The sequence below is a fragment of the Peromyscus leucopus genome, chromosome 2 (genome assembly GCF_004664715.2).
Source record: "Peromyscus leucopus breed LL Stock chromosome 2, UCI_PerLeu_2.1, whole genome shotgun sequence".
Classification (NCBI taxonomy): Eukaryota; Metazoa; Chordata; class Mammalia; order Rodentia; family Cricetidae; genus Peromyscus; species Peromyscus leucopus.
Window position 1 is genome coordinate 87,174,423 of NC_051064.1, and position 144,179 is coordinate 87,318,601.

Sequence of the window (144,179 nt, forward strand, 5' to 3'; positions counted from 1 at the left end):
GGCCTTGTTCTTAATTGAGTCATTAGGATAGGCTGTAATGATATTTGCCTGGCCCTCTCAGTGAGTTCCCTCCAGTTTGTGCAGTGTACTCCAGGCTTCAAGATTTTATGAGATTTCACTAATACTGTGATAGAATTTGGTGATGCAGCTGCCTTTGAATCATTTCTATTCTGTACGTAACTCTTTCCTTATACCCCTATAGTTAACCCCAATAAAATTCAGCAGTTCAGAAATTTGGATTGGAATTTGGTGATATTCTTACATTTGTCTATTGTCAGTCCTGTATGCTGGATGAATAGACATTTGTCCAGTTTTCTACAGAAATAAAGTCACAAAAAAAAAATTGGCTATCAACTTGCTAGCATTAGAATCACTGTGAAAAAAATTTTAGTGGTAAACCTATAATGAATTATGGGGTAAGAAAAATTCTGATGGGAAGACCTGTCTTAAATGTGGATATAATCATTGCATATCTTAGAGTTCTGGAATGAATAAAAATAAATTGAGCTATGACTGGAGAGATGATGCTCCAGTGGTTAGGAGCATTGGCTGCTTTTTCAGATGATCAGTTTCAATTCCCAGGGCTAATATAATGGCTCACAATTTTTATTTCCAGATCAAAAGGATCTGACAGCCAGTTCTGGCCTCCTTGGACAGAAGGCATGTGTCTAATGCACACACATACACAGAGGCAAAATACCTGTACACCTAAAATCAAATAAATAAAAGTAGTAATAAAGTTAGCTGGCACAACTATTCATTTCTTTGTACTTTTGACTGTTGGTACAATGTGATTAACCTCTTCTGATCTTTTTTCCTTACCTTTCTGGCTACAATGGACTCATGGAACCATAAGCTACAATGGGTCCTTCTTCCTTCCTTAAACTTACTTTGTCAGGTATAAACATTTTCATTTGGCATTTATTTGTATAGTCTATATTTGTACTTACATGAATAATTTGTTCCACAATTCTAACATGGATACATAAATATTCAATTTTCATGCATACTAATTCTATCATATAGTTTCTTCTACATCATTTTCTCTTTTGAGACTGAGTTTCGTTTATCTCAGAATGGCCCCAAACTTAATGTTAATCAAAGCTGACCTTTGTCTTCTTATCCTTCTGCTTGCATTTCCTAAGCGTTGGGGTTACAAATACACACTTCCATACCTGGCATCTGTGGTGATTCCACGTAATTTATTTTTCTTATGGTTTGTTATTCCTTCATTTGCTGGGCTTGGCAGTTTTAAACTTTTTTTTTAGTAGTTTTAAAATAGCCTGAATTCTATATTGTTACAGTTTTTATCATTGTATGTATTTAAATATTCTAGACATTTTTTTAGATATATGGTTGAATTACTAGAAATTACCCCGATGCTTTGATTGTTACATATAAACATTTTCAGTTAGGGTCTATTATGTTTGAAAAAGAAATGTCCCTCAGAGGTCCATATCTTGGATACTTGGCCCCTAGCTGATACTAGTTTAGGTAGCTGTGGAATCTGTAGCATGTGTAGCTTAGCTAAAGGATGTAGTGACAGGGCTTTGAAATTTTTGTTTCAGGTATCTCTTTCCCCTTCCTTGTCTATCACAGTGTGAATACCGTCTTGATCACATGATCTTACTTACCATCATGATATGAGTTTCCCTACCATGCATTACCTACTCTGAAGTCCCAAAACTGTTAAAAACTGAATCATGAACCAAAAATAAGTCTTTCTGTCTTTAAGCAATTCTGTCCATTATTGTTGTCACAGTCACACAAAAGTCACTAGTACAGGGTAAAAGCAAGTTTTAATTTGGGTTTAATTACTCTCTTCTACTATGTTAATCATTGTAATGCTTTTCTCAGCATTAATGAGTTATTTTTCTTTGTTCCCACTCTTTTTCTCCCCACTGTTTTCAGTGTATTCAAGACATTCTTTACTCAATTGCTAGTGTTTTTCTTTTCCCAAGTGTGTTCAAGACATTCTACATCTCAATCGCTAGTGTTTATCTTTTCCCAAGTTTTGGAGAGTGGCAACAAATGAGCTGTTGTATATTTAACTGAATACTGGCTGAGAAGCCTTGATGTTCCCCTGAGTTCTTTCCCTTCAAAGTTCTCTTTTCCAGGACCCTGCCTTGTGACTATAGCTTGTTAGTCCTCAAAAGCTCCCATCTCACTGTACTCCTTATTGCAAATTTGTGCTCTATGCCTATTTTCATTTTGCTGTGAAAATCCAAAAACTCTGTAAACAGTAGTAAATAAGAACAGTCAAAAGAATTCACATACATTCAAGAAAATTTACTAATAGAATTGACTTTTTGTATAAATTTAGTATACATAAAAACATATCTGTTAATTTAAGGTTCATTTATATTATATATTAAGCTTTAGTTTACTTGGTAAGAATTCAAAGTACAAAGACATCCTCTGTTCATTTTTTTTAATATGTCATGCAAAGAACACTGAAGATTTTTCATTCTGTCAAAGATATTTGGATTTGGCTAGATCTTTTTGAATGAGACATACACATATAAAAATAATGAGCGCATGTGTCTGTGTGATTTTGTGTCTGTATGCATATAAACATATTAAAATATTTGAACATCTGTATTAGCAGAAAGTTGTGGTTTGGGAAGACATATTAAAAGGAATTAGGTCAGGTAATCTTTGCAAGTTTCAGCAGTGATCAGCAAAAAACTTCAAGTAATGCCAAATAGAAAATAGTTCAGGTGCTTTAGGTCATGCAGTCCTTGCCCCAATTATTCTACTATCCCATCACAGTGAGAAGACAAATACATGAGGAATAAGTAGCCATGGTTGTGAACTACCTGAATTTACTTTTAAAAACAAGCAATGAGCTGTGTTTGATCTATAGATTAACGTATTTTTAAATTTAAATATTTTTTGAGAATCCATGCATGAGTGCTACATACAACATTTTCATCTCTCCCTATCCCTTGTCCAAGCTCTTCTGCTATCCCACACTTCTCAATATTATGACCTATCAGGGGACTCATCACCAGGGAGAAAAATGATTCTTTCTGTCTCTTAGCTGCCAGTGACTGCCTTTACATTTTTACCTAGTGATGGGGCTTTGTGAAATTTCACTCATATATATTTAAATATCAACTGATATTATTATTTTGGTAACCACGCTGCTGAGATTTTATGGGTGCAGCTTCCTCTCATGTCATTGTTGTAATGGTCTCCATCTACTAGGGAAAAAAGGGTCCCTTGATGATGGATGAGAGCTATGTTTAACTGTGGGTATAAGGATAATAGAATACAATTAGAATTTATATGGGGTAGGGTAAATGTCAACATTAGATTCTCCTGAGAGCTAGGATAAAATGTTAGCATCACCAGGGCCTGGCTCCCTATGGATTTTCAACCATTCTTAATCATATTTATCTTCATTTCCCCTTCTCTAATACCTTCTTCCACATCCTTTGTCTAAGATGGCCAATTTTCCCATTTCCCCTTTCACTCAACTGTCCATCTCCAATAGAAGGGAACTTGGGTTTTTCCTTTTCTTAGCTATTGTGGATGGAGTTGTAGGAACGTGGATAAGCCAAGATCTTTGGAGAAGGATGTTGGGGTTTTCAAGTGTATAACAAGGCTCATAGCTTGGCCATTTGATGTATTCACTATTTATGAGATGGAAAGATTTTGTAGCTCATATACGGGTCATGATTTCTAATACATTATTAGAATTATAATGTATCACAAATATATACAGTAGACTAACCAACTTTTTTGGACTGTTTAAATCTTAAAATCTCTTGGAGGATTAAATGCATACAGGATATATTTTTTTCAAGTATCATTTTGAATCATGATTTCCAGTAGCAAAGGCAGTGTAAGTGTCACATATAACCACAACAGTACAATTTATGGATCTTATGAAGAAATTAATCCCTTCAAAGAACAAGGCCGGTTGAAAGTTTTAAGTTATTTTGGTAAACTTTCTTCACTTGTCAGAGGGGTCCTGTGAATATTCTGAAAAATTGCTTTCCTAATTCTCTCTCTCTTCTCCTTAACTGCATCTTAGTGGTATGTACATATTGTTAAAAGAATTCTGAGGGCTTTTTAAGGGTAAATCTGTTTAAAACATGTATTGCAACCACCTTGAAAAAATACAGCATTTTTGCATGCTAATTAAATTTTTCTTCAGCCTGAATTAAAAACTGACATATATCAGTTATGTAGACTTGCCAGAATAAAGGTTTAAAGAACTTAATAAAATTGATATGATAATAAAATTATGAAATTTGACTTTTTGTGTGTGTGTGTGTATGTGTGTGTGTGTTATACATGAGGTCACAGAAAACCTTTTTTAGTGAGTTCTCCCCTTTCAGTCTGGTTTCTGAGAATCAAAGGGAGTTGTCAGGCTTGGGAGGCAAGTGTTGGTATCTCCTGTGCCAACTCATCATCCCAGGACTTACAAATTTTTTTTTTTTTTGGTTTTTTCGAGACAGGGTTTCTCTGTGTAGCTTTGCGCCTTTCCTGGAGTTCACTTGGTAGCCCAGGCTGGCCTCTAACTCACAGAGATCCGCCTGGCTCTGCCTCCCGAGTGCTGGGATTAAAGGCGCGTGCCACCAACGTCCGGCAATTTACAAATATTTTAATGATACGGCTTTTTGGTTCCAGGTTCCTTTCTTTCAAACTTTCCTGTGTTCTGTTCAATATATAATGCTCAAGGATAGAAGAATTAACAGAATTAGCATTGGGAGGCAATGACAGAGCATTCTTAAGTAAATGCACACATTTCATTTTTTGATTCTTCTTTCTAACCATGACATCAACACAGGTAATCTGCTAAAATTCATTTGATATAGTAAATTGACATGAAGAAAGATTTCAAAGATCAGGGGCATTCACAAAATTAACATGATTATGGACTAATATACTTGATATAATGCAAGAAAGTTTAACACACAGCCATTTTTCTTATATTGAATTGATGACATTCTGTTACTTTAAATACCTTTGTGCCATGATTTTCACACCTTTATTTTCACTATACTTTGGACTAGACTTTAGGATAGTTACAGTCAATAGTGAGTGAACGAGTCTATAAAATGTGGACTATTGTATGGTACAATGGAGAAATACTCAGAATACTGTGGCAGCATACAAAAATGGGATGCACCAATCTGTCTGAAGAATCAAGAAATGCTTGAGTACTTTGTCTGAATTTTGAAAAACAACGATATGCAATGTAAATCAAGATATACTAGAGTCGGGAAGAAAGATGCTGGAAGTCAAAAGGCTTAAGCATGAGAGTGCTCATGATCATTCAGGCTACTAAAAGCAACTGAATGTGACCGAAGCATACAACAGATGAGTTGCAGGTACAGCTGAAGAAGTAAAAGAAAATATTGACTATTTGATTCAGTAATTTCATAAAGACATGAAAAACAAGAATGAGTTTAAATAGATCAATGTTGTGGCTGTTTTTACTAACAGAACACTTTTAAGAAATTTTCAAGAACTGCATTGGAAACATTAGGAGCCCATTAAAAGTCTATTGCAGTTAGGCAAACAGAAGTTTTCAAGGGCTGTAAGGAAAACAATGTTTCTAAGAAGAATTCAGTGGGACAAGGTCAAAACATTCAGGAGGAAAATCAAATAATACATAGAGTTTCTTTAAAAATACTATTAACAAAAGTAACACATGTAAGTATTTTCTGTATTCTGTCCAGTATAACCAGACTTTAATCCTCATAAATCATCATACTCAATAGGTATTATTGGAGTATGCTTCTCTACTTGTACACTTAGAATTCATGGCTAGTTCAACTAAAGCTTAGAACACAAAAAATATTTCAATGTGAAAAACTTTTAAGATTCCTTTTAATGCAAACATGTCTCCTATGGACCATGGTCTCTTGCAAATATTGAAATACTAGTTAAATATTAAACAAATTGTTTGGGGACAGATGTATGTATATGTATCTACATATTTATTTCAACAATAATATCCATTCTATTGTGTTTGAATGTGATTATCAATATTTTCACAATGAAATGTACTTGAGCGTAGCACACAACATTTCATAAATATGCTCAAGTTACTCCCAATTTAGTTGTTCTTAAGCAAGAAGGGAAAAGTATAGTACACATATCTCACATATGTCATCACCATCCCCACTTTTCATTTCAGGAAGACATGTGATGACATAAAAAGGAAATAAGCTCAGAAAAAGGATGATCAGAATATTTCTTGGATGAAGAGTGACTCGTGAACTGGAATATAGGCATCATACAATGTACTCGTGATAGATGCAGGCTTCGAGAGTACAGCTTTAAGTACGTGCTAGATCCAGAGTTTGTTTTGTCAACTGGAGAACAAACTTAAGCATGTGTCCATCCCCAAAGGCAAAAATAGCACCGAGGGAGGTGCACATGATGAATAATTCCTGATGTCCTCCAAAGGGGACAGATGGTGCTAATGGATCACTTATGGTAGAGTGTAGTGTGCTCCTGTGAAAGAGTTGTTTCAACTTTAGCTAGAATTCCATTGTGGGCAAAATTAATGGAGTGTGTTTTAACAAAGGAAGCATGTGAGAAGTTCTGTGTTTAAGATATCTATGGTTACTTAGTGAGGTAGAGGGTCACATCTAACTTTAAGTATCAATTATTAATGAAATTATGGATTCAATGTAAATATTGTATAAATATAGTATCCATAAAGTAATAATATTTTTATTTCACCCATGATATTTCCTCATGTTTGAATACAATTAGCAATGCCTTCAATGCATGTGAGCACAGTGCACAGCACTTCATAATTATATTCTAGTCCCCAATGTATGTTGCTTCTAAGCAAGATGGAAAAAGTATAGATTTTCTTTTCTATGTTTTTATATAAGAGGCATTAGGGAAAGAAAGACCAATAAATCACTGGAACCTGTATATCTCCTATATAGAGAGAAATATTCAGCTAGCTGTCAGAGCTCGTGCAGCCAACCTCAAATGAGCTGACCTACTTCCCATCTGGTTCAGTGTTCCTTTTCCATCTCAGTTAATTATACCTTAGGAGAAGACTCATATTTGTTTATATAAGAAAGAAAAAAGAAAACTCTCTCAGTACTGAATTTCTTGTGATTTTTTCTTATTTTTAAATATAAAACATTTTTTTTCCTTTGAAAAAGTGTTCTTTTAAGTTTGCTTTTCATTTCTAACTACTTCATTTTCTGTGTTGGAAAGGAAAAGTCTTTCAAATTGGGGAAATGGCAGTCAAGCCTCCCAAGTTTATCAATGTCATTTTGCTCCCAGGATACACGATTTCCTTTTATTTCCCAAATGTCAAAAATATAGCAGAGAAAAAGCACACAAGCTGATAAGAAAGCATTCCAGTGTCTGGAGAGAATAACATCTCTTCTGTTCCCAGAGCTGTGCTTCTTTCTTCATCTCCTTGTGCTGCTGCACAGCCATCTATGGGATGGGTGTCATGATTTGGCCACTGTCACATTAGCATGAAAGGAAGAGTTGGCATTTCCTCTGGAATTACTTGAAGACATAGTTAACAATATTAGTGAGTCAAGGAAAACTTTTATCACATACTTGGTATAATTTATTATCTCCCATAGATGCAGGCTTCTAATGTCATGTCTGGGTTAGCACAATGTCATCCACAAGATATAAACACAGGAAAAGGTATAGGATGCTGCAGAATGACCAGTGTTTGCATAATTTATTATTATCAATTACATATACTGGAATAATGATTATATTAAATAAAACAGATAACATTTCTTTAGTAGAGACGAAGAAGTAAGGTATAACATAAATTAATCCCTCAAGTTCTATGTTTTAACAGTCTGAAGTTTTAATTAAACTTGCATTTAAAGTCAAATGCAGGTGGAATAACTTTCCACGTTTGACTTTAAATGCAGCTTTTGCAACTGTCCCAGATCTATACCATTGTGAACCACAAAAAGCACGGAGAAGTTACACTGTTTTACCAAATACATTTGTGAAAGGAAGTAATACTTCTTTTCTGACACCTCATCTTAAGTTAATAGCCATTTCAGGTGCAAACAGCTTCCAAGGCACATCTTTGTTCTATGCCTGCAGAGATGCAATAATTTCATAAACTCACAGCTGTGTTTATGACACAATTTTCTAACTATTATAGTTCTCAGAAAGAGAGGTTTACAGACTAAGACAGAGACATAGCAATTGAAATTTTAATAATTTAAGTAATAATAACAACTTGAAACTTTTCCACCAGGAGTGTAACTCAGGTAACTAGCCCAGAGAGAGTCCATAATAAAGGCTTGGCTTCTGTCTCATATTGATTATTTACATATTGTCCTGCTGTGTGATAGACTTGCTTATAACAATTACTATTTGTCTTTGTATCGTTGGTGGTGATATTGTGTTCCCCAAAATTGTGCACTCTAATAAACTTATGTGGGGTCAGAGAACAGAACAGCCACAATATTAAACATAGAGTTTAGGCAGTGATAGCACATGCCTTTAATCCTAGCATCCCAGAGGCAGAGATCCACCTGGATCTCTATGAGTTCAAGGCTGCACTGGAAACAGCCAAGCATGGTGACTCACACCTTTAATCCCAAAAAGTAGTGGCAGGAGGCAGAAAGGTATTTAAGGCATGAGGATGAGGAACTATAGCCTGGTTAAGCTTTTAGGCTTTTGAGCATCACAGTTCAGCTGAGAGACATCCAGTCTGAGGAAACAGGATCAGCTGAGGAATTGGCAAGGTGAGGTAGCTGTGGCTTGTTCTGCTTCTCTGATCTTTCAGCATTCACCCCTATACCTGGCTCCAGGTTTGTTTCTATTAATAGGAATTTTTAAGATCATTCTCTAATACTGGTTATCACCAGGAGTAATATTCAAAGACTGTGTTTTCAGAGACAAATTTATTTAGAATCTTGTGGAATTTACAATCTGTCCTCCAAAAGCATTAGTGTGAGGTTTTGAAAGCTATCAGTATAGTTTTTTCCTCATCACTCAATAGTGCGGGGAAACAGTATTTCTTAGGATCACATTTGCCATGACCCTCCTCCTTGCCATACACCCACTTTAGAGTGTATCACAATAAATGAAGAGTACAGAATTATCTGAAATTTCCCTATACAGGTATTCTGTTGATTAATTTATCACTGAAGAGACTGGTGTGGGAGATAATCCTGGAGTGCACAGGTCAGCCTAAGCCTTGTTCTGAATGGGGTTGTGGGAACATGTTACTGTAGAAGAGTAAGAAAGATGCAATACTGTTGCCTTCAAAAATCAAAAACAGAGGAAGAAGCTGCAAGCCAATGCCAACAATCAGGCACCAGAGAGTAGAAAGAAAAGTGTCTACTCAAAGAGCTCCAAGAAGAAAGGCGGCTTAGCATTTTGAGAACTATTAAAGACTTCTAACTATAAAAAACATAGTACATACAGTACTTGAGAACTATTGTAGACTTCAAGAACTGTAGTACAAGAAATATGCAACGTAAGCGACTTCTTTGTGGAAATTTGTTAGAGAACAATGGGATGCTCACAGACTATCTTGTCCATATCCTAGAATGACAAATTTCATATTTCACAAAGTTGCATATTGTTCAAATTTTCCTTAAACTTGTATATCAATTTAAGCATGTGTTTGTATTTAATTCAATATGCCATTCTTTGGAAGAATTTCAAATCTGATAATTTTTGCCCATCCAATCATAAAATAAATGGTGATTGAGGTAGGAAGCAGACAGAGGATTTTGTATACTGATGATGGGTATCATTGCTTTTAGCATCATTCATTTGAATAAAGTGTTCTGTAATTTATAGTAGACCTGTGTGTGTGTGTGTGTGTGTGTGTGTGTGTGTGTGTGTTTGTAAGAGGCAGAGACAGATAGAGAGATAGAAGAGATAGCAACAGAGACAGAGAAACACACACAGAGTATGCATAAATGTGAATGAGATTTCATATACCCATGACCCTATCTTAGGATAGAAGAGGACATCTGATATCATATTCTGTCTTTATCTGCCTTTATTCCCCTAAGACAGAGTCGCTTACTGAAAATGAAGAGAAGCTGACAGCCAAGTCCCAACAGCACTCCTACCTGTGCTCCATTATCCTGGAATTAAAAGCAAAGGGATCCACACTCTGTCTTTTTATATGGATTCAGGAGATTTTAACCCAGATCTTCAGTCTTGGGGAGCAAACACTTATCAGATAAGTCAGGTACTTAGTCCTCCTTTTCTTAGTCCTCTATTATTGAAATATGTGGATTCTTATTTTCCCATATATTCAAGTCTAGATGAATTCCTAGTGTTCTTCCTCAACAGATAGAGTCTTTGAGATGAACAAAGGTGTTTCTGAAAATTAGCCACATACTATTAAAATGGTATCACCAAATAAATGACTTATTGCATAAAATGATACATTGTAGCTAGCTAATTAACATTTAGCCATAGCTGACTTGTTCTCTAGCAGCCTTTTCTTTCTGAGTTATTGGGAAAGACACGATGCTTTTGTTACTTAATGCCCATTGTAATTAGTTTACAATGAAATATTGATTTTACATTAGTGAAGATAAATGCTATAGTATTGGCAACTGAATCTTGCTTTTATAAAGAATGGCATTTTGTAAATAAAAAGACATTGTATTCCACTGCCCTGTCACTTTTGTGCAATTAGTATATGTATATTATGCTCTAGATATCCAACATTTACTGTAATAAATGGTAAGACTTATCATCAATGCTCTACTTGGAGAGTCCTGGTAAACATGTTTACCACGGGATCAGATGAACATAATTCTATCTTCTTACACATCAAAGCATATTACATTTGTAACTATTTCTGAGGACTTGTCCATAGGGAACTTGCAAAACTTTTAATGGCATAATACCAAACTTTCTTAAGCTTTCTGAGTTTTTCTGATAACTAATAACTGCTTATAATGAGATTTTTATGAATGAATGTCATGATATTGAACATAGTAAGAAATTATTAAAGAAATGCCTTCCCTAGATTTTTTTTGTGTTTCTGCTTTTGTATGTGTCCAGAGAAATGGACATGTGTATTCATAGGCATGTTATGCTTTCATCTGTACTAAAATGGTTGCCAATGAAAATCAAGAGTCTTTTTATCAAAAATTGAATTTTAGTGATATATATATACTCAATTCATAATCAGCATAGGTACTGATGCCTTACAATCTGCATTGATAGAAAAATCTTATGTTGAGAACAAAAATGCACATGCTTAGAAATTTGAAGTATTTTACAATAATAGCATAATAAATATTGTCTAGATCTTATTTGTTTTAAGATTTTTGACTTGATGTAAGATGGCTCCCCAAATAATATCTATAAAAGGCTATGGAAGGGGGTCCAGCCCTTTGATAACTTTCTCCAGAATTCCAGAAATGATGCTATTGGCAGCAAATAAATGTGAGGGATGCTTTAGTAAATCTACATATATGAAACTCTTTAGTTCATATACTTTATTCTTCTGAGTCAGCTTTCTCTCTACATAGCTTCTATTCTGCTCTTATGCCTTAGCTCCTTTTTGCCTAATTTCTTTCTACATTTGTCTGTTGACTTCTCTATTTGCTATCTTAATTCTCTCATCTTAGTTCTGCCCTATCTAGCTTCTGATCCATCTAGTTCTCTCCTGTCTTATCTCCTCTCCCATTACCTTATTCTCATCTTGTTCTTCCCTAACTGGCTCTTCCTCATCTTCCATCTCATTCCCCTACTACTCTCTACTAGCCCTTCAACCTAGTTCTTACCAACCTCAGTTCATTCCCCTCCAGTTCTTACCCATCTAGTTCTATTCCCTTTTATCTTCTTTATCTTGTCCTCTTGTCTCTGAGGTCTGGTTAATGAAAGGTCACCAAGCTTGAATTCCCTCAGTGTCAGAAGGAGGGTCAATAAGATCCACACAAAGGAGCAGTAATTTTTTTGCCATCATCTGCAACCCAAAAGTGATTAATGGGGAATAGAATCAACTGAGGGCTATGTTTATATCTGAGCAAAGAGGATTTTATGTGCTCAACTATATTCTTAGAAATGGTTAAAGTATAAGGAGTCTATTATTGATGAGTGAAAATAAAACTGCCTTATTTTCCTTTGGTTCCTTATCTGTCCAAGCTATCTTGGCTACTGTGGTTTCTGGCAGGATAGAGAAGTACACTTGGTGGCTGGGCAGCCTGAGTCAGCTTGGTGTACCTGTAAGTAGAAAACCTTTAGTTCTGAGTTAATAGTTAAAGGTAAATGTAAAACTAGAGATAAGACTTTGGAAAGGGAGAAAGTTAAGTTTAATTAGTGCATCCACCAGGCCTTCTCAAACAGATAGTCTGTTTGATGGAGTCTTTTCTCAGAGAGTACAGATGGATGTCTGATAAGATACTTTCATCTGTCCGGGGATGGTCCTGGTCAGATGCTGTTAATGATGATAATTACAGGGAGACTTGAACTGTGTTTCTGGCTGTGTATAGATGTCAGCACAGAGGGTTATCTAAATATTCCATTAGTAGAGGGAAAATGATGCCCAGTGAATGATAGAAAAGCTATAATAGAACACAAGAAATTTATAGCAGGAAACAGCTAATATTCAAAAGCCAAAAATTACCAAGACTCCTTCAGCCCGGGCTTTGCCTCTAGAAGGCCCTCAGCTTCTTCTAGTTACAGCTTTGTCATAATCAGCTGAATTCCTCCTTTATATATTTTTGCCTGGTCTGCAGGAAATATCACCAGTCTTCTTTGATTCTTCATTGCATATGTCTGCTTGCCCAATAGCATCTCTGTGCTTAATAAGAAGTCAACTTTTACAAATCTTCAACTTGTGTTTCTTCCTTACAAAGACTATAACTGATATTAAGCTTCGATTTATGCTGAATAGCACCACCAAAGCATGGCTACAACTTATATATTCTTCCCTCTCCTTAGCACAACCTTATTTTTTTGTTGGTTTGGTTGGTATTTTGTTTTGTTTTTGTTGTTGTTATTTGGACAAGGGGAAATTATGTTTATTCACAGGGAAGGAGGAATAGAGAGGTAAACATGACCAAAGCTTTGGTGATCAGGACATGGGGGAGACAGACCTCACTGTGTGCAGGCATCACTGAAGAGACACAGATGAGATTTCTCTTTTGGAGATGATGGAAAGCTCAGAGCTATCAGAAGCCTTCTTTACAAAGAGCTGTAGAATACAGTTTCAAAACTCATTTTCTGCCTTCTGGGTGGACTCATTCAGATTGCTTCTGATGCTTTGCTACTGCTCAGATGGCCTGACACACCTGGATGCAGTTCCTGACCTAACAAAGACCATCATGGCCAGCACTATCGGTGTTTTGAACAAAAACTATGGCTACTTCATGCTGGGCCACCCTATGTGTGTCCTGGAAGGATATGTTGTCCCCTAAGTGGGAGTACAGGCTTCTGGTCCCTGTCCATCATTTCCTGGGAGAGGTGGCTGGTGGTCTGCAAGCCCTCTGGCAAAGTAATATTTAATGCTAAGTCTCCTGGGTCTGAGCATCTTTGTGGAGGGCTTCCCCAATCTTTTGTGGGAGCAGATACTGGACTTTTGGCCTGAAGACATCCACGGTCCCAGACAAGTTCAGTGGCACTTCTTAACCCAGGGTACAGTCTTATTCGATGGTCATCACGGTTATTTGCTGCATCTTCCCACCCAGCATCATAGTGCTATGCACACCATTGTTTTATTTCTTAAAAATCTGGAAGGCCTGATAATTCTCCCTCTACCTTGTATAAGAATATTTATATTCAGTTCTAGTTCTTGAGTATGGGCACTGGGATTTTGAGTAAATCCATGTGAACTTATTAAGGGTTCAAGTAGAAGATGATATATAATTAGAACTATGAAATATATTCTCCAAGAGCAAAACCATGTTAACATGATGATAGCAAGTCTTCTAAGTGCAGGTCAGGCACATAAGAAAAGAAGCATGGTCAAAGGCGTTTTTGTTGTTGTTTTTCAACTAATTGTTCTCTATTTTCTGAAAGCAGAACCTCTTGAGATTTTTTAGTGACTCCTAGAATGTTTATCTTGTGAGGAAGAAGGGGAAACTGTGACCAGTATGGAAAATAAATGAAAACAACTAATAAAAATTTAAAAGTGAATGTTCAGCTTGCTGGAGTAGATTGCTGGAGATTTGACCTTTTAGGATGTAACCGTTTTAAACATCTTATTAACACCTTACTGTAGGAGCTAATTAGCCTACCTGATATAGACAAATACTTCTGAATATTTACAAAAAGAATTCTATGGATTCTGCTCTTACCATCCTTTACTGAGATGTCATATGAGGTCACGTGTTCTGTGCACTGGGAAAAGTTTTGGAGAACACTTATATGTCATGTCACAGATACCTGCACCACCCAGCTGCCTATCTTGTCAAGAAAGTGATAGATTATTAATCCTTTTTATGGTCAACCTGCAAAGTATACAGTATATCAATTATTTTGTCTGACCTCACCAGGAAAAAGAGCACCTTAGTACAGAACTGCCCTATTGGACAAATTTTAAATTTTGACCAAACAAAATTTAAGCTTAAGTTTAGGGTGATGCGTGTGTGTGTGTGTGTGTGTGTGTGTGTGTGTGTGTGTGTGTATACAAGCACCCCTCTTTTCTCTGTCTTTCTGCCTTTCTCTGTCTGTGTATCTGTCCTTCTCTGTCTCACCTCTCTCTTTCTCTTTCTCTTTCTCTGTCTCGCTCTATCTGTCTTTGTCTCTGTCTCTGTCTTTGTCTCTGTCTCTGTCTCTGTTTCTCTCTCTCTCTCTCTCTCTCTCTCTGTATGTGTGTGTGTGTGTGTGTGTGTGTGTGTGTGTGTGTGTGTGTGAGTGTGTGTCTATATAGAATGTGTGTCTGTATGTGTGCATGATGCAGGCAGGAGTTTGACTTCTGCTTTATTCAATTTTTCTGCACGTTATTTTTTAAAAAGGGATTTTCACTGTATCCAAAGATCTCTGAGTCATGCACTGGTTGAGCAGTTGAGCAGAAAGTTCTACTGATCCTTGGATCTTGCTACTTATGCCTTAATAGCAATGAGTTTGTAGGTACATGGTGCCATGGTATGATTCTGTTTTCTACAAGGAATAGGGACTTGAAATCAAGTATTCTTTGCATGCCAAGCACTTTACTGACTGGGCCACCTCCCAAGCCCTATAAGTTGCTGTGTTTAAAATACACGTTATTAGTATAATCCGTGATATTGGTTGCATTGAGCAACACTGAGAGTAGGCTAAAATTCTTTGTCAGTGAAAAACACAGCATGGATCTCTAACAGCTGTTGAAATGCTGTATCGAATTTGACTCTCAGCAAAACACTGCAAAGTGCATGTACAGAAATTCAGGAAAGAAAATTAAATTTAACATTTTTTTTAAATTAAAGATATTCACCAAGAAACTAGAGCTAGTAATCCAGAATCATGTACCACACCCAGGGTCTCCTCACTTTGCAGTTGCAGTCTCTTTCTTTTTAAAAATTAAGATGGTTTTTCTGATATAGAAAATTCATGGTAGTCAACTTGAATACTATTTAAAGTTATAAGGAAAGTTGAGATTCCTGTCATTATAAAAGTGGATCACATATTTAATATAATTTGAAATCAAAGCAATAAAATGTTACCAGTCCTATGCTTTTCTATCTCAATTATTAAATCTAGTATCTAAATGTCAGCAAGTATGCCCTTTGTGTTCTTAGAAGAATTACATCTTTTATTTCTTGCATAGTTAATCCAGTCCTTTAAGAGAATCATAAGTAGATTATGGAAGAACAGAGAACCTCTCTTTCAGATATGGTAGACTATTAGAAACAACATTACATGTGGTATTGGAACGCATAGATACCTTATCCCAGTTACCTAACGTTAATCCCAAATTGCAATGAAAATGACCACTGATCCAAATCATCATGGCCATATTAAATAAAGCAGCAAGCTTTTTTTATATTCCTGTATGGAGTCTGCCTTCCCAAAAGACATGGTTCAAGAGATCAGCCTTGGATGCAGAGAAGATAAGTTTTGTTTTCTTTGGTTTGTTTTATTTATTGAAAATAGATTCTTCTCTCATATAATACATTATAAACCCAGTTCCTGCTGCCTCCAATCCTCCTATCTCCCACCTACCTTTCCTATCCCCTACCCTCTGTTTCCTCTTTAGAAAAGAGCTGAACTCCAATAGATAACAGGCCAAACCAAAATACAATAAGACAAGGAAAATAAAGATTTTTATACTTCAGGTGTTGGGGATTTCCAAATGGAGGATTTGGCAGGAAAACGGGTGGAGTTTTAGAAGGAGAACACAGCAAAATGATTCTAGCGAGGTGGACATAATAAAGTAGTCATAACAAGGTGGCCTTAACAAAGGTCATCATCATAACCCTTTGAAACAAAGGTAGGGTTGCAAGATGCCCATAGCCACCTCCTGAAACAACAGGATGGCTGCAGGGTAATCATAACACCTTTTTGAAACAAAGACATGGATTGTGTCTCCTGGAGCAGGGAGTACAAAACCATTTTTAGTTAGGATTACAGGTGAGGCATATTCCAATCTTTGGGAAGCAGAGATCTAATCATAAACAGGAATGAGTCTACTTTATCTTTACTATAAGATTCATTTCAAGCCCAAGATGAAGGCATACTGGTTTATCACTAACTACTTGTGCTCTTTTAAAATCAGTTTATCCTTGTTGAAACTCTCTTGTATCATTGTAAAACAAAAAATAACAATCATGACCTACTTCACAGGGCAGTGATGTTCTCAAATTCATTATGAAAATGCATAGTGATCTTTATACAAACACCTTTATCCTTAAAACCAGCTGAACACACTCAAAAGGAAATTGAAGTAGGGCTAGTGGTGTCTATAACCTTGCTTCCAGGAACTTGCCAGCTCTGTCAGTGTGAGGATGTCCCTGGTTGTCTCCTAAGATGTTCTAGTACTATTTCTTTGATAATTATCTTGAGGAATTCTGAAGGAATTTTAAAAAGATGACTTGATATTTAATATAACCACATCTCTTTTTTAATTTTTTTCATTTTACATACCAACCACAGATCCCCCTCTCATTCCTCCTCCCACTCCCCTGTCAACCTTCCCCATCTCCTCCTCCAAAAGCGTAAGTCCTCCCACGAGGGGACAGCAAAGCCTTGTACATTCAGTTGAGGCAGCTCTAAACACCTTCAAAAAGGTGTTGTGCATCAGGGATGAGCAAGGTTTCCAACCATAGGTAATGAGACTCTGAAAGCCAGCTCATGCATTAGGGATAGATCTTGATCCCACTCCCAGGGGAAAAAAATATACGCATCTCTTAATCACAGACATCATTTCTATCATTGTTTGCAATTATGACTGCCAATGTGATGAATAGCCATCCAAAATACTTTTAACTTACCTTCTGAAAAACTAAGTGCCTAGTATTTGACAACTGTCTAAGAATGTCATTTTAGCAATCTGCCCATCGCACAAGATAAAAAGGCAGACAATGCACTGTGCCCTGTGCCTTTGTTCTCCCTCGACTTGAATAATGTCAAATGCAAAGCTGCACATTACTTCATTATATTTAAGAGCAAAATAATCTGGTGTTATCAGCTTAAGGGTATCTGTTCTCAACTCCATTTTACCTATGTTGACTAATGTTCCAAATAACCATTATGGAATTTGTGAGATGTGGCTCTCTTTTCCTTTACTTTTACTCTTTAAACATGCAGTTCTAATTTGAATTGCTGGTTATTAGCTCCACTACCGTTGTTTTCTCTTGGATATTCTTTAATTGGAATCCTGGATGGGAGATAATAATAGCTTTCTGCTTGAGGTTGAAATGATTCCCTTTTCAGCCTTTTGTGTGAGCCTTCTGTTTCTGAACATACACTGTAATAATGTATTTATGAAATCTATATCATCTTTTGAAAGGCTAAACTTAGCAAAAGCATTTCAGGTGTATCTGGAGACAGTCTCCTTGTCCTGTGTGGCAATGTTAAGGTTTGGAATAATCAATTATTGCTCTCTCAGGGAAAGCAAAAGTGCTGAAGAGTCCTCAGGCTCAGCAGGAGCGATTTCACTTATAATGAAGAAAATTGCATCCAGAACTGACATCTCTTGCCTTCCTACTGTTTCTCTAAAAATATATAATATGGTAAGGTAGATTTGATTCAATGGAAACAATATTTTAACCTTGACCAACAGAGTCCTAATTAAGTTTTAAGAACCAAAATGAAAATTGTATGTGTTTTTAAATGCCTCATTCTGAGTGGTTTCCATATGTAACATGTTGAATAGTCTAGAACACAATAGAAACAGGCATGTGGGTCTAGATACCTGATGGAAACCACACTGCTATCAGACTTCACAAACAACACCATGAATAGGTTTTACATTTGCATTTTAAATGCTTGGTATTCTAGGTTTCAATTCTCCTGCCTGCTTATGTGCCCTATGCCTTCAGAAAAGTAATGGTGCTGTGCATGAAGACGTATTGCTAAGGTGTTAACATAATAGACACCAGAAGATGTCATTCTCTATACGGGTCATGCTTTACTTGCACAGAGAAAGAAAGGGGGAAAGAACATTTAAGTAATGAAGATCTACGATCAAACTACTCAGATAATGTTACACTAAATGAATGGCATGTTAGAGAGTCTGGTGAAATTTAAACTGGACTGACTGCTAATAGATTTCTGGAGTCAGTAGCTAAGCTACTCCCTGTTTTGGAGGATAGGTGTTCTTGTATGCCATTTATAAGCTTGTGCCATTTATAGTGCTCATAAAACTGTAGAACCATAAAATATCAAAGAAGTTGTACAAAATCAGCCTCCAGGCGCAATTTAAAATCAACTGGTTAAATGAAACTGCATTGGCTTTTTTTTTAAAAGACACACCAGAGCCAAAAGGAGGTAAAAAGTGGGATAGCGCTTACTCCTGACTCCTTAAAGGTTGTGATTTCATAAGTTAGTTCTTCTCTATTGGTCCTTAGGTTATATTCTCTTCTGTATCCATCTGTGAAGGGAAGAAATTTATTTGAAAACTACATTTAAACATAACATTTGGCCTAAATCTGCTTTGCAGGACTGGTGCTGACTTTTCCATTTCAGCTGATCACTGAATTCAGGGTACTTCAAAACAGGGAAGCCAACGTTCTATTCCAGCTGTACATTTATTCCTGGTTTCCAACACTCAGAGTTCTGTTTAGCCATTGTTCTTATTGTAAATGTTTTTAGAGGGTAAGCTATGACTACAGCCCCAATCTTCATTTGCATTTTGATAAGTGTAATTATCTCAAAATATGAATGTTCGTGTATGTACATCATTTCACAAAAAATACTTACAGTGTGCTCTAAAGTAACATAATCACATCCCCACAACTAGTCACCCAATTTTCTTCAGATTATTTGTTGAGTTTCAATATGGGAGTTTTGAGAGGATTAAATACTCAAATGATAAGAAATGTTTATTCCATATGATATATTAATTTAAATGGATTATTGACAGCTTTATTGATGGACAACTAACCAAAAGTGTACGTACTTAAGAGAGGCACAATATTATTACTTGGTTACCCATTCAGACTCACAAGCACTCCTATTTTACTAGTTACCACATTTTGATGTATGTGGGAAGAATTTTTAAATGTTACTTTCTTAGAGGATTGAGTGTCTTCTTTCTCTAGGACTGGAGCTTCATATACTGAAGTTTTGGAACCTTTAACCATAATCTCTCCATTTCTCCCACCATCAGTCCTGGGTAACCATTTTTTCTTCTATATTCCTGTGTGTTCCATGGTTATATTTTCCACCTGTAGGTGAGAATGTTCAGTTTTAGTCCTTCACAATCTTCTCTATGCCATGCAGCATAATACCCCTCCAGCTCAAATGATTCTCAGAACCACAAGTATATCCTTTTAAGGTGTCCAAGACCATGTGCTTTTATGTGTCACACTTTCTGATTTTTTTTTTGAAATCTAACTTTCTTTATTCTTCCATTGGCACATGCCCTACCCCATATCCTGCAACCCAGAATAATATGTTCAACACTAGGGTGGTTTCTAAGATATAAGTATGGTTGCATCTAGTTTACCTATTGTATGGCCTTTACAAACTTCCTAGAATTTGGATGGCTGGATTCATATAGTTATATTCTCTTTTTAACTTTTTGTGAACTAGTATATTGCTGTCTGCAATGGCTGCATTAATTTATAGCCTCACCCTCAATATGTAAATCCACTCTGTTCTTGACATACTCATCAACAAGTTGTAGATGAAGTTTTCCTGTGCCTGGTCCATAGCTGCCCAGACCCAAGTAAACACACACAGGCTTATATAAATTAAAATTGCTCAGCCATTATCTCAGGCCACCATATGGAGGACTCAAAACATTTGAAGAACTACACCACCAACAGACATGATATTATGGAAAGGAAATTTCTCATCGTGCCCCGTTCCTAGAAAAGCTCATATGGATAGAAGCTTTCATATCACTTCAAAGTACATATATCACAGCAGATTTCTAGCCCTCTGGTTCTTCAAATCTTTGATGCTTCTCTTTCAAGATGTTCCTTGAGCCTTGAGTATAAGAGAGATGGTAAGTCTTATCCACAGATAAGCCCCTATTTGATTATCCAATATAATACTAAGTGGTATTTGGACCATTTAACCATGATCTGTCCATTCCTCCCACCATCACTCCTGGGTAACTATTTTTTTTCCATCTATATTCCTATGTACTCCATGGTTATATTTTCTACCTGTAGGACATCATAGATGTACATGAAGAAGAAATGGACTGAACAGGATGTATTTTTATATTTAGACACACACACAAATTATATATAGTATATATATATATACTAATATAATATATATATTTAATATATACTTACTAATTATGTTATATATAATGCATATACTAATATGTATACTAACATGTATATACTAATATATGCTAATATATTATACATACATGTTGTATACATAATATATGTATACATATATATATATATATATATATATATATATAGTGTGTGTGTGTGTGTGTGTGTGTGTGTGTGTGTATGTGTGTGTGTGTGTTGCAATAACAAAGAGAAAGAGGCCAAGATTTCAAGATGAAGCATGGGAGGGTTAAATTAGAGAGGCTGGAGAGAGGAAAGAAGTGGGAATAATCATATTATATTGTGGTGGTATTCTAATTGTACTGAAATGTGATTTTGATTGTATGTTAATAAATAAAGTTGCCCAGGGGTCAGAGCTATTAGAGCCATAGACAGAGTGTGGCGGTGGTGGCACACGCCTTTAATCCCATAGATCTCTGTGTGTTCAGGGATACAGCCAGCATTGGAGACATATGCCTTTAAGACCTAGGGGGCTGTACATTCAGGCAGTCATGTGTTTGGGTTTACAACCAATGAGAAGGCAGAACAAAATACTATAACTAGACGAACAGACAGGAAATAGGTCTCTTTCGGGAAGCTGGGACACCGCAGGCGGAAGGGTGAGATTTTAGCTCTGAGCTCTGACCTCTCGGCTTTCTCTTTTACATTGTTTCTGTGTTTCTTATTTAATAAGACGGTTGGTTACATCTATATTATATTTTAATTTGCAAAACATTTAAAGGGCCTTAGATTTTGAGATAGATGTGTGGAGGCCACTAGAGAGTTGGAAAGAGACAATGCTGAAATGTATGGAACTTTTAAGTAATAAAACTTACTAAAATTCAGTTTATTTGGAGGTATCTTAAATGCTATTAAATCATTTTTCCATCATAGTATTCCAAGATTATAATACGTTTAATTACAATCTTATTACTATTATGGGTAAAATTATTAAATATTATCATATCCTTATAGAATCAAATTTTATTTTATAATCACAGTAATCATTAATGGAAAACATAACTTATTGTCATGTTAATATTAGATGAGACTAGTGCTTTGACAGTGTTCCATGGAAGTAATGATACTACAGTTCATGTGACTTCAAATTTATTATAAAAATAACACATGGTGTTGTAGAAACACTTTGGCTTGTTCCTTGAAGTGACTGTATTTCCAGCTGATTGGAATTTTCATGAAAAGTATACTTTGAAAGAAAATTCCAATATCTAGAAAATTACATACTGCATATGAAATATCTATGATTTGGAATCTAGTGTTCTGTGAGTCAAGATTAGATATAATCTTTTATTATTTGAACAGAAAATAATCTTTTTCAAATATTTAGTTCTTCATACAAGAAAGGTGAAGCTTTGCCATCAAAAGAAAATGAAAGCAAAACAAAGCATATGTGTGCAAAAGAAATTTATAAAACTATTTCCATATCTTTCTATGACATTTAGAATACCTCAAAACATTAATTCCCCAGTTTTCAAGTTTGATAGTATATAAACTAATATGAACGCATTTTTTAATCATATATCACATGAGCATATTTTAGTCACTCTAGCCCTTCAAGAATCTTCTATTGTGATACCATGAAAAAATAAAAGTAAAATTACAGCACATTTAATTGGGCATAGTGTAGCCTATGTAAATTATTTCAATCTGACCCATTCCGCACCTCTCAAAAGAGCTAAAGGTGCCTGCTATGTGGTGCTCCATGGACATCATCTTTCTCTTGCACTGGAACACAGTGTGCTTTAATGCAGGTTGAACAAGTGAACAAAAACTTTAAAACTTAATAATAAGAAGCAATGAATTAAAGAAATAGACTGATGCTACATTAGAATGTGTAATGCATTTGTTCAATCAAATTATATTTATCCTGTATCCTTGTTCCTCCATCAACATATTGCAACTAGGTCATTTATACAAATGTGACCAAGTTGGCTCTCTGTGGTATGTCTGAGTATTAGAGCCCTCATAAATTCTCATTAATCATAAGCCTTTGGTGAACATGATAAACTTAGAAGACAGTTCTCCAGCTCAGAAAACTTGTATACTTTTGCCATTACATTCTAATGACTACAATATACTCTAAAATCAAGTTTATGGTCTTTGATATTGCTAGAATGCCTGAACTCACTTATATTCTTTATATCAGGATCACAAAAATGACAAACACAGTATACAGTTAGACACTAACATTGAATATTGAAGAAGCCTATTCAAGTACAAATATTTCAAATCATGGCAGTTTTCCTATAGAGAACTCATTAAATACTCTTTATTGCAGCTTCTTTTACTTATATTGTTAAGGCTCCTGGTCAACCAATTCACTGAGCTCCATACATATATCTAATATGCTTAGTGGTTTTACATACTTAAGAATCAAATTCATTGATCACGAATAATCTGCCAATTTGTGCTGTTTATCTAGTTCCTTTTATTGACTGTAGAATCACCTGGTGCCTGTGGTCAGCTCTGGAAAATTCTACTATACACAGAAGGATGAATACTATCATGTGTGGCTGTGATTTCTGAATTCTACCTAAATTCCCTCTTTGTTATTGAGTAAGTTGTGTCTCTGGTTATAAATTCAAAAATCTGCAGGGAAGTCTTAGCATGATCTGAGTTTGAAAGATGAAATACAATGAGAAGTTTTCTGCAGAAGTCAAAGCCATTGGTGAAGCTCTGAGAACAAAGGCATCTGTGCAGTAGTCACATGAAATTCAAAATTGGGCTTGTTTCAAAAAAGAGGAACCATCAATCCACCCTTCTGCCTACCTACCTACAGACAAATGCCTCTTATGAATTCCTGAAAACCTACTGATTCAAAGTCTTTAGTTAGCATTAAAGCAGTGGCAATTTGCAAATGTTTTATACACTAAGCTTCAAAAACAAATGCTGACAAAATATTATATAATATATAGATAGTATGGCAGAATAGAGCTATAAAATTATGTTTGGGGATGCACTTTATAAAATTAATAATCTATACTATATTATTATATTTTACAATGTTTCAGTTATTTAATCATTAAAATTTTATTAACATTGTATTTTTATATGGCTACTTTGATAATTACTCCAGACTTTAGAAAATGTTTTATTTGATGAAAGGCCCATTGTACAGGTAAATACTATTAATCTTGACAATAACCTGTAGCCACAGAGGCCAGAAGCCCTAAACAAGAACGTAATAGTGTTATTTTGCTAAATAGATATAGTATTAAATTGTCTTGTAAATGCTTATCCCTGTGCCCATAGGTTAGTTCAGTTTTCAGTCTTCAACAGAGAAATTCTGTGTGTGTGTGTGTGTGTGTGTGTGTGTGTGTGTGTGTGTTTGTGTGTCTGGGTGTGTGTCTGTGTGGTGCGTGTGCAGTAGATAAAATTTAATAAAGAAACTCATGTCTGGTCAAAATAAAAAGATTAAATGTCAATTGTATATAGGAAGGCTACTGATTTTTTTGAGTTGATCTTGTATCCTGCTATGTTGCTGAAGGTTTTATAAGCTTTATCATTCTGGGTGGAATCTTTGGGTCACTCAAGTATACTATCATGTCATCTGCAATAGGGAAAGCTTGACTTTTCCTTTCCATTTGTATCTTAATTCTTATGTTGTTTATTGCTCTGGCTAGAACTTCAAGTACTATATTGATAGTATGGGAAGTGGACAGCCTTGTCGTTTGTTTTAGTGGTTGCTTTGAGTTTCTCTCATTTATTTGATGTGGCTGTTGTTTGCTATATATTGCTTTATTATGTTTAGTATGTTCCCGTATTCCTATCGCTCAAGATTTTATCATGAGGTGCTGGATTTTTCAAATGCTTTTCTGATCTATGAATGATATGTGGTTTTTTTCTTGAGTGTTATATGTGTATTACATTGATGACTTCGAGTTGAACACGCATCCTGGATGAAGCTATTGATCATGGTATATTGTTGATGTGTTCTTGGAGTCTGTTTCCCAATATTTTATTGAGTATGTAAGAGCCAGAGACTGAAGAAGACTTGGACAAAACAGTGTTGTCTCGACTGCAGGACTATCACACTAATGAATTTGCAGAATCTGTGATGGTCTATTACAACCTATACAAGATCAAGCTAAACATCCTTCCAGCATGTTGGTATGGCTCTGCATGAGCCATGATGCACAGCTGAGGAGCTAATGAAACATGATGGCTGCTTGAGGAAAGACAATCATATTTTTTTAGGATTGTAGACCCTAGTACATTATTAACTAAGCTTTGTGCTGGTGGGTAATCTTATATCCATGAACATATGAGCAACACTAATTTGAAAACTTAGGGTGTGAAATGAGGAGGAATATGTGGTGGAGAAGAACTTGGAAGGAGTTGTAAGTAGAAAAGTGGGAAGAGGTAAAAATGATGAAAACACGTCATATATATACATATATTATATGTATATGTAATATATATGAAAATAATATATTAAAAAGGAGACCACTACAGAAAAACACAGCCAACTAAAATGTGGAGTCGTGGCTCCCAGGCCCAGTAGATATTTCTATAAAACACACCCACACCTAAAGTTCAAAAAACATTGAGGATGAGGGAGCAGAAAGATTCTAAGAAAGAGGAACAGAAAGAGTTTGATATAAGATTGTGTCTCCAGTAATATCAGATGCAATGCCCATAAACCCTCATCAATATGAACAACAAAATGTGAGCTGAACAAAGATAACACTAGGGAAAAGACAAACTGGATGTTCTCAACCCTATGCAAAGAGCATAGGTAACTGTGGAAAGCAGGGAAGGAAGAGGTAGCTACCTGAGGGAAGAACACACCAATTGATTGACCAATCAGTCCTATAATATATCTACAGGAGCATTATATAAACTAAACAAGTGATATATAGGAATATATATGTATCTATACACGTGCATGCAATAATATATTTGAAAGAGAATGGAAAAGGATATATGGGAGAATTTAGAGGGAGGAAAGGTTAGGAAAAATTTTATAATGAAATTACAATCTCAAAAATCAACAACAAATAAAATATTAATATTCAATGATGTTTCCAAAACCCAATTTGTTGTATAATACTTTGAGGACCAAGAAGGAATAATGGCATACAAGGAATTCACAACGTGTACAAACAAAATAAAGTTTGCAATGTTGTTGGAAAGATATCTTAAAGGTTCATAATATTTGCTGAGAAATCATGAGAACTAGAATTCAAAGCTCAACACCCATATAACAAGCAAGAATCCCATAATTACCTGTCATGCCACCTGAAAGAAATGTTACACTTCCCTCTGGTCTACAACTTTATAAGTATTCATACACACACACACACACACACACACACAGAGAGAGAGAGAGAGAGAGAGAGAGAGAGAGAGAGAGAGAGAGAGAGAGAGAGACTAAAACAAATCAATTTTTGATTGAAAAGAACAAATGCCAGCAGAAACTAAAAGAAGGCAGGAATTTACTTGTTTAAATTGACAAAATATATGGGTAATATGGATGAAATTATTATTTAATGGAATGTAGACCAACCAGATAAATTATAGGATGAGGTCTAAGATTTAGTATATATTTTCTCTTCCACTTCTCCATGTAAAACCATGGTCTGCTATTTTGCACTATATTATGAGAACATTTAGACTATGATATGAAAGGTAGAGAATAATGAGAAATTCACTGGAGAAAGGACAATTGATATAACTTTGTGTACAAACGAAGGCTTACCCTCTGCTTCAAAGCCCTTTGTTATGTGTCCTCCTTCAAAGGTGGTCAGATATATCAGATTTAAACAGAAAATTGTGGAAATTGCATTATCTTATGTGGGGAACAGACGAAGTGCAGACTTAATATGTATTTTTGACATGAGTATGGCCATGTCAAGGACCCTGATGTCTAAGACATATGTGAATAGAAAAGCCCTCCCTGAGACAAACTCAGAGGAAAGACAAGATCTTCCACTGGTCAAAGGTTAGCTACTCTCCTTCCTCCTCATTTTTGCCGTGTTTAATAAATGTGCTAATATTCAGGGTTGATACTTGTGCATTTCCATTAGAGACATGACTGTCACAATGCCACATTTTCTGTATGTGTGTTCATAATTTCTATGTGTCCACTGTGCCAGTCACTACAATGCCAGGGCAATGCAGGTGTGGCACCCCTATAGCTTGAAATGCATTTTACACTTTCATTGGCCATATTATTGTCACCTATTCTGATTTTCAAAAGTTCTTTGACTTATGATTTATGCTTGATCATATTCATAAGCATTAACTAAATATATTATGAAGCACATAGTCAATATTACCAGGACAGCATGTGCTCATGTAAGTAGATATTGATAATACAAAGGATAGAAACTGCAAATATGTATACAACAATATTTGTCTAACATATTGTTTAGTGTTACTGATGTATTGTGATTCTGAAAAGACTATGCATAGGTGTATATCAGGAAGCAACCACTACTGCTCACAGTAGGAGAATCAGTAGCAAAATATTCCTCCTTCTGTCTTGTCCTAACACTTAGCCAACACCAATGGACAGTAGAAGCATTTTATTTTTCCTGAATTAATGTCAATACAATCTTGTAGTCACTAAGAGAGGACAACCCATGGAGGAGAGTCCCATAATAATCCTAGGGCACATGAAGGAGAAAACTATACAGAATTTAAAAGTTTTGCAAAGGTAAGGACACAAATGGCAGAATTTTAGGGGATAGAGGTGTTGGAATTAGAAGGAGATATCAGAGTTTGAGTTCTAGATTGTGTGTCTCACACTAGGCTTTCTTTCAATCCATTTATGGGTCATAGAGCTGTTCGTGTATGGGGGCAAGACTTCACCCTAACCACATCTACTATAAGTGCCCCATCTTCAAAGACCATGTGTATCCTATGAGTGGAGCAAAGACTTCATCACACTCATAGTATCTGTAATGTTTAGGAAGATCATGACTTACTTTAGGAAAAACACTATTTATATAATAAGTAGAAATTACTTAATATTATACTAGAAAATAATAATAGCAGGTTTTACAATAGAAAGTTCTTCCGAATATAACTTAATCCTCAGAAGAATGGGGGAAAAACAATACTCTTAATATAAAATTTCCAGTGCCCAACTACAAAACAATCATAATGTTCAGCAATGATTCCAAATGAACAGACTCAAATGAACTTTCACCATATATCCTCCAGCCTAAACAAAATAAGAAAATAGAATCATAACCAGAAATTACATTAATGCTAAAATAGCAGAATAAAACATTTAAGTTAGTGCAAAGTCTTGCCAGTTTCAAAAGAAAAGATGGGAATAATGAAAAGGTAAATTAAAAGTATATAAAAAGGCTAACAAATTTCTTAATTACATATTCTCTAAGTGAGCAGAGTAGGAATTCAGGTATTTCAAAACCAACCTCAGTAAAAAGAGAAAAGATGATGGTGGCTCACGCCTTTAATCCCAGCACTCAGGAGGCAGAGGCAGACATATCTTTGTGAATTCAAGGCCAGCCTGGTCTACAGAGCAAGATCCAGGAAAGGCGTAAAGCTACACAGAGAAACGCTGTCTTGGAAACACACACACAAAAAAAAAAAAAAAAAAAAAAAATAGAAAAGCTGATGAAACAATGAAATGAACTTTATAACATATTTATATTATTACCTTTAAATTTAGAGAAAAAATAGAGTCTCAGCCAGCTTGAAAGGCACATCAAGCTATTTAACATGTGTAAGTGCAATTGTAGAAAAGAAGAAATACTATGGCATAATGCTTTTGTACAGTGGTTTAATAAAATACTGATTGGCCAATAGCCAGGCAGGAAGTACAGGCAGGGTGAGCAGACAAGGAGAATTCTGGGAAGAGGAAGGGCTGAGTCAGGAGGTGCCAGCTGGACACAGAGGAGACAAGATGACAAGGTAGAACTGAGAAAAAGTACCAAGCTACATGGTTAAACATAGATAAGAATTATGGGTTAATTTAAGTGTAAGAGCTAGTCAGCAGTAAGCCTTAGCTAATGGCCAAGCAGTAGTAATTAATATAAGCTTCTGAGTGATTATTTTAAGTGGGCCATGGGACTGCAAATGCCTGGCAGGACCAGAGAAACCATCTGAGTACAAAGGACGGGTGGCAGAAAAAGATATGAAACAATAATGACCTGAATGTTCATACTGTTAATGTAAAACAAGGAAACAGATTAAAGAAATATAAAAAATTCTAATCAGGTGAATTGTAGCAGGAATCTTAAAAGTTCTTATTAATAAAATCAAGCCCGAGGCAAGTTATTGGGGTCCATGCTGGTAGATCAGAGAGACAGAACAAACCACAGCTATCTCACCTCGCCAGATCCTCATCTGGTCTCTTCTCCTCAGACTGGAGGCCTCTGAGTCCTCATCCCAATGGCTCTCAGTTGAACTGCTGCTAGAAGCCTGAATGCTTAACCAGCCAAAATCTTCTAGTTTTTGGTCCTCACGCCTTATATATATTTTGCTTTCTACCACCACTCCCTGGGATTAATGGCTGGGTTTCTGGGATTAAAGGCGTGTGTCACCATGCTTGGCTATTTCCAATGTGGCCTTGAACTCACAGAGATCCAGAGGGATTTCTATCTCTGGAATGCTAGGATTAAAGGTGTGAGTGCCACCATTTTCTAGCCTTTGTATCTAGTGGCTGTCTGTTCTCTGACCCCAGATAAATTTATTAGAGTACACAATATTTTAGGGAACACAATACCACCACAGTGAATATGCATTTAGTAATTTGCTGTAAGTATAGAAGAACATAACCACACATACACACATATACATTTTCATATTATATTTCAGATTAATTTTCTCTGGGCTTTAAATATACATTTGGATCATAACTTCATATGAATAATTGAGGCTGAATAATTGGACCTCTTAGAAGGGGAATGAAAGAATAAGAGGCCTATGATGGTTTCGTGAAATAGTCTAAAATATTATTCCTTAATAAAGTAACTGGATCACAAAGAGACAAAGAACTAGAGCCAAAGTTAACACTTTTATGTGGCTAGGATTTAGTAAAATATTCCTGCCGCATATTTTTGGTTCAGTTAATCATATTCTGTAGATAGGATATTAATGTATGTATTGGTCCCATAGAAGTGATGATTGTGTCTATTCCAAGCACACAGTAGGTCCTATGTGTTCTTTCTCCCTACATTGAGAAGAAATGACTCAGACTACTATACTGTTTAGGACATTCCCCTGGGGAGCTGGTGATGGTCTGTGCAGTGGGCTTCAGCTTTCTACCTCTTATGTTCTAGGCTTGGAGATGCAGCTTTCTGAGTCATTTCAGATCCTTTGATTAAACTTTCACCAATATTCTTGCAAGTAATCCTGACAAATTCATTATTTCACCAACTTGGACTTTGGTGTCATCCTTAATTTTCTCTATCATCAGTTGCTCTCTAGAGTAGGTAGAAAGTTTTCCCCTAAAGAATGGCGTCATACAATAGCATGTATTTAATAAAACAGCAATCCTTGAAACAATACCATACACATTCCTGCAATGGAGCCAGATGCTTGTATGCACTGAGTAGGATGGTACTTGCTACTCATTCCCTGAACTTCCAGTCAGCTCAGTTTGTTTAAGAGTGATTCTTAGTAGTCTTTAATATTTATATACTCTAGGGGAGGAAGGGACCTAGTGAATCTGGTCACTTTCAGGGACTTTCTGAAGCTATTTTAAATTGTTTACTTCCTGTCAAAATGATCTGTCCTGCACTAGGGAATGTTTTACTCCTCCTATTGTTTAATCTCCCTATAAATATCCTGTTTCTGGATAAGAGGAAAGGTTTTAATCTCTGAGGAAACTACAAAATAAAAGCCATTATTGGTCACAGTCCAGTATTCTTTCTGAGCTTGAAGCTATAGTAATTTTCTGATACCTTTGTCTCTGTCTATCTGGCCTATGTAGGGCTTTGTTTTTGCTGAGCAGGCAACCTTCTTTCTTTGCCAGCACTTCTTCCTCCGTGTCATTTATGATGACGCTTATATAGTATGCCTCGGATACTTCTTTGCCTCTAGGGCCTATCTGCCTTAGCACCACATCACAGTTGTTTTTCTGTTCCCTGGTAGTAACTCAGTTAAAAAGAAATGTTGTCAAATAAATAAAGCACTAAATCTTCCCTGATACACAAACTTGTTTTCATAGAGTCTTCCTGGGAGGAAAAGATAAAATCAGTATCTGTAACAAGGGAAGTGTGCTATTTATCTAGGATGTTACTTTTATAAAAACTAAATGAACACATAGGTATAAGAGAACAAGGAAACCCCAACATAGAAAATAAGGATGGTGACCTTCGCATGAGCCATTCATAATTATACTTTGTGCCTTAATGTTGAATCCTTCTACAGCATTGGTACTTCTGCAACAGTGTGATGGGGAGAGAGGCATAGTAGTGAGATATACAAAATAAAAGAGATCTACAAACACTGAATCTTATTTGAAAGGAAAATTTAAGAAATATTAAAGTAGTAGTATAGTGTGTTTTGAATTTATACCATAATATAATAATCAATCATCAATAGACAAATATTTTTTAGATGACAGGTTGTGTTTTCATACTTTCAGTAATCATTTATTAAAACAAAATCTCAGAACTGGAGAGAGAGCTGAGGAGTTCAGAACACCCAGTGCTCTTTCAGAGAATCTGGGTTCTCAACACCCACATGGTAGTCACAGCCATCTTTAACTTCAGTCACAGAGATTTGATCCCCTCCTTTGGCCACTGCATGCATCTGCACACATGTGGTACACATACATGCATTAAACATTGATACATATAAATGTAAATAAATCCTATTTTAAAAATCTATTCATAAAAAATGCAGAAATTTGTACATGAAATTTTATGTTACCATTTTCTATAACACATACATTTCACTTCTCTTGGGAACACTTCATTTACTGTAATTTAATTATTCTACATTTTAAACATGAAGGAAATGATATTTTCATAGCAATACAACTGATGAACAAAGGTGAAAATTGTATTTTTCAGCTTCCTACAAAATAACATCAGAATTTTAAATTATTGATTTCACTATAAACATAAGGTCAGAGTTGAAAAAATTAAATAAAAAGGAAAGAAAATAACTGCTTCTAGGTATGGTGGAGAAGAAAGTTGATTGTAGATAAAAGGGAAAGCAAAGCCAGAGGCAGGGACATCTGGGAGAGTCCAGAGTGATCATGACCCTGAGCCTTGTGAAGAGAGGGGACAGAGAGAATCAGGTGAGGCCTCCAAGAAAACATTACAAAAGCACATGTAACCAAAAAAGGTTACAGTATGTAGGGAAAAGCCTCTGAAGAAGGGACTGCCCAACTCCTAGGCTAGAAAGTTGAGGGTAGATGAGAGGGCAGGATATGCCACCCATACCCTGTGACAAGTAGGTACTGAGGGATTCTGGGAGAACCTGGTGGCCACGTTCAGACTGATACATTAAGAAGGCACTTCAGCCACTTGTCCTAGGATTTCAGACTTAATGAGAGTACTACTCAATTAAATATTGAATAAATTATTTGTATTTAAAATCTTTTATTTTTATTAAAAATAATAAGATATAGCAACTCAATTACCCTAGTGAATTCCTGTCATGTTGGAGCAATTTTATGAGATTGTACTATTTGGCTAAGAAAACGTTATGAAATTTAATAGCTCTGAAACCACTTCTGAAAGAAAATTTGAAGATTTCTAAGAAACATAAGTTTTAGAAATCTAATCTGTGATTACAATTGACTATTTATCATTAAAAAAATGTAACCACAGATTGTTATAAAATTGTGAACTTATTCCAAAATATAATTTTCTTCAATTGTTTTACTCAGTGTAAATAATGAACACAGCAGATGGCTCTGATAAGAGGGCAAAGGAGAAGTTCCAACTCAACGCTCTAAGGAAATACTTCCAGTGAGAGATGGCAAGAGATTCTGAACTTATGACCATGTGGGGGTGCATGGTAAATATACTTCTAAATTAGATTTCCTTTCAACTCCCTGCAACCTAAAATCATGCTTGTAATTAGGCAATCATGTAAGTAAATCATCAATTGTCTTTTATCCAGAATTTGAACTTTTGGAAGAGAAGATAATATTTTACAAATCCATCTTGAAACTACGAATAACACAATGGAGAAACAAAAGGAAAACAAGTTAAAAAAATAGGGAAGCACTGAGTCCATGGACTCCCTTAAACATCTGCCAAAGAAATAGAGGCATAAAGATAATTATATGTAGTTACACATTTTGATGTTCTGTGAATTTATTTTTATAAAGGAGCATTAACATTCATGTCAATACTTTTGAGCCAAGATTTGTCTGCACTATGAACCTGTAGTGAGAGATGATGCCATAGGCCCCTTCCTTTTGTCCTCTGAGGGCAATTTTGTGAGAAGAGCAGCAAAACCATGCACATTCAGTTAATATGCCCCCCCCACAAAAAAGTAAACTTGACAACTTAAAATTGTTAAGTCACACTCATCTTCATTTCCTCATTCAATCCTCACATCAGAATGAGAACTTTGATATCCATTTTACCATTTATTTTAGGATGAAGAATAACTGAGTATAGGTGGAATTTTCTGTGTCTCAGTAGTCACTCCCAAATATCAGCTCAGAGACTTATTATTAATTATGAATGTTCAGCAAATAGCTTAGACTTGTACCCAGCCAGCTCTTACAATTTAATTAACTCATTTATATTAATCTATGTGCTGCCCCAAGGCTCCTTTACCTCATCTATGAACTTCCATGTATGGCTCAAGATGCCTTACACTCCACCCTTCTTCTTCTCAATATTCTCTCTGCCCCCAAAATCCTGCATACTTATGGGCCAATCAAATTTTTATTAACAATGAGAGCAAAACATTTTCACAGTGCTCAAAATTAATATTCCACAGAATTTGCCAATTTTTGTCTAATTAAAAAGAAAAGTTTTAAGCCGGGCGGTGGTGGCGCACGCCTTTAATCCCAGCACTCGGGAGGCAGAGCCAGGCGGATCTCTGTGAGTTCCAGGCCACCCTGGTCTCCAAAGTGAGTTCCAGGAAAGGCGCAAAGCTACACAGAGAAACCCTGTCTCGAAAAACCAAAAAAAAAAAAAAAAAAGTTTTAACATTAGCATTGTAAAACTATATATGAAAACAAAGTTATCAAATAAGTTCAGTTATAATATCCAGTCAATTTATAGTTGGTAAAATAGAGAAAACACTCCATCAGCTGTCCTCTCCTGAAGAATCCAGAGTTTCATACCTAATTTACTTTCTACCACAATTAGGGAACTGTAATTGTAACTATCTAGTTTTCAGCCTCATCAAAGACCTGAGAAGGATATAATATAACCTGAGTAAACAGAAATTGTAAAGCAAGCAATTTCTAACATTAAAAGATTATGGTAAACATGGCTCATACTACTGGTACCTCTGCCATGAAGCTAGGCTCTCAGGGAACCAAGCAGGGTGCAGCCAGCTACCAAAGTAAAGGGAGATGTCCTAGCCATGCCGTTTAGCAGTTTAAAGACTCATTTGGTCAAACAGGTTCAGATGGGAAAAAACTCTAAATGGGTTACAGTGTGTTTAAAAATGTACAGAGGCTTGGGAGAGAAAAGAAAAAGGGTATAAACAGTTATAAAAAGAAATATATAGTTTTAAAATAACAAGTAAAGCCCTTAAAAAGGAAATAAAGTAATATAATAGAAAAAAGCCATGTAAAGATGAAAAATAGAGTCTGGATTGTGTATATTATTGTGTTATATTTGATGTTTTAGGCTGTTAAGAGACACTGGATTATAATAGCTGCTAGATTAAACCAATCTACATATTTTACAAATATCTTGACTTCAAAATTTAAGTCAAAAGGTGTGTTGCTTTGGGGTAGACTTTATGCTTTTATTTCCACAAGAAGTGAGAGACTATGTATTCATTTCATGTTGATATGGATGAGGTTTGATTGGGGAAGACCCCCTGAAAATTCTGTCTACAAACATAAGAAATAAACCTAGAAGAACTACAAGACAAGTGATGTATATTTTACCTGCTCAAACATAAAACCAAAAATCATCTTTGGATGACTTGTGTATAATGCACAGTCATTGTACAGACAACACATAGTCTAGAAAATGATGCCCACATTTCCCAGAGATGGAGTATGGATCTGTTTTGATTAGTCAATGGATTATGAATGCTCGTCATTATTTAGGTGAGTTGGTTACAAGTTGTGATTGGTTATATTTTTTAAAAAAGCTAAACAAAAGAATTAAATTCAAAGATCTCTTTCTAAAGGAAAAAATATAGTATATTTTTCAATATATAAAAATGATGAGATAACAGGGTAGATTATTGCATCTGCTTTAATACAGAAAACAACTATTATATCAAAATATTTTACATTAGTATAGATATTTGTTTATTGATACAAATTTAAAGTTAATTTGGTTATACTGTATATATGTTTTTACCCTTGTTTGGGTATTGTGTTTATGCAGCTCATTTAAAAATGCAAAGTATAATTAAAAAATACACATTAATTAATAGTTATCTAAAATAGTCAAACTTATATTAGGTATGTTCTGAAGGTTACATGCAGATAAATTTAGATATATAGATGGTCTTCAAATACTTCAAAGACCTATGGAATATGGCATTTAATATGTTTAATAAACTGAGGCTTTTTATAATAATGAGACACATCTGTTCATTACAATACCATCTATTTCACAGAAGGATAATTGGCATCAAAGAACCTCCATATGAAGTTTGCTTTCCTCATGGCAAAAGCTAGCCATTGGGCAAAGAAACTGCCCTTGCCTCAATTGCTGACAGTATGCTATCCAAACTGGATCAACAAGATGCAAAAACAAACAAACAAACAAAAGACTGCCAAACTTTGCCAAGGCAAGGTAGGATAGTCCTTCAAAATCCCTGTTTCTGAGCAAATTCTGTCAGATATATCAGACCTGTAGGTCAAAGTTCCATCCTTCAACGTTACTGAAAAACTAGGATGATTCTCCAAAGAACCAGATATCCCTGTCATTAGGTAACATTTTAACTTTCTGTGGTCTTTGACAGAGTCGAAGACTAGATAGTCATATTGAAAGTTATGATATCATTAGTTATGATAAAAGGCAAATTAGGTATAAACTTTAGACTCACAAAGATAAATAATAGAGTATTTTTTTTAATTTGCCAAATAAAAATGTACTGGATATTTTAATTCTAATTCTTACTTGATAACTGTTTTTGTTATATATAATTTTACCATATTAAAGTTAAAACTTTAGACAAAAAGAAGGATGTAACACAATTCTTAAAATCGTCTTTTAATAAAAAAAAAAAAAAACAAAAAAAAAACAACCCTCAGAGCCAGAAATTGGGGTAAATGCTGAAAGATCAGAGAAGCAGAGCAAGCTATAGACACCACTATTATCTTATCAATTCCTCAGCCTAAAAGACCCTCAGCCTCTAGGCCTCTAGCTGAAAGGGACACTTCTGCTGAAAAGCCTTAGTTTCTGTCTCTTCATGCCTTATATACCTTTCTCTGCCCACCACATCACTTCCTTCTTAGTGCTGAGATTAAAGGTATGTGACTTCCCAAGCAAATGCATGGTATCTCAAGTGCTGAGATTAAAGGCTTGTGATTTGCAAGTACTGGAATTTAAAGGTGTATGGCACCACTCTCTGGCTCTGTTTCTCTCCTAGACTGAGTCAATCTCATGTAGTCCAAGATTGCTTTGAACTCACAGAGATCCAGACAGATCTCTGCCTATCAAGTGCTAAGATTAAAGGTGTATGCCATCACTGTCTGGCCTCTATGTTTAACCTAGTGGCTTGTTCTGTTCTCTAATCTTCAGGTAAATTTTATTAGGGTACACAACATGTCACCACAGGGGAAATGTGGAATATTCCTTTTACATTGTGTGAATATATGTTGCTGTGATTGGGTTAATAAACAAGTTGACCGGTCAATAGCTGGACTGGATAAGGTTAGGTGGAAAAACCAGAATAAGGACACTGGGATGAAGAAGGATTGAGTCTAAAGAGTCACAAGCCAGATGCAGAGAGGAAAGAGGGGATGTACGATGAAAGACACATGCCACATGACAGAATGTAGATTAATATAAATGGGTTAATTTAAAATGTAAGAATTAGCTAGCAACAAGCCTGAACTATTAGCCAAGCATTTGTAATTAATCATAAGACTCAATCTGGTGATTTGGGAGCTGCTGCTGGGACACAGAGAAAACCTATAACTGAGAATAAAAGATTCTTGACATGACCAAAGCCAGGCACTAAATATTGAAAATACAAAACTGGATCTTGTTTTCTTCTTGCTCTGTCTCTCTCTTTCTCTGTGTGTGTGCATATGTTTTTGTGTGTTGTTGTTGGTGTTTGTTGTTGTGTGTGTGTTTGTGTGTGTGTGTGTAACAGATGTGTAGAAGTATTAAGAACCCCATGGGTTCTTGAAATTAAGTTCATCTTCAGGTTGGTGGCCAGTGCATTACCCGCTGAACCATCTTACCCACCTTAATCTTACTGCTTAATCTTCCAGGTCTCTTTTTTGTACTTGGTAGTGTTTTCAAGTTTTGAATTATGCTAATATACATGTGAATATATATCCATTATATTATATTTTCTTAATTCATAAAATTTATTTCCTTAAATATATCAACTGCCTTGTGACTAGGGTCACTTTACCTACTGTGTGATTTTCTGTTACATGCATATTACTACATATCCTTCTCATTTCTCTTCATACAGTAAGTATATAATAGAGGCTTTGGCCTTAATGTTTGATGCAAGTGGCATTCCTTGGTCTCTCAGTTTTATGGACTGAAATACTTTTATTTTAGAACATTTTCATGATATTTAAGAAGTCAAATATTTTAATGTATGAGGAAACAATTTCTGTTTAAAAGATACAGGGTGGCCTATGAGGCTGCTAAATTAATTCTGATTCTGCTCTGGTAGAGTGCACATTTCTGAACTAGTGGAGCTATTTTCTTGTTTCTACCATCTGGAATTTGATAGGACTTTTTAGTCTTCTTGGGGCTTTAATGATATTCATGGAAAAACAGGGTGCATTTTTTAAATCTAATGAGGTGTCAGCTTCCTTAGTGACTCATTTTCTCTTTTGTCCTTCACTATTTTCCATTTCCTGCCTCTGAAACAATATAGACTAACCAAAGCACAGAGGGATATTATCAAGAAAGCATTTGGGAACTTAAACCACTTAACTAAAATTGAAAAACGAGATTAAGCATAAATTTTAATAACTACTTAATATTTTCCTCAATTTCCAGTTTATATAAAGCCATTTACATCACGAAAGATTGTGTTTATAGCAGTGTTCGCCGGCTGCTGCTTCAGTACTGTCAATGTTTACCACTCTCGATCTCCCAGTGCCCCTGTGAAACAGAACTTAGAAAACAGATACTTGGCACATCTGATCTAAGTTTCAAGTTTGTTCTAGTCACTTTATTCTCCGTACTTAAATTTACCTTCATTCACTTTTAATGTACTGTGCTTCTTAATTTTCTAGTAATTGATTCTAGAGGGCAATATTTTTATAATTTATTTGATTAGAACCAAATAATATGGGCTTATCTTAACCATTTTACTTTTGTGTGCTTTCCTCTTTTTCTACACACACACACACACACACACACACACACACACTGTATATACATATATATATATATATATATATATATATATTTCTGAATGACATAATAACATTATTGTCAATAATTAGAATTTTTGTAAGTAGATCCATAAGATTGTGATGAAACTGAAAAACACTCTCATTTAGTGACGCTTTTGCTGCAACAAGGCTGTAGCACAATCCATCTTTCAGGTATTTGTAATAGTGGTGAAATAAGAAAATTTGCCATCATGGATTAAATATGCTTTCTGTAAAGCTATGTTTGAGTTTGTAATAATAGCAGCCTCATTGTTTGTATTTTTCTGATTTAATCCTGGGTTATTATATCTGTGTGACTACCAAATGTAAGAAAAATATAATATTAATATTTCAAAAGTATAAAACATGAATTAAATAATATTAAAGTGAAATTAAAAGTGATTAAAGACTAAATACCCCTCTATCTACCATCTTGATTGATTGAACAAAGTGACAGCAGCTGTTGTGGGATCTAATTCATGGAAGATAGTGAGACTAAGGAATGGTTAAGAAAGGCATGTATTATACATAGTCAATCATTTTCTGTCCTGACTGAAGACCAGAGATCATCAGAGAATGCCACACCACTATCTATATCTTCAACAGAAACCTATCTCTAAGCACCATGAAAAGTATGGTTGCTATAACAAAACACACTCACATACCCCCCCAAAAAAAAAAAAAACAGCAATGACAAAAGCAGTGTTAACAGAAAAGGCCACACTTGGTGGCAATGTAAAATTTACTATTTAGATCTGAGTGGTTGGAAAAATTTAAAAAGTGTGTATTACTTACTAATGGAAAGTAAATTGTTGTCATTAAAAGGGACTTAAACACATTTAGAAGCTCTTAGGTTACTGTGCAGACTACATCAGGGTAGACCTGGCACAAGAAATATGCCAGAAACAAAGCAGGCAGAGCAAGAGGTGTGGAGTATATTATAGATGTACAATATATACATATATGTAGATTCTCCAAGATGTGTCCTACAATGCTTACAGAATTATGAAATTGCTTACTAAGCATGTCTCAGAATACATATCTGTTGGGGTAGAGCAGCAAAAACTTTGTTATTATTTCTGTTATGCGTCAGGTTGTCATCCTGATTCCAGTTTGTGTACTGAACTGGCCCACTTCTTTAAGAGAATTTCTCATTTTATAGTTCCAAATAGTTTGCATTATTATCAAGCAAACACACTTGAGTTATTGTTATAGTTTCCTCTTAATGGCTTTAAATGTATAGACTTGGGCCTTATCTTAGAAATAAATTGTTTTTTTTTTCTTACTTTTGCATCTCTACTTTATAGTTTCTTTGTGAATTCTACTATTTAAGGGTTAAGTTTTCTGGAAGACCACTATTACTTGTGATTTCAAAAGGCTTATTACATGCTTCTCTTTCTTTGGGACACTTTTTATCCTTCAAATACAGGTCTAAAATGTACTAACCTTCAGTTTATCTACTCTGTGATGTGCTGTACAGCATCATGCTTGTTTTTCCTTTGAGAGTTCTATGTGAGATGCACCCTTAAACAAAATTATGCCATTGGAGAAATTAAAAATATCCTATAACCAAAAAAGTAAAATACTAAGTCTTTGGGATAGAGCTAAGGCAGTCCTAATGGAAAAGCTTGTAGCTAGGCATGCTTCCATTAAAAAGCCAAGGGTGTAACCAACCACTTCAAGGCCCATTCAAAAAAATGAAACCAATACTTGACAAGTTATCTGGGTCAAGCACCTGTGGCTAAACCCTAGGAGAAAACCTGCTACAATTGTGCTAAATGGACATAGCCTTAAATTACTTCTAATGTCTTTTTGTGTTCATAAATTAGTGCATCTCTCATAACTCACGAAGGAAACTTCTTTTTGTATAGATGAGAATTAACATTGAGATTCACAACCATTCAAGGTGTGGAGAGTAAAAGGCTGTAGAGAATTCAGCTTCAAATGGGAACTCTATGCCACAGCTCTTTCTCTAAAGTCTCCACAATAATCATAGAAGAAAGAATGAAAAAATTTCAAGATCCAGAGGGAGTAGACAACTAAAAGGAATCAATGTTATCAGGACACAACAGGGCATTTGCATAGTGTTTGTGACAGTATGTACCAGGACCTAGACAACCCCAAAGCAGATAAAATTTGAGAATGGAGGGGGCAGGTAAACATGAAGTCCCATCCCTTACTGAGGAGCTAGTGACAACCATAACTTCTCAGAGAAAGAAAGTAAATTTTCTTTGAGAATATGATCCCTGGCAGGTTTTCCAAATGTCATTTAGTAGTCCCATACCCATGTTATATGGGAAGCACAAATTAGACATGATGCTCTAAAAACAAAAGAAAACAGAAGATAAAAGAGAGGACATGAAGTGGAATAGATAGAAAATAGGGAATGCGGTCTATCTGGGTGTTATTAGGGAAGGTATGAATATATTAAACAATACATTGTATGAAATACCCAAACGATTAACAAAAATATTTTGAAGAATATATTTAAAAGATTATATACCAGAACCAGTTTATTTAATTCTAGAAATGAAAATGTGACTAAACATGTGCAAATAAATAAATATACTATATTGCATAAATAGACTTAAAGACAGAAATTATATGATTACCTCAAGGGACAAAATAATGGCATTTGTCAAAGGTCACACACCTGCTTGATAATGTGCTGATGCAATTAAGAATAGAAAAACATACATCCAGAGTTAATAAAAGCTGTATGCAGCACACTTACCGGCAACATTACACTAAATGGGATTAAATAATAAAATAATAAAAACCTTGAGAGACTTACTCATGTCTCCTTTTTTTCTTTTTTTTGGCCATTCAGTTCTTTATTAGACCATCAGGTGTTTTAGACAGACACAGTATCACAGCTTTACAGAGTTAAACAAATGCAACATAAACAGCGAAAGAACAAAAGAAAAAAAAAATCCTGCATTGTTACAGGTTTTATACAATGTTGAATGCTTTCTATATTTTTGGAGGAGGTCTGGCTGGCTGCTATGGATTCTCCCATGAAGTCTGGTTACTGCATTGTAACTTGGCTTTTTTTTACTTTTGCTGAATGCCATTTATTGAAGGAGGGAGGAGGTCTTAAACACAGCTTACAGCACAATGGGAGAACCCAGGAGGGCAGAAGTTTGCTACTGATGTTTTACAATCTTGCATCTAAACTGTTAACACCCAATATTCAGGATACACAAACAAGGAACTTCCCTTAAGTATTCAGGAGGGTGGAACCAGGCAGGGAATTAGCATAGCGAGGATATCAAGGTCAAGGTCAGCAAGCAAGGCAACAATTACCCAAAACAGGGGCCAGAGCCTTACAGGTCCCCACTTTTACTAAAAAATGAGCTTCTGACTTAGGTTTTGTGGGATGTCAGCAGGTTACCTTACCCGTCCTGGAGACGCCTGCCCAGGCCACACAGGCGCTCTGTCTTAGGTTGGGCGGCCACTGCTGCTACTGTTTCTGGGATTACCATTTCATAATTGGTTACTACAGCCAGCACAGTGGAGACCCTGGCAGCAAAAGTAGCTACCACATTTAGTTAATCTTTCATTCTATTGGGCATGATAAATTTAATTCAATAGTTATATACATTTTGATTGGCTTTGAAAGTTATGAATTTATAAACTCAAGTTCCATTTGCTTTTGGGATACCATCTTACAAGGACTCCAGTTTGCAGTAAGGCTTGTTAAGGAAGGGAATGGCTCAGTTGCCTTTAGCCTACTGACTATGGGTGGGTTAGGATTTCTGTTAGTCTTTTCTGTGTCGAACACACAGATTGCAAGCCCAGCGCCACTTTGAGATCTTTGGCAGCAGTTAACTCTGCAGCTCACACACGATTGCACCTGTATGATAATGAGTATTCAGAGACTCATATCTCTTTTACAATATAGTTCTCCAAATCATATTGACAGCAATAGTGAAGAAAAAGAATTGAGCCTTGCAAACAATAAAGGAATTAGTCAAAGTATACTGGTATACTATGAGGATTCTAGGTACTACACCAGAAGAGTTTTAGGTTTGACAACCAATTTAGTAAATTATCAGAATCTAAAATCATTATATATGAAGCAACAGATCTTTTATTACTAATGACATTCCTGCAAGAAAGAAATAAAAGAAAAATGTATGTCCATTCTTAATAGTTACAATGAGTAAATAAACACATAATGAACTCAATGAAAAGTCTCTGAAATGAGAATATTCAAATTAATAAATAAGCTGAAGAAGATACAGGATGGAGAGTCTTTTGTGCACCTGATAAGCAGAAGTAATATCACTGAATATAGCTATATTATCCCAAGTGATCTAAACATTAAGTATAACACCCATCAAAATTTCAATGTTACATTTTAGTGAATTTAAGAAAATCCTTTCTAGCTACCAGGTCCTGGGCTCATTGCATGAGTTAGCTGTTTGAAACCTGGAACGTATGCAGGGACGCTTGGCTCAATCTGGGAGGAGGGGACTAGACCTGCCTGGACTGAGTCTACCATGTCGATGGATCTCAGTCCTCGGGGGAGGCTTTGCCTGGAGGAGGTGGGAATAGGGGGTGGGCTGGGGGAAGGGGAGGGGGGCAGGGAGGGGGAGAACAAGGGAATCTGTGGCTGTTATGTAGAACTGAATGGTATTGTAAAATAAAATAAAAATATATATATATATATATTGAAAAGAAAATCCTTTCTAAAATCCATTTGAAAGTAAAAGTAGTATGGATATCCCAGGTGACTGATTATCAGAAGAAAAAAAATAATGCTAGAGAAATCACAATAGCTGGATCTCAAACTCTATTACAGAGCTAGAGTGACTATAACAACATGGTATATATACCAAAAAAGATGGAACTTGTAAAGATCATGGGGGAGACTGGAGTATATAAAGACTTTATTTGTGCCATCTGGTCAACTGAAAATGAAAACATAGTTGTGATTAAAAATAGAACAGAACTAATAAAATGACATATTTGCTGTGATATTGATATTGTTCAACTGGAGATGTCAAATCAGCTTTTATTAACAAGGGGGTAGCATCACTGAGATAAAATGTTCTGGGATGTGTTTCTCAAGGGTCAACACACAAAATCTGTGGTCCAGAGGAGCTATGTCAGTAACTTTTGCTGGTAGCTAACTTATTATGTGAATGATTTTCACAGGTGGTACAGGCTTTGAAGGCATGAAGGTGTCATTGAAAGTAGCTTAAGGCTTAACACTGTTAGTAGTAGGATTGTAGTTCCTAAGAGCAGTCTACAAAAGTCATTGGTAAAGTTGTAGCTTCAGTTACAATTGAAGCCTCAGGAATGAAGAAATAATGTAGATAAGTTGAAGGATGGCATGATGTGGTAGGGTTAGAATTTCTGAAGAGAGCCTGGCAGAGGCAGTTGGTGAAGTTATTGCCTGTTTTCAGTAGAAACCTGAGAAAGTTTAAGATACTAGTACCCTGGGATTATTGCCAAGGACAGCATCAGTTTAGGAGTAAAGTTGTGCTGAGCCTAGGAAACAAGCTGAGTGCTATGTAGATGGCTGTCCCTGCTCTTTAGTAGAGATCAAAAGAACTTGAGTGCAAACCCAAATCAATGAGCTTCACACTGTTGGACTTTGGTTTTACTTTTATTTGATTCTGAATATGTACTGGTTCTTCCCTTATAGAACAGGAAAATTATCCAAATTAATTTTTTAATCTACAGGAAACCACAGTTAAGAGACTTTGTAATTTTTGAGAAACTTTGGTATTTTACATAGATTTTTTTCTTGTTTATTTGTTTATTTTTATATTTTTTAAATACAGTATATTTTAGGGATGTTTAGTTATTTTGGTAATTTCAGAGAACCTTTGGAATTTTGGAGGGGCTTTGAACTTAGAAAGAAACTTTGGATACTTTAAAGAGACTGAACTTTTAATGACTGTGAGACTTTGAGAATTTGGAGTTTTTTATATTTTCATGTCAATATCAGCATAACATCTTGGGTGTAAACAAGGAAGGAAAGGTTATGACTAACTGTAATGTGTTTGTGTGTCAAGTTTTCAACAAATCAGTTGTTCTGATTAGTGTTTTGTCAACAATAGCAACAAGCTAGACACTTTCAGGAAAAGAGAACTTCAGCTGAGAAAAATGCCTCCCTAAAACTGGCCTACAGGTAACTATGTTGTGTATTTTGGTAAATAATGTTTTATGTGGGGGCAGCAGCCCACTGTGAGTGGTGCCAACCACAGGAGAGTTGTCATGTGCTGTAAGAAAGCAGGCTGAGCAAGGCATTAGATAACAAGCCAGAAACAGGCTTCATTGTCACCTTCCAGGCTTCTGCCTTCAATTCATGCTCTTACTTCCCTCAGTATACAAAGACTTGTAAGCAGAAATAAACCCTCTTTTCCCTGGTCTCCAGTTGCTTTTGGTCATGGCATTTTACCACTGGAATAGAAACCCCAACTGAGATATTCATGCAAACGTGCTCTAACTACAGTAAACTTAACCTAACTTTCTCCACTGAATATTTTATTATATATAATTTTACTCTCTCTTCTTTTTTTTATTATCTGCAACATTTTCCACTTTTATAACAAAGTTATTTGAGATGGAGTACTTTTCAAAGAAAAGGTGTGTTTTTAGCTCATAGTTTTTGAAGTCCAAAATGATGGCACTAATTCCTACTTAACTTCTTATGAGTGTTACTTGTAATATGAATAAGAAATAGTCAAAGGCCTAACTAGGAAATACAAAGGAGAACATAAGTGAAAGAGAAAGTAGATACCTGCTTCACATGATAACCACCAGGTCTTGAGATAACTAACTCATATCATTGGTTCTGCTATTAAAATCTCTGCAAAACTATGATCCCAATTATTCAAGTATTTCTTAATGGTCACATGCAACATTGGGGAATAATCTTCCATAAACTTCAGTATGGATTAATGATATTCAAACCAAATAATTGCTATACAAAAGAAAGCAGAAAAGTCCAACTGAGTTCAGGAACTATGGATTAGACACGAAACACTCCCTCCCTCCAAGGCTCCTGTTTTGAAGACTTGGTCCCCAAGTAGTGAAACAATTTTAGAATGCAATGATAACTTCAGCAGTTGGAATCTAGTTGGAGAAATAGGTCACTTGTAACATTTTGTATCTTATACCTAGTCTTAGTTTTGTACCCTGCCTACTGTCTGAACCTTGTCTTCCTGACTTCCTCCATGTGCTTCCTTCATTATGCTGTTGTGACCAACAGTTGTGTCCAAGCTACCATTGGTGGAATTATCTGATAATCTTTTCTTGCTTAAGTAGCTTCTCTGAGATATTTTTTCACACTCAGCAAGCCAATGGCTTTATAAGCATCATAGATGCTCAGGTTGCTCTTATACATCTATGAAAACTTTTATTTCCATGGAACATTTGATGTCTGAGCATTGCCCAGATGCAAAAACTCTTGTGAACATATTCACTCATGTTTTAGTCATTGGAGAGAAAATCATGTGTAGAATTATTTCAATTATTTAATAAAGATTAGATAAAGTCATTATCTCTGACAAAGCAACCCAGAGCAACAAACTAATAAATAAACTAATCTCTGTAAGTATTTATCATAGTATAGAAAAAAGATCAAAATCAAGTGACTTTTGATTGATTAAATTATTTTTATGTTTCTTGCTCTCGATAGACCATGATTTAAAGGATAATAATTTTTTGTCCTTTTCTCGCTGCTTAATGAGTAAATTGACCAGGTCATGTAAGTTGTCTTACTACTTGGGTTTGCAGCTGTCACAGGAATTACCTTTTACTCAAATGCTGATTAATCCAAAGTGAAATTCATCTGCAGAAGCTTGGACTCAAGGAAACTGAATAGCTAGTATTAGTTACTATTTGACACGGAAGGAGCCCTGATCAGTGTAAGAAGTACAACTTAGACATCATCAGAGACATAGCTCCCAGGAAAGCTAATGGAGCAGAGTGATATTTCAGTAAGACATGAGATAGGTCTACTTAAAGTTAGAGGTCTTTATGGTAATGTTGCAACTCGGTGTGAAAACATTGAAGATGGTGCATGCTATCCCTCTAATAGGCAAAGTAAATTCTCATATGAAGAAGCAGGGAGGTTTTTGTTTTTTTATCACAATTTCACTTGAATTAGCATAGCAACTGATAAAGATTTACCCTCAAGTTCCACTGAGTTCTAGTTGATATGAAATTATAAAAATTATTTCAGAATTTATCTGTACTTGGTGTTAGTGATTGAAACACTATCGTATTTGGCTCAAGAAATTAGTGCTTCTTTATGTACAAGCCTAGGATGCACTTACTATTAGTTTGGGCAAATAACAGAAGTGTTTTATGTCTCAACATTCATCTTCAACACCTAGGTAATGTTATTCACATCACATCTTTCTGAGCATATTAAAAGGTACCTGAGACAAGGACTGAAGCACATATATATTTAACAAATAGCTACAACACACAAAACATTGAATATAAAAAATGTCTTCCAACTAATATTTCCTTACTTGACTGTAAAAGAGAACCTAAATAACACAAAATTCTTATTTCCAGCTTGCTTCAGTTGAAATTAGACAGTTAATACTATGTAAGTTTGGGGTGGGAACAAAGGTAAGAGATTCTAAAATATCTGTAACATGAATCTTAAAGGGTCTTAATTAATTAAAAAAAAACATGGGAGCCAGATATTGGTGTAAATGCTGAAAGTTCAGAGACAGAAAAAGCTACAGCTAACCTCACTTTGCCAGTTCCTCAGCTGAACTTGTTTCCTCAAATTGAAAGCTTCTGAGTCCCCACCAGAATGGATCTCAGCTGAACTGCTGCTCAAAAGCCTAAACGCTTAAAAAGACTCTAGTTCCTATTCCTCACACCTTATATAACTTTCTGCTTCCTGACATCATTTCCTCGGATTAAAGACATGCGTCTTTTCTGAGCAAGACACGAAATCTCAAGTGCTGGGATTAAAGGCATGTGTGCCACCATTTTCTGGCCTCTATGTCTATCTGGTGGCTGTTCTGTTCTCTGACTCCAGATAAGTTTATTAGGATGCACAATATATTGGGGGACATAATATCAAACAAATATCTCTGATAGATGAGGCCAGCTCTTACTTGTATCCTATGCATGCTTACTTGCATTTTTCATGTCTCAAATCCTGTACCAATTTTCATAGTAGCATAATTCTGATAAAAATAGAAGGCATATTAGCACCAAAGAGATCCAACCTACAAGTAACTATACTACAAATTAATCAAAGCAAATTTCTGATATGTGTAAAAATAAATAAGCTCTATTTTAAAACACTCGATAAGTAAAGTTTTATGTTGTGTACAGTTAAGTGAAAGCCAACTTGGTAAAATGACTAATGTCAATATTGCTTTCCCAGAAAAACAAGACCTCTGTCTGCAGTGATAACGTCTTCACATTACCAATTAGCAAGCAGGAACGATGCCCCAACACTTAGCAGAAAACTGTGATAGATATGTGGTGGCAGCATCTTGCACTGACAATGTAAATAATGCCATAGTATTGCAAGTTACCATTAAATACCAGGGAAGTGTGAAATAAAGATTCCAGGCACCGTACAGACTTCTTGGTTATTTTCTCTATAGAAAAGCAAATAAAAACATTTCTAATTTTGTATCATATTCCATGTAAAAATCTTGATCCTTTTCTTTTACTGATTTTTAACTATATTTCAAACTTCTGTATATTAACTGTGTCATTTTATCCATAATAAAATTACAGTTTTAGGAGCTGGAATTATTCTTAGTGAGAGTCAGGTAGGTTTTCTGTAAAACCAATTAATTTGTTGATCTAGCAAAATGTAAATATTCTAATGTCATGCAGTCTACATGAGGTGAGGAGTCAATGTATATTACCCTTCCTCTCCTCAGTGATGTGTCAGAGTTCTCATCTTGGCCTCATCCTGCATGTACAGACACAGTCTGCATGAACAAAGACACACTGAACAGTAAGGCCTTCCTCAAAATGTAGCATATTTTCATTTGCCATGCTGCTGAGAACATCTCAGCACAAGGGCTCAGTGAAATATATGCATCTCAAACCTAATCAAAGAGCTCCATTAGTAGCTTTCATGAAAGGGTTTGAATGCTGTTAATATAATATCTTACTGAATATAAAACCAACATTTGATTTTAATAATTAAAATTTTAATAATGGATTTTTTAACACATGGCCCCATCATGTAGCTATAGCTAGTCTAGAGCTCACTGTATAGACCAGACTGGCTTCAAACTCAAGATCTTCCTGCTCTGTCTTCTGAGTACTGGGATTAAATGTGTCTACAATCATTCCTAGCTCTAATAATTGCTTTTTAAAGTTATTTTTCAGAGTGTCATCTTTCAAGTCTACCTGAAAAGTGGATAATTGAATTACCAAAGTCCCATCAAACACTTATTTAAAATATTTTGTACCATACAACATAGCATATATTTGCACATATCCATGAATGTTAGCAGAGAAAGAATGCAAGTCCAATTTCCCCAAAATTTACTGGGTACATTGATTATGAAAATAAGAAAAGTCAGAGTGAATGTTCTTATGTTCTATTTTTTCATTAAAAATTATATAAAATTATTTTCTTAGATTTCTAGTTTTCACAAGATGTACTAACAAGGTCATGGTTATCTTATATTTAAACCAGCTCAAATAAGATATATATATATATATATATATATATATATATATATATATATATTGCTTATAATGACAGTCTCTAATAAAACCAGACATAAAATTATAAATGGTTCTTAAGAAATATGGAACAAGACAGCAGAGTTTATATATTACTTTCTTAGGTTACCACTATGAAAGGCTTTCCTAGATTCATTACAGAGAGGAAAGCCCGGTGGGACTGGTGCATAATTTGAGGATGGGAAATACTGCCCATATTCTAGAGAAGTCAAAATGTCTAGGCCTCATGGAAGAATCCTGAAAAAAGAGAACTGAATAGAATAGAAAGGTCCCTGGAGATCAGTGCACCTCAGCAGAAAAATGACATTGAATAAAGATTAGGAAATTCACAAGCCAGGGGAAGTCATCTCAAGATATTAGAGACTAGTGATGCATGTGCACACAGGAGCGGGAATAGAGCCAAGAACAGTGTTAATGCTCACCAGCCAGACTGGAAATGTTCATAAAGCCTTGGGGAACATACCCCAGGGGATCTGCCCTTCTGTTTACCTAGGCTGCATAGTGTGTGTAAATTGTCTAATATATCAAAATACCAGGACCCAGAAGATCAGTCCTTTTAGCTGAAACTGTATTCACAACAAAACTGAAGGCTTTTCAGAGAATTTTACTAATAATCAGTACACAGAGAAATAGAATTCCTGGTGTTGATTACCTCTGCAAACTATTAGACTTCCAAACACTCACAAAAGGAAACCTGGACTCTAATCAACTAAAACCAACACAATTATCACAAAATTTAAAGGACACTGAAACACAACAATTATTTTTAAATTATGCTCAAAGATTAAAAATATATGAGAGAAAAAGATATATATATATAAAATGTTAAAGATTTCTTTCATACCCCTCTAACAGAAATGATAAAAGGAAGACAAGCCCACAAAGACACACCTTTAGTACACAGGAAACTATAGTTAATGGAAAATGCACAAAATACTTTTCCTAAATAAAGATAAAATAGATCCCTTTTTATTTACACAAAATATGAAAAAAAATCATCTCTTACAAATTTTTACTGAGAAATATTATCTTTAGGAAGAACTTCAGTGGCAATATATGAAAACCTGGGTCTAGGCAATATAATGAGGTGATTAGGATTCAGTCATAGGACATGATAGAGCTCCAGAATTCAATACTCATGGCTGACAAAATCAGGCAAGAATCTAAAATAAATAATATTATGGATAAATTATGATTTTTTCTTATTTTTTATGCTTTTTAAAATTAAACATCAGCACTTGTGCTGCTATGAATGGGAATTGGAGAAATACAGAGAGTTTTGACTAGGAAAGAGAGAGGAATAAAAGAGGAGAAGGTTGAGAATTAAATAAATTAATAGTGTTGAAAGACAATAAACATTTTAAAGGCTTTCTAAAAACACACATAGTCTCTCTTTCTCTCTCTTTCTGTATATGTGTGTTTGTGTGTGGTGGTGGTGGTGGTGGGGGATGCATGTAGTCCAGAAGCACAGAATTTAGAGGAATTGAACTGGAACACACCTAGAAGTCCCTTCTCTGTGGACTAGCTCTCATACTATTACAAGGTGTTATGGAAGTTGCTAAGAGAGAAAAGCAATCAGTAGTCTACCCAATTTTAAAACCTATGAACTGTAGTGGGTAGCTGTTCCAGCTTTGACCTGGAAGTATTACCCACCACTGAGGCTTCCAGTAACTGTCACACCTGCCTCTGCGGTGGGTTGCCCCTGAGGAGGGCTGCCCCTGAGGTGGGCTGAGATGGGAGCCCTTAAGACCTGAGATCTGGATGTGCAGGCCCTCTTTGTTCCTAGTGATCCTGGATGTTAGACTGTAGCCCAAGCATAATTCACCAGAGAACACTGCTGGACTGCACTTCACCTCTCCCAGTAACACTTCACCCTGTAACCTATCCCTTTCCTTGTTGTAAGTAACCCCCCCTCCCCCCGTTAATAAACCTCCCTTTTAACTATGTGGAGTTACCTTAATAAATCCCAATAATGAACTACAACAATAACCAGAAGAGTAAGATATCCTCAGTGGTGTAACAGTCACCTTTTATCTTGGTGATAGCCAATAGATGTCAAATTAGCTTAAGACCTAATCAATAGGAGGGAATTTGTTCCTGGAACTGTCAAATATAGTCAACTACTCATGGCTTGAGATTTCAGAATAAAAAGGGGAACCAACTATTGCCATTTTCCTAAGCCAATATAATTCTTAACTACATTTTGAATAGTTTCACATCCCAAGATAAGTCTAACTCTCAATCATCATAAAAGTTGCTTCTTTTGACAGAAGATGAAGACCATATAGAAATCTACAACTGGTCAAACCACAGAGAATAAGTGACTGTGGGGTGTTAAGCATCAACTGGGAAAACTACAATGTAAATATGTTATGAGAATAGTACCATGAAGTAAACTCTAGGCCCCAACTACTTCACAGATGTGCTTTACAGGAGAATAAAAGAGTTGAAAGATGGTCATCTGTGGCACAGACCTTCATAAAATTAGGGTTTATATCCTGACTGTAGAATGAAATTTTTCTATCTATGAAAAGAAGATACATGCCTACCTCAGACTGTTACTAAATTAGTTACTTTGGAATCTAAAATGGGGTATAGTTTTTTCATGGCCACAATGCCAGCATTCAGAAGATTGGGACTGTTGGATCAAAAATTGGATGCCAGCCTTGGCTACACAGGTGACATTTTGATCTCCCCAAAAATATATAAGGGAATTAAATTCTATGTTTAAATACAGTTCTTTTTTTGACACTGGAAGCATCCAGCAAGCAGTAGACATGTTATTTCTAAACGTGTCATCATTACACCCTCACAGACTTTGCATTCTACCTCTAAGTCTCTCTTCCAAAATCAATTGTCTGACTATTTCCAACAGTTTCAAATTACAGCTACAAAGAGTAGAACCCCCCGCCCCAAAATGTAATATGGCATCAGTTCGCAAAGATTCATGAGTTTGAATGTGAGAAGTGTATAGCTTATAGCAGGGAAGGTGGGATGCAATTACTCATAAAGTGTGAGCTCAAAATCCAACTCATTCACAAGCTTTTTGGACCCTCAGATCATTACTATGTTATTTTTATTTTTCCCTTCAAACTTATTTGCTTCCTGCGGGCGGGGGGGGTACACATTTTTGGAATAAAACATTACACTTCAAAATCACTTCATGAGTTTGACATATATTGTGAGAATTGGAATTCCCATCTGTTTTTACAGGTTAAAAAAAAAATATGGTTCAGGATGCCTGGATATACTTGAGTATGAGTCTATCACCTTCTCTGTTTAAGCCTTAGAAATACATATTGTGATTCTTTCATCTTTGGAGTGATGAACATAAACCAAATTAGTTCCCTAAAGAATTTTAAGACATTTCTGTATGAAGTATGTGAAAGTTTCCAGAAGATATAAAGTTAATAAAAAATAAATTTATATGCAGATCATTTCAGTACTGTTTTTCAGTGAGTGCCCAATGTCTTCTCTTTATCAGTAGAAAGCATGATAAAAAGAAGTCTGGTACGATGAAAAGTGTTAAATTATAATAATGAGATCTTGTTTTTAGGTAAAGCTCAATATTACAAAGATCATATGGCTCTTCTCATACAAGCTAAACATGCACGATATATCATTATTTCTCACTGTTATAAACTTGACCTTAAGGGTGTCTTTGGTATGTGTTGAGGATGAGGATATTTCTGAGTCATTACTGACACTATAGATAAAACCCTGCTTTATTTTTATTTAATTGTGTGACTTGATTTTTCTTCATTTGTGATTTTACTGAAATATCCTTGTGGACATTCTGGTAATACAGTAACAGTTATTACAAACACTCAATATTTAACCCTTTATAGCCAAGTTATTTAATATATCATCAATCCAAAAGATGTTCCTAAACATTTTGAGTGTTTTTGAAGAGGAGAAATGACTTAATGAAAACCAAGTTAGCACAATTTATATAAAAATCTGAGGATAATAAATTTTGTAGCATTTCCAATTTAAAATGTTTACCATTAGAGGTAATGTTGGAGAATTTTTTAATCAAAAATGCCTTGAGTAAAAAAGGAAAACTAAAATATTATGTTAGTATGAAGTTTGTTGGGACTTTTGTGAAAAGTTTTACGATATTCACAGTTTTTTTTTCAAGAAAGTAGAATATGATTTATAATTGTTGCATTAACTTTTTCTTGAGAAATATAAATACCTGTTAATTTCAACAGAGCACATAAAACAAACCAGAAAATGTATTCTATGCAAGTCAATCTGAAATAACTAATGATTATAATTGGGTTTACACTTGGAATCATGGGTGAGTGATTATTTACACTTTTGGAAGATTTTATCATTGAAGAAGAATCTCTATTCCCAGAAATTGGCTCTTGTTAACTGTTTATATAGCATTGATGGGGGTCAGATCTCAAGTAGAGTCTTATGAAACAACTGATAAGTCCTCCCTCCCTTCCATAAAGGGATGACAGAGTACTAAATCTTGTGCAGTACTTGTATTTCTTAACATGATTATAGATTGAGGAAGGTAGCAACCATTACTGCTTGAAGGATTAGGTACTATAGCACTCTACATCTTCTTCCTTCTCTAATGTTCTTTTTATATCCTTTTCCCATAATGTTTCTTGAGCCTTGGAAGAGGTAGTATATGTACATATATATATATATATATTCTATTTAAGACTGAAGATTTAATAGTCAATGATTTACAGAACTTTGACAGCAGTAACCACAACCTGCACCCCTGCCCATGACTTATAGTATCAATAATCTATAAGTGTAAACAAAAACTATTAGAAAACAATTTTATAAGCATCTTTCATATATTTATCAAAAACAAGTTCTATGGCCTTCTTAGTCACAGTTTTTGCATTATAGTGTCAAACATGGATTCCCTTCTGTGAATCAGAAACTTGGGGTTCTCTTGCACACATAGTAATTATGCCACTATTTCACCAGCTGGCACACCTTTCCTTGTGTGTTAACAATATAACATGCAGCGTACCAAATTAAACAAGGTAAGTCTCTTCTTGCAGCAGGAATAGTACCCTTCAGCAAGACAAAATCTCAGCCAGCAGGGAATGGTTGCTCACCTCAGTTCTTACTTTATCCATGCTTTATACCAAAGCATGTACTCTTCAGTAACAGGTTTTTTTCATCTAGTATGCAGAAAACAGCTACATCAAGGTTTCTATTGTTGGTGATGCTTGAAGACCCTCTCTGGACAGAGACTCTTAGAAGTAGACTACACTGACACTGTATTTTGTGGTTTCTTGGAAAACCTTTGTCTATCCATACAGGAGATCTTCCTTCTAGGTTTACCCATTGTTTTGATGTTTACAGAATGTTGTAGCTATATCACTCAACCTTCTCCCTTTTATGGAATTAAAACTATTCCCAGCTGCTCTCATATCCACAGCCTTGCAGATGTCTCACATTCAGGGTTTAAGTCTTTCCCAATGCTAGCAGTAGAGAAACAGCCTATTCCATGCTTAACATGTTTTTCTGCATTGGGATGTTATTAAGGCTTCAATCTGTGTGCTGAATCATGGGATTTCTTCTTCTGTATTAATCTCAGACATGAGAGCTCATTTTCAATATGTATGCCACAATCTCTTCCTCTTCATTGCCTGATTCTTCACAAGTTTGGGAAGCCCAGGAAGAACTCTCTAGCAAAACATTTACTGGTATTTTTCTCTGCTTGAACCCTGCCAGCTCTAAGAAAGAGCAAGCCTACTTCTCCTTTTTACTGCCATTGAAACAGAAGCTACTGTGACACACAGTACCCTCATGTACTTTCTCCATTGTCATTCTTCCCTTACATGAACAAGTTCTTTCTGAGAAGACAGCTGAGTCTCAGCTGCGTATCTTTCTGATCAAAGAAAGAGGAGGGTTTATATGAGCAAAAATTGTTGAAACCAAGGTTGGATAAAGCACAGGGACAAATAGCCAAACGAATGGAAACATATGAACTATGAACCAAAGGCTGAGGGGCCCCCAACTTGATCAGGCCCTCTGAATAGGTGAGACAGTTGATTGGCTTGATCTGTTTGGGAGGCATCGAGGCAGCGGTACCAGGTCCTGGGCTCGTTGCATGAGATAGCTGTTTGAAACCTGGGACTTATGCAGGGACGCTTGGCTCAATCTGGGAGGAGGGGACTGGACCTGCCTGGACTGAGTCTATCAGGTGGATCTCAGTCCTCGGGGGAGGCCTTGATCTGAAGGTGGTGGGAATGGGGGGTAGGCTGAGGGGAAGGGGAGCAGAGCAGGGAGGGGGAGAACAAGGGAATCTGTGGCTGTTGTGTAGAACTGAATAATATTGTAAAATAAAATAAAAGAAAAAAAAAAGAAAAAAGAAAGAGTCCCACAACTCACACAGTCTGCTTATGGTCCCATCACGTACCAGCTCCTTTCAGCTTTTTCTGTCAGCTATTTTTTAGGTATCCCTGTAATTTACATGACAGGCCTCTTTCCTCAGTGAGGTGTAACACACCATATCAATGAGGAACAGGGCAACCTGGGATTCTCTCCTATCCCCCCTCTAGCCTCAAACAGCTTAGTTTCAGTTATCAATTTCATCAACCACATCAGGGGCAATGAAACTGCTTCTATCAAACTTACTTTTTTACTGTTTTGAGTTCTTATCTGGGCAGCAAGTGTCATAAGAATGTTTCCTGGGCAGGCATGAGTTAATAACTATTCATCCCAGATAGGACATCAACAACAGACAAAGAAAATCGTTTCACTTAAGTCCATCTTGATAAGTTTGATTGAGGTTATAGGTTTATGGAAAACTTATAGGTGACTACACCACTGAAGGAGTGTATCCCTCCTCAGCTATTAATTAACGCCATCTATCCTGAGAAGAAGCAAGTCCTCCTGGGCAGCTTTGTGAGAATAACCCAAGTTAACCGGGAAACTGTTACTGCACTTCCTCATTAGTCAGTCAGTAGCCTTTGGAGCTTCCCTCTCTACAGGGAAATTTTAGGTGACCTAAAGTTGTCATGCTTTACTGTTAGTAAACAGACTTGCTCTCACTTCCAAACAGCAATAATCATGCCATGTCTGAGAACTGTGTTCCACAAAAAGAGTGTTAAGCTACATTTTTGTTTTCTCAGTGTTCTCAAATCAAAATGTACATAAAAAAGTATCCATTTCATATTTCCTTAATAATCACAGAGGTTACATTTGCCAAATATTGCACTAACTCTTCAGGTTATCACTGAAATCTACTTTTTCTATGAAACAGTTGCTGACCTCTGAAATGTGAAAATATTACAATATTGAATGTGCAAATAATTGATATCTGTTATGGGTTAAATGAGTGTCCCTCAATGGTTCATGAGACAAAGGCATGATATGAATGTGTCACTATAGAAAGATGCTAGAATGTTTGAGATACAACTTATTCAATGGTTCTTATATCCTTTATATTTTACCCTAAAAGAGAATTGGAGAAATCCACTTTCTCGATCTTTTCTGCTTTCTGGCACATAAGCTGAACACTTTTGCTTCAACATCTGTTCCTCCATGATATTCTGCCTCATCAGTGGCCCGCAGTTCTGGAGCCATATGAGCTTGGGAGAAAAATTTTAAAACCATTAGGCAAAATAACCCTAACATGTTATAAGATAACTGTACTGAATATTCATTGCAGTATATATTCTCTAATGGACATTTTACTATATATTTTTTTATAAGTCTTTTCAGGTTGTTTTGTCGGTTTAGTTTATTTGGTTTGGTTTTACTATTTATTTCTTTTTTTTTTTTTCTTTCTTTTTTTTTTGTCTCATAAAGGGCAGGTAAGAATAATCCAAAGAAGAGAAGGGACTAACTTCTAGACCTTAGTTCCTTTAAGAAAACATGATATATATTCTCTCCTAGATCTATAACCAGATTTGTCATAAATATCCACCTTCAGTCATTGGCCCATGGATTTACACAGTAAGATTCCCCTGTGGGTGTTAATCTTGTTTGTCAGTTTCATTATCTTCATTTTAGAAATTAGACATGACTTAAAGAGATGTGATTGGATATCAGGTTTACAAGAGGTGAACTTATCATGGTTAATATTACCTGATAATTTGATGATCTATGGAATTAACTAATTGACACACCTCTGAGGCAGTCTCTTGAGGATGTTTTCAGACAGATTAAAACTGTAGGTGTGTATCTACCATCAAAGTAGGTGATACTTTTCTAACATGTAGTCCAGATATAAACAGGCACAAGAAAAGAAACCAATTCTGTCTGCTTGCCTATGCTTTCTGAGACAGTTGTCTATTGCTCCTATTGCTACCATCTTCCACTGGTGTCAAACAACAGCTTCATCATCTTCCAACATTGACCAGCAATATTCAAAGGCTGGTCCAAGATTTTAACACCAGACTGGGACTGCCGATGTATCCAGTGTCTTGAACTAAGGAGCTACTAGTGTTCTCAGTGTCTCCAGATTTCCAATACTAGACTACTCAGCTCCTACTGTGTAAGACAGTCTAACAATCCGTGGGTATATTTGTAATGTCTGCTCAGATGCCAACCGATAATACATCTCTGAAGGCCTGATGAGGTGACTGAATGGGAGCATATTGATCTGTTAGTGATATTGTGTGCTGCAGTGGAAGAACTCATCAGCATTCCCTGTGCAGATACACAGTACAGAGGTTGTCAGAGGATAACTGGCAGGAACAGGTCCTCTCCATCCTCTATGTGAATTCTGGGGACTCAACTCGTGTATCAGTCATGGCAGCAAGTATCATTTCATGAAGATCTACCTTTCCAGCACCTTTCTTTCTATTTTAATGACAATTGTTGGGAATACCACTTATTTCTGCTATGATAATTCACATTAATCGAAAAACTTGCCCACTCCAGTTCTACGAGCTAAACTAATTTTTTGAAGCCTGTTGTTTCAGGTCATTTTCTTAATCCATTCCTTGGCTTGTTAGGATTCCCAGAGGCAAGTATCACTATTTTTAAAAGTTACAAAGACAATAAAATATTTTCTCAGAATTATGTAAAATAGCAGTCCATGAAACTTTGTCCCTCCTAAACTTAATCTCTCTTAAGTTATGATTTCATTGTTCTCAGAAGTTCCCTCATGTTTCTGTCCAAATTTCTTTTAGTTAGTGTGGGATACAGTTTATCCTAGAGGAACTGTGAAGTCTCCATCTTCAGGTATAAATAAAGACAGAGACCCTGAGATGAGACTACCTGTACTTCAAATCTGAATTATGCAATCCAGCTCTTTTTAAAACCAGTTCCTATGAAAACAGATAATTCCAGCTTTCTCATGAATATGATTGCTAACATACAATGCAGGATTCAAATTCAAACTTTATGAGCAGTTGAAAGTTTTTCTTCCTTTTATTCTTCAACTTTGTTTCTAATAAGATATATCCTTTTACCTGTGTTTTCTATGATTATTTATGGAAGAAGACCCCTTAGGTTATATCCAGAGAATTCCTATAAGTTACAATTGTTCGTAGAAAAAATTATGATTTTCAGTTTTCAAACTATTTCTGAACTGTGTCACTTTTATGGAGATTTCTCATGCCAGGAAAGTCAATAAAGCCTTTACACATCATGAGATAAGATGTGAATTTTCCTTAAAGACCAAAGTTTTCATACTCTTGATGTCAACACAGGAGAACCTGAGATAAAAAAAAATGGCAGGAGATTGACAGCTTTCACTAAAATTATTTTAATCTCATAGACAATGTAAAACAAACCTACAGCAACTGATAAGTACAGTAAAGACAGCTATCTGTCTATGCTCAGGGAGTCCAGACCTTATAATACTGAGAGCCAGATATTAAGTCAGCAGGACTAAGGTAGGTGAGATGACAACATCATGTGGTTGTAAATGTAATGTGCAATACTTTTTCTTTGTTTTACATTTTTTAGGTCTAATCACCATTCCAAATCCACACCACCACCACAACTAAACAGAACAGTTCATGTGGACATAAAAAGAGTCATGTGTGGAGAGAGTCACATGGACAAGGGCCTGGACATGTTTCTTTGCCTTAGAAATTGGTACTTTTGCAGCAATTAAAAGAAAGAAAAATAGGTATTCCTTAGAGTACATGCTAGTGTGATCTCAGAAGTGGAGCTTCTGTTATCAATGGGAACCCAGAATCTCTAAGCATAAAGCTTCCTACATGGAGTTTAGTAAAAAGTCTTTCAAAGGAAGTTTGTTGGTATTCTCTATACTGAATAGCTGCATAAGGAATACTGATGACTTCTACCATTGTAGCACACATCATCACTGACAGTCTAAGCTGTTCCCATTGAAACACCCCATCAGGCCAGCAGGGATACGCTATGAGTTGGCCTCTGAGTAAGTCTCATGTTTCATAACTATAAAACAAGACCATTTCTCGCTGACTTTATCAGAAAATAAATTTTAAAGCAACAAATGATGTGGCTAAGTCCAAGGATTAAATAGAGGAAAAAGAAAGAAAGAAAGGGGCATATCCATCATAGAATTCTCGGGTGAATTACTGAACCATGTAGTTAGCTACACTGTTAGGAATGAAATTCGAAATCAGGTTTCACAGTTGGTCTTTGTAATGAAACTAGTGCATTAACTCCTCTCCTGACACATTTACCCAGGGGAACCTGACAGCACTGAAACTCTACTGGTACTGCCACCAGACAGATTTGTCATCCCTACACCAGGAACCTGATTTTATTAGAGTAACTACTTCCCTTGGGTACAGAATCATTTCAGTTACTTGCAAAGTTATGTCACTAGGAAGTTCTCCCCTGTAACTTGTGGAAAGACACAGACATAGTCAGAAATTGGAGATTAGGGAGACAGGATTAGTTCAGATTCCAAAAGACCAAAAAGAGAAATTCCGAATTCTGTAGTTCATTTAATAGTAATGGGCCAATGGCTTTGTTAAATGCTCTGTATTTAGAAGTAAAAACTGATGGTTTCTTTTCAAGTGTACCTGAAGACAATTTAGGTCCAAATACAGATAAGTAGAAGCGTAGAACCCAGCTAATAGTTTAATTATCTCCCACAAACACCCAAAGTCTGCTAAGCGACAAGCAAACTAGAAATTTTGATTAGAAAGCTACTGACACCTGAGCTGACCTAACAATACGAAGATGTGATCTTATATCTGATATACTTTAAAATTAAACAGAAGTAAAATGAAGAGATGAAGTCCTGCACAGGTTTTTTTTTTTTTTTTTTTTTTTTTTTTTTTTTTTTTTTTTTTTGTGGAAAAAGAACCAATATAAGCAGCAGACAAGTGGACAAGACCTCAATGCTGTGCCAGAGTGTGTAACCTCCTGAATACTCATTTAAAGAGGAATTGCAGGAAGGAGCTCCCTGTTAAGGTTTAAAAGCTGCATTCTGTACAGAGGTCAGTGTGTCTATCCTTCTGGGCTGATGCCTGACCTAGCAAAGTCATAAAATAAAGTGGCTTGCTTTTGCTATGATGAGTCACCAGTGTTTTTTATGAGGTTTATTTTTTCTCACAATATTTAAGTATCATTTTAACATTACATAAAACTACGTGAGGTCTGCCTGGGAACTATTCATTAAATGTAAAACACTTTCAGTGTTAAAAAAATGTATTAAACTGTTACCAGTTGCTGAGTCAGGCCAATATCTGATAACAAAATACATAAATACCCAATGAATCCTGTAAAGTAATTCTAACTTCCCTATTAATATCTAAGGCCAAATTGCTATGAACAGCTAAATTGATTTGCATAATGCAAGGCATTGGGTGTGAAAATGAGTAAGAATAATTTCAAATAAATTTAGAAATAAATGTAAGATGATACTAGTCACTTCATTTTTGATGAACAACAGTTCTTATAAAATAATTACTTATATCATATAATAAAATTACCATTGACAAAATAATCATTTAAAATCTGTTTTATTTTCACAGATTATTATAATTTCATAGATATAACTAACATAAACAAAACTCATTAGATCTTTAGTATTTTTTAAATAATCACAGAACTCCTAAAACTGAAATAAGAATGTTTGGTGTAGAGGACCATGAAACATGAATATGTCGATTGAATTTCTACTGTTTCTTGGTAACAATATGCCAAAGTTAAGAGCATAGAAAAACACGTATGTCTAGGAACATGGATACTCATTCATATATTATGTACATTTTTATGTTCTATATATTTGGAAAGTAAATACTTGAAGACATTAAGTTGGATGCTCATCTTTCTCAGGACAAGTAAGATTTTTGTTGTTCTTATACTTCTGACTTGCTAAAAATTAGAATTGACTGAACTGGAAAAAGATTAATGGTCAAAATTCCAAAATTTTGGATCTGAAGTCTTACTGGGCCTATAGTTGAGAATAAAGCTTGTCTTTAACTTTGACTTATAGTGTTTTGATCTATTTGAAATAAGAGCAGTAAGGGAAATGGAAATGAATTTTCTTACATTCAAATCCCATAAAACACCATATAATATATTACTTTGTCCATGGTATATGGTCATGCAGTTCACACTGCTGAGTAAAGAGAGAAGCCCTAGTTCCCGTCTACCAGATGCAATGTTCTTAAAGGCTATTTTACATTCTAGTAAATTATTAACATGATTAAACATAATAGATTCTGTTTAGTACTCTATAAAATGCTCTTAAAGATAACAACATGTGATTTTCTTAAATGTTTAATAAATTATGAAAGAAACACTTTTGTTCTGAGCTTCATGATGAAAAACTCTTTTACAGTCAGACAGGAGGATAATTCTCTGATATTTTCAAAGAACCAATATTTGATTCATTGTTACTATTTATTGATAGTGTTTAAATGTCATTGATTTCCTTCTTACAGTTTAATTTCTTCTTTGTTTTCTAGCTTCATAATAGCATTAGGTCAGTTATATTAAACTTTCTTTTTGTATGTGGGTTTCCCTTTTCCTTGTGGTTCATTGGCCACTGGTCTATGGTAGCAAAGAGAACAGAAGTAGTGAGCAGAGCTTAGAAGGCTGTGTGCATGATGGAAAGAACCTCCAGGAGTAGAGTCAGTTTCAGAGAGACAACTCATTTTTGAAGCCACAGGGCTAGCTTACATAGCTGGAATCAGGGGGAGGGGAGGAGAAGGGAGAGAATACATTTAAGTTCTTTATGCAGAACTATTTGAGGATATACAAATGTTAATTATGCACCAGAGCTCACAGGAAGAAAGAAAGAAACTGATGTGCTGAGTCATAAAGCATGTGAAGGGACCTCAGTGCAAAGTCATCCTCCAAATAAGGTTAGGCATTGGACCCTAGAGACACTCACCAAATAATGTTAGGCAGAGAAAGGGAGGAGTCCCACTGAGAAAGAGAGTCTTCCATATAGTGCCCAACTCTGAGAGCTACCCAGACATGCTGAACTGCAACCTTAAGTGGAGGGTAATCTGACATTTGCATATAAATATTTAAAGCTTGCAAGCTTTCCTAAACTCTACTACAAATGAGTCCTCTAAAGTTTGATTTTTTTATTTTCATTATTATTTTATTTCAAGTTATTTTCCTAATAGCATTGCTATTCTGCTTTTGAACTTCAGGTTGTGTTTATGGCCTCCAAATTTTTTACATTCTTAATATTATACTGGTTATCCAATTTAATTGTGCTCAAAAAATTCACATGATTTGATTTAGATTATTTTAATGCATTATGATGTATTTTGTGTATTGACATGTAGTTATCCATTCTTTGTATTTAAACTTTAGTATTTGCTAAGATAAGCATTAACTTTTCTCATGCTAAGTATAATTCATTTACCATCTCCTAGTATTGGATACATGTGGTGGTATTTTATTTGTGCTGAAATGTGGTAATATTTTATTTTTGCTTTAATAAATAAAGCTTGCCAGCAGATCAGAGGAAAGAGTAAGCCATTTTAAGTAAACAAAGAAGTCAGGCAATGGTATAATACCCTGTAAATCCTATCACTTGGCAGGCAGGATCTCTGTGTGTTCAAGGCCACACTGGAAACAGAGCCAGATGTGGTGGCACGTGCCTTAAATTCTAAAACTAGTTAATGATGGAGGTCTGGAGGCCTGTATAGACAGACAGGAAGTGACAGAGCTGGTTAGGGAGAGAAAGTTATGTAGCTGAACAGAGAGAGCAAATCAGATGGCAGAACAGCAAGGCACAGAGGCATGGGTAAACAGGAAGTTGCGGAGTTTTGAAGCTTCAGAGTTGGTGAGGTAAGGCTGGCTGGTGGCTTTCCTTATTTCTCTTATCTCTCTAAGGCTTTCACCCCTATATTTGGCTCTGTTTTTTTTTTTTTTTATTTAATAAGACCTTTTTAGAAATTCATCTACAGATATAAGAATCTTGCAATTTTTATGTCCAATACACCATGTCCTACACATATGATTAGCCATTGCTAAATTGTTGAAAGTAGGAAGAATCTAACTTGTGATAAGCTTCTGTATGTTAAATGTCAAATAGTTTTCATCACAAAAAAGAGAGCAGGGATGAATAAAAAAATCTGTGGGACATTACTAGTGAGAGTGATACACAACTAATAAAGTTGACTTCTTGGTCAGAAAATATCCTTGACCCTGCACATATGTTACTTTTCAATAATGCAAAACAACTTTTATAGTAATGGAAACATAATTTTAAGTATTGGTGGCACTGTCAACTATTAACAGCATGTGTATGTTTGATGGGCTACCTAATAGGCCCAAGCATGACAAACATGGTGTCATCGGGTCTCCCCCACCTCCCTTCCTTCTCCCTTACTAAACCATTAGGTTACATTCTTACAGTTAACCCCCAAGTTTTATTCCTTTATTTGGTCATTTTCTTATTTCTAACCCATTCTTGAGAAAAAACACCAAGGCCCAGCTATTAAAATACCAAGGTCCAGCAATCAAAACTCATTATTTTGCTGCACTAACTATCATGTCCAATCAGGACTTATCAATTCATCCTAACACAGGTTTCCCCTTTTCCCTCTTAAAAACGCACTTCTGGGCTAGCCGACAGTGGACAGGCATGAAAACTACACAGAGAAACCCTACCTCTAAAAAAAGAAAGAAAGAAAGAAAGAAAGAAAGAAAGAAAAAGAAAGAAAGAAAGAAAGAAAGAAAGAAAAACAAAACAAACAAAAAATGCACTTCTGCAGAGACACACACCTGCAACTGTCTTTGTCTGATCTATCCCTCCAGGGTAATAAATCTCTTTGTGATGAGAACTCAGTGTCTGGGACTGTTCCTTGACAACTCCAAGGTTCCTAAAATATGATGTGTGTGTGTGTGTGTGTGTGTGTGTGTGTGTGTGTGTGTGTATGAAAGACACACACACACACACACACACAGAGAGAAAGAGAGAGAGAGAGAGAGAGAGGGAGGAAGAGAGAGAGAGAGAGAGAGAGAGAGAGAGAGAGAGAGAGAGAGAGAGAGAGAGAGAGAGGAGGGTTTCCTTAGTATTCTATTTGCTGTGTATTTTCATTGGTCATAGAAGTATACCTTGGCAGATTATATTATTTCTAAAGTCAGTTTGTTATATTTTTCTCTGCTTCATTTATGTTAACTATCTTTAATATTGTTATACTAGTTAGATATAAAGAATATATTAGTTATTAGTTTTTTAGATTTTTCTTAACTTATTAAACTTTATATTATATTAGTTTATTATTATTAATTTTATTATTATATTCCATTCCTGCTGAAAGTATTGCATTTGTTTTATTGGTGTATTTTTCCTTGGTATTATATGCATAATTATAAGTCTCTTCAATATTTCTTTAGAAATATTTGAAATATTTCAAGTTTGGACTTTATGTATTTTGTTGTATCACATTTACAATTAGCCTATCATAAGTAAGAACATTTCTTTAGTTAATAAAAGAGGACTACAAAAATGACTCTGTAATATTTGCTTCTCTGCCAAAATATCTAAGTTCAATTTCAAATACCCATACTTGGTAGCTCACCGCCACCAACAACTCTAGCTCCAGGAGATCTGATGTTGGCCTATAAAGTCAACTATGAACACATGCCCATTTACGCAGGAAGACACAAGTCCACATACACATAATTTTGACATAAAGAAAAATATTTTAATTAATTAATCTATCAATTAACAAAGAAGGGTATTTACAAAAAGTTAACAGAAGCAAGAAGCATGTATCCTATTATATGTGATGATAATTCAATAATATTTTAATTAACTCTTCTAATTATGAACAACTCTTACAATAGTAGAATTCACTATACATGGAAAATTTTAAAATAAATTAGTACAGTAAAGAGAAAATGTAATTAGGGAAAGTTTAGCTTTATACACTTAATTTTGTTGCCTAAGTTTTTGATTTCCTGGAAAATCTTTGCTATGATCTCTGCTATAGTCTTTAGAAATAAAACAGTGCATCCAAAATTGATTGGAACCTTAATATCTCTTGTATGTGTGTGTGTGTGTGTGTGTGTGTGTGTGTGTGTGTGTGTGTGTGTGTGTGAGAGAGAGAGAGAGAGAGAGAGAGAGAGATGTTCTTCCTATGCTTACACACATGGAGGCCAGATGTTGCTCTCTAGATGTCTTCCTTTATCAGTCTCCATCTTTTATTCTGTAACAAAATCTCTTCACTGAAGCTGGGCAGTGGTGGCACATGCCTTTAATCCCAGCACTCAGGAGGTAGAGGCAGGTGGATCTCTGTGAGTTCAAGGCTAGCATGGTCTACAAAGTGAGTTCCAGGAAAGGCACAAAGCTACACAGAGAAACCCTGTCTTGAAAAACAAGCAAACAAAAAACAAAAAACAAAACAAAACAAAACAAAAAACCTCTTCGCTGAACCTGTAGCTCATCCTTTGTCCTGGGATCATATGTGTTTCTGTGAGAAAAAATCCTGAGAAAGTGTAAGTTATGGGTGGTTTTCTCTGCTCCTGCTTCCAGATTCAGTATGTCATGGTAGAAGAGTGAAGGTAACCAGAACTTCAACTAGCTAGCTCCTCCATGCCCACAATCAAGAGCGAGTGAGGCATAAGTGCATGATGTTTGCTTGTGCTCAGGTTCGTATCTTTACTCTTACACAGTTCAGAATCGTTTGCCTAGGGAAGAGTGAGCTTAGTCTCCCCATATCAATGAACTTAAGACAAGCCCATAGACATGACCACAAGCTAACCCAATGTAGACTGCACCATCTTGAGACTTCTTTTCTAGGTGATTCTAGAGTTTTTTTCAAGTTGACAATTGAAATTAATCATCACATGGTTAGTCATCAATACCCTGGGTCTACCTGTATCTGTCCTCTGTCATTGTATATGCCACTGAGAGCAATGTGCTGTTTTAAAGTATGTGACAATTTTCTGATCTTACATCTTCAAGCATGTACAAGAACTGTCTTACCCACTGAACAATATCTGTATCCCTGACTTCCTTAAGATTTTATTTTTCAGAGTTAAAAGAGTTAGTCATTGGTAGCATAGTTACAAATTTTAGTAAATACTAGGAAGAATAAAAAAGCGTTGTGTTATAAAGCTTTTTGTAATTCCTTGAAATCCTGTCACTCAGGACACTGAGTCAAGAAGATAACAAATTGAAGATCAGCCTGGAATATATGGAAGAGCTCTGTGTTGAAAAATCAAAGGAAAATGAACCAGGGCCATAATAACATAAACTTGGCTTGAAAAACTAGAAAACCTTGCAGTAAGTAAGGGATTGGTATATGAACTGAAAGATGAACCAAGTAAATTTCAAAGATGAAACTAGAAATGTATGACAGAGAACTGTGCTGCATTTCATGCCCAGAAAGAAGGCTGTGAGAGTCAGGACAGAGTAATGTGTGACATGGTGGGAATCAGATGAAGGAAAAGGCACAATGTCTTCAGAGACCCACATAAAGTTTCATAGTCTTTAATTTTAGAGACCTAGAAACTCTTGAAGGTTCTTATCTAGGAAGCCAGGTAAAGTACACTACTTTGAAGAAATCGCATTCAGTAGAGGATAGAGATTGGTATGTACTCATAAAGTAAGTCTATCTAGACACCATTGGTGACAGAAGGAGAGATCCACAGCCATGATATTGTTGCTGATAGGAAGCATCAAAGGAATAGAGTAAAGAAGAGGTAAATCAGAGGAAAAATGTATGACTTTTTATGATCACTTGTCTGTGATATGACAATTTATATGGTACCGTAAGACAAATACAGATAGTTGCTATGGAATGATATATTTTCAGTCTAATTTTTCCATAAGTCACATTCTGTGTGATTATCTACATCTCTCACATTTTTTCAATGTAGTAGAAAACTAACTGTATATTATTACAAAAGTTCCTTTCATAGTGTGTAGGCATCATTCACCTGTCATTTTGCTTCCACATTCTTCATTAACTCCAGTAAGTCAGCAAAATTAGACATTACTTCACAATAAAACAACCGCATATTTTGGTTGTAATCATGATAAGACAAATGATTATAGATGCAAGACAATAAAACAAGATCATAAAACATAATTACAACAGAATGGCTGTGGAAAAATAATGTTTTATACTGTTCTTGATCCAAGTTGAGCTTCTGGGTGAAATATATTTGTATGACTTTAAGTATAATGCAGTTTTTTCATATTACTACATTCAAGAATGAATGAAAATAATATATATATATATATAGAAAAGAGAAGAAGAAAATAGATAGATATAGATGTCTTAAAATTAAGAAACACCATAGAAATAGTCTATGCTTTCTTATAAACAGGTTTCTTTTTTTCTTTTTTCTTTTTTTTTTTTTTTGAGACAGGGTTTCTGATGTAGCTTGTGCTTCCTGAACTCACTGGTAGCCAGGCTGGCTCGAACTCACAGAGATCCGCCTGGCTCTGCTCTCAAGTGCTGGATAAAGGCATGCGCCACCACTGCCCAGCAATAAACAGGTTTCTAACGGATGACCAATTAAGATACTATGAGACTTCCACTCTAACTCATATATCTTAGAATACAATCTGTGATAATTAATATCATCATCAATGTGACAAGAACTTAGAGGCTAGGAGTCAGCCTCAGATAGCATTCTTAAGAATCCATCCCCCTTTATTGTTAAAAAAGGTCTCTTTCTGAGACTTAAGCTTAAAGGACTAGATAAGATGAGGTAGTAGTAAGGTCTGCCCTCCTGAACCCTGACTGCAAGCATATGCTGCCATGCTGGATTCTGTTTGTGTGTTCTGGGGACCAAATTGATGTCCTTAGGCATGTCGTGAGATCACTCTACTGTCTGAGTCATCTTCCCAGCCCCTAAAGATGCCATTACATGTAATTACATACAACAATAATTTATAGAGAATAACCATACATCTAAATATCTTTTCATAAATGATAAATATATCCATGTTTTCAAACAGTGGTTTATAAAAAGCATATAAAATTATCAGTTTTTAAAGCTACCTTTAAGTCTTATTTTGAATTCTAAAAAAAGGTGTATTTCAGACTACTATGAACGGTTTCTTTAGCTATCTAGTGTTCAACAATAAACAGAAAACGTAGTTGTGTTATGCTCTAAAAAATGTGTTATGAGCACAGGGTGGTGAGGGTATCCATTTGAGACTAAGTGTTCAGTTTTGAAACATACTGGCCCAAACACTGTCTAGAAGACTATCTGTTTCTTTTTAGGAGAGAAAATCTTAAATGATCTCAGTACATTAGAAAAGAGAGGTCATATCTTTTCTTAAAAATCAATATTACTTCCCTCAGAAAATATATGTAGGCTGAGTCCATTTAGAGAGCTGCTAGCATCCTACAAAATCATATCACAGAATCTTAGATCTCCCAGAAGGTCAGGGCAGAAAAACTTTGTATGCTAAATTCTTATTCAATTGACCTGCAATATACTGACTATGTGCCTGGCAGTGTGCCCCACCAGGGTACAGCATGCAGTAAATACCATGAGTTTCTGACCTTGAATTAACTGAATCATTTTGAAGAGTTAATGTGATTTACTCCTGGAATGATTTAAAAGGGAAGCATTAAGTATTGACTGCAAAAGCAATTCCACATGGTGGGATTTGTGCCAAGTTATAGAAGAGGATAGAAATCTGGCATCCACTGAACTTGCTAAACTGTAATTTCTAGTTTTATTTTTAACTGAAAATATTTCTGAAAGTCCATAAGATGAAAGAGTTGAAACAGTTGACCTAATAGTCAAATTTCTTACAGAACTTGCTCGAAATATAATAACTGCAGTTTTGCAGTAATTGAAAACTTGGGAGAATCATGCAAATTTCTGGACACAGCAATGGTACAATAAATAAAATAAGAATTACTTTACTACTCAAGCATTTCCTCAGAAATCTTGTAAGGCTCCAAAGTCTGACAGATTTGAAGAGTGCATCTGTCCAAGACCAGGAACTGACAGGGAGGATATTTCAGCATTTGACTCTTCACATTTCAGGCAAATCAGCCATTCTATTAACCAACCTTATTTTAATTTTCTACTGTAGACTAATATAACCATGTTTTCAGGAGTGCCACAGCAGCTTAGAGAGGTATAATAATAAAAAATACTAAGTACTTAATTTTCACTTTCAAAGTATTGCTCAGAAACAAGAAAAACAATCATCCTTTTGAATACTCCACTCATCTAATTAGGGACTTAGAGTTCACCTTCTGTGTGTAAACAAATAAATAAAAAAAGATACAAAGAAAACACTTGTTAAAATAATAAAATCTGTGAAAATCAGGGTTTATTTTCAATCAAACTATTGAAATTTGAAATGGTAAAAAAAAAAAAAAAAAAAAAAAAAAAAAAAAAAAAAACTATAGAATATGGGATAATGTCCTTGATAAGTGACAACACTTCTCATGTGTTCCTAGATAACTTCTGAGAAAGCTAAATGCTCTCCAGGATTAAAAATATTTGTCTCTCCAAGTGACAAAAATCAACCAGAAATCTTTACTGAGGTACACTGCAAATGTATGAACATTTAGGTTACCATCATGAGGCCCCAATACACAATCATTTTCTTTCTCCCATTTCCCATCATTTTTTTTTTTTTACCATAACCAATTGTGATTAACCAAGATGGGTTATTTGGAGAAATTCAAGTCTTAAAGTCTTCTTCTTCTTCTTCTTCTGATCTCATTGGCTTATTTGGTGGTGGTGGTGGTGGTGGTGTTTGCATGTTTTATTGTTTGTTTTCTTAGAAATCTTAGACTTTTAACTATTAGTTTTTTTACTAATAGAATGCCATGATGTGTTTGCAGTGTCACGAATAGGTATATAAGCTTTTCCTGGGAATATCTGAACAAAGTCTATCCAAACCCAAAAAGGGTATTGACAACTGACCAAAGAAGTTACTCTACCCAAATCTAGTCACATGGATCAATAGTTTATTGATATTACTCACAGAGAGGTTACTTTCAAATGCAAGAGTAAAACAAAGCCCTCTACACCAGCATAAAAGGTCACTCAGCATGGTGACAGTCAATCAAAGTAGCCCTGCTGGAGTTCTTGAGCTAGCTTACAGACAACTTCACTGAAGAATCTTGTTGCTCCAGCAATTGCTTACTACTTACAAAGCCTTGGGAAAGCCCATGACTCTTAGAACTTTCAGAACTTCCTGAGCTTTGTAAACTTCCTTGGCATCCCTTTTATGAGACTCCCTCTTATCTGTAGAATGAATGATTCTATTTAGAGGAAATAGCTATGCTACAAACTTAAACATCTATCAGAGCCAACAATAAGGCAGAGCTAGCATCTTGTTAACACAGAGATCCAGAGAATATTCTTGTTCAAGCAGTGAAAGCATACACTTTTCCTTCCCTTTATCAGTGCAGTCTGAAAGAATTATAAATGGAATTATAAAAATCATACATCAAAAGTATAGACATAAATCATTACTACAAATTCGAAGTGCAGAAGAAAAACAGTACACACACACACACACACACACACACGCAGGAAAAGTTAGCATTGAATCACCTTCATTTCACTCTTTCCCTGTGTCTCACTTCATTGTTTGATTGGATGATACTGACTCTATATTTTCAAAATGTAAAATGCAAAGTATTGTTAAAATTTATTATGCTATTATTAAACTATTTGATAGACATAGATTTTTTTCAAAATATGATGGCTATTTACATCTATATATCTATATATCTATATCTATCTACAGATATTAATATAAGTAAAAATTAAACACAGAAAAAGAACTGGATAGGTAATAGAAACTCCCATAGGAAGGCAAAGAAAGATTTCTTCAGGTGATATATACTCAAGGCAAAGGGAAGATGCAGAGGACACAGGGACTGGCAGAAGTTGTGTCTGTACCTACAAAAATGTCAGTTAAATGCCTTGGTTGTACAGGACCTGAACTCTGCTAAGGCACTGACCATCTCCTAAACTCTGCACTCAAGACAGCATGACATTCAGCCCAGATTCTGAAAGCATCTCCCTCTTAGTAAGTAGAGTGAGGGTTGACACTTTGTTTCTTCCAGAAGAGAGCCAGCAGCTTATGCTCACTAGATACTTGGTGTCTCAATTTTCTTATCAAAAGCATTGTTTCACTTCCTTAATTCATTCCCAAATATACAACCAATTATCTGATCAATTGAATAAAATTTAAATAAACAGTATGGAAATAAATTAAATGAGCTCAAATAAGGAAACTAAAGGCTTCCTATAACATAGGCATCAGCCACTATTATTTAAACATGGGAGATAATAAAAATGGGCATGGTAGTGTAAACATTTTATAATGAAAATAATGGGGGAAAAGGCTCAGTTATATTGTGAAGGCTACTGGGCTAAGGAAGCCATGGGTGGCCTGTCCTGAAGAAGTAGCCTATGTGATTAGTCAGAGAAGTTATTTTTCTTTCCTACTTGGTCATAAATGGAATTAAAGGACTTGGAAGAAGTATGCAGCTTGCAGCTGGAGAGTTTGCACTAAGTCCTGACTATTTGGAGCTTCATTGCTAGATGGTTGGTTCTTAGATATCCATAACAAATGTTAGTGATCATGGGTCAGAGTTCAGTTTTAATGTACAATATGGTCTTTGCCATTTTTGAAATTTTATGTCTCAAAAATTGCTGATGTTAACACTTATTTTTATCTAGCACAGACAATCATTTGCACTTTGCCTCCTAGAAGGTTGCCAAGATAAATCTGTACTGAACAGTGACTGTTGTTATGACCTACATGGACCTAAATTTCAACAGGTAAGAAGTAATTGTTTGTGAAAACAATGACCATTTTTGCAGATTCTGTGTCTACATTTATTAACTTTAAAGTTAAATTTCAAACAAGGCTTTGTTTATCTCTAGAATACTAAAAAGAATGCAAATCACTTTATCTCCTAGAATTCAATTTCCATATATATAAAATAAGATATATGAAATGACAGAGCTCTGAGCTAGTAGATTTTTGCATACTGTGATAATAAGAAGAGCTTGGGTCGGCAGAAAATAATAGAATCTTAGATTTGACTCTGAGGGTGCCACATTATCTTTCCCTCACACACATTTTTCTCTTTGTTGGTTGAGTAATGTCTACTATCTGAAAGAACCCTTCTCAGTGAGGTAATAAATAGTGGTTATATTTTCTTAATTAATTATTAAATTATTCTTACTTGCTCTCTATTCTGAATCTCCTTTCCTTATACACAGCAGTACTTAAAGACAATTAGTTAATTTATAAATTACATATATTTTTATATTTTTCCAAATGATATTTTAGGAAAAGAGAAGCTTACAACAATGTTATGTTTATCAACTCTTCTTACAACATATTTAGAAGTTCCATTCTGCATGGGATGGCATCGAAGCTTTACTGTAAAAACTCTTAATAATAAAACTAAGGTTTATTTTTTATTTTATAATTTTATATATAAATGTTTAAATAATTTTATATAAAAATTAATTATATATAATTAATTTAATTTTACATATCAGCCATGGATTCCCCTGACCTCTCCCCCCACCTCCCCTCCAACCCACCCCCATTCCCATCTTCTCCAGGGCAAAGACTCCCCTGGGGATTCAGCTCAACCTGGTAGATTCAGTCCAGGCAGGTCCAGTCCCCTCCTCCCAGGCTGAGCGAAGTGTCCCTGCATAAGCCCCAGGTTAAAAAACAAAAACAAAACAAAAAACAAACAAACAAACAAAAAACTAAGGTTTAATCTTTTAAAAGAACCTATAGCATCATATCTACTAAGTAAAGCACAGAAAACTGAAAAGTATAAATAAAATAATTCATTATGGGAAATAAACCCCATAATATCTACAGTTAAGCATTTAAGAGATAAACATATGAAAAAGACACCACCAAGGTAGAAAGGCAACTCTAAGCAAAACTACGGTTATATTTTGGAGGAAGAAGAGCAAAAGCAAAAGCAAAAGACTTGCTATTTTTGTTCTGTTTTGTTTTACAATGACGTGAAATAAATATGTCCAAGAATAAATGCTGTTCACTTAGGATGAAACTTCCCCTAAGCAAACAGTGTATAACATTAAAAGTCATCTGTGAATGTCTATAAGAACTTTAATTTGAAGAATTTAACACAGGTTTTTTTGGGCTTTGTTTGTTTGTTTGTTTGCTTGTTTGTTTTTTTTGAGACAGGGTTTCTCTGTGTAGCTTTGCTCCTTTCCTGGAACTCACTCTGTAGACCAGGCAGGCCTCAAACTCACAGAGATCCACCTGCTTCTGCCTCCCGAGTGTTGGGATTAAAAGCATGCTCCACCACCACCTGGCTAACACAGGTTTGTTTTTTATAAAAATTATCTTAAAATTAGAGTACTATACTCTACTAGGCAGACTGTCAACACTCGTATTCTAATGGATCTTTCCTCACTTTCGCATTCAGTTCTAGAAACCTTCAGTGCCACAGTGCACCTGTAGATATCAGTCTGCATTCCTGTAGGCTAGTCACTGTGCTTATCTTCTATTACAAAATAGGGCAACCTTTGTAATATTTTTCTGTTTTTTTCACTGAATTATAATTTTAGCATTTGCTCACTGCCAATTCTTTTAAACATCATCCAACATACTATTTCCAGACTTGATTTGTCAAATTATGTTATTTTAAAAAGAAACAATTTTTTTCACTCAGATATTCATGAAATCAGTTACTTGTTTCTAGATTTTGTATTAGACAGAGAATAATGACTTAATGGAGGCAGTCAACTTATTTTCTATGTTAATATTAACTTAATTTGAAACAGTATATTTTTCAACTACTAAAAAAAACCTACCAAACAACTGCAATTATAGCATATGATAATCCTTAGAAATATTTATGCATTTGATGTGTTCAAAATCATATATATTTGTACTAAAGGATAACTGCCAATATGCTTTATATTGTAACTCATAAATCTTCAATAGTTTAAGAAATTTTACCTCTAAAATGCTCTCTGTGCTACATGTTATTCTTTTAGGAATGAGGATAATGAAATCAATTATATTATAATTTGTTTTCCATAATAATTATGAAATCTAAAAACAAGAATGTACAAATTTTTCAATGCCCCAATCAGAAAATGTCAGTGTTTTCTCAATAGGAACACAGATGTTTCCATTGTAGTAAGCTTGAATTTTTGTTTTCACTTTCTATCTTTATTATTTCATTGGCATCAGAATTGAAAAATTATCATAGAAATATTTATTAAGTTCAAACTGAAACTCAAACTTTTTTATCTGCTCATTTTCCACTATATGCCATGAGCTTGGCTCAGTCAGTAATCCTGTTTGATGTCTGTTTCCACATGCTGGTGAAAAAAGTAGACATTGGAATACAAATGATAGAATATTGTAGTAATTTTAAAATTAGTGTCACCATGATTTTCAGTGGAGCTTGTTAAAATTCTGATTTCAACTGCCAATGAATTCAGAAAGAAAGTCATACGACTACAGGCTTTTGGGGCTACATGAACATGATTCTCATAGGCCTTTGACCCAGTATGTGTGGCATGTTTCTAACCCTGTAACTTTAGGAAATTATAATAGAATATGATTTTCCAAAGCTTAGAAATTCAATCTTCAATCTCGATAAATTAAGTTTCCCATCTAAACAGTTACATTTAAAATATTCAAAATGTCCAATTGATTGGCTTAATCTGTTTGGGAGGCATCCAGGCAGTGGGTCCGGGTCCTGTGCTCATTGCATGAGTTGGCTGTTTGAAATCTGGGGCTTATGCAGGGTCGCTTGGCTTGGCCTGGAAGGAGTGGACTGGACCTGCCTGGACTGAGTCTACCAGGTTGATCTCAGTCCTTGGGGGAGGCTTTGCCCTGGAGGAAGTGGGAATGGGGGGAGGAGTGTGCTGGGGGGAAGGGGAGGGAGGCAGGATGGGGGAGAACAAGGGAAGCCATGGCTGATATGTAGAACTGAATTGTATTCCAAAATAAAATAAAATTAAATAAATAAATAAAACATTCAAAATTGATGTCATACTAAAGAAATAATTTAAGCACTTACAAAAGGCTTATAAAATTAAGCTACACAACAATGCAGAAAGAAATTAAGAATTTAGTATAAATACATGCAAAAGCACACCATATTCATTAGGTAAATGGTTTAATATTGTAAAGACACCAGAAATACTCCCAAGTAACTAAGGATAACATCAAAATAATAACGTTTTGTAAAAATAGACATCTTTCTAAAAATTTTTGAACTCTAAAAAGACCCCAAATAAATAAAATATTCTTGAAAAAGACCAAATAGAAAAGTTCACATTTACTGACAAAAATTATTACTATAAATCTGTACTACTTAAAAACTGTGACACACACATACTGATAGACATGGACACTAAAGAAATTTTAAAAAAGGAAACTATCTAACTGGTGATCAATATCCAGAATCCATAGAAAACATCTAAACATCAGGCTTCTTACCATAAAGTCATAACAATAAGTCATTCAAATCATAAAAACAATCAGAAAACAAAGTAACTACTTCCTCCATGATTATATGTAATGATATACAATGGTCAATAGGAATGCAAAGAATGTTAAATTTTGCTAAATGGGAAATATAAGTGGAAACTACTAACAATAAGTGGGGGTTGTGAAGAACAGGAAGAAGAGGTTAAAAAGAGGAAAAGAAAACGAGGGAGAGAGAGAAAGAGAGGAGAATAAGTGTTGATAATAAATTGTATAATACACACTGCTGGTAGGGATCTGAAATGATACAAAGACTGGTGTGTATCAGGTTACAATATGATCCAGCAACCCTACCTTTGGTGTATGTCTAAAAGAATTGAGAATATTGATGTCAACAAAAATACACAGTCATGTTGATAGGTTATTCATTCACAGTTGGCTGGTGAAAGCAATCCATATCCTTCAGGTATGAATGAATAGCTAAAATAAAATGTACACATACTTAGATGCCAATATTATTCTAGTTCAGAAGTAGTAACACACATGCTAAAACATGGATGAATATTTAAGACATCTAATAGTGATAAAGAGAAGAAGCCATATAGATTTCATTTGCTTCTTAAAAGGAAAAGCTTTATTTTCATACTGTTGTGTTTAATTAAATAAGTTCATCACCAAAGGATAAATACCACATGCTCCCATGAATATGGGTAAACTTACGTAAAATTCATTCATACAGAGTAGCCAAATTTAGAAAAACAAAAATAAAGGGTGAGGGCCAGGATTTGGAGAATACAATCAGTTACTGTCTAATGAGGAGCACAATGTTAACTTCATCAGATGAAAAGCACCAGTCAATGGACATGATTATATATCATTATAAGTGGACTTTTTTGAATTGAATTGAATACTTTAGAATGTTTAAAAACACATTAAATATTGTTACTTACTTTTATGGAAAAATTGAAAGTAAAATAATCAACAAATTCAAATACTGCACATAGTAACATTAATCATGAAATACAGTTCAAACTCCTATGATACAGACTACAGATAGGTCAATGCTTCATAGCCTCTGGGGTCCTTGGGTAATTAAAATAGAATTAAGCTTCAAAGAGCTGTCTTTATTCCACACACTTTCTTTATTGGCTTTCTAAGAAAACAAATAGCTGATGAATGACTGAGTCATCAGAAAGGTTGCCCATATTAACAATTTAAAGAATGGCTCACAGGGTTTTTCACATGAAGTATTTATAAACCAAAAACTAACATAAAAAATTGTGCTTTCTAATGATAATCTCTAGTGTCCTTGGTAGTTTAGAAATGCACCAATATGTTGAAGAAACCTAAGGATTAGTAGATAAAACTTTGATTGTTCAAAATTTTACCCTAATAGTGCTTTCCTAATAGAAATAAGTAAAGGTAATACCTATGAAAACATTATAAAACAATCATAGAAAAATATTAAAAATAGATAACTTAGAGTGCATACAGATAGACTTATTTCACCCAAAGTAGTAATTTCTAAAGAAATTCCTTGTGTTTTGTTGGTTGATTTTCCTTCCTAAAGCATAAAGTTTATTTTTTATTTCACTGAAGAGAAAGTTGCTAAGAAAAACACTAGTTTCATAGCTGCATTTCTTAAAATTTACATCAATTTATTTTAAAAGGTAAGTATTTGAGCAGATAATCGGAAGAAGCAAAGAACCAATTTTGGAAGGAGTGTAGCTACAAAAAGAAAGAGGAGGAGGAGAACCACTAGCAACTAAGTAATACTATAATGAAATTTAGCACTGACATAGTTTATAACCTTCTAGACTCCAGTTGACTCTGCTAGCCTCATGCTGTCATGGTCAGGACACATGGAGGCCAGAAGATGTCCCAGCAGGTAAAGGTTCTTGTTACTCAGGCCTTGAATACTTGAGTTTGAACCTTCACAATCCTTGCAAATGCCAGATATTGTGGGGCAGGTGTATAATCCCACCACTCCTGGTATGAGATAGGGTGCAGAGACAGGCAATTACCTGGAAGCTTGGGGGGACCTCTCACTAGGAGCCTGTTGTTCAGTCACAAACAAGAGAGAGATTCTTCCTTAACAAGGTAAAATGGACCACTGACATGAGAGATTATCCTCTGACCTTCACAAGTGTACCTTGACAAACATATTCCCTGACACAAAACACAGACATACACATATCATATACACATACATATATAAATAAAATGTACTATATTTTTAAATGTTTTTCAATGAAGAAACAGTGTTTCTTATCTTATAAATAAAGATTCTTTCTATACAATATGTTGTGATTAGAGTTTTACCTCCCCCAGATCCTCCAAGACCATCTCCACCACCCTTCCCATCTGAATGCACACACTTTGAGTCTCTCCTTAGAAACTCAACAGACACCTAGAGAGTAATAATAAAATAAAAACAAACTAAAATAAATAAAACAAAAACAGACAAACTGGGATATTACAAAGAAAAAAACAAACAGTATAAAAATAGTCAAGGAGAAAACAAAGTAAACACAAATAGATACAGAGATACACAAGGTCACACATAGCAATCCCATAAAACCACAAAACTGGAAGCCATAGTATATACATTTATGTGTGTATATGTACATATATTATGAAGTCACACCCACACAGACATATGTGTGTGTGTGTGTATGTGTGTGTGTGCATGCAAAGGATCTATAAGAAAAAAAATGCCTAAACAGAACATGAGACAAAGACCCTCCAGAGGTGGCATTGAGTTTGTTTCCTGTGGGTGAACTACTGCTGGGAATAGAACCTGCCCATAAGAGCAGTTTGTATTCCCAGTGAGACTTATTGAAGAAAACTAATTTTTTCATTTCCAAAGGTTGTCAATTGGAGATAGTTTCTGAATTCCAGATGGGGTATTATGTCCACTTCTCTTTTCAGAGCTGGAATCTCATCTGGCACAGACCTGAGCAGGCCCTGTGCATATTGCCACAGTCTCTTTGAGTATCTATGTGCTTCAGTTCTGCTCTGTTTAGAAGGCTTTATTTCTTTGGTGTCTTCCATTGTCTCTGGCTCTTACAGTCTTTCAGCCTTGTCGTTCACATTGTTCCCTAAGCCCTGAGGGGAGGGATTTAATGCAAACATACTGTTTAAGGATTATGGCTCCAATTCTCTCAATCTCTACATATTGTCTGGTTGTGGGTCTCTGTATTTTTTCCCAACTGTTGCACGTGGAGATGATGGCTGAGCAAGGTAATGATCTTTCAGATGGTCATTAGGAGTCATTTTATTACTACATTCTTTTAATAGAACAATAGCATTTGGTTTATCATGTGTCCCCGGACTACCTATGAGGTTCTTGATCACCCAAGCAGTGTCAGATATGGATTCCATCTTACAGATTGGGCCTTAAGTCAAATCAAGTATGTTCATTACCTCCACAAGTTTGTTTCCATCATTGAACTACCATATCTTGCAGGCAGGGTGCCATTGTAGGTCAAAGCATTTATTGATGGAGATGATGTTTGTGTTTATCCTTTGGTATCACACAGAATACCTGCTTATACCAAGCACACTAGCACATAGGGGTGAGGGCTCCAAGTACTCTCCAGAGCAACTACTCACTGTTCAAGGAATTATGTACATGCCATCTTCAGGAAAAGGGCCTTGCTATCAGTTTGTGGAGAGCAACCTATTGTATGATATTTTGTTTGTGTTATCACAAATAATGCTTGCCTGGAGATCAGAGGGCAGAGCTAGCCACTAGTTAACCATAGAGGACAGGCAGTGGTGGCAAACACCTTTAATTCCAGCATTTGGGAGGAGGATGCAGGAAGATCAGGATTCAAGGCCACCTTGGGCTACTTGAACTTGAAGTAGTTTGAAAGAGAAACAGAGCTGGGTGGAAAAGGCTCAAGCCTTTGATCCCAGCTCTTGGGAGCATCATGCCTTTGATCCCAACACAGGGAAAGCTCATGACTTTATTCCCAGCAATAGTGAGGAATATAGTCAGGAATAGGAATATAAAGCCAGTGAAGATAGGATGTCTAGCCCATTCAATTTGAGAATTTGTAGAGACAGAATCGGCCCCATTCAGTATGAGATTTTGTAGAGTAAGAAGTCTCCAGTGGCTCTGCTTCTCTGATCTTTCAGTTTTCATTCTCGATATCTGACTCCAGGTTTTTATTGTTAAGACTAATTAGGATCACAGTTCAACCTATACTCATGGCAACACCTTCTTTTTTATGAGGATTCCCATGGTACTCTTTGGCCAACAAATCAATTATATGTAACACATTCCTGTTACTGGAAGCTTCTTTGGTGATAAGAGAGTTCCTGCCACATTATTTGGTGATTTCACTTAGATAAACTTTATACCAGAATGTATTTTAAGAAGCATACTATTGTATTAGGTTTTCATTCCACCCCTCAAATGGTCCTGAATTTTAGCTGCCCCTCCCCATGTTTTTTCTTTCTCTCCTCTTCCCTTTCCCTTCCCATTTGACCCTCCTGTTACAGTTCCCCACTCATCCATCCATGATTAATTATTCTATTTCCCCTTTCAGAAGAAATCCATTCTTCTCCCAGTCCCATACTTCATACATAAATTCTGTGGTTGTATGGGATGTAGCTTGCTTATCAAACGCTTAAGATTAACATCTACATATAAACAGATGCATAGCTTATTTGTCTTTCTAGAGCTCAGTTGCCTCACTCAGGATGATATATATTTTTTTCCTAATTTCAACCCTTTACCTTTAAATTTCAAGATTTCTTTGCTCTTAACTGCTGAGTCACATTCAATTATGTAATGTACCACATTCTCTCCATCCTTTAGTCAATTGATGGACATCTAGGTTGCTTCCAATTACTGGCTCATATGAATGGAAAAGCAATGAAGATGGTCAATGTGTCTTTAGTAGGATGTAGAGTCTGTGGTGGTTTGAAAGAAAATGGCCCCCGAAGGAGTGGCATTATTCAGGGGTGTGGTTTTTTTGGAGTAGGTATAGCCTGTTGGAGGAAATGTGTCACTGTGGTGTTGGGCTTGAGGTCTCATATATGCTCAAGCCATGCTTAATGTCTCATATCACTTTCTGTTGCCTGCCAGTTAAGATGTAAGATGCTCAGTAACTTCATCAGCACCATGTCTGCCAGGATGCCACCATATCACCCAATGGCAATAATAGACAAAACTGTTATGGGATGACTTTTTGTACACTGTGTAGATGTATCTCTGCCAAGGAACCTTCTGATTGGTTTAATAAAGAATGGCCAATAGATTAATATAAATATGTTAATTTAAGTTTTTTTCATTTTTCTTTATTAAAAAATTTTTGACTCACTCTACATACCACCCACAGATCCCACCTTCTCCCTCTTCTCACCCCCCAGACCTCTCTCCCAAGCCATCCCACATCCCCACATCTTCCAAATCAAGGTCTCCCATGGGGAGTCAGCAGAGCCCAGTACACTGAGTCTAGGCAGGTCCAAGCCCCTTCCCACTGCACCAAGCCTGCTCAAGGCATCATACTGCAGGCACCAGATTCCCAAAAGTCTGCCCATCAAGCATAAGCTAAGGTCAAGCTTTCATAATTAATAAGAATTCTCCATGTTATTATTTGGAAGCTGGCAGTCCAAAGAATGTCTGACTTCATGTAACCTCTGAAAAATATGACAATCAAATTGTTCTTCATTTATAAACATTGCCACGTTAATGGTGTCTCTTTACAGCAATAGAAACTCAAGACATGAGTTTGTACTAGTCACTAGGGTATAGGCCTGACCATGCTCTTGTTTGGAGGAATTTAGACTTTGATACTTTGGTTTAGGAAAGCAGTAGAATGCTTTAAGTGCTGCTTAATGGGCCATACTAGTAGGAAATAGGAAATAATGGTGCTGAGTGGGATTTGATGAACTGTGGGAGCTTTCAGAGGAGAAGAATACTAATATGTGGCCTAAAGATCATTCTTATGATGTTTCTTTGAAGAATGCAGCTGCTTTTTGTTCTTGTCTAAGAGTCTGCCTGAGGGTAAAGTTAAGAGTTTTGGAGTAATTCCATTGGCAGAGGATATCTTAAAACACCCCACTATAGACTCCGTCAGGTGGTTATTAGTGGTAAATATAATGAAGATTTATAAGGAAAAGGAGAAAGCTCAGTGTCTTAGGGTTTCTGATGCTATGAAGAGACACCATGGCATGACCACAACAAATCTTACAAAGCAAAATATTTAATTGTGATGGCCCACTTACAGTTTCAGTGGTTCAGTCCATTATCATCATTGCAGAGTGGCATACAGAGAATCATACATCTGGCAGGCAATAGAAAGTCAACTGAGATGCTTAGTGTTATACTGAGCATAGGAAACCTCAAAGGATTCCCCCACAGTGGCACACTTCCTCCTACAAGGCATACCCATTCCAACAAAGCCATACCTACTAATAGTGCCACTCCCTATAAGATAACAGGGGCCAATTACATTCAAATTACCACACTGAGAAAATAAAATATAAAATGTACAGATAGAGAGAAGGGCACCAGGAAGTGGAATGGAACTAAGTGCTGTAGTCAAGGAGATAAATGCACTGAGAAATGGAATAAAGAGAGTGACCTCAGGGCAAGATCCCACCCAGCTAAGTATCCAAGTTGTGAAAATGAATTAAGAAAAGCTTAGAGCCAGGTGTGGAGGTGCATAATTTTAATCCCAGCACTTGGGGGGCAGAGGCCTAGAGATCTCTGAACTTGAGGCCAGCCTCAACTACAGATCCAGTTGCAGGACAGCCAAGCCTAGGCAGTGAAGCAAATCATCAAAATAGCGATTTGGTAAAGATGTAATTGAATAATGTGGCCATGTTCTAGCACCAGGAAGCAGCAGGACTTGGCAACTTCAGCCATGTGGTTTTGTCTTTAAGGATAGAGGAAAGGGGTTATGGAATATTCCTCTGCAACTAAGCAAAATTGCTGAGGCCAGGCATGTATCAGGGGTGTCCTTGAATGTGGGCCTAGAGAGGCCATTATGTCAAATTCTGGAGTTGAAGCCTGAATTCCTTGGAGACCCTAAAATGTTAAAGTTGCCAGAGTAATGGGGAACCTGCCTAGGAAATCTTCTAACAGGAGGTGGAACCAGCCCAAGAGAGAGTGAAGTATGTTGCAGTCACAAAAGCTGAAATGAGTTGTAGATCTGAAGAACATTTTGACATCAGACATGGAAATGTGGAGGTTGGAGTGTGCCTGGATGGTTTTGATCATGCTTGGTCCGTTATTTCTGGACTATGCTCTCTTCTCTATGTTTGGAATAAAAATGTGCATCATGTGCCATTATATGCTGGAAATATGTCATATTCTTTCTGATTTTAATTTTATAAGGGAATACAGTTAGATTGCATGAATCTCAGAAGAGAATTTAAACATAAGACATCTAAATAATGTGAAACTGTTATATACTATTTAGGACTTTTGAAGTTGGACTGAATGCATTTTTACATTATGATATTGCTATAAGTTTTTGGGGGCCAGGGAATGATTTGAAAGAAAAGGACCCCCAAAGGGAGTAGCATTAATAGGAGGCACGACTTTGTTGGAGTGGATGTGGTCTTGTTGAATTAAATGTGTCACTGTGAAGGTGGGCTTAAGGTCTCACATATGTTCATGCCAGCCCAGTGTCTCAGACCATTTCCTATTGCCTTCCAGTCAAGAAGTAGGACTCTCAGGTACTTCTCCAGCACCATGATTGTGTGTACACAATCATATTTCACCATGATGATAATGGCTAGCAATGGTAACCCAATTCGCTAAAAAATATAAGTCACCTCAATTAAATGATTTTACTTTATAAGAATTGTCATGGTCATGTTGTCTCTTCACAGAAATAGAAACCCTAATCAAGACAGAGTCCTTAGGGTATGTGTTCAAGAGTGATGTACTGGCTACTTTTATTTCAACTAGACACAAACTAGAGTTATCTGAAAGGAGGGTGTGGTGATATTGTGTTCCCCAAAATATTGTACACCCTAATAAACTTATCTGGGGTCAGAGAATAGAACAGCCACTAGATATAGAGGCCAGAAAATGGCGGCACACAGGCCTTTAATCCTATCACTTGGGAGGCAGAGATCCATCTGGATCTCTGTGAGTTTAAAGCCACAATGGAAACAGCCAGGCATGGTGACTCATGTCTTTAATCCCAGGAAGTGAGCCTTTAATCTCAGGAAGTGATGGCAGAAAGCAGAAAGGTATATAAGGCATGAGGACCAGGAACTAGAGCTGGTTAAGCTTTTAGACTTTTGAGTAGCAGTTCACCCAAGATTCATTTGGAAGAGGACTCAGAGGCTTCCATTCTGAAGAAACAGGATCAGCTGAGGAATTATCGAGGTGAGGAAGCTGTGGCTTGCTCTGTTTCTCTGATCATTCAGGGTTCACCCCAATACCCAGCTCTGGGTTTGTTTTTATTAATAAGAATTTTTAAGATTCTTGCTACAAGAGGGTGTAGTGATATATTGTGTATCCTAATAAACTTGCCTGAGGATCAGAGGACAGAGCCAGCCACTAGATTAGACATAGAGGTCAGGCAGTGGTGGCATACACCTTTAATCCCAATACTGGGAAGCACACATGCCTTTAATCCCAGGAAGTGATATCTGGGCAGAGAAAGATATATAAGGTGTGAGGAAATAGGAACTCATTTTTTAAGCTGAAGATTTTGTAGAGGTAAGAGCTAGTGGCTGGCTGTTCTGCTTCTCTGATCTTTCAGCTTTCACCCTGATATCTGACTCTGGGTTTATTATTATAAGACCATTCTAAGATTCAAACAACATAGGGTAATTCAGCTGAGGAAATGCCTCCATAAGATCCTGCTACAGGGCACTTTCTTAATAAGTGATTGATGAGGAGAGTGCCTAGTCCATTGTGGGTGGTAACCTCTTTGGGATGGCAGTACTGAGTTTATTAGAAACTTCACTGAGATAGCCATGATGAACAAGCCAGTAAGCAGCAATCCTCTGTGGAAACTATATCAACTCATACATCCAGGTGCCTGCCTTTTAGAGTTCCTCGCCCAGATTATTTAATGACTAACAGTGAGAATGTAGAATAATCAGATAAACCTATTCATCCCCAATGATCATGGTGTTTCTCATAGCAATGGTAACCCAGACTAAGACAAATAGTATAACTTAATCTTGAGGTAGATATAATCCTATCTGCTTAAGGAACTGGCCCAGATATTTCTACAGTGGTTGCCCAAGTTTGCACACCCATCAGCAATTGCTGAGTGCTCCCTTTACTCCACATATTTGCCCGCATGAGCTATGATTTCTTTTATTGATCTTGGCCATATTGACTGGTGTAAAATGAAACTAAAGTGATTTTGATTTACATTTCACTGATGACTATGTATGTTGAACAATTCTCTAAGTGCTTCTCAGACATACTGTGGGATGTCTTTCTGTAAACTGTGAATATGTGTTGCTCGTTTTGGTTGGTAAATAAAGCAGTTTGGCCAATGGTGAGGCAGAATAAGGTTAGGTGGTATATTCAAAGTGAAGACAGAGATGAAGAAAGGAAGAGTTGGGGAGACAATGCAAACTGTCTCCAGAAGAAGCAAGATATGAAAGAACAGGCATTGCCATGAAGCCACATGGCAAAGCACAGATTAATAGGAATGGGTTGATTTAAGTTGTAAGAGTTAGCTAACAAGAAGTCTGAGCCATAGGCCATACAGTTTGTAATTAATATAAGCCTCTGTGTGTATACTTGGGACTGACCAGCTGCAGGACTGGAAGAGACGCAGGAAAACTTCTGGCAACACAGACATACCTGTTTCCTCATTAATAAATCTCTGTTTAGAGTTGAATTCCATTATAAATGGTTATTTGTTTTCTTAATGTTAAATTTTTTGAATTCTTTATATAGTTTGTATATTAGAACACTGTTGGGTGTGTAATTGGTAAAAACCTTTTCCCATTCTATAGCCTTCCACTTTGAATGAGGGTGGTATTCTTTGCCTTGCAGAAACTTCAGAGTTTCTTGAGGTTCCATTTATTGTTTATCATAGTGACTGTACTAATGGTGTTCTGTTCAGAAAGTCTTTTCTTTGCCAATTAGTTCAATGATATTCTCATTTTCTCTTCTATCAGATTCAGTTATTTGTTGAAGTCTTTTTTCCCATTGGGATTTAGTTTTGTGCAGGGTATTAAGTATGGAACTATCTGCATTCTTCTACATCAAGCCATCCTGTTTGTTGAAGATTCTGGTGTTTTTTCCGAGTATATATTTCTGGTTTCATTATGAAAAATTAGGTGTGTTCATAGGTTTGTGGACTTTTGTCTGTGTCTTCAATCTGATTTCATGAGACAACATGCCTGTTTTGTGTCAATAAGATGCTATTTTAATGGCTGTAGTCCTATAGTACATCTTGAGATTGGGACAGTGATATATCAATTAGTTCTTTTATATTCAGGATTGTGTTTGCTATCCTGGAATTTTTGTTTCCTAATATAAATCTGAAAAATATATTTTCATGATCTATGATGAATTATGTTGGAATCTTATGAGGATTGAATTGATTCTGTAGATTTTATTTTTTTGTCTTCTGACATCTTCTTAAACTGTTTTTTACTTCAATGATCAAAATAAATAAATTTTTTCTTCTTTCTTTGAGAAAAGGTTCCTCTGTGTACTCCTGGCCCTTTTCAAACTTACTCTGTAGACTAGACTGGCCTCCAACTCAGTCTCAAGTGCAATATTAAATAGATATTGAAAGAGTAAACAACCTTGTCTTTTAGCTGATTTTAGGGAAAATGCTTTGAGTTTCTCGCCATTTATGTTGATGTTGGCTGTGGGCTTTCTGTAAAACACCTCTATATCATCTGTATTTTGAGGTATGTTTCTTGTATCCCTAGTCTCTCCAAGACTTTTATCATGAGGAGGTTATAGATTTTTTTCAAAGGCCTTTTCTATACCAAATGTGGCATTTATCCTTCAGTTTGTATATAAGGTAGATTGCATTTATTGATTTATTTATGTTGAACCATCCTGTATCTCTGGGATGAAACTGATTTGATCATGGTAAATAATCTTTTAATGCATTCTTCGATTAGGTTTGCAAGTACTTTATTGAGAATTTCTGCATATATGCCTTTAAGGAAAATTGGTCTACAATTCTCTTTCTTTGTTGGGTCTTTATGTGCCTCAAAAATATATTGGGTAGTGTTTTCTTGGTTCATATTTTGTAGACTACTTTTAGGGATTTCTGGATTAATTTGTGCTTGAAAGCCTAGTAGAATTCTGTACTAAAAACATTTGGACCCATGTTTTGTTGTTGTTGCTGTTATTATTGTTAGTAGGTATTAATTACTGTTTCTATTTAACTGGTGATAATATGTCAACTGTAGTTGTTAATCTGATCTTGAGTTAACTATCATAGGTGGTATATATGAAGTCAATTATCCATTTCTTATAGATTTTCCAATTTAGCAAATTACAGGCATTTCAAAATATGTTCTTATGATTCTCTGGATATCCTTGGTGTCTGCTTTCATGACACCATCTTTATCTCTAATTTTGTTAATTTGGATATCTCTCTGCATTTTAGATAATGTTGATAAATCTTAATTGATATTCTCAAAGGAGCAACTCTGTGTTTCATTGGTTCTATGGATTTGTTTGTTTGTTTCTATTTTATTGATTTCAGTCCTGAGTTTGATTGTTTCCTGCTGTCTACAGGAATCTTATTTCTTCATTTTTGCTCTAGAGTTTTTAGGTGTTCTTTCAAGTTAGTAGTATGAGATATCTTTAGTTTTTCTTTTAATTTAGGCACTAGTGCTCTAAACCTAACTCTTAGATATGATTTCACTGTATACTATTGTGTTTTCATTCTCATTAGATTCTAGAAATATCAATTTCTTTCTTAATTTCTGCCTCAACCCCTTTTTCATCTAGTAATGTGTTGTTCAGTTTTCATGAGTCTGTAAGCTTTCTGTTGTTTCTAGTGTTGTTGATGTCCAGCTTTAACTTGTTTGGTCAGATAGGATGTACAGTGTTATGTTAAATTTCTTATATCTGTTGAGAGGTGGTCAATTTTGAAGAAAGTTCCTTGAGCTGCTGAGAAGATTGTATATTCTCTGTTGTTTGGGTAAAATGATCTATAAATGTTAGGTCCATTGTGCTTATGGCATCATTTAGCTCATGCATGTTTGTTTGCTTTTTGTCTTGATGACCTGTCTATTGCCAAGTGTATATTTGTCACTGGCTATCACTGTGTGAGGATAGAGATGTGATTTTAGCTGTAGTAGTCTTTCAAGTCTATTTTTATTTAATATTTTAAGAATTTGTTTAGTTTCATCCTCTGTATTTTAATTGTGTTGTTGTGTTTTTTATGTTTAGTATTTTTACTTCTTTGTATATTCTTTACATTCACTTTATGCAGGATGTGTATCTGGAAAAGGTCCTGTAGGATGCCTGCTCATTCAGATGATTAAATTCTTTGCTGTTTCACAGCTTTTTAGGTCCATGCAGTTGCATTAATTAATATTGGTTTTAATGTTGTGCGATCAAGGTCTTGTTCATAAGGAAGAGGAGGGAAAATGAGACTAAATGCCTCTTGAAAAATTATTACATAATTAATAGTAATAAAGCTTATCATAGAAAAAACCCTAGTGTGTGTGTGTGTGTGTGTGTGTGTGTGTGTGTGTGTGTGTGTGTGAAGAAGAGAGAATTATAGTTAGGAAGTTGGGTTATCCTAGAAAACAGAAACAAAGCCACTATTAGATACCACAGGCTAATAAATAAAAGTCCAGTAAAGAAATGGATTCTTTATTTTGAAGTTGATGTCCAGTGACTCCCATAGACCCCCACCAAGTTAAAAATTTATTGCCAAGGCTATCCTCCAAAACTTGACAGAGAAATTTTATTGTTGAAGATACCACATACTTTAGCCATACAATATAGAGAAATAAATCTGGTGCTAAGTGGAAGTTTTTACTTTACTATCTAGTTTTCTTATTGCTAGAAGCTGCTACACACTGTAGAAGTACAGTATTTTTAGTCTTACCAAACTGTGAATCCTATTAGTTAGAATAATAACTTCCTTGGCAAGACACGCACATTAGTACAATAGTGGGATGAATGATGTGAGAGAAACCAACCACTTTCTGATTGGAGTTCAGTCCCAGGTCATGAAATAAAACCCATATCACATACCAATATCAGGCTAAATGCCTATGGATCAACAAGTCACAAGCACTAGGGGAAATACTATTACTATCATTCTGATAAACTGATATATTTTTAAACCAATCCCTAATGTTTTATCATTATACCCATAGAGTAGTGGATTCTTTTCTTCTTCTTCTTCTTCTTCTTCTTCTTCTTCTTCTTCTTCTTCTTCTTCTTCTTCTTCTTCTTCTTCTTCATTGTCTTTTTTTTTAGGGGGACAGGGTTTCTCTGTGTAGTTTTGGTGCCTGTCCTGGAACTCATACTGTAGACCAGGCTGGCCTCGAACTCACAGAGATCCACTAGCCTGAGTCCCTCCTGAGTCTTGGGAATAAAGACAATGTGCCACCACCTCCTGGCAAGTAGTGCATTTTTAACCCTCATTGGAAAATCTTTTTGTAATATAAAATAGTTAACATGGATAGCCACAACTGACCATGGTGCAGAAAATAAGATACTGAAGGATTCTAGGCCTTAAATGGAACATGAATATTGTGCCCTCCCTTCCTAAGGTTAAAGGAATTTCCAGAAGAAAGGAGAAAAAGATTGCTGTAGGCAGAAACATAATAAGATTGAGTAATTATTATCTTCTGGACATACCATATGTTCTGTACATATGAACTCTCTGGGTTTGGGATAGTACACAAGATCTGTAAAAGCATAAATCACACCAAATTCAAATGAATGGTGGAGTGAGGCATGAAGACCTACCCCTAGCCAAAGAGCTTTTGGCAATTGTTAGTTGATGGGTGAGGTAGAATTAGCTTTCTTTAAAAGGGTAGCCTGTGTTCCGACAATCACCTTCCAGTTTAAGTAAATATATACAAAAATTTGGGGAGTATCAGCTGTTCCTGATAGTTAAAAAATATAAACACAATTTCAGTAGGAAGAAAAGAGGTCTCAGATCTGAATATACGTTGTGTAGAGAGGTAAATGTGACCAAAACACACTGTATGAAATCCTTGACATATTAATAAAAATATTAAAATAATAATAATAAATACAGACATGGTTTAAATATAATTTGGTATATTGTGTGATATGATGGAAGCAGGTAAAAGTTTTACTTGATTAAAGGGAACGGTCAACTGATAGTATATTTTAGGAGTGAAAATATAAAGATGAATTGTTATGGAGACAAAACTAAATTTTAGCGATGAAATGTTGAATCATTAAAGAAGGGACTGGAAACATGGCTCAGTAATGAAAATAACATGTTTGCCTTTAACTGAGGACACAGGTTCAATCCCAAGCACCCACATGCCAACTTTCAACCATCTCTACATTCTCAGGGGATCCAGCCTCCTCTTGTTTACTCATTGTGAGCCAGGTACACATGTGGTACACTCACATGCATGTAAGCAAAACATTCATATCAATAAAGCTATTTTTAAAATAGGTAACATAAAATTAATTTTGCCTTCAGTTTTTGAGCCTTAAAAACTTATACAAATCTCAAAGACAGTGAGCAATTCTTGACTCTGATAATTTGTAAAGATACTGTATACAATCCAAGTTTTCCACTGAAATGAAAATATGACTATTCACAGTACCAAAGTCTGTAACTCATACACATGCACATATATGTATTTAAAATGGTGTGGCAACTATAGAAACCTAAATTGTGTTGACAGTGAAATGGAGATACATAAACCGGCCAGTGATCTGAATGCATAAATGGAAAAATTTGGGGAGGGGGCTTTAACAAGAAGAATTAGACAAGAAGAAGGGAAATGAATGCAGAAGGTGAGTCCAACAACAGTGAGGATGGTAGAAAATGTCCTAAGAAATCAAACTATTAACTAATATACTTAAGTCTAAGTATAAATAGAGTAATATAGTTTAAATAAAATTATCTCCTCTGTGCTGACAATACTTCCTTCAAGAGCCAAAGGAGACCTAAGAAGAACCCCAATGCATTGCATGAGAAGCCCACTTTTTAGATGTTGGTTAAAGTTGTTCAAGAGACTCCCAATGCATACAGTCTATTGGTATTGCCCTTGTTTACCCTATAGAGGTGGAAGGTAATTACCTATTGTTGAGGACAGCATGCATATCAGACACAGAGTGAGAGGTGTAGCTAGAGATTTTCTCTTCAGCTCCTGCCAAGCCCCGGCAGTCCCACCAAGCCCTGGCAGTGCCCACAGCCCACTTATAAAATGAACACACAGACACTTGTATTATTTAAACTGTTTGGCCTAATGGCTCAGGCTTCTAGCTATCTAGTTCTTACATCTTAAATTAACCCATTTCTATAGATCTATACCTTGCCACATGGCTTGTGGCTTAACAGTATCTTACATGTTGGAACTCATGGCAGCGGCTGGTAGCATCTCCCTGCCTCAGCCTTCCACTTCTCAGAATTCTCCTCTCTGCTTGTTTCACCTATACTTTCTGCCTGGCTACTGGCCAATCAGTATTTTATTTATACAGAGCAATATCCACAGCACAGAGGCCCTTAAACTGGGACAGTCCTGAGGGGCTCTTCTCTGAGGACTAGCTTTCATGATAGCAGAAGAGGCCACATGATCTTCCAAAGGACAAAAGCAAAACAATAGTCCTATGCAGCTGTAATGCCTATGGACCACAATGATTAGCATGCCATGAAGACTTTAAAAGTACATTAGGACACACATACATTGTCAGTAACCAAGAGTTCTCTAAATATACTTAAGATTCTCTTAATATGAAGGGAACAATACCTAGTCCTGGAAAAGTAATCAATTACTCATAGCTAATAAAGTCATGGATCTTGGAGGAGTGTTTACAACATCCAGTTTATTAAGCCAGCATAATCTCTAGCTCCATTATACAAGTTTGTCTCTTATACCCAGAGATAAATGTAGTCCTCACCACTTGTACTGTGTGTGTGTGTGTGTGTGTGTGTGTGTGTGTGTGTGTGTGTGAACTTGAAACAAGCTAGAGTCATCAGAGAGAAAGGAGACACAGTTGAAAAAAATGCCTCCATGAGACCCAGCTATAGGGCATTTTCACAAAGAGTGATCACTGGGGAAGGGCCTAGCCCATGGGGCTGGTGCCATTCCTGTGCTGGTGGTCTGGGGTTCTATAAGAAAGCAGGCTGAACCGGGCGGTGGTGGTGCACGCCTTTAATCCCAGCACTCCGGAGGCAGAGCCAGGTGGATCTCTGTGAGTTCGAGAGCTACACAGAGAAACCCTGTCTCGAAAAAACCAAAAAAAAAAAAGAAAGAAAGAAAGAAAAGAAGAGAAGAGAAGAGAAGAGAAGAGAAGAGAAAAGAAAAAAAGAAAAGAAAAAAAAGAAAAGAAAAGAAAAGAAAAGAAAAGAAAAGAAAAGAAAAGAAAAGAAAAGAAAGCAGGCTGAGCAATCCATGTGAAGCAAGACATTAACACCCCACCAGGGCCTCTGCATCAGCTCCTGCCTCCAGGATTCTGCTTTGTTTGAGTTCTGTGCTGACTTCCTTTGATGATGAGTGACAATGTGTAAGTGTAAGCTGAAAACACAATTGCTGTGGATATGGCTATATGTAAATAAATCTGATTGGCCGATAGCCAGACAGGAAGTATAGGCGGGACTAACAGAGAGGAAAATTGAGGTAGTAGGAAGGAGAGGGGAGACTGCCTGCAGCCACCGCCAGGACAAGCAAGATGTAAGGTACCAGTAAGCCGAGCCACGTGGCAAAGTATAGATTAATAGAAAAGGGCTAAATATAAGAGTGAGAGCTAGACAATGATAGGCCTGAGTTAATGGCCAAGCAGTTTAAATAATGTAAGAGTCTGTGTCTTTATTTTATAAGTGGGCTCTGGGACTGGTGGGACTTGGGAGTTGGAGAGAAATTCTACAGCTACACACAATCCCTTTCTTTCCCAATTTGCTTTTTGGTCATGGTGTTTTCATTGCAGAAATAGAAATCCTAAAACAACTCTTATCAAGGAACTCTCTTTAAAAGCAGACAGAAACCATTACAGAAAAGGATAACCAATTATCATGCAGAGTTGTAGACTCCAGTCCCAGTGGATGGATACCTCTACAAAACAATTCCCATACCTAAGACTAAGGTAACATTGTAGAAATGGAGACAGAAAGATTGTAAGAGCTATTAGGCCAACAAGGTTACTGTGAGACTGTGTCTCACGGGAATTTTAGAAGATACACACAAATAAAGCTGCACCAGCCTAACTACCTAAACATGAGCTTACCAAGAACAGTAGTGTGGTGATATTTTCTTTGTGCTCTAACAAATAAAGTTTGCCTGGAGATCAGAGGGCTGAGCTAGCCACTAAAGGCCAGGCAGTAGTGGCGCACATCTTTAATCCCAGCACTTGGGATTTCATGCCTTTGATGACAGTATTTGGGAAGCATACAACTTTAATCCCAACACTTGGGAGAAAGAAACAGGAAGTGATATGACTGGGCAGAGAGAGGAAGTGATAAGGCAGGGTGGAGATAGGAGCTCAGCCCCTTTCAGTCTGAGGATTCCCAGAGGTAAGAAATCTTTGCAGTGGCTGGCTGCACTGCATCTCTGATCTTCCAGCTTTCACCCTGATATCTGACTCTGGGTTTTTATTATTAAGACTAATTAGAATTAATGCTACACAATAGACATACTAAAGTGGATGGTGGAAAACCAAAGGGAACTGAACCCTAAGTAAAGAACTTAAAGCAACTAAAGAAAGCTGAGAGTGGGAAAAAAGTCTTTTCTATGGAAAACACACTAATTGCTTGTCTAAGATTGAATGATTAGCTCTGAAAACATGCATACAAGTAGAATGATAGATATTGAGCAGGTTGAATTAGGAATGTATGTATATATATATGTATATATATATATATATATATAAAATATTCAGTGAAAAAAGCCATAAATTTGAAAGGGAACATGAAGGGTATATGAGAGGGTTTATAGGGAGGAAAAGAAGAAGAAAATGATGTAATTATAATGTAAAAAAAACCCAGCAATATATCATCCATGTTTCTCAAAATAGATAAGAATTTGTAAATTATAGTGCTACTATAGAATACAATGTTTTATGAATAATACCTATACTATTGTCCAAAGTAAAGTCTTAAAATCTTTGGGCTAGAAACATGGCTCAGCTAGTAAGAGCACTGGCTGCTCTTCCAGAGGTCCTGAGCTCATGTCCCAACAACTCCAGTGTGAATCACAGTCACCTATAATGGGGTCTGATACTCTCTTCTGGCATGCAGGCATACAGGCAGACAGAGCACTCATAAATTAAAGAATACATAAATAAAAATATTAAAAACTAACTAACTTTATGCAATCTATTTTTTTATTCTTTTGTGTTTTTTATTTTGTTCAGATCTGGTGCCATTAGATTTCTAAAATTTTTTCTTGAATAATTTTTTCTTATGTTATGACTTGGTTATTCTTTTGATATATCTGTAACTTCCTCTGCTTTGTTTCCAGAATATGTGTTGTTCAGTCAGTTGTTTGTAGCTGAAGTTTTTTTCTGGTCCTGCCCAGCCCCACGGACCCCGCAGATGCTTATAAAATAATCATTTAGAAGCTTGTATTAATTAAAACTGTTTGGCCATAAGCTCAGGTCTACCACTGACTAGCTCTTACACTTAAACTCAGAAAATTTCTGTTAATCTATATGTCACCACATGTTCTGTGGCTTACCTGTGTGCCACCACATGCTGCTCCCTGGATGGCAGGCTGGCATCTCCTGACTCAGTCTTCCACTTTACAGAATTTTTTTTGTTTGTCTATCTTGCCTATACATGCTGTCTAGCTACAGGACAATGAGCTTTTTATTTATCAACCAATCAGAGCAACACAGTCACAGCATACAGAACATCCCACAGCAGTTGTTGCTTTGAGAGATCAGATACAGTGATAGAATGTATATTATAACAGGATTAACTGGAGCTGACTGACAAAATTGCATAATGTACCCATTTATTTAGCCCTGCAGAAAGACTTTCTGACAAACCATCTGAAAGGGCACTTCAAAGTCCTTGGAAAATAAAAGAAATAATATTGCCAACACAGTTATAGAGGTTATGTTGCTTCTGAGCATATGGATATGTATTCTGTAACCCTAAATGGAGGGCTGTGATATTCAAGGCCAACTTTGACCCAAGAGAATGATTGTAGTGCTTCTCTAATTAGAATTTCTTGCATGGTGGAGGTAAATCATAATTTTAATCCCTGATATATAGATTTTAGTATGCTGACCTTTTAGTAAAGGTGCTTGCCTGATTAGAAAACATTTGAAACACTCTTGCCACTGGAAGACAGCTGGAAATGGTAAAAGTAGTGAAATGAGCACCCTACTCAACATAGGCTCTCCAAAGGTCAAGATGAAGCAGCCCATCTATTTAACTGCTGAATATATGAGGCATTCATCCCAGTAGAAGGCAGCTTCATGTAAAAGACCATAAAAAAAATCAAAGTCATGGCATTAAGCAATTTTATATCCTGTAGTCACAAAACAAAGTCATATATATTTATATTGACATTTCATATTTTAGAAGCTATAATGCATATATTCTGTAACTATTGTTTTTTTCATTACATAATAAAAATATTCATTGTAAAATAGTTGGCAGAACATCTATCAAATTAATTCAATTGTGTTGCCAGAGAATTAGAAAATGCTAGACCACAAAAATGATGTTTCTAGTGTCTTCTGAATGGACATTTCCTCAACGAATATGATTATATTGTTTTTCTGTTTCAATTAATGAATTGCTTTCTACTCTGATGAATTTTAAACTTCCCAATATTTTGTTTCTTTAAGATATTATCTGTAAAGGTCACTTTCAGAATTGTTCTATCAATACAAATAAGAAAGTATGAAAAGTAAGCAAAACAAAAATCAAAACATAACAAGTACCTTGAAAAGTAATACTAAGGGTAATGTCAAGAGCCAGAAGTGATTTCAACCCTAGAACTCTGGGGTTTAATATTCTAGCTTCCAAAATCAATATTGGGACCCCTATTATGGGTCATTTTGTATACTGTGGCAATGTGTTGCTCTCACTGGTTTAATAAAGAGCTAATGGACAAAAACTAGGCAGAAAGAGGTTAGGTGAGAGAACCTGACTGAGAGAATGCTAGGAAGAAGGAAGGTAGAATATCCAGGACAGAGAGAGAAGCAAGATAAACTTGCCATACTGAACAAAATATCACCACATAGGAAAAAATGGGTTAATTTAAGATGTAAGAACTAGTTAGTAACAACCCTAAGCTATTGGCTGAACATAGTTAATTAATAATCAGTCTCTATGTGGTTATTTGTGAGTTTGCTGGTGGCACATAAACTTCTGCCTACAAATGGCACCCTAGGTCTGGGGACATGCACATCTACATAATACCTGAGGAAGTTTAAATAATTTCAAAACACAGAGTCAAACGTGGCTTCCTGGGGACCACTTTCTCTCAGGTAAGCTCAGTGCTAGTTACAAACAAAGGCATGGCTCTTTTAAGAGGCCCTGCTACCAAGCACTTGTTTGGGCTTTATGAGCAGTGGATGGTGTGCTATTCAATGGCACAAGACTAGGTAGAAATGCCTATAGAAACCTGGAGGCAAAAACTTCCTAGAGCTGAGGCAGTCAATGTGTCCCCCATTGGTACCTCTGAAATGAGGCTAGAGGCTCAGTGAACTGAAGGAGAAAGAGCCAGCACTAGCACACCATGAATTAAACTTCCCATAGGTGTAATATTTTGTTCATGCAGACAGAAAAGTTTATAAATATGCAATAAAGACAGATCCAGATGGAAGAAACCATGTTACGGTATGTATAAATATGTACATAGACTTGAGAAGGAAAGGTAAAAGGGTATAGACAGTCGTGTAAAAAAAAATAATAGTTTAAAAATAATGAAGTCCTTTAAAAATAAATAAATTAATATAAAAAAGACATATATAGATGGAAAATACACAGGGAGTAAGGATCTTGTATGTTATTGTGTTGTCTTTAAATTTTTTGATTGATGATGAAGAAAAATAGCTGCTGAGAGATACTGGATTATAGAAGATGCTAAATTAAACCAACCTATGTATTTTAAAAGTGTCATGATTTCAAAATGAAAGTCAAGATATGTGTGGCTTTGGGGAAGAAGTTATGGTTATGTTGTCACAGTAAACAAAAGACTGTAGCTCAATCAGGTTTGAAGAAGATCAGGTTTGATCAAAGAAGAACCTCTGAAAATCCTGGTTACAGATATAAAAAAAGTAAACCTAGAAAAACTACATGACATGTGATGTATATTTTACCTGATCAAACATAAAACAAACAAACAAAAAACATCTTTGGCTGACTTTTGTATAATACACAGTCTATACTTGTATTAATGCAGATGGGTATGTTACCTTTAAAAGTTTATGTATCTTCAAGTCAAGGAGACCAAACACCAATGAAAATGGTGTCCAGGATCCAATATCTCAGAGAGTTGTGTTGCAGTTTCCTCAGAGTTCTGCATCTAGAACTGCTTCAAGTTTGCTGACTGAGATGCTCTATCCTCACAGACCACTCTAGCCAGGACTTTACCACAATTCTAATTTTTTTCAAGGTCCCCCCAAAATTCTAGTGCCCTAGACGATAGAAATCAGTCTAGAGAAAACAATACCCTCATTCCTAAAGATGGTTTATGGAGATTTGTCATCATTTAAGAGGGGTTGGTTAAAAGTTGTTATTGGTCATGGCCGAGATAAAAACCAAAGGAGTTAGATTCTAAGATCTCTTTCTAATGAAAAACGGGAGGATATAATATAAAAATGATGAGATAAAATGGTTGGTTATTGAATCTACTTTAATCCAAAAACAACTATTAATCTCAAAATATTCTACACTGGTATGAATTTTGGTTTGTTGATACAAATTTAAAGATATGATTGTATACATATGTGTGTGTGTGTGTGTGAGTGTGTGTGTGTGTTTCCACCCTTATTTGCAGTATTGTGCTTATACAGCTCATTTTGAAATGTAATATATAATTAAGAAATAGAGGTTAGCAGTCACCTATAATAATCAAACTTATAGTTATATTAGATATGTTTTCAAGGTTAAACAGATATATTTAGATAATAAGATAGCCTTCAAACACTTCAAAGACCTATAGAATATTTTATTTAAGATGTTTAACAACCTGAGGCTTTTCATGACAGTGAGACATGTCTGCTCCTGACAGCACCAATCTACTTCAGAGAAGATGATGGGCATTGAAGAACCTCCATATGGAGTTTGATTTCTTTATGGCAATAGCTATTTATGTGGGCAAGAAAATGCCTTTGTTTTAACAGCTGACAGTATGCTGTCCAAACTGGACCATTAGGATGCAAAAGAAAGCATTGCCAAGACAGTCCTTAAAAATTCCCTGCTTCTCAGAAATATCTGTCAAATATACTAAGCCTGTTAGCCAAAGATGTATGGCCCAATGTTGCAGAGGAACTTTGGGTAATTGTCCAGGCAGCCAGATGTCCCTGTCACTGGGTAATATTACATCCTTCTGTGGTTTTTGAGGGAGTTAAAGACTAAATAGTTAAAATTTTCCTCACTTATAATAAAAAGTAAATTAAATGTAACACTTTAGACTAACAAAAATAATAGACTATTTTCTCTAAGTTAGCCAAATACAAATGGAATGGATATTGTGACTCTAATTTTACTTGATGACTTTTTTTGTTATATATAGTCCTACTATGTTAAAATTAATACCTTCTTTTTAATTAGACAAAAAGGAATAAATGTTATGTAATGGAACCGTGTAGGCATTCCCTGGTTATATGGAACTTTGCAGGCAGGTTTAGGTACCCGCCAGCCCGGGAGGAGGCTGAGGGTAGGACATGTAGAGAAGCAAAATAAACTTACCATGCTAAAAAAAAAAAGTACTGCTATGTGGTAGAATGTAGATTAAAAAATAAGTTAATTTAAGATGTAAGAGCTAGTTAGTAACAAGTCTAACCTACTGACCAAATCTTTATAATTTATAATAAATCTCTGTGTGTTTATTTGGGAGCTGGCTGGTGGGACAGAAACTTCTGCAAACACATACTGTACCCAAAGATGTATGAATAACTCAGTAAATTTCTGAAGTTGTTTTTTTTTTTTTTTTCACCTCTTTGATAGGAAAAGTATGCGGCGATGAGAAGCTCTTCATACACTGATGTTTATCGTCCTGGTTCCATCATCAAGGTGTACTTCAATGGCCATTCATTTTAGGAACTCAACACACACAGTTCCAATGCTTTAAGTCATGTTCAACACTAACTAGTACTTTAGAACAAAAAATCCTAAGAAGAAGCCAAATAGTATTCACATTATTTTTATTTGAATGCATACTGAACACATGTTCTGTAGTTGATTCTTGTTTCTTACATAGATATAATTACTTCATATTTAGTAACTGTCTTTTGTCTTTCACTGGTTGGCTCAGTGGGCAAAGGCACCTCCTGATAAAACTGATGAGCTACAATCAATTCCTGAAATTCATGTGACAAAGGAGAGAACTGACTACCATAAATTTTCCTTTGTTTTCTATATGCATACACTGTGCCCACATGCCCATATACCATGCATACATACACCCCCACACATAATATCACCCAAAATAAATAAATAAATTATTATAAGACAAAAGTAGTAACTAATAAGTGAAACTAATAATCTACTAAAATAAACTATCACTCTCAGGTCAAAATTAAGAAAACAGAAAAATGAAGAAAAGAAACCAAATAAATAACTTTTGTTGGTTTATAAAAAAGGTAATTTTGAAACTAAGGCAACCATTTCTCAACTGTCTGAGCTGTAAGAAGTTCAACATACCATTTTCCCTTGAGTGAAATTCAAACATGCAGATGGCTAAAGCATAAAGAATTCAGTACAAACTGACCCAAAGGACAGGAGATGTCTGTGGATATGAAGAGTCCATATTAGAAGATGGTTCAGGATTGCTCCCACTGAGAGGGAAGAAACGTGTCCTTAAGCTGGTAGCTGTTTCAAAAACAAGAGTCAGTTACATTTTAGAGGGAAATCTATACCCATAAAGAATTTAACCCTTTCTTTAACTCCTTCTCCATGTGTTAGCTCATTACTCAAGGAGCAATGCTGCTCAGTCTTTTCTTTTACAACAACCTTGAACTTATAAAACAAGGAATTTTAATTATTAATCTTCTGTGATGATATGATAAAAACATAATTGTTTGACACAATTATCCTTATTGACAACAAGGATTGGTTAGGGGTAAGTGGATGAAATAGGTACATGTAGAGTCAAGAGCTCAGATGTACTAATTCTAATTAAATATTTGGTATGTGGAAACATGACATAAATACATAAAATTATAATCATGGTTCTTAGTACCATGACTACATCTTTCTGTCTTTTCTACATAGAAGGGTGAAAAGATTTCAACAGCTGGTTAGCAAATACTTTTATTTAGCATAGTAAGTCAAAATTTGTTTTTTCCTTTTATTATTGAGATTATAATACAACTACCTAATTTCTGTATTCCATTTCCTCCCACCAAACTCAGCCATCTACTGCTCCTTACTCTCTTTCAAATTCAGGGCCTCTTTTTAAAATTGTGGTTCCATGTAAATATGTATATGTATATAAATTTCTAAATAGAACTTTCTCAGTCTGTTTGATGTTACTTGTATCTTTGTTTTTAGGGCTGACCATGTGGTACTGGATAAGGACTAACAGTCATTATACTAGAATGTGCCAAGCAAGATTCCAAAGTAGGGAAGCAATATTCCTAACCTGTTGTGATGTTCATAGTCATATGAACAATAAAATGACCACCATGTTGTGACAATAGCAAAGATACAGTAATGACATGCATAGTTTGATGGTTAATAACAATTTTTTTAATTAGAGTTAAGATCCCATGAACTGGGGTGAAACCATACCTAGCACTTAAAACCTTGCCAACTACCTAGGACTAGTAAATGTCATAACATTTTTTTCTTTTACAAGCATTTCTTTCCATTCTGTTCTTCCTGTGTTTCATGAGAAAGTATCCAGAATATAACATGAAATAAGAAACATTGGTTTTGTTTCCTTTTGCAGTCACTGTGGATATCAAGATGGCCATTCCTCAGAAAAATGGAATATATCTACCTTAAGATCCAGCTATTCCACCCTTGAGCATATACCTAAAAGAAGCCTTATCCTACCACTATGACACTTATTCAACTATATTCATAGCAGCTGTAGTGATTTGAAAGAAAATGTCCCAAAAAGGAGTGGCACTACTAGGAAGTGTGCCCTTGTTGTAGTAGGTGTGGCCTAATTGAAGGAAGTGTGTCACTGTGAGGGTGGGCTTTGAGGTCTTACATATGTGCAAGCCATGCATAGTGAGACAGACCACTTCCTGTTGACTACAAAATGTAGGCCATTTGGCTACTTCTCCAGCAATATCTGCTGCATGCCACCTTATCCCAACACAATGAAAAGGATTGAACCTCGGAACTGTAAGAAAGCCACCCCAATAAAATGTTTTCCTTTATAAAAGTTGCCCTGGTCATAGTGTCTCTTCACAGCAAAAGAAACCCTAACTAAGACAGAAGTTTGTACAAGGTTTTTCTGTGATAGGGCTGACCATGTTTTTGTTTGAAGGAATTTGGACTTTAGTACTTTGTGGAAAGCAGGAGAATACTTTCAGCACTTCTTAATGGTCTGTACTGGCAGCAATGTGGAAGACAATGGTGCTGAGAGTTATTTAAACTGTGGTGATCAAGAAGTTTCAGAGAAGAACATTATTATGTAACCTAGAGACTGGTCATGTGATATTTTGGTGAAGAATGAGGCTGCTTTTGCCCTTGCCTAAAAAGTCTGCCTGAGGCTAAAGTGAAGAGTTTTAGATTAATTCCTTTGATAGAGAAAAATCTCAAAACGGCCTAGTATAGACTCTGTCATGTGGTTATTAATGTTCACTCTGATGAAGATTTGTAATGAAAAGGAACAAGTTGAGCAAATAAAAATACAAAATGTACTTATTGAGGAAAGAGACACCAGGATGTGCAATAGAGTTAAATCTTATGTTCAAGGAGATGAACAAATTAACAAATGGAATAAAGGGACTAGTAACCTCAGGTCAAGATCCCATCCAACAAAATTTCCAAATTATGAAAAGGAATTAAAGAAAAGCTTAGAGCCTGGATTGGTGGTATATACTTTTAATCAGAGCCCTGCAAAGTTAGAGGCTGGTGGATCACTGAGTTTGAGATCTGCCTAGTCTATGTGGCAAGTTGAAGAACAGCCAAGCAGAAAGTTGGTGAAGATTTAACTGAACAAAGGTTCCATGTTCCAATCCCAACAAGCAGTCGAACTTGACAGCTTCAGTCATGTGGTTCTGGCTCTAGAGTTAAGGTTAGAAAAAAGGAGCTATGGAATTTGCCTCCATAACTAAGGAAAGCCACTGAGGCCAGGCATGTGTCAGGCATGTGTCCCTGAAGCTATGACATTGATGAGTGGAATGCTTTGGAGACCCCAAGATGTTGGAGATGCCAGAGCCATAGGATACCTGCCAAGGAAAGTTGCTAACAGGGAGTAGAACCAGCCCAAGAGAAAGTACATTGCAGTTAACAAACATGAAAGGAGTTGGAGATCTGAATAGTGCTTTGACAGCAAACATGGAGATGTAGAGTTGGAGCTTTTCTAGCTGGTTTTTGGTCTTGCTTTGGTCCAGTATTTCTTTACTAGACTACCATCCCTATGTTTTGGGATGGTAATGTATATCCTGTGTCATAATATGTTGGAAGTACGTGATATGGTATTTTATTTTGATTTTATAGGGGAATACAGTTTGAGAGATTGCATAAATTTCAAAAGAGAATTTGAACTTTAGATATTTAAATACATATGAGACTGTTATAGACTGTGGGAACTTTTGAAGTTGGACTGAGTATATTTTTGCATTATGATATGGCTATAAGCCTTTGGGAACAAGGGAGTGGAATGTGGAAGTCTGAATAAAAATACCCCCCAAAAGGAGTTGCACTATTAGGAGGTGTAGCCTTTTTGTATTAGCTATAGTTTCATTGAGTGCAATGTATCACTGTGGAGGTGAGCTTTGAGGTCTTATATATGCTCAAGCCACACACAGTGAGACAGACCACTTCCTACTGCCTGTAATATATGAGAATCTCAGCTACTTCTCTAGCGCTATGTCTGCCTGCATACCAACTATGTCCCACCATGATGATAATGGATTTAACCTCTGAACTGTAAGCAAACTATCCTAATTAAAATTAAATGTTTTCCTTTATAAGAGGTATCATAGTCAGAGTGTATCTTCGCAGCAATAAAATCCCTAACTAAGATGACAATATTATCTATAATAACCAGAAACTATAAACAACCTAAATGTCCCTCAACCAAAGAATGGGTAAAGTGTGATATATTTACACAATAAAGTATTACTCACCTATTAGAAAAAAGTCATTGCTTTTGAAAGACCACATTTTAAATTAATTAATTTTAAGGCTATTAATTTTGCTGAATGTAGGTATCTGGAAATTGCATATCCAGACTACAGAAGCATACAAGTATCTTTGATTCATGTATTAAAACTTTTTGAGCTCTATGCAATCAACCAAGGGATCTAAAAATACAAAGGATGAGTAAAGATGAAGAAGGATGTTTTTTTGCTGACATATACATTGTTTTAATTCCTTGCCATTTTTTAAGAAGGAAGAGAGAATTATAGATCAAAACAGAATACTGAAAAGTGGCCTAAAATTTATTAGTAGTCAGATATCAAAGTGTAGTGAAAGCCCGGCATGCTGCAATACATTTATAGCCCCAGCACTTTGCAAACTGAGGGAAGAAAATCAAGATTATATGCTGAAAGTTTGTTGTACTAAGTATGAATTACTCCGATGGGGTATGTCTCAAATCGAGCCACAGAGCAGTTGGTTACCCCCATAACCATTGTGCTACTATAGCACAACTGGGTTTATCTTCTCTTGTAGGTTGATCTTACAGACAATAGGATTCACACCTGTACAATACCAGTGATTCATTTCCCCCCAGTAACCACTATAACATACACCAGGACCATAAAAACCAGGGAAGAAGCTTCCAGTTCAGGTATAGACTATTTTTCTTTATCATATATCCAAGGTGTCTGGGTTAATTAGAAACAGAGTCTTAAGCCCTATTAAGCAGGGCTTAATTAAGATTAAAGCACACCTTTAATCCAAGGCAGAGGCAGGCAGAACTCTCAGAGTTCAAGGCCAGCCAGGTCTACAGAGTAAGTTCCAGGACAGGTTCCAAGGCTACACAGAGAAACCCTGTCTCAAAAAAAAAAAAAAAAACAAAAACAAAAACCAAAACAAAAGAAAGAAAAGAAGGAAGGAAGGAAGGAAGGAAGGAGGAAGGAAGGAGGAAGGAAGGTAGGGAGGGAGGGAACATGGTCTTACCATCTTATTCTGGAAGGCATTTAAGAGAAGTCACAAAAACCTTGATTATTACAGGTACCTTTAGTGTTTTTTTTCTGACCAGCAACTGATAAAGATCCCACAAATTGCACTGAATTTATCTTGTGTGTGTGTTTTATTTAAACAAATCATGATTTATAGAAGGAACTTTTTCTAACCATGTATACTATGTCCCTTCAAATACTTTAATAATATACATACATTTTTTTTCATGCTCCCTTTGTTTTGGTTAATTCTCCAAAACAAGGAGCGTTTATCAGAGATGAGTAAATAGAGCTCATAGTAAACTTCCCTCCAGGGAGATGGTGAAGAGCCTCTGGATATTGAAATAAATTCTTTGTAATTACTATTTATGGAACTGCTTTCAACTATTCCTATGTCTGCTACTGCTCCCATTGGCCAAAATCAAAGAGAAATCAGAGGATAAGTGAAGTTACTATGTTTCCATGGAGTAGAGAGAAGAATGGATAAATGCAAATGTGTGGGACAGGAGATGTCTTGTGAACATTTTGAACTAAGAGTTAAGCTTTTGTCCCAAATTTTGAAAATTACAAAGAAAAAAATTAAAAATCAATGATGACTATAGAAAATGCAGTGATAGCATCAAAATATTCCAATCAATAAGAAAAGAGCAGAGATTTTGTTTTGTTTTGTTTTGTTTTGTTTTGTTTTTCGAGACAGGATTTCTCTGTGTAGCTCTGTGCCTTTCCTGGAACTCACTCTGTAGCCCAGGCTTGCCTCAAATTCACGGAGATTCACCTGCCTCTGCTCCTGAGTGCTGGGAATAAAGGTGTCTGCCACCGCATGGCCAGAAGAGAAAAAATTAACTCTAATTAGAGATTCAAAGTAGATATTTTTGAGTAGAAAATACTACTAGTCACATGTTGAATTAGGATATATTATTCATTAGCTATTAGAAACCTGTTTATCCATGCTTCCAGATTAATAGATTACTTACAGAAAAGGACACCTTACTATTCAATTATAGGTTATCAAGTTGTCTTGCAGAAAAGATAGTACAATAACAACTTAACCTGTGAATCTACTGTGATATATTTATTTTCACTACTGTAGTCGAATTTACTATAAGGACCTGTCCCTGACATTTGAGCTGGCTTTCAGGAACCTATTTTCCATGCTTGGTTGCCTCACCCAGTCCTGATGCAAAGGGATGAGCTTGGTCTTGCCTCAACTTCAACTGGAGGCATCATACTTTGTTGATGCCCATGACTGCCTGCCTCTTTGTGAACAGAGAGGAGATAGAGGAGGAGCAGATTGGGGAGGGTGGGGGGCTACTGTAGGAGAGAATGGAGGGGAAACTGCCAACAGAATATAAAATAACTTTATTTTACTTAACACAATATAATACTTCAAGTTCAGAGTCTTCTAAATTAGTAACTCACCACATTTTCCTATGCTATATAATAAAAATTATAAGAAAGAAGCTTTGGTTGCTTGTAAATACTCCTTTCTGTTGAATGTAAACAATTCCTAACTATTTTAGCATCAAACCTAAGAAGTTGTTTTTGTTTTTGCTTAATTTTGCATCTGTGATAAACAAAATAACAAAAAAAACAACCAAATGTATACAAATGCAACAATGACAAAAATTAAATGAGCTTTGAAATTCATGAAACCATAAAGGTAGAAAAACAAAGGAAAGACAGAACATATGTGAACTCCATGAATTCACAGGTAGAAAACAATAGATTGACCCCTCATTGCTTCCTTGAGAGTCAGTGAGTTCACTGTGATGAAATATAGCATGACAGTCATAGCCTAGGAAATATCAGAATATATTAACAAATAATTTAATAAAAATAATAGTTCATGAATTTACTGTTTTGTTTCATTTTGTATTTTTTTATTCTGTGGCATTGTTTATCTCAGAAAACATTCTGAACAAAATCTACATTTAATTATGTCAAGATAGATAACCATAATATCAGAATTTCAAGAGCACTCAAGAAATAAAATGAATTTTTCTTAAACTGTAAATATTCTTAATAAATATGTAATTTAGAAAATGGAAGATCTATTATAATTAGTTAACATCATCTATATCAAGCCAATAGGTTTGCTTCACAAATTCACAATATGGCTTTTTAGTATATGGTCCTCCATTCATTTGCATAATGATATTACACAGACTAGCAGCCACAATTTCTCATAACATACTCCACAGAAATAAAAACAAATAATAAAGAAACTAATATAAAAAAATCAACCTGACTTTTATTCTATTGGATTGATTTTTACCTCTAGGAGAAAATATTTCACCAATGGATCATGAATTTAGCGATATTAATATAATTATCCTATGGATTTCTAGCAAAATTATTCTATTATTTTATCATCATATTCATCTAGATGTTTACAAATTTGATTTTATGAAATGAATTGTTAATATAGAAATTTTCTTTAGTTATCATTTACCACTGACATCATAATTTTAGGAAATTCAATGCCAAATGTGAACAGCTACTAATTCATAACCTAATCTACTTCTTGGAGTATGAATGTCAATGAACACAGTTTATTAAAGAGCAAGGAAACTATACTTCAATCATATTATCTTAATATATGGATTATTATCATAAGAGTTCTAAGTTATTGCCCTGATTAAAATGTGGCAAATTCTGTAACTTCTTGCACAAGAAGACCAGACAGGATCTGTAGCATAATACATCTATATGTTCAAAGTTTTCACCCTATACATAATTGCTGTGTCTGAAATCTCAACTAGAATTCATAAGTAGGCAAATAATTTAGTATAAATCACTCACTTATCATTACAAACACTTGAAATGTCTAGCATCCTTATCCTTTTCTTTCCATAGTATTTGCTTCAGTTTATAGATTTTCTTCACATTGCTGTTCATTGAGTCCAGGGCCTCACGCAGCTTAGCCGCATTTCTAAGCTTTATTTTATAGATTTAAAATGTAAATCAGAAGTAATCCATCAGAAATTCCTGGGGAAATCTTAGGAACCATTTAAAAAGTCAAAACCCTTATCCCTTATCCTAGGAATCAGTAGTGCTGTAACATCGGCTGCCACCTGAAATGATCAATCTTTGAGATAAACCACCTCAATTGAACAAGGCATTTAATTCTGTGATAACGTATCTTGAAAAAGGACTTCCCTATTTCCAAAGGGAAGAGCATTTTATTCTTCTATCCATAACATGATGTTCACATCTGACAACAGTGAAGAGAAATGGTAGCACTTAGCCCCTTGAACTGCAGCAAACACAAGGAAGCCAGGAATTGCAATAAGAAATGTTAAATGACTGAGCACAAATGAATCATTGGATGCAGCAGTTCAGATAAATTGTAGCCAGTCAAGTAAAAGATATAACGTTTTGAGGAAACATCACTTTGACTAATTATATCCCATATAATTTACAGTACTGGTGACCATGACATTGTAGAATATGTGAACAATTTTAATTTAGAGTTACGTTGCTGGTAAATACACAAGTTTTAGCAAGTCAATTAGACTCAGGAAGTTCCCTCAGTAGAAATGCAAATTATAGTGTTATTTTGTCATTGTTTTAATGCAAGTCTTTTTTAATTAAGTAGTATCTATTATAGGCTTCACAAGAAATATCAGTGCTTGAATTTTCCTCCTCCCATTTGTTTCTTTTAATTCTAGAGATCCAATACTACCAAAGATTTCAGAAAGCATATGTCTATAATTTCCTTACTTGACTCCTGAGTCAGGAAGAAATTGTTAGCATTTACTGAACTTTAGTCAATTAGCTCTGTCCTTTGGGTTTTCAAACACATTCTTTTTTTAATCCTTACACATGTATGAGAAAGGAAAACTTACACTGGTGATATAGTCCTGCAGTCTTCTTCATTAACATCTCCCAGGACACTGTATAATCATTAAGAATTATAATTAGCACTGAAGTACACTCAACTCCTAAAAGGAACATCTTTTAAACTAATAATGTATCTAACATCTGTACATTAAAGTCTAGAAAGAATTTTAGAGCTTCTGACCTAACAGATAATGACTTTCTAACATAAAAGCAAGAAACTGGTGTTTTTAAGTGCTCTGAAATGTTGTTCCTTGTCCCCTTTAGATTCTGCTCAATGAAAACAATCTAGTGTTCATGTAATTGAAAGTAAGGTACTTTATATTTTAAAAAAGGATCAGATGGTGTCTCTGTCACTGTTCTGGTGCTTTGAAGGGACACCATGAACAAGGCATCTCATAAAGAAAAGCATTTAACTAGGGGCTCACTTACAGTTTCAGATACTTAGTCCTAGCATGGTGAGGAACATGGCAGCACATAGTCAGACATGGTGTTGAAGAAGTAGCTGGGAGCTTTGCATCATGATCTGAGGCAGAGAGAGAGAACTTGACCTAGCATGGGATTTTGAAACCCCATAGTCCACATCCAGTGACACACTTCCTACAATAAGGCTACACCAACTCCAACAAGGCCACACATCCTATTCCTTCTCAAATTGACAATCTCCTACATTCCCTACTTATTCAGCCACCACTGGTAGCTTGTGTAGTAGTACAATCTTATAATCTCAGAACTTGGGACTCAGAGGCAGGAAGATAAGAAGATTGAGACTTGTTTGGACTGTGTAGGAAGTCCCACGACATTCTGGGATACAGAAATATTAACTTAATAATGATAAAAATAATAACAATAATTAAGTTTAAAGTATCAAGTAAAGTTATAAGAAAAGAAACTACAATAAAAGAGAATTTTACTCCTTGATTGGTTGTGTCATTAAGTAACATATCAGTTTATATTCACATATTTTCTATATATTTCAAGAAGTTAGCTTTTAACACAGAATTTGTGATTGCAGAGTTAAGCTATATATGATTCTCCCATTTACCATCAATCTGGACTATATATCTAACCTGCTTCTAACAATGCCATTGTCAAGAACTCTGTGTGACTGAACATTTTACACCACAAATTCACTGTTATATTTTCAAGAATATTGCACAAAACACATCACTTCCATCTCAAAAACATGTAATAGTTGCTGCCCAGAGAAATAACAGTAGCCAGAGTGTCATCATATTTTCATGTTCCTTCCTGATCAGGGTAAAGTTTATGGACTAGCTGGTGAAAAAAAAATTAAGAAATCGTTTTTTAAATTAAGGTTGCAGCAGATGGCAGGAAGGCACAAAGCCCTGTTTTCCTTATCATCTGTCTTATAGACGAGCTTGGAAACAAAAGGTAACAGAAGGCAACATGCCACTACAATGTAAGTGTTAGAATACCCTGTTGTCTGAGAAGCTGGTGCCATACTACAGCTATTTTAGAGATTGTAGAATCACATTAAGGAGAAGAGGCACAAATCATCATGCCCCTTCACATATCAGAGACTAGGAAACAGTGCCTCACTGCAGTCTTCCAAGAAATGGAAACAGACTTTACAATAACTCTGCAGACCCTCCTTGTTATCCAATTCTTGGTACATAGCAGGATGCCAAGATATTTACTCAAGCAGCACCAAGCTTACTCAATTTCTTTACAATATCATTGTAAAAAAGAATAGGTATTTTAATTTACAAACTAAGTGATACTAATCATCTTAATGTTTTTTCTCCACATTATTTTAGAAAAACATGTTTATGAACAGAAGGGAAAGAAAGACCTGTGTTTAAGAACAAGACATTATTTGAAATTGAGAGGAGTAATATTTTTTCATAACAATTTTGATTCAATTGTAAATATTTTCTTGAGTTTGGGCAATTAGGATAGAGAATGGTTTGAAGATCTACTCCCACCTTTTGATAAACATATAACTAATTTTGTTTAGGCCTTGCTGGTCATAAAATGAATTAACAAATTTATCCTTGCACAAATACTTGGGTAGATAGTGCCTTACTCATTCTTCTTTTGCTGTAAAGAGACACCATGACCAAGGCACCTTTTTTGTTGTTGTTTTTCGAGAGAGGGTTTCTCTGTGTAGTTTTGGTGCCTGTCCTGGATCTCGCTCTGTAGACCAGGCTAGCCTTCAACTCATAGATATCTGCCTGACTCTGCCTCCCAAGTGCAGGAATTAAAGGCATACACCACCACTGCCCAGCAAAAGCATCTCTTATAAAAGAAAGCCTTCAACTGGGGGCTTCCTTACAGTTTCAGCGATTTAGTCCATTTTCATCATGGAACTGAATGGAGCCTGGCTCTCAGCTAGATCCTGATTCACACACACACACACACACACACACACACACACACACAGAGAGAGAGAGAGAGAGAGAGAGAGAGAGAGAGAGAGAGAGAGACAGAGACAGAGACAGAGACAGAGACAGAGACAGACAGAGAGAGAAAGACAGAGAGAGGTATGGGCCTATAATGCTGTTGAGAACTCAAAGCTCCTCACCAGTGACACACTTCCTCCAAAACTGGAACACCACTTAATCCTTAATCCTCTAACCCTATAAAAAACTTCTACTCCCTGATGACTAAGCATTCAAATATATGAACCTGTGGGTGTAATTCCTATTCAGTCCATCACAGATGGGTATATAGATGGATAAAACAACATCACAAATTGGAAACTTTAAAAACTGTCAAAGAACGTTTCCATCATTCATGTTCTCAATAAGCCCAATTGTCAAGATATTTAAAACTGAACAATAGGCCGGGCGGTGGTGGCGCACGCCTTTAGTCCCAGCACTCGGAAGGCAGAGCAAGGTGGATCTCTGTGAGTTCGAGGCCAGCCTGGTCTACCAAGTGAGTTCCAGGAAAGGCGCAAAGCTACACAGAGAAACCCTCTCTTGAAAAACAAAAAAAAAAAAAAAAAAAAAAAAACTGAACAATAGAACAACCATAAACCAAAGAGTATACTATTTGTGGGTAAGTAGAATTAAGAGTTAGAGAGCATCCTTTAGTATAAAAATAACTGTTGTGGAGAAAATATTTTTATTATTAAATCAAATTTAGAAAATAAAATCACCATTTTGATGAAAAATTTTAGATGTTATTATTGATTACATGCTGAACACATAGCATTGTTTCACATCAGATAGTACAAGGGCTAGAAATAAGTCATTTCTCTCAACTAAGGCAAATTGACTAATACAGAAGAAGAGAAAAAAATTCTGTGTAGCTTATAAAGCAAAAGTAGGATTCTGAACTTCATACAAAATACCCTAATATATTATAAATGATAAAAACGTGATAAAATATGAAATAATTTAAATAACACATAGACATTGAAATTTTCATATCCAAAAATAGTTAACATGAAAAAACAATGTGATTCTGGTAGTTTGAATGTAATCCCCATAAGCTCATAGTGAGTGGTACTATTAGAAGTGTGGTTTTGTTGGAGTAGGTATAATCATGTTGGAAGAAGTGTTACACTGTGAAGAAGGATTTGAGGTCTCATTTATGCTTAAGCCACGCACAGTGTTTAGTTTACTTCCCATTGCCTTCAGATCATGATGTAGAATTCTCAGTTCCTTTCCTAGCATCATGTCTGCCTTCATGATGCCATGACCCATATGATGATAATGGACTAAACTTCTGAACTGTAAGTCACCCCAATTAAAGGTTTTTCCTCTATAAACGTTGCTGTGGTCATGGTTTCTCTTCACAGCAATAGAAACTCTAAGACAGTGGGGTATTTATTTTCATAATAATCACAGTTATAGCACTGACAAGAAAGAGGTAAGTAACAATATTTAATAAGTATTTGGAATAGTAGTACAGTGACCAGACCACAGTTGCTAATCTTTACTATGGATTGGCTTGAGCCAACAGAATTGACAACCAGAGATATGTCTCCTTTTTGGCAAAAGACTTTATTCTGAGATGAATCAAAAGGAAGATATAAATATTGTCTGGTCTTTTCAGGGTCATGAACAGCCTTGAAGTGCTATCTCATGTACAATGTGCCTGAGATTTGATGAGTCATCTGACTCTTGGAGATGCATCACAGCTTGGCTATTTTCTCTGACCAACATTGACTATTTCTCTCTCCATCACTAAGTATTGATTTTGATAACCCTCAAAAGCACTATTTTTATATTTAAGATAATGGAGTCAATATCAAATAAAAATGATGAGCAAACAAATATCAACCAATAGCAAGTTGTTATTGATGTTTCTAATTATATACTCTGATAATAAAAAGTATTCAGGAATTTTGTGTGCTCAGTGAATGGTCTGTTATTTAAAACTCAGTATTGGCAAATACTTAGAAATTCTATAATTGAAAATTTAAAATAAACATAATTACAGGAAAGTCAATGGCCAGAGGAAGGGAGCTCATAAAATATGTCTTACTGCTATCATATGCAAATCTTTACATTCTCCACTATGTTGAGAAACAAGAAAACAAATTGATAGCACGAAAGACAAAAGATCTTCAGAAAAAGGCCCTTTGGACATGAAATATTGTTGAGTTTAATAATAACAAGAACCAAAAAAAGAGCATGTATAAGAACTGCACAGAGGGACTAAATTTCCTCATTTTGTATTAGCAAAACTTAAAGGAATACCAGCTGTATTGTCGAGAATAGAATTGTGCCTGTTGTGAGGAGATCTTAAAATGTGACCCTGCAGAGCAGAGGTTGATTCACATTTATAAATACAAGGAAATTTAATATAATGTGTTATATCATTATTGATAATTGAATAGATCCAAACCCTAAATCCAATATCACAGGAGATAAATGGACGAATAATCAATAATGATTTTATATAGAGGGATGCTAACTAATGGCAAAATTGAGCTCTTAGTTGTGAATTAATTTCTAAGATATTTAGTTACTATTACAAAACCAGAGGTAGAAGTATACCTAACTTGTTATTAAAAAAAGAAAGAAAAATCAGTACAAAAATATTTCTTGCAAAAGCTAATAAGGTACATAAGACTGAAGATTATTTATTCTGAGTGAAGACAGAAAGAATGCAAGGAACATAATGGAAGACATATTTCCTAAATTATCAATTAGAAAGTTTTATTTTATGTATACCCTAATTTAAATAATAGAAATCTGAATTCACTCTTTACAAAAAAAGAATACAAACATACAAATAAATAAACTTAAAATGAACCAAATAACCAATCCAAAAGTTAAAATAAAAATAAAATAATGAAATGTTTGTTGTGGCTCTCAATAGAGACCCACTCTGTCAGTCATACTCTCCCGAAAGGTGATATCAAAGAGGTGGGAAATACAGTGTCAGGAATCATAACTTGAAAAGTCATTTGGAAGCATCACAATACAGTACAAGTTAATAAATGCATATTGTTGCTATCAAAAGAGACATCATAAATTAGAAAATAACAATTACAAAATCAATAGCTTATGAACTCTTCTAATAAGATAACTTGGGGTTTTAAAACTATGGAACCTTGTTGGCCCTGGAGGAGGTGGGAATGAGGGGTGGGCTGGGGGGAAGGGGAGGGAGGGGGGAGGGGGGAAAACAATGGAATCTGTGGCTGATATGTAGAACTGAATTGTATTGTAAAATAAAATAAAATAAAAACTATGGAACCAAGAATTTCAGATGTAAACTTCAATGGGTAAAGACACAAAGAGTTTATTTTATATACAACAACAACAACAATAATAAAACAGTTATACAAGCTACAAATCAATGACTTATCTAGGGTTAATCAGAAACCTGAGGGTACAGTGCAAACTGTCACTTGAAATTTTCAAATGACAGAAAATATGGGGAGTCATAGGATAGTCCTGGGCTAGGCTTGAATGGGCTGGAGCCATGGCCTGTTAAGGACAGCCAAGAGACAATTTTAATTACTCACTAGATAATAAACTGCTAAATGAACTTCAGTCCTGGAGTGGCACAAAAGTCTGGGGGTTTTACCTTCTCAAATATAATGAGATTGTGATGGTGAGAAGTCAAGCACAGAAGGGACAAATCCTTTCCAGTCTTCCTTCTTTATAAGAGAGAAATACAGAGTACCAAATCATAAACTTCCATAAACAGACCTTGGTACACATGAACACACACACACACACACACACACACACACACACACACACACACACACACACACACACTGAGACTACAATATTTTTAAACACAGAGTTGGTGAAGTGATAGCATCCCCTAAGGTATAGGTTACTCAAATACTTCTCTATGGCATCTATAAGATTCAGAATAGGAATTTTGTCCTCTCAAAGAAAAAACTATGTAAATCACTTTGTATGGATGAAAATACTTCCATAAGCTCTGAGACCAGAAAATATATTACAGTGTGTGGATAGGATACAGAAATGAAAAAATACAAATAATCCACAAATTTCTCCCAACCAGTCATCTTGCATCTAGATGGATAAATAAGAGAAGAAGCACTTATTTATCTTTACTGTGGACTGTAAGTAGTACCAAATTCATTCCAAGAAATTCTGTCATCAGGTTGATCCCTATAGCCTAAGGCTAAATAATCTGTTTTAGATACAGAAGAATCATATCTATGGTCCAGGATGGTTTCTGTGATGTTAAAATAGGTTTAAAATAATAATCTTTTCACAAATTAAATCTTTAACAAAGTGTTGTGATGTGTGATGTACACCTTGAATGCATGCGGTGTTTGATGGTTAAATATTCTGCTGCACAGATCAGAAGTTTGTTCTTGTGATTTTGTATATGATATTAGAATTGAGGTAAATTGACCATGTATAGTAGTAGAAGATAGTTTCTTGCTGTTGTAATGGGAATATAGACCTAAGAGGAGTAAATTACAATTTGGCAAATGTGAGTTTTTAGTTTAATAGAAATATGTGTGTGTGTATGTGTGTGTGTGTGTGTGTGTAGATTGTCTGATAACTGATGCCCTAAATTCATAGACATCTGAGTAACACTGAGTAAACTTATTTCCCAGATCTTTATTCCTGACTCCAACCCAAAATATAAGGAACTGAGAGCTCTGCATACATATTAATGATTCTACAATTACAACATGGAATTTCCTGTAGTATCAGAAAGCAAAGGGGTTGTAAAAGACAAAACAATGTAAGGCAAAAAAAAAAATCTGGAATTTAAAGTAACACATAAAAAACTCTCAAAGTAAATAAACAACAAAATAAAATTTTATATTTTAAGTCTAAATAGGCATAAGTATCCATGATGCTGAGCAGATATAAATTAATAAATTAAATGAGTAGGAAACACAAACCTCAATGCAGTAAAATATCCCAGGCAATTTGTTTAAATACTCTGTTCTCAAGAAAAGTGGAATTCTGTCCCCATTTTTTGTGTAAGATGTGGAATGACCCTGTAAAGTAATCAAGATCAATAGCCATTGTGGTTGGGCATGCATACATGTGATGGAATGTTTCAGAGTGGTCCCCTGCTTCTCTAGTTTCCTTTAAAAAAATCCATCCCCTCAGAATCATCATGGGAAAACATCAGACTTTGTTCCATTCCATTACATGGGTGTTCCTTGAGAAACTCTTTACAAACAGTTGAACTTTGGATGACTTTGAAACTCATTGAAGACAAATGCTCTCTCTAGGAGACACTCATAACACAAAAGACCATAGAATATGAGGATCAAAATGGAATATAGAATAAAAAATAAGTTTGAAAGAAAAGAAAAAACTGAGAAAGAAATGGATCTTCCTCAGTAATGTTTAAATATAATTGTAATTAATATATAATAGTGATATTACACATTATACATAAATATAGATTAAATAAATAAAAATTATAAAGTAATTTGCAACTAGAATGTTCTAGTCAGCCTTAGCTATCAATTTGACATAGCTTGAAGTCATGTGAAAGAGACGGAAGTGAGATATTTTCTAGATCAGACTGTTCTGAGGCAATTTCTGTGAAAGACTGGACTGATAATTGATGTGGACCAGGCCCACTAAGGGCAGCTCCATCCCTAGACATGTGAGTCTATGCTATATAAGGATTATAGCTGACCAAGAGCCAATGAACAAAGCAGTAATAAACATCCCTTCACAATTTGTGCTCCATTACTTGCTTGAGAGACCCTGTACCAACTTGACCTACGATGGACTATGATCTAGAAGTGTAAAACAAAATAAAACTTACCAGCCCTTAAGTTGCTTGAGTCAGAATGAGTGGAACAATGAAAGGAAAACAAATACTTAGAGGTTTTCAAACCTTCCTGTACTCTGTAACACTTTACCAATCTAAAAATCTTTTTTTTTTAATTTAAATTTTATTTTATTTTACAATACAATTCAGTTCTACATATCAGCCACAGATTCCCTTGATTTCTCCCCTCCCAGCCCCCTCCTGCTCCCGCCCCCTTTCCCCCAGCACACTCACATTCCCACGTCCTCCAGGGCAAAGCCTTCCCAGAGGACTGAGATCAACCTGGTAAACTCAGTCCAGGCAGGTCCAGTCCCTCCTCCCAGGCCGAGCCAAGCTACCCTGCATAAGCCCCAGGTTTCTTTCTTTGTTTTTATTTATTTATTTATTTATTTATTTATTTATTTATTTATTTATTTATTTTACAATACTATTCAGTTCTACATAACAGCCACAGATTTCCTTGTTTTCCCCCTTCCTGCCGCCCTCCCCTTCCCACAGCCTACCCCCTTTCCCATCACCTCCAGATCAAGGCCACCCCGAGGACTGGGATCGACCTGATAGACTCAGTCCAGGCAGGTCCAGTCCCCTCCTCCCAGATTGAGCCAAGCGTCCATGTATAAGTCCTAGGTTTCAAACAGCTATCTCATGCAGCGAGCCCAGGACCTGGTACCACTGCCTAGATGCCTCCCAAACAGATCAAGCCAATCAACTGTCTCACCTATTCAGAGGGCCTGATCCAGTTGGGGCCCCTCAGCCTTTAGTTCATAGTTTATGTGTTTCCATTCCTTTGGCTATTTGTCACTGTGCTTTATCCAACCTTGGTTTCAACAATTCTCACTCATATAAACCCTCCTCTTTCTCACTAATTGGACTCCCAGCACTCCACCCGGGGCCTAGCCATGGATGTCTGCATCCAGATTCCCCAGTCCTTGGATGGGGTTTCTGGCACAACTATTAGGGTGTTTGGCCATCCCATCACCAGAGTAGGTCAGTCCCGGCTGTCTCTCGGCCATTGCCAGCAGTCTTTTGTGGGGGTATCCTTGTGGACTTCTGTGGGCCTCTTTAGCACTTTGTTTCTTCCTTTTCTCATGTGGTCTTCATTTACCATGGTCTCCTATTCCTTGTTCTCCCTCTCTGTTCTTGATCCAGGTGGGATCTCCTGCTCTCTTTCCCTCGACCCTCGCCATTTATTGCTCCCACTCATGTCCAGGCTGTTCATGTAGATCTCATCCATTTCTCTGTCATTGGGTGATCCCTGTGTCTTTCTTGGGGTCCTGTTTTCCAGGTAGCCTCCCTGGAGTTGTGAGTAGCAGTCTAGTCATCTTTCTTTTACATCTAGTATCCTCCTATGAGTGAGTACATACCATGTTTGTCTTTCTGAGTCTGGGTTACCTCACTCAGAATGATTTTTTTCTAGATCCATCCATTTGCCTGCAAACCTCATGATGTCATTGTTTTTCTCTGCTGAGTAGTATTCCATTGTGTATATGTGCCACAATTTATTTATCCATTCTTCAGTTGAAGGGCATCTAGGTTGTTTCCAGGTTTTGGCTATTACAAACAATGCTGATATGAACATAGCTGAGCAAGTGTTCTTGTGGTATGATTGAGCATTTCTTGGGTATATGCCCAGGAGTGGTATAGCTGGATCTTGGGGTAGATTGATTCCCAATTTTCTAAGAAAGCGCCATATTGATTTCCAAAGTGGTTGTACAAGCTTGCATTCCCACCAGCAGTGGAGAAGAGTTCCCCTAGTTCCACATCCTCTCCAACACAAAGTGTTCTCAGTGTTTTTGATCTTAGCCACTCTGACAGGCTTAAGGTGGTATCTCAGAGTTCTTTTGATTTGCATTTCCCTGATTATTACGGATGTTGAGCAATTCCTTAAATGTCTTTCAGCCATTTGAGTTTCCTCTGTTGAGAATTCTCTGTTTAGTTCTAAAGCCCATTTCTTAATTGGACTGTTGGTCGTTTTGATGTCTAATTTCTTGAGTTCCTTATATATTCTTGATATCAGTCCTCTGTCAGATGTGGGGTTGGTGAAGATCTTTTCCCATTTGTAGGCTGTCACTTTGCCTTGTTGACTGTATCCTTCACTCTAAGAAAGCTTCTCAGTTTCAAGAGTTCCCATTGATTGATTGTTTCTCTCAGTGTCTGTGCTATTGGTGTTATATTTAGGAAGTGATCTCCTATGCCATTACATTCAAGACTACTTCCTACTTTCTCTTCTAGCAGGTTCAGAGAATGACATAAAATACCTTGGGGTAACACTAACCAAGCAAGTGAAGGACTTATATGACAAGAACTTTAATTCCCTGAAAAAAGAAAATGAAGAAGATGTCAGAAAATGGAAGATGTCTCCCATCTTCATGGATAGGCAGGATTAACATAGTAAAAATGGCAAATTTACCAAAAGCAATCTACAGATTCAATGCGATTCCCATCAAAATACCAACACAATTCTTCACAGACCTGGAAAGAATAACACTCAACTTCATATGGAAAAACAAAAATCCCAGGATAGCCAAAAGAATCCTGTACAATAAAACAACCTCTGGAGGCATCACAATCCCTGACTTCAAGCTCTACTATAGAGCTACAGTAATAAAAACAGCTTGATATTGGCATAAAAACTGACATGTGGACCAATGGAATCGAATTGAAGACACTGACATTAACCCACACACCTATGAACATATAATTTTTGACAAAGAAGCCAAAAGTGTACAATGGAAAAAAGAAAGCATCTTCAACAAATGGTGCTGGCATAACTGGATATCAACATGTAGAAGGCTGCAAATAGATTCATATCTATCACCATGCACAAAACTTAATTCCAAGTGGATCAAAGACCTCAACAATCTGAAATTCTTATATGAAGTCTTACACATGTTTCAACCTCTCCATTGAACATTTCTCATAGCAGTGCCAGATTGGTAACAAGCAGGATGCTGAAGACACAGCTACCAATAGGCAATAAATAGAAGAACTTTTGCCTTGAAGATATGGGTGAATTGAGTGGATTTCTTGTAATTAAGCCTTTATTGGTAGGTGTCTTTTTCAGTAGAAAAGAAACTCACAAGCCTAATATCTGGTAGAACCATTTTTTTCATTTATTTTTGAGATTATAATACAATTACATAATTCTCTCTTCCCCTTCTTGTCTCAGGATACTCCCATATACCTTTCCCTGCTCTCTTTGAAATACATGTCATCTTTTTTTTCAGTAATTGCTATTATATATATATATATATATATATATATATATATATATATATATGCATATACATAATTATTCCCAAATATAGCTTGTTCAGTCTGTGTAATATTACTTGTGTGTATGTTTTCAGGGTTGACCATTTGTTATTGAATAACCAGATGGTGTACTTTTCCCTTGGGGATGACTCTATATCCCTTGTTAAATGTCTGTTGTTGTTCTGCTCCTGTTTAAACTGTCCTACTGGTGACACTTTTTGAATGCAGCTTCTGACATTAGTGAGAGATTCAATCTCACAGAAATGTCCCTGATCCTCTGGTTCTCCCAGTCCTTCTGTTCCATTATCTTTCCTGTTCCCTAAGCCTTAGTTGAGGTATTTGTTTTGTAAGTATATTCATTGGGACTAGGTTCTGCAACTCTGCATTTTGATTTGTTTTTTTTTTTTTTTTTTTTTTTTTTTGCAATGTCCTCCTTAAATTGCAAAGAAATGTGACCTTGATATGCGGTGAGGGTACACTCACCTGTGCATATTAAAAATATTTAGAATGTTGGTAGGGAATATGCTGGTTTATTATAGTGTCTCCTTATGTTCTTCTCCAACATCTATTACTTCACTACCCTTGAGTAGTTGGCACCGTACTGAGGACCAGGGATAGTTTACCTTTTATGGGGCAGGTCTTAAGTCCAGTTAAAGATTTGTTGATTATCGTCAAGGTATGTATGCTGTATTGCAATTTTAAGGTATTCATGCCATGCTGTTCATTACTGTGGTTCTTAGGTAGCATACTTACATGGAATGGTTACTGATTCTTCCCTTTGATTTATGATTTTCTGTAATCACCTCCTTAAATTACAAAGAGATGTGGCCTTGATAAGGAGTAAGGGTACACTCACCTGTGGATATCAAAAATACTTAGAATGTAGGTAGGGATGCATGGTACCATCTTGACATAGAACTTAGTCCTTAAGGTGAAGAAAGTCAGGTCTTCTCTAGACAGGGGTCTCTAGGCTCTGATTTTAAAGTGTAAGGTGTTTTCAGCAATAAGGACTTAGCTTCTACCTCTGTGCAGCAACCAATGGCAATATCAATAGGCTTGATGTTTGGGGAGAATCTTGAATAAAAATGGCCAACAATTCAAAAGAGGACTTCTTTTAAAATATCATGTCTGATATTTAGGGTTTTGTTAGGTGGTTTTTGGTTCTTGGGTAGAGCATTGACAGCCTACATGATGACATTTCACTAATACAATATATATATATATAAATATTATAAATATATATATATATGGTAAAATCAGGCATGTAGACCAATGGAACTCATAGTAAAGGTTTATATTTTAGATATTTAATGGTATGATTCCTTATGACTTTTGAAGATGCTATTACTGTTATTTTACTATCTTCCCTCTTTCTGGATTTACCTACCTTCATATTCCCTAAAGAGTTACCCTCTTTCCAGTTTCCCTAATTAGGTCAGTTGTTCCCTGACATTTCTTCCCTATTGCTCTCCAACACCCCTTTTCTTATATCGGCCATAGTCTGTCTTAACATTCCTGGTCTCTGCAGTTACTCTAGAATATTTACTCACATGTGAAGACTTGGAGTAGGAGCTCATTGATAAAAGAGAATATGTAACATTTGTAATTCTGGGTCTCAATTACTTCACTCAATATTCTCTTATAGTTCTTTCCATCTACTTCCAAATTCATGGTTTCATTTTTCTTTACAACTGAATGTTATTTCATAAAGTATATGTTCTATGTTTTTATTATTCAATCCTTGGTTGAAAAACCTTTAGTTTATTTTCATTTCTTTGTCATTGTGAATAGAGCATCAATAAATATGGCTTAACAAGAATGTGTAGAGTAGCATGTGGAATCATTTGGACTTGTATATAAAAACCAGTGGTACAGCTGTGTCATGTGGTAGATTTATTTTCAGCACGTCAAGAATTATCTGCAATGATTTTCATAGTGATTGCACCAGTTTGAAAACTCCCCAAGAGTGAGGGTTCTATTTTCCCTGAACCTTCTGTAGCATTTGATATTGGTTGTTTTGTTCATCTTTGCCACTTTGACTGGGGTAAGATGAAATCCCAAAGTTGTTTTGATTTGCATTTCTCTAATTACTTGAGACAATTATCAGTTTTGAGTGGATGTTTCTTGACCACTTTTTGTTTTTTGAAAATTCTAAGTGCAGATCTCAAACCCATTTTTAAAATGGGTCATTTTTTTCTGTTTTTGTTGTTTTGACTCTGTTTCTTAAGTTCTCTATATACATGGATATCAAACCATTGTCAATTATATAGATGGCAAAGATTCTTTCTCCTTCAACCAGTTGATTGTGTTGATGGAAAATTGCAGCTCTCATCTTAAAGAGAATATTTATTCTAAAACCATTTTGAATGACCATGGCCTGGGAACACAGAATTATGTTGCTTTAAATCCCATGTTTCCATGGGCAAGTAGTTTCAAAAAGGGATTATAGTTTTAAAGAATAGAAAAAAACATCAAGGCAAGTTTGTGGGAGCCCGTTCTCGGGTTTCTCGTGGCTTTACCCAGCAGGTCCACATGGAGGATGATTAAAACCACGGGCCTGAGTGCAGGTGTCTGAGATGGTCTGCACATGGCTGTGCTGGGGGAGGAGGTCTTTTGCTCCACCCCTTGACATCTCTATAAAAACCGTGGGGCAGAGACTGTCAGGTTCCGTTGGAAAAGGTTCTAGTCCCTCTCAAGGCTATTCTTTATTTTCTATCTGTTTCTCTCCGCAAGATTCTCTGCAATAAATCCTTCTATCTAATATTTCCTGCTGCTCACACTCAAGAAAACGCTGGGGAGCTGTGGGGTTGGTGGAACTACTGATCCTTCTGCTTCTGCTTCCCAAGTGATGGGGCCCCACAGCTGGATTTCAAGAGGCCCCACACAAGTTGAAAATATATTGGTGTGTACATTAGAGGCAGCTACATTGAGATGAGGGAAGCTTTTCTATAAACTCAGGACACTGTCTGACAATGTTCTTAGCTTTTATATTGGTGGAAGTTAGATGTCTGATGAGTTAATAGATTCTAAAACATTTTTTATCTGCAACATTTCAATCTCTCCTCAGTACCCAAATTCTAATAGCTAATCCAACCTTATCAACACATGTTCTTCTCAGAAGTTTTCACTCACGATTGTTCTTTGCTGTGGAGAAACTATGGTTTATGAAGCCCTACTTGACATTTGCTGACCTTAATTCTTAAGCAAATGGGATCTTCAAAAAGTCCTTTCCTGTACCTGTAGGATGTAGCATCCTGGCTACATATTCTGCTAGGTGTTTTCATGTTTCAGATTTCAAATTTAGCTCTTTGATTCATTTGGAGGTGTGTGAGTGTGTGTGTGTGTGTGTGTGTGTGTGTGTGTGTGTGTTTTGTAAATAGATGCCTAATTCTACTCTCTTGTGCATATGGTTATCAAATTTTCCCAGCAAAATCTGATGATTTTTTCTTTTTCTTTTTTTTTTTTTTTTTTTTTTTTTTTTTTTTTTTTTTTTTTTGGTTTTTTTTGAGACAGGGTTTCTCTGTGTAGCTTTGTGGCTTTCCTGGAACTCACTTGGTAGCCCAGGCTAACCTTGAACACACAGAGATCCGCCTGGCTCTGCCTCCTGAGTACTGGGATTAAAGGCATGCACCACCACTGCCTGGCGATTTTTTATTTTCTTCAGTGAATATCTTTATCAGATATTAAGTCGCTGAAGGTATGTGTGCTTATTATTGGGTCTTCAGTTTTGTTCTATTAGTTTACATGTCTGATTTTGTGCTAGAACCATATCACTTTATTGTAATGGCTCTATAATATATCATAAGTTCTGGAATGGTAATACTTCCAGCATTGTTCTTTTTGCTCAGTGTTGTTTCGAATATTCAGGGTATTATATGGTCCATGAATTTTAGGATAGTTTTTCTTTCTATTTTTATGAATAATTAGGAGTTTTGATTGGGATTGTATTGTATCTATAAATATATTTGATGAATTTATCATTTTTGCAGTAATACTTATACCAATCCATGAGCAACAGATGTCTTAATTTTCTAGCATCTGTCTCTATTTCTTCATTTGGAGGTTTACATTTTTAATGTAGAGCTGCTTCACTTCCTTGATTAAGTTAATTCTTAAATACTTCATTTTAAGGCTATTGTCAATGTGAATTTTGTCATGATATCCTTCTCTGTATATTTGTGATTGGTGTATAGAAAAGCTATCGATTTGTGTAAATGTATTCTCAACCCAGTCCCATTGTTGAATTTTCTTTTTTTTCTATACTTATTTATTATTATTATTATTATTATTATTATTATTATTATTTTACAACACCATTCAGTTCAACATAATAGCCACAGATTCCCCTGTTCTCCCCCTCTCGCCCCCCCCCCCCCCAGCCCACCCCCCATTCCCACCTCCTCCAGATCAAGGTCTCCCCCGAGGACCGGGGTTGACCTGGTAGATTCAGTCCAGGCAGGTCCATTCCCCCCTCCCAGACCGAGCCAAGTGTCCCTGCATAAGTCCCAGGATTCAAACAGCCAACTCATGCAACGAGCCCCAGCCCACCCCCCATTCCCACCACCCCCTTTTATGACATGTAATTGTCATGGTGACTGTTTAAGGTCACAGAAATGGGAAGAAAAGTTCTGCTGTTTTGGGGACATAGAGAATAACTTAGTTTTCTGTCAGAAAGCCTTTTATTCTTAAGTATCCTGCTTGCACACCTACACACCATGGTACACAGGATGCAGATTATGCAGAAATCCTCTTGAAAAGTAGAATTAATAAGTGCAATAATCTTAGCACTGTGGACATGTAGGGTAGAATAAGCATGAGCTCCGGGTTATCCCCAACTGTGTGAGTCCATCTCAAACCCAAATTAAAAATACTAAAAGAGAGTCCAGAAATCTCTGGAAATCTGAAGACAGATCACTTAAAAGAAAAGGAAATAAAAGCCAAGACATTTGTTCTTGAACCATTTATAAAATGCCACCCTCTACTGCTTCTTGAGCAGTGCATCTGAACTTCAATTGTTGCCAGGTCTGAATGTTTCTAATTCTGAATGGTGGGTGAAAATATCTGCTGGAATTGACCCCGAGAAAAACAAAATTTTGAGGAATAAACTGTAATGTACAGTTGAGTCTTCTTGGAAGTCCATCAGTATTTTTCTTCTATAGTCCCTCCCATTGGAGATAGTGATATTTCACAATGGTCACAAACAGCAAGTCTAGTGTAAATAGATGAAAAACACTTACCTAGCATGTACACAGTCTGAAGTTTCATTTTCATCATCACAAATAAAAAAAAGCTAAAAAAATCCATAACTTGAACCATATATATTAGTTTTGTACTAAACACACAAAAGAAAATTAAGCGAGTAAGATTAATTTTAACAAAATGTGAATTAAACATTTTGTATTTCATAAAAATAAAAAAAATAAAAACAAGAAACACCTAGACAAAAAAAACTTTAACAACCTTTCAAAAGATACCATCCTTGAAACCATGTGATTAGGAGAAAATAAATTGCTGCAACAGGAATGCTCTCAAGTACTAGAAGATACATACACTTGAAGTCAATTGTCCCATGAACAGACTCCTAATGGCCATAAATCTGAAAATGAAAAAAAGTGCAAATGTAAAAGTAAAAATTATCAAGCTAATTATTCATAGAAAAAAATAAATGAAGTGAAGAAAAAGAGGAGTGTGAAAGAAAGGGGAAATGAATTGATAGGAATATTATGATTGGAACAGAGAAATAAAAGAAGTTGGGGAAAAAATTAAGAGAAAAGCTAGAAAAGCAAAAAATGTCCATAATAAAATAATTCAATTACAAAATAGATAAATGTAATAATAAGAACAAAAATCAGTATGAATATTTGGAAAGTTAGTTTAAGTCAATTAATTACTAAATTAAAAAGAAAGGAAAGGAAATTCTACAATAATGGAATTACTGAAAATAAGAATACCCAAAAGTGATGAGAAAGATAGAAAAATGGAAAAGAGGAGCAAAATTCTATGAATGTATTAATAGAATAACAAATATAAAACAAATAATTCTAAAGAATAGTATGAAGTTAAAATTGTGCTCAAGGGATGAGATCAGTCTTTGCCCTACTCTACTCCATTTTCTGTAAAACAATGTATTTTCAAGCAGTATATTGTTCTAGGAAACTATTTTGCAAGCAGATTTTGATTCCAGTTTGAGGGGAAAAGATGCCTGTAGGTTCTGTGTGCAACCAGAAACTTGTACCATCTGCAGGAATCATCCCACAGCATAAACTGATAACTAAAGATGTTATTCCTAGAAGTAGAAAGGGAGCCACCTATAAATTATTGGAGCAAATTGAGATTGTAGGAGCACATAGATGTATTCAATTCATATCAGAGATAAGAGACCCAAGAAATTATCAGACACACCAGACAGAACAAATGATCTAACTGTCTTACCTACATCCCATAAAGTGGGATGGACAATATATACACGCTGATGGCATGGCAACCAGCAACCTATCATCTGAATTGTCTGTATTTTGAAGACAGAGAATCCCCCAACTACCCATGGAGGACCCCCATATTGTCACGGTCACCGGTGGTTTATTTGGCTTATTTGATTGCCTGTCCTTCCACTTGTTCACCTATCTAGATTTGGACCTGACTGTACTATTTCTTGCTCTGGACCATGTTTGGTTTGGCCTGTTCCCTTTCAGATGGATTTTGTTGCTTTGTGTCAAGTCTTTGCCTCAGTATATCCCTTCCGGCACTAGTCTGGCTCATTTTTTATGCTGGAGGCTCTTCAACATCAACTATATAAAGAGATGCATAGAGTAATTAATATATATATAAATAATATAGAATAATATATATACACACACACACACACACACACATAGAGAGAGAGAGAGATGCACGCATATCACTTCATGTTATGAGAGTTCATATTTGTAATTAAGAAAAAATAAGCTACATTTACTACCAAGATAAGGTGAATTAGATGACAAATTATTATCATTGAAATTGCATAACCATTTGAGTTTACTGTTATCCAGTAAATTCTGACTAATAGTTGTGGAGAGACATAAATGTGCTTACCTTGTATTTCTGGCACCTCACAATCAGAATTCTTATGAACTTCAGTGGCCCACACACAATGAAGATGAGATTGACATTATGATTTGAACAGCTACTGAGCTATGGGTCACGTGTCATATGTCTTCTTGGGGCAGTCCCTAACTTATTTAAGTATCATGTAACAGTAACACCATTTATCTTAAAGTATCCTGTGGACCAGCCAGTATGGGCTTTCTGGCTTTTAACCGAGTTTCTCCATGTTTTGGCAGTTATATTGATATTGGATGTTTCAGACAGGGATTTGGACTTAATTTAGGAACTCACTCCCCATATCTTTTATTCCTTAGCAGACTAGTCTGATTACACTCTGAAGATTATGATATTACAAGAGTGGGCTAGGCTATGTGTGCTATTATCATTTTTTAAAATATTTTTAAAGCATTTTTATGTAGAAGTGTCTTAGTTAGGGTTTCTATTGCTGTGATAAAACATCATGATTAATTTCAGCTTGCATTTCTACGTAATAGTCCATCACTGAGGAAAATTGGGGAAAGAACTCATATAGGGTAGGAATCTGGAGCGGAAGCTGAGATGTAGCCTGTGGAGGAGCCCTGCTTAATGTCTTGATCACATGGGCTTGCTCAGCCTGCTTTCTTATAGTGCCCAGGACAACCAGGCCATGAGTGTCATAGTTCAGTGAGCTGGACCCTCTCACATTCATCACTAATTAAGAAGACAAAACATAGACTTGCCCACAGGCCAATCTTCTGGGAGCATTTTCTCCATTGCAGTGCCTTTTTCCCTAATGACTCTAGCCTGTGTTGTTAATATAAAAACTCACCAGCACAGTCAGTCAAGTTGGTCTTATTGACCATTGGAGGTGTATAATTAATTTTGATTATCAAGTTGACTTGATTAAGAGGTGCCTATAAAATGAGTAAACCATATTTCTGGCTGTGTCTGTGAGTTTGTTTTCATAAATAACTGTCAGGTGGGTTATCAATTAGAGGGGAAGAGGCACCTTGAATATTGACTGTACCATTCAATAGGCTGAGTGCACACAGAACAGAACGAAAAGTGAAAACACACAGGTGTAAATGCTAGATTCTTCTCCAGCAAGTGATGCAGCTTTGATATGAAATGTTCACCATGTGTTTTTGTGCTGAGTTCATTGTTCTCTGATCATGGTGATGTTTCCTTATTAGAGGAAATGGTTTATCGTGGACAAGACCCTCAAGGTTATAATCAATCCCTTGTTTTTTCTTTCCATCTCTTCTTCACCACTAAGTAGAATCACCCTTTTCTCCAAACATTCACTCTGTTTGGTGATGTAACCTATTTTACATTGTATAAAATAATAGCTTTCATGCTGTGGCTTGCCCTGAATAACTCCAGTTTATGAAATATTAGTTTTCTCTATTTATGGACAAATACCAAAGCAACATGACTTTGCATATTATTTATGCAACTAAACAGCCACCATATGCCCAGCAGCAAAAACACAGCACAGACCATAGTTGAACTGGACAAATAAAAATTATTACCTATGAACTCATTAAATTTAATCCAGACTATGTGAACGTAATGAACATAGAAAAGTCATCTTAAGAAAATCAGACCAAAGAACTTATGGAATCACTCCACCGGATTACTTAACACACTCATCTGTATTATCCCAAATCGGTATAGTGTAATCCACAAAACTGACCCATCATCAGACCAGCCCATGTATGCATCTCAGTATAGGTGAATGATAAGATCTTAACACTTTCACCGGGGTTTGAGATCAGCAACACCTCTCTGTTTGGCAAAACCTACTGTGATTCTCTGGCCTCAGCTTTGTGCAGCTTGTTTAATCTTGAAATCTGCTCTATAACTTAGATGTGTTGTACTAATGCACAACCACCAGAGGCTATACTCCTTATGTATTCTTTGGCTCTCTATAGCCTTGCCTTCCGCAGGTTCTTTCTTTTTGAGTTCTGCAGCATCTTCAGTGTTTTCATAGCCATTCTGTAGTGTGTGTGTGTGTGTGTGTGTGTGTGTGTGTGTGTGTGTGTGAAACGTTGTTTAATATGCAATGCAAGATAAGATATGTAATACTAGCACATATTATTTGAATAAAATGTTCTTGCCAATGGCCATTATTACTGAGTAAAATCAATAAGATGTGATGAATTTAGCCAATAAATTTGACATAGCTTGTGACTTTATTGTCATTTAATAAATTCTAACATTGCAGAAACATATGCATGTGTCACCTGTGTGTTTGATATAGCTTGCTCACAAGATTCTGCCAGGATGCTATATCTCACTACACACCCAGAATCAACAGTGCCAGAGACTATCAAATGAAAACTCTGAAACAGTAACCCAGAATCAATACTTTACTCCTTAAGTTGGTTATTTTAGGTACTTTGTCACAGGAAGGAAAATCTCACAACAGAAGTGTATTTGTTACTACAAATACATCAGACTTAAATCATCATTCTTTGAATGCAAATTCATATCACCCATTTTCCAGCAAGTTTCTAAGCCTCTAACCTAGGCTGGGACCCCAGCTTTCTTCCTGTTGTTTCAATACTGCCAGAATCTTACACTCACTATTGGTTTTCCTGGATCTCCAGTCTATAGATACCCATTATGGTACTACTTTTATTTTGATGATGTGAGATTTTCTCAAATGATCCCCTATAATTTTACCTATTGTCTAATGGATCTATGACTATGGAAAATCCTGTCTTACAAAGTATGACCCCTGGTTGAGCTCAGTATTATCAATTTCTTCTAACAGAGAGGGACCCCAGAAAATTACATGGCAAAGAGCAATATGGAGAGGAATGAAAAATTTCTGCCTTACTACAAATCTTTAAACTATTTCTTTCAAGATATACTCATAAAATCCTCCTTTAATCACACATTAAGAAAATGTTTTTGGTTTTGTTTTCCACTACTTTTCTGAATGAACCTAGGTGATGTTGTCCACAGGCAGAACCGAATGACTATATTTCATGCCTTACAGAACTTCCCCGACTGTCATAGTCTAACAGAATAAATGGCTTTTGGAAGGTTTCATCCCCCAGGTGTACATATCAACTTGTGTTATTTATTTTCTGTGCCAGTGTCTTACAATTAATCAAAACAAAATTCCTGTAGAGGACAACCTTGTTGAAACTATCACATAATATTTCATGTCTTAGAATATCTTGGGCTGAGGAAACATGTATGAGACAGCAACAATAAAATTACAATGATCATGCTATAGAGACATGAGAAGGGCTATACAAATTTCCAACAACAGATGGCAGATACAGTGATTCCTTCTCCATCAAATGGCAGGGGCTGATTCCAGGAGAGTATCCAATGCATACCTTTCAGAAGATAAATGATGAAGACAATCTAACTGGCTAATTAGTGGGACTTGGGAGCCACACTTATGGCTCTCTAGTAACAAGTGACTAAGGAGGTTGTTTTAGTCTGTATATTACTTCTAACGTACTCCATGCTTTGTTATGGGTCAGTCACAGTTCTGTAGACTTCCAGCTTGACTCTGCCCATTCTAAATCAAGGATTGGGGGCACATCTTGAGGGGTCCTGTCATGATGTCACTCTCAATACTATTTTCACAAAGAAAATTCTGCTTTTTAAAAATTAGAGTCAGAAATAATTTTGTTTGGTTAATTTTAATGATTTATGAAGGAGAGAAAATATCACAGAGAATGATAATATTATTAGTCTTTTCTTGCATTGTGGTAGGAGGGAAGCAAAAGGGAAGAAATGCTAGTTCTGTAGAGATGAGCCATGAATTCTTGTAGGAGTGTTTCAAGAGCTGCATGAGTACAGGATAGCCACAATGCATTCCATTCTCTCCAATTTTGTCAGGTCTACTTCATCTTTGTACTATTCTATCTTTGAGTGCCTTCTCAATGAGTTTACCTAAAATAACCTAGAGCTACTACTCAATTTTTTTTTAATTTGTAATTTCTCTTTTATGTTGCATGTCACTTTCAGCTGTATGCCATAGGTTTTGTTTCAAATAAAAGCAAATGAGAAAGTAACACATTAATACATCCCCATACCTTCCCTGCTGCTAATTTTCTGATGTTCTTTCATCATACACCATCACTTGTATCTTCTTCTCATCTCTTTTTAGTTCAGTATGCTTTCCTGAGGGAAGTTTCCAGCACTTATTCACTTAATCCAGATCAACTCAAAATTTTCACATACGTTACAAAATAGTCCAAATCATATAAAAGAACAAAGAACACATTTTTCTCTATTTTCTGACACCACACCAATAAGTGGGAAATCCAATTGTACTAATATAACTGTTAAAAAGTCTTTACAATAATAATAGTTACAGAATACGTTCTATTGCCATATAAATCTGATGATACAATTTTTGTGGATCTTCTTCCATAGCTCAGGCTAATTACAACCTCAAAAATTACCTGCATCAGCATTTGGAGTACTAAAAAATGCATTGTCACCTCCTACAATCCAAACCAATCTCCTTAAATTTGGGGGATTTACAAGAGGGTATTCATGTCTAATACATCTGATGGCTGTGGAGGTCCTAAGCATCACTGGGACCTACTGTGGTAATTTGGCTAAATTATCATATTGTCAAACTGCCCTTTAAATGTTTTCATTGATTTTCATGTATTAGTGCTGCTTCCAATCTTGGTCACAAGTTTGTTTGTGTAGTGGGTACTGGTCAATGCACAGACTCATTACTGTTCAACGTTCTGAGAACAAGTAACTTTGAGTGATTAACAACAATTGAGACATGTGTATCAAATCTCCTACTCCTCTTGACAAAAGGCTAAGGAAACGTTGCAAAAGATGAGGCAGAGAGACTATAAGAGACAAAGAGGAGGAACACTGTGCAATTCTTATCTTCAGAAAATGACATGGCTATTGCAAACATCATCTAATAGCAGCTATGGTTGCTTACCCAACACCTGAATAAGATTATGTAGAATGTTACATTCAGTTTTATGAACTCCAAGCTCATTGCTTTTGTAATTCTTTAGGTTGGGGAAGGGACTACTAAGGCTCCATGACTAGCTAAAATATCTGTTTGGCAATTGATGACTACTGGAAGAGGGGAATCAAAGTTCTTTGGGGGTGTGGCAAATGATATATTATTCACTATATTTGTTATGGTATGCTATTATAACACTGACCAAAATAAACTTAGGGGTGGTTACTTGACTTATATTTCCTTATCACAGTCCATCATTCAAGGAAGTTAGGGCAAGAACTCAAGGCAGGTACCTACAGGCAGGAACTGAAGCAGAAGCCAAAAGGGAATGGTGCTTACTGGCTGTCTTCACATAACTTGCTCAACTGCCCATGGGTAGCCACATCAATAGTTAATCAAGATAATACAATACATACTTGGCTACAGGCAAATATCAAGGAGAAATTTTCTCAGTTGAGAGTTTCTCCTTCCATATGACTCTAGCTGGTTTAGAGTTGGTATGAAAGTAACCAACAGACTCATAATCTACTGGATGGATCCACTTGCATGTACTCATAAGCAGTAATATTTTAACTCAGTAAATTATGAAATGATGAAGGAGAGGGCCTGAAATGGTGAGAGGGATGTTTATGGAAGGCTAGGGGCAGATGGAGGGAAGACTAAGAAGTGGTTATCATCAAACTAAATTATATAAATGTATAAAGTTTTCAAAAAATGAACAAAAATAGTTTAAAAAAACAGATTCAGAGAAGAATAGATTCATTTTTATAGAATCACCCAGAGATCACAGTGAATGACTGATATGTATGATAGTTTGGGTACAGAAAAAGGTATAGACTACATTTTATACCATATACCAACTTCAAAAACTGTTGTTATTTTTTTATGTACTTTAACCATCAGTTGTATTTTAGTAATAAAATCAGGTATTAAATATAAGAAAGATAATGGTCAATCAATCTACTCTAATTCTGACTCTGATAATTGTAAGCTGTATGACCTTGAAATAGTTAATTCTGTCTCTTTTTTGTTTTCTTTTACGTGTGTGGTACATTCCATTGCCGGGCAGATGGCTCTGGATTGTAGTTTTTTTAAATAAGCCATGAAGAGCAAGCCAGTAAGCAATGTCGCCACCACCCCCCCATGGTCTTTGCTTCAGTTCCAATCTCATGTTTCTGCTTTGAGTTCCTGCCCTTACTCCACTCAGTGATAAACTGTGACCTGGAAGTGGGAAAATAAAATAAATCCTTTCCTCCCAAAGTAGATTTTAGGACTGGTATTTTATACATATATAAGTAGGTTAAACTAATTCTGAATGTTCATGAACATTTCCTTCTCATCAGTTTTATGGAAACTTAATTTATGACGACTTTTGCTGACCTATGCAGATCTGTCTGTAAGACCTGGGATTTGAGGATGTTATTAAAGGATGGGACAGACTATGGTCTAATGCTGTAGGCATTTTTTACTTCAGTTTCAGTGTACTTTTATAAACAAATAGAAAAAAGAAAGCAATGTTGCAAGGAAGGTTGTTTAAGTTAAATAAAAACATGACCAGGAAACAGCATGTAAATAAATATGAGTAAGCCCATACTAAATAATAACAGAACAACCCTTTCCCAGAACTTTCTCATGACAGATGAATTTAAACACAATTGCCTGGCATGTGTTATGGATTATATCTGGAAAAACATGAAAGCAAGGTGATATCCAGATTCAGTGTACACTGAGCAGATTTGGGTTCTATAACTATGTATTTGTATGCATTCTTGTATTCAACATTAATAAACATATCTTATAATTAATGTTTGTCACAGGATACACAAAATCTCATCCAAGAAGAATCCAGGGAACAAAATGTACCTGAGGTAAAATGCCCTCTGCCTTTGCCCTGTAGCTTCTCTCATGAACCCCAAGGCATTGTTCACCATGCATCATTCTTTGGACCATAATGCAACAATTTTACATAAAGGAACCAAGAGCATCTTTACCAATGGAGAATATTATATTTAGTTTTATGAACTCCAAGAGTCATTGCTCATGATTCTTTCATTAACAAATAATTTATTCTAAGAAACAACTACCAAGCCAGTTTTTTTTTTAATGCCTTCATTTCTGAAGAATGTGTCTTTTTTATTTGAATTCTTAAAATAAACCTCTTGTCTCTGGGTTCACAAACTCGTATTTGGAAAAATTGAACGTTAAGTGTGACATAGACACACAAAACTTTCTACAGCACCCTATGTCACAAGAGTACTCAATGCTTCATATTTTGTGTGAAAAGTGTTAGAGACGAATTCATGAGTTTGACTTGAAGAAATTTCTGTTTAATATGAGGGGATTTCAAATTCATGAGTTTGACTGGAAGAAATTTCTGTTTAATATGAGGGAATTTCAACCTTTAAGCTTTAATTGATATTCTTGATTGACTACATCTGGAATGAACTAAAATCCAAGCAGCTGAGTACACATATTAGAGATTTTTTCTTAATTAAATTATTTAAAGGGGAAACAAACATTTAATAAGGGTTTGGGGTGGGGAAGACCCATCTTTAATCTGTGCTGCACCATTTGCTGATCTGCAATATAAAGGAAGGGGAAGAAGAAAAGTGTTCACTCTGGTCCTCCTTGCCTGCTTGCCCTCCTCCTTGCTGGCAAGTTCATTCCTTTTGTGGAATCAGAGCCTACTTCTCCAGGATTCTAGCTATGTTAAAGACCAGCTGAGACATCCAGCCTCTAAGAATGAACAATTACATTACTGTGTTCTTTGAACATCTGTTGATAGACAGGCATTGGTGTACTAGTTGGACCACACCTTGTAAGCCACTCCAATAAATCCCTTTTCTGCACACACACACACACACACACACACACACACACACACACACACTCACTCACTCACAATCATTCTGCAAGTTCTGTTCCAGTTTTTTGGGGGAAATTATGTTCTCATTTTCATATTTCTAAATATAACCTGCTCATTTGGGGTAATGTTACTCGTCTGTGTGCATTCAGGGCAAAAGCCACACTCAAAGTTTCACCAAAGTGAAAATTGTGGCCCTCCAAACATGTGCTGAACTAACACAACCATAATACACACATCTAAGTCAAGGGGGGAAATACCATGAGGCCTCAACTCTACATGAAGTATTATGAAATATGAGGAATTCTGGGATTTGAGAAAATAATCGTATGCAGGGAGGCACAGTTATTGTTTATCTAGTACTAAATGATCCTCTCTAAATCATTTTTAAATAAAATAAAATACTATAAAAAGAAATATAAATCTATATTTTAAAATCAAAATGAAATCTTTCTTTTTGTTAAACTTGTTCTTTTATCAAGTTAATGAACTATATAATGCACTTTATTTATTCTGCCAACACACCCTCACCTCCCTGCCATCCCCATCACCCTCCTTGTAAAGTCTCTACACTTTGAATTCTGAGATGTTGCTATGCTCTGAAATGACATTGCTCTGAAAAGATGTGACAATGAGTCTGAAAAATGAAAACTCATCTCATTCTTATTGTAATAGAAATGTAACTAAAAAGATATATAAATCCCAAATGTAAATATTATAAATTACTAACAAGTGGTTTAAAATTATTTGAAAATGCAATATCACTATTGCATTTATTTTCAAATGAAGAAGCAAAGCTAGAAATGAATTCAGCTGGGAGTAATTCAGGTGCAGAACTGTGGTATTCTGTTTCTCATCCACACACATTTTCATCATTATCTTTCACCTACGTGAGCTGCCTCTTATAATAATCTCAAACTAAATTAAGAAAATAATCAAAATGATGTAGACACTAGAATTTCCCTCTGTAGCCTCACTGATTTTCAAAGTTGCATGGTCATTAATTTCTAGTAATGTCTTCTAATATCAGGGAAATTGATAATAGCTTATGCTATTTTGCTTCTTGGATAGTTACTGGTTCTAGTCTGAAGGCCATGTCTCTATTTATTTTATTCTATTACTCACTGGACAAAAAATAATAAATTTTGCTCTACTTTTTCCAGTGTCATAGTAGTGACAAAATTATCAGATTTGTGTGGCATGAAAATACACTGCCAATTAAAATCATTGGTGTTAATGGAAAACTTTTGTTTATGGCTTTGTGTTTTCAAAATTCAAAAGGAAAGAACACACAGTTTTAAATCAGTTTTGAAATCAATTATATAAGATGTGCCAAGTGCCCTTTCATTCAGTTTTCATTACAACATTATTGATTGCCTCTGTTTGAATCATCTGAAACCCAAGATGTATCATGAGATTAGCCTCACATTTGACCCTGTGAGGCTGGTCAAGTATGAGGGCACTCTTCTGAAAGAGAGATGGAGGCTATTTATTTCTGTTCACTGACTCATCTGTGCTGAAATGAAAGTGGAATGTGCTTTACTCGTGGCTGTGTGTGTGTGTGTGTGTGTGTGTGCCTTAAGGTTTTGAAGATGTGGTTTCAGATGGGATATTGTCACCACTTAAACTGCCGTTCAAAGTCTGATATTATTGTCAATATGTTGGTGATATTTATAAAGTATGAAGTGATAGAAATGGCAAACAGCATATCATTATGCATTTGATTCCATTATTTTATTCTGCCATAATAACAAAAAAATAACTTCTATGGAATATTTAGTAAAATTAACCCCTTTAAAATCTGTCATGCAAAGAGGGAGAGCAAGAGAGAGGGAGACAGATGAAGGGGAAGGGGTCATGGAAGAGGCAGATGAGAGGGAGAAGATATGCTGTTTGCTGTGAAATAAATAAGTGGTTCAAAATGTAGTTCTTTTCTGGCACCTAAGGGATTTGATTTCTACTATTATAGTTTCTTCAATAAGCAGTTATTGTTCAGTGTTAATTAAATCAGTAATACTTGTTTTTAATTTTCTTATTTTAAATTAAAAACACCTTAAAAAGAGAAATTTCTGAAATAAAATACAATATGTAATAGTATACAATGAAATAAATATCATGAACATTCAGATTAGAAGAGAAATGGGTATTTTAATAACCTCTCCTGTTAAGTATCAGAATATAGAACCCTGAAACCTAGGTAAGAGAAGTAATGGGGGTGTAAAGTACTAAAGACAGGTTCAAAGTTCTTTGTGCATAAATATTTATATACACAGTTTTCTGTGATAGGACACAAACAGATTAGAAAATCATTAGGAAGCATAACAATGAAAACTCCATTTATTCTTCCCAAATACTATTTAGGAATTATTTTTTCTCTCCTCCTCCCCGCTTTTCCTTTTTTTGTTTCCTTCATGGTCTTTACATTCTCACTTTACTCTCTCCTCTTCTCAATCTGCTCTGTGTATTCTAACTTTGTACTTTAATCTCAATAGTTCTTCACCTTTCATTGTGTCATTTTTAGTGTTGCATGACTGAGATTGAATGTTTTTGTTGATCTTCCCATCAGAGACTCCTTGTGCAATTAATTATATGGTAGATCCAATTATTCCTGTCGTACTTTCCAAGTCAGTCTTTGTACACTCTAATAATCCCATCCCTTGGTTGAAGTCCCACTTTCTTCTCCTCTTGAACATACTTCTCACAACTGTCTCAAATACGTCGATGATTGGTTCTGATATTTGGCTGTGTCAGTGTCACTGACTTGGATTAAATTGTGTTTAATCCAAGTCACAAATTATTTTATCTTTTATCACAAATTATTTTAGCTTTCATAAAGAAAGAAAGAATACTATCATCTGTGAGCCAAATATAATAGATTAGAATACCTATATTTCACTAACAACTGAGCTTCTGGATTCTGACTTGATAGTTTGTTGATCTTTGTATGTCTGATTTAAATGATGTCTCCCCAGTGGCATCCCAGGAGTTCTGCCTCTAAGTCACCTCAAAAGATTGTGAATTTCAAATTTTGTCCTATTATCACTGTGGTATTTTTGTAAACTATCATCACTTTTATCAACCTACTCTTAAATTTTCCAAAAGTACCATTTCTGTGCAAGCATTTTTTGGAAGCTACTGAATATAGGTTCATTTTCCTGATCTCCCTTTCCTCTGTCTGCTTATCTCTCCTTCAAATCCATCGACTTCCATAATTTTATTTTTATTTTTTTGGTATCGGCGGCTCTACAACATTACCAGAACTGTCCTTGTTACAAGCTACATGGTTGGAATGCCTGATTCTTTGCATCCCTCCCAGTTCCCATATAGGTAAAAACCAGAATCAAATTTGGATTTTATAATTCCATTCTCTAATTTTCTTTCTTCTGTAATTCTGGCCCCCAGACCCTTGTTGCCAGGGAACTTCTCTGAAGTTTTCAAAGAGCTCCTGTTCCAGCACTTGATAACGGCAAGACCTTCACACAGGTGTTTCTAAGAAATGTGAGACCTTCCGTTTCCACAGCACATGCTTGTAGCACTTAAAGAGAGACTGAATAATGAAAGCTCAACTTGCAATGAGGCTTATAAGCCAAATTCAAGCTGTGAAGAGATTTAAACAGTAGAATATATAATGGTTTTATACTGAAACAGGTGGATTTGTCACCACAGAATTTTGGAAGAGTGTGATTAGAGGATTTATGAAATAAAGTGAGTACACAATAGTAAGTTCATTTAACAAGTATTATTCAGGGTTTTTATATGCCAAATACAGAAAAGTGGCAGGTGTTTATAATCTCTACAGTATTAAAATTAATCAAACTTATTCTGGTGTTGAAGAAAAACTTATTTCTCTTTCTCATATAATTTAAATGGCAAATATTTACTCCTTAAATCATTAAGAAAACATGTTTAATGAAAGGTATCCTAAAGTTTTGTATAGCACACAATTTGTTTTAATAATTAACTTCTGATATTCTGACATTTGAACTTTTAAAAACATCTTCAAAGAATAGCTATGTGCTTATTTACTTTTTTTGTTTGTTTGTTTGTTTTTGTTTTTTGAGACAGGGTTTCTCTGTGTAGCTTTGCACCTTTCAAGGAGCTCACTTGGTAGCCCAGGCTGGCCTTGAACTCACAGAGATCCTCCTAGCTCTGCCTCCCGAGTGCTGGGATTAAAGGCGTGTGCCACCACCGCCCGGCTAAGAATGCTAAGTGCTTATTTACTTTTAAGTTCATGAACAAAACAATGATTCCTTGAGAAGTTTATACTCATGAGTTTGGATAAAGAAAAAAGGCAGAAAAAATAACCAGTAAATGAGAAATTTGTATAATATTTTAGGTAGTAAGTCTTATGGAAAGTAGGAAAAGCACAGTGGCAAAGGCAAAACTTCCTAGGACTGAATATAGCAAGAGAAACTTTCCATTTTAAAAAATTCAGATCAAACCACAGTGACATCTTAATGAAGTTGGGCAATTTGCCATGGTGGGAAATATTTCTACTCAAACATAGGGATATGCAATTGTGGCTAACATATTCTGGGACAGCATGGAAAAAAAGAGCATCTGGTCACTTGAATGAGAATTCAAAAGTCTTCTGGGAGGAACTATGTATCAGTCAGAATACCTGGGAGTTGATAAGCAACAGAAGTTTAATAAAGTCTATTTTCTAATCAGAATCTATTAAACTCAGAGCTACTTCCACTCATTTATTACTCATGCTTTAAAAATAGTGAAATCATCTACCTTAAAAATAAATTATATAAATACACCAGTTTGGGCTGGGATCCCTATGACCTATTGACCTCTGCATTGTATCCTCTTGTGGTTTCCATTTCATCTAAAGGAAAGCTTTCTTGCTGAGAAGTTATAAATGCACTTATTTTTTAATATAACTTTAAGAATTATATCCTAGTTCATTAAAGTGATGATAGTAGGTTCTCTTCTAAGATCCATGACTTCACTAGCCCTTGGTAGTTGGCTAGGGTGCTTAGTACAAGCCTTCCAGTACTATTTATGTTGAATGAGCCTTAAGTCCAATTAGACAGCATTTGGTTACTGCCATGACATGAGTGCCACTATTGCATCTTCAGGGACATCTTGGCATGTTGATCATTGTTGTGATTTATAGGCATTCCAGCTGGGTAGGACTACTGATTGCTTCCCTATCAGAGATTGCATAGCGCTTCCATGGATGGTAGCTTTCTGTAAATAGTCTCATGTTAGATCCTGTTCAAATCATCTAGTTCCTGAGCCCTAACTAAGTGTGTGTTATCTTCAGGAATGGGGTCTCACCTTCTACCTCTGAGAAGCAACCAAGGCTACCATGAATAGACTATAATGTTTGAGAAGTCACTTGGACTTCCAAGGCCAACAACAGCAGCTACAATTTAGGGAACAATGAGGAAAAAGGGACAGAAAGATTTTAAGAGCCAGAGAACCAGGAAGTCTGCTGGGAGATTATGTCTCCTAGTTATGCCTAAACAAGACTTGTACAATAATAATATCAATAAATACTAGAGCAGAAGAGGGAAAATATCACAGAGTTCAACCTTAGACAAATAACTACAGGTAATTAATGACTGATGAGAGATGAAGAAATAGAACCTTCTAGGGACAAAGCCCCTAATTGGTTATTCAATACTAAGTGGTAAGCCTTAAAAATTGCATATAAGCTGGTATCTCAGAGTTGTTTTGATTTGCATTTCCCTGATGATTAGGGATGTTGAGAAATCCTTAAATGTCTTTCAGCCATTTGAGTTTCCTCTGTTGAGAATTCTCTGTTTAGTTCTATAGCCCATTTCTTAATTGGACTGTTGGTCATTTTGATGTCTAATTTCTTGAGTTCCTTATATATTCTGGATATCAGTCCTCTGTCAGATGTGGAGTCAGAATGGCTAAGATCAAAAACACTGAAGACACTTTATGCTGGAGAGGATGTGGAACTCGGGGAACTCTCCTCCACTGCTGGTGGGAATGCAAGCTTGTACAACCACTTTGGAAATCAATATGGTGCTTTCTTAGAAAATTGGGAATCAATCTCTTCCAAGATCCAGCTATACCACTCTTGGGCATATACCCAAGAAATGCTCAATCATACCACAAGAGCACTTGCTCAGCTATGTTCATATCAGCATTGTTTGTAATAGCCCAAACCTGGAAACAACCTAGATGCCCTTCAACTGAAGAATAGATAAATAAATTGTGGCACATATACACAATGGAATACTACTCAGCAGAGAAAAACAATGACATCATGAGTTTTGCAGGCAAATGGATGGATCTAGAAAAAAATCATCCTGAGTGAGGTAACCCAGACTCAGAAAGACAAATATGGTATGTACTCACTCATAGGAGGACACTAGATGTGGAACAAGGATGACTGGACTGCTACTCACATCACCAGGAAGGCTACCTGGAAAACAGGACCCCAAGAAAGACACAGGGATCACCCATTGACGGAGAAATGTCTGAGATCTACATGAACAGCCTGGACATGAGTGGGAACAATGAATGGTGAGGGTCGAGGGAAAGAGAGCGGGAGATCTTAGCTGGATCAAGAACAGAGAGGGAGAACAAGGAATAGGAGACCATGGTAAATGAAAACCACATGAGAAAAGGAACAAACAAAATGCTAAAGAGGCCCACAGAAATCCACAAAGATACCCTCACAAAGGACTGCTGGCAATGGCCTAGAGACAGCCGGGACTGACCTACTCTGGTGATGGGATGGCCAAATACCCTAATAGTTGTGCCAGAAACCCCATCCAAGTACTGAGGAATCTGGATGCAGACATCCATGGCTAGGCCCCGGGTGGAGCGCTGGGAGTCTAATTAGCGAGAAAGAGGAGGGTTTATATGTGCGAGAATTGTTGAAACCAAGATTGGATAAAGCACAGGGACAAATAACCAAATGAATGGAAACACATGAACTATGAACCAAAGGCTGAGGGGCCCCCAACTGGATCAGGCCCTCTGAATAGGTGAGACAGTCGATTGGCTTGATCTGTTTGGGAGGCATATAGGCAGTGGTACCAGGTCCTGGGCTCGTTGCACGAGATAGCTGTTTGAAACCTGGGACTTATGCAGGGACGCTTGGCTCAATCTGGGAGGAGGGGACTGGACCTGCCTGGACTGAGTCTATCAGGTTGATCTCAGTCCTCGGGGGTGGCCTTGATCTGGAGGTGGTGGGAAAGGGGGGTGGGCTGGGGGGAATGGGAGGGAGGAAGGAAGAGGTAGAACAAGGAAATCTGTGGCTGTTAAGTAGAACTGAATAGTATTGTAAAATAAAAAAAAAATTACATATAAGCAAACAACAAAAATAGATTGAGCAAGTTGTATGTATATTTGTGTATATAAGTGTATGTGTGTGTCATCAAAGAAAAAGAGGCCATCCATTTGAGAAAGAGACAGAATAGGGTCTTGAAAAGAGGGGAAATAGGAATAGTTAGAGGAAGAAAAGGGGAAGGAAAAATGACATAATCATATTTTAATTAAAATATATTGTATGAAATTCTGAAAGAATAAAGACAATATTTAAAAAATTGTAAATCTGAATTGCATATGTATAACCAGTAGTTTTAGTATAAAATATAATGAATGTTTATATCACAAACAGAAAGAAATATGTACTTCCAAAAAATTAACTTGCAATTTACAAAAAAAGCATTAAAATTAATGTAAGAATTAATATATTATGAATTCTTAACTAAAGTTTAAAAGTCTATTGATCTAAATAAGCTATTACAGATAACACTTACTTTAATTCAGACTTTACTTAAGGTTTTCTTTACTAATAAATTTACATTTTTATCACCTTACCATCATGTTATCAATTTAGGAACATCTGAAGAATATGAGAAATTCATTACCATATATAAATTTGAATGTGAACAATATCAATATCAATTTAAATATTTTGAACAATGGAATAAATTTGATAAACTATAGAATAAATTTTATAAGCACTATCTTTAGTAAAATTCAATGTTTTTAAAAGCAGTAAACACTTTGAATATGGTAACTTTCATTGTGTGTTATATAATGGCAAGAGGCATTAATAATCTTAGAAGAATGTAGCATGTTCTTTGGACTATGCATAACTAGTCATAAATGATGAGTGCAGAGAAGTTAAATCCTCTGTGAGAAAGGCCAGTTGGTAATATTTTCTTCCATATTTGTGCTAGTCTAAGAAAATGTTAGCTATATAAAAATCACGGCTGTTCAATTTTGTATCATGCACTTCAGTTGTGATGATATAGTTGTTTATACTCAATTTTCTTCATATTGATGTTTAGAAAATATTTTTCTAAATTTAGGAAAGCAGAAATTGAAAGAAAGAGGCCTGTACATGTAGTTTTAGAGTTCCCATGTACTTACAAATACAATGATAAGACAATACTGTAAATAATGCTGTTTGGATTACTCATCCTTTCAGGTAAAGTGGCATAAAAATGATCTGAAATAATTATTAATAGCATAGATGTAACCAGTCAAAGTCAGCAAAAATTACAAGTTATAGAATTGTTGTCAGGCCGGGCAGTGGTAGCGCACGCCTTTAATCCCAGCACTCGGGAGGCAGAGCCGAGCGGATCTCTGTGAGTTCGAGGCCAGCCTGGGCTACCAAGTGAGTCCCAGGAAAGGCACAAAGCTACACAGAGAAACCCTGTCTCGAAAAACCAAAAAAAAAAAAAAAAAAAAAAAAAAAAGAATTGTAGTCAGAAGTTCCAAACAAGGAAAGATACTAGTTAATTCTCTTTTTCATTAATGAAAACTGCATTGTTGGTTTTTGATTCCCAGAGAGTTACTATTTTGTTTGTCAAACTAGAGTAGCAGAAAGAGGACTTACCCAAAGAATTTACTCCTTATAACATACATTGTCTCACTTCTGATTAGGGATACACACAGTGATCTCTCATACCATCATAACTCTCATGACTAGTCTAAGAGAACTCTGTTTATTATCCTAAAAGGTTGTGATATATATATGCATAGAATATACCATGATCATATAGACCCCATCATCCTCTATCCTCAATCTTGCTGAAATATTAGATATGAGTTATTCATTCATTTTCAATTCATTCAAAATAACATCTAGAAAACAACAAACCAAGAAAGTCTACATTTCTAATATTTTGATTACTATACACAAATGTATTCCAGTAATTGAGGCTTGTAACATTTTTAAGTAGTTGTAAATATAGGGTCATTTATTGCAAAAACTAATGTCAACAATAATGTTAACATTAGTGCTTAAATATTTTCCTAAAAGTTAGTTGTTTTAATTTATTGATCAGTTATATATGAAAATATAACTTATAATTCATTCCTGAGTGACTGCTTTCCAAAA